A 144,179-nucleotide genomic window follows, 5' to 3' on the forward strand; every position below is an offset into this window, starting at 1 on the left:
GTCTGAAGAGCATTAGATGGAATAGGTCGGCCATTGTAGTTATAGGACACACCATCAGTCATGTGAACCTCATGAGGATTTTCGTTCGATATATATTGTGAGTATATGTCCAACGGTACCGGTGGTCTATAAGTTGTGAAGAAGGCGATGCTACTCTTCTCACTTTCCATACCTACTTCATGGTAAAACATCATTGAAATGAAGTTATTAATTCACAAAGAAATATATTTTTGTTTAACTAAAGTTTTTACTTTAATTTATAGTTAAAAGTTGAATGAATTAAATAAGAGTTTTGATTTATTTTTAGTGTTTATATAATATATTAAAAAAATTATTTTTCATTTATAGAGATTCTTCTCATGAAAGTGTTTGGATGAAAAAACAAAAAATAACTTTTGTGAATATATTAGGAAGTAGGTAAATTATTTCAATTTTAAAAATAATTTTTCAAAAGTTATTTTGGAGAAGCTACAAATCTTAGAGCATGTTTGTTTGATATTGTTTTCTGTTTTTTATTTTTTTAAAAAAAAAAAATGAGAACAAAAAATAATTTTTGAAGTTTTCAAAACACAAGTCACATTTAGCTAATGTTTTTAAAAACAATTTTTATTTTTAATTTATTTTACTTTTTGAAAAATACTTCAATACTTTGAGATCCTGATATGAACTAGACCCGACCAGGACTCGGACCTGGACCTCAGACCTAAACCCAGATCTGGAGCCCAGCCTCGGACTCAAAAATGGATTGAGACTGAACCCGGACCTGTACCTGTCCCGAACTCAAACTCAAACCCAAGCCCACCTCGGACCCAAACTCAGACTCAGACCCAAGCCCATCTTGGACCCTAGACCACGGACTTGGACCTGAACCCAAACCCACACCCGTACCCTGACCCTGACCTCAGACTCGTCCCGGACCTGAACTTGGACCAAGCCTCGGTCGTAAACCCGAAACCTGGATTCGTCCCAAACTCAAACCCCGGACCCAACCCTAACCCTAGAGCCCCACCTGGCCTTAGCCCTAGCCTTAGACCTACACCTCGGACCCGGCCCCAAACCCGCACCCGTCCTTGGACCAACACCCCGGTCCGGCCGGGCCCGGAGCCGAACCCTAGACCTAGTTGCGAACCCGCCGGTCTCGACCCAGACCTGGGTCCGAACCCAAACCCGGCCTGGCCCTGGATTTGACTCAGACCGAAAATGTGGAGAGAGAAAGTGATGAGACAGAAAATGATGAGAGACAAAGTGATGATATATAAAATAATGTGAGAAAGTAATAAGAGAGAAAGTGTGAGAAAGTAATAAGAACAAATGATGAGTGAGAAAGCGATGAGTGAGAAGGATTAGAGAAAAAGTGATATAATAGGGAAAATAATATAAGAAAATAATGAGTATAATTATGTGATAAAGTGGAGAAAAAATATTGACCAAATGAATTGTTTTTTAAAACATGAACAACATTTTGTTGTTATTAAAATTCTTGTTTTTTATAATTTTATTTTCTAAAATCTCATGTTTTCCAATTATAGTTTTCAAAAGACAAAATTAAACATGCCTAATTATTTTTAGAAAATAATTTTCTATTTTGAAAAATAAAAATAGTTTCTTAATTACAATACGAAATAAGCATTTAGTTTTCCTTTGTAAAGTTTGTTCAAATGATTATAATATTATTAGAATTCATAGCTTATATGTAGAGAAAATAGGAGATAAAATGGAATTTGGTTTAAATAATTATTTTGAGACTGAGTTGAAAATTTATAGCTACTCATGAAATAGTAGTTTGATGATGCAATACAAAGTTTACTTATTTACCCTCACCCCTAAAGAAAAGTAGCTTAAATAAGCTAAGCCAATCCACATCTACACTATATTTATTTACTAAGTCCATGACTTTTTGTCATCTTCCTTTTTTTTCATATAAATCTAAAATATTTTGTCCTTATTATCAAATATTTATATTTTATATTCTCGCATGAGTTATCAAAGGTACCACTTTAAAAATAATTAATTAGTAATATTTATATAAAAATTATTATATTTAATTAATTATATGAAACTCAATAGATTAACACGTAATTTGTTACATAATTATACTATTAATTAACAGTATGACATATATGAAATAGTGTTAAATACACGAACTCAGGACCTCCAATACACACGCACCCCTATAGCCACTTGAGTTAGCTTCAAATAATTGTGTTAAACACACTTGTTAGCTTATAACATTCACCTAATATAAATGCTCAGAAAACTATATAAACTATCATTAGTTAATAAGACTACATGTGGTATAATTTGCTAGTGCATTAATGTATATGTAATTATAGTACTATGGAATATTAATAGCTAATAACATTATACAAATATGATATATAACAAGAAAAATAAAGGTTTAATTAATTACAAAAATATTTATATATTTATATACCTGTTGTGGATGAGTAGAATATGGAAGCCTTGCCAAGTCTTGGATATATAATTTGGATGAAACACCTATGGTATCCTACATTCCTATTTATAGTAGTTTTCAACCAATCAAAATTCTCCACCTTAACCAAATATCTTAGTTCACATAAACTAACCTTCCAAAATTGCTTAACTCAGGTTATGTTTAACTCAACATCATTTCATGCATGTGTGGTATCGTATCCCAACAGCTGGCAATGCTGTCCGGTTATCATCAATGCTATAAATTGCAAAAGAACAGCCTTTTTATTGAGTATTAATCGTGTGTTCATAAGATTGGTCAGTGATATTTTAAAAAAATTATTTATTATGTTATTTGAGATTCGATATTTATTTATATTAATAGTAGTATAATACTTACTACAAAAAATTTTATTTTTAGTCATAACAAAACTTATGATTAAAAGTGAAAATGTTGTGACTAATTATAAATTATTATCCTTATGTTGTGACTAAAAAATCCGTGGCAAAAAATATTAGTCACAAAAATTATAATTTGTTGTGACCAAATATATTTTTAGTCATAATACTTGTTGTGACTAAAACTAAATTAGTGACAACTTGTATATAAAGACTATGTTTTTGTCACAAGTAACATTTTGTTGTGACTAAATAAAACTTACACAAGAAGGGGTAAGTCAGCTAACACAGCTGCGCACTGACCACTGAGGGAGTAATCCTCTTTTAAATAACTAAAGTTTTAGACTCTAAAACTATTTTTAGCTAATAAATGAACAACAACATTAGTTTCTCTAATTGAGAAGGTAAAAACATTACAACTTGTGCATCCAATGTTGTTGGCGTTAGTCAACTTGATTGCATGAATGCAATCTGATTCCAGAATATAGTCAGGTAAGCCTTCGATTTAGCCAAATTAAGGCCTAGTTTGATTGCAGTCAACTCGACACCAAGAAGGGAAGACTAAATTAGGAGAAACGTTTGAGAAGCAGCTACCATTATAGAAGAGTCGCAAATAGCTACACCAATCCATACACCACGACAGCCAGGGGAAAAGGTAGCATCAACATTAATCTTTATCTGATCTCTGGGGGTTGAGTCCATCTTACGCTTCTATCAAAGTGTTCTTTGTTGTGATTCGAATCTTCTTTGATTTATTTGAGATTAATCTGAATTCTGAGTATACATGAACTCTTATTCTGTTCACCGAGTTCTTTGATTTACTCGTTAAAGTTTCTCAAAGAATATGATTCTTACAACTTCTATTTTGAGAGCTTAATAACATGAGTGGCTAGGAACATGATGTACAATAATGGAATCCAAGATTTCCTAACAAATCAAATTTTAGTTCCCTTAGTGTTAATTTTGGGAGTACTAACAGTTGGATTCAAATCTATAATTGGATTATAGAATAACAGTTCACATTGAATTAATGGTACACAAGGAATCAATATATAACTAGAAGGGTAAAATAATAATTTTGACCAACTCTCATTATGAACTAATAATTGAAGAGCAAACTACTTATATTGATTATATCAATGGATTATTAGTAATAATTCCGTAATAGGTTACAAAAAGTTTTGTTACCTTTTCATGTAGCTTAGATTTAATCTATATATATTATGTTGAAATCCTTGAGATTATGGTTCATATTGGATTAAATTAATTTTAATAAAATCTACTTATGCTTTTTTTTAACTCTGATAGGGATCGACTATATAAACCAACAGTTATAACTACCAACACTAGCATGGTCGAAGTACGAAGTGTATATGCTACAATATATTATTAAAGGGTATGACATAGCATTACCAATATTAGTACAGGACGCGTACGAAGTGCATGTGGTATAACGGCCAGTTGGACTGAGTACAAACAAACCCAACCAATACTAGTATTAGAAAGATATTTAGTACATATGGTATAGAGGATGTACTTCTATTAAGAACATTCTTGATTCATCTGCTGAGCCTTGCAAGTAGGTGTATGGGCGTGCAGTTACAAGTTAGTTTGTATGTTTATATATTTTATGCTTTTTTTACTGAGGTTGTCGACTCACAGATATAATTTCATGTGTAGGTAAAGAAAAAGTGAAAGCTGAGCATAGTGAGTCCAGAGTTGGTAGGTGATTGTACATATCACAATGGTTAAGCCTGTATTATTTGGTTCTTCGAGACAATATGGGCTCATATTTTGTAGTTGATGGGTGACACCTTTTGAAACATAATATGTTTTAAAATATTTAAAAAGTTTAATTACGAAATCTCGACACTTGTAAGAATGTATTTGATTAAGTAAAGTTTATTAAATTATGAAATTTTAATTAATCATATTTTTCGGTTAAACTCTTTGATTAGGAAAGGTTGTCACAGTAATTTAAAAAGCACTATAGCGTGCCTGCCTAATCAAGTAGGACGTTAACATTAATTTAAGGTCATGTCATCGATCTATGCCAAATATTTGGATAACAGATTATTATTGCGTGGTTGTGCAACTTTTATATTTTTTTGTACCTATTATTTATGAAAGGGTAAATACCATTTAAACTCTATATTTAGCAAAAAATTATCAATTACACTCTTTATTTTGTTAAATGACAATTTAGACCATATATTTCTCAAAATAGAAGATAATATATAGTTGCCTAAGCTCAAAATAGAACATAACGATTGTAACGCCCTTGCTTCACTTGTATAGTCCTATACCTACGCAACATACATAGGTACACCACTTTAGCTACTTCCTCGAATAACAAGACTGGCTTTGCAGATCAACATGAGTCTTTCCATGGAATGCTTTGTACCTCACTTGCACACGCCAGCCATCTTAAGATTAATGCTCAGAGTCAAGCATGCTTAACTTTAGAGTTCTTAAGTGATAGGCTATTGAAAATAAGATACAATTTTTTGACATAGGTAGTGTTAAACCGATTTGCCATTGATGAACATTAAAGCTAAACGAAAGAGAAAGAAAGAGAAGAAAGGAAGAAAAGAGTAATGGAGAAGAAAGAGAATCTCTCTCTTTATTATTGAACCATAGAGTTTATATACAAGAGAGCTAACTAATAATCAGAGTAGAAAAGGACTAACAACTAACAACCCAAGAAAGCTAACAAACAGAAATAACAGAAGTTAGTTACAACAATAACTAACTCTCTGTCTTAACACCCCCCTTCAAACTCATAATTGAATGATTTTTAATTTTGAGTTTGGATGAAATCAAGGTTCATAGTATGTATATTGAGGATTGTTCTTGCAAACAACCACGAGTCTTTGCAGCATATTTTGTTTTTGAAAACTTCTCAGAAAATCTAGGTTCATAGTATGTTTTAGTACTTTAGAGTTTTTAAGTGATAGACTCATAATTTGTTCAATAATCAAACAATGCATGCATAGAAGAGATTATTTTTTTTTTTTTTTATAACATAGAGGAGATATTTTTAGTGTTTGTAATATGTAAGAAATCTCCTATATTCATCACGTTTTTTTAATTTCTTTTGGCTAACTCATTATTTCCATGTGTGATTGGAACATATTTAGGATAATAGTTGTGTGGAGGCTAATAAACGTTTGTATCATTTTAACAACTTTCTTCTCACTAAAATGTCTCCCATTTTAAGTTTTGTTTGTATATTATTCAAAGTTATTTGGAATTAGAAACACACCCAAAAACGTCTCTTTACCAATTATACCTTACATATATGCTTGAATTGTATACCATAAATATTTTATATGGACATAAAATAAAAGTGAAATGAAACCTTATCTTGATTACACGTGTTTTAATTCATTATGATGGTATAGTGTGTTTCATTCAAACTATAATATTAAGAAATTTTTACATGAAAAATCCATTTTACACAATTTATTACAAAATTACTCACACACGCCTATGACTACATTTTTACTTACAAAGTTGTTTTTATTACACAATTACCACTTACTCATCATTCCATGCATACACGTGTGTTCTCCCCATCCATCATCAATCAAATCCTACTCTCTTCCCTCTCTTTTTTTCATTTTCTTTTCATTTCATTTTCGATTCTTCATTTCTGTTTTCTAAGTTCATTTGAATTCAAGTAACCTCCATTAACCACCCATAATTTATCACGTTTTTCCCTCTTCTTTTTGGTTCATCCACGAATTTTCAACTTCCTCTTAGCCCACGATTTAGCAACTGTTTTTCCCTCTCTGTTTCAGTTTTTTTCAATCTTATTTATAAGATGGCAATCACTCGTTCATCATCATCCCCTTCTCCAGTTCTCAAACAGAAATAAAAAATGGGCAAGAAATCGTTGGCCAACAAATCCAAGGGTAAACGCCCAATCATTGAAGATTTTGATTCTGATTTTTAAGCTCCAATGCCCAAGCGTGTGAGACCCCATTCTTCGAAGAAAACGAAGCTCAACTTGGAGGAGCACACGGTTCCAGAAATTTCTGGGAAAAAAACTATTGCACATGCTGAAGATCAGACTCAGGTTGGTTTTTAGTTTTATTTTCGTTTCCCCCTTTCCTTCATTTATACTTTACCCAGATTTTGGCGTTTTTATGTTCATTATGCTTTGTGTAATTTTAGGGTTTCATTTGCGCATTTTGTTTCATGTTTTTAAATTTTTTAGTTATTTATTGTTGGTTTTGAACATTTCATTTGATTCTGGTCTAGGTGTTGTTCTTTAATTTGGTTTTGTTTTCTTTATTTTCAGTGTTTTTTTGTGCTTACAGGTTATGTGTTTTGTTTTCATTTTTAGTGTTTTCAATCAGTCGTCTGTAGTTTCTTATCAGTTTTTTAATAGTTTGTTAATGGTATGTTTTGATGTGTTTTCGATTTTCATTAGGTTTAGTTGTTTGCTGTTATATTTTAGGTTTCAAAACGATTTTCAAATCTTTGCTCTATATTTTTCTATAGTTGTATATGTTTTGTAGTTTGTTTGTTGTTTTTATATAGTTTTATTGTTCTTTTTATACTGTATTTTTCGATTTCCTTTAGTTGTTTACTGTTTTTTTTATGTTTCCAAACGATTTCAGGTCTTTACTGTTTTTTTCTGTGTAGTTGTTTGTCATTGATAGTTTGTTTGTAGTTTGTTTGTAGTTGTATTACAGTTTTCATACTGTTTTATTCAGGATTTATAATTTATTTTGGCCATTTTCGTTATGTTGCAGGTTTGGGACTGTAAATTTAGTCCTTCTGATTTTTACAGATCTAAGTGTGTATGCACCAGTGTTTATTCCGTGATAGATAATATTAAGAACACTTTATCTGTTAATTTACTTTCTTTGTTTCGTCAAACTCAGTTTGGGCATTTTCTGGATATGCCTGAGTTTGTTTTTCATCCGCAAGTCGTACATAGTTTATTACTAAGGAAAGTTTTACAGCCCAATCCTAAAGAGTTTTGGGCTAAGGTTGCTGGTCGTTGCATACGGTTTAGTGCCGAAGAATTTTACCTGATTTCTGGTTTAGATTGTTTCGGTGATTGCAACAAGTTGTTGTTTTCACAGGAAACAAATCAATTGGTAGAAACATGTTTCCGTGGTGTAAAAACTATTGACCACAAAGCCATCGAGGATGCTTTTTTGGGTAGTCGGTGGGGTTTGGATGAGTCTATTGGTTTGAAAATGGCTGTTTTGTATTTCATTCAGTGTTTTCTTCTTAGCAATACTCCTGACAAAGAAGTGTCTAGGTTTGTTCTAGATGTAGTTGATAGCGGTCGGTGGGATGAGTATTGTTGGGGTAGGGAATCATTTGAATTGACAATTGACTCATTCAAAGGTAGGATCGAGCATGGGATCATTATGAAAAATAGAAAGGCAGAGAAGGGAGGCCAATATGATGGCTGGTATAGGGCATTGGGATGTCCTTGGGTTTTCACGGTTTGGTTTTATGAATGCTGTCCTGCAATGGTGAACTCTTTCTGTAAGAGAGTTTCATCTTCTATTCCCAGGATTCTGAACTGGAGCAACACCATCGTCACCAAAAATCCAACCCTTCGAGACTTGAAGGGCAAGATTTTTGATTTACCTTTGGAGAAGGTAATTTACAGTTTATTTACTGTTTCTTTACTGTTTCTTTTCAGTTGTATTTATGTTGTTATTTTTTGGTTTTTACAATTGTTTTAATTTTTTTCATATTATGTTTGATTATGCTGTTCAGTTGAAGATAAAAAACATGCGTCCTACTGATGAAGAGAGGCAGCAGCTTCAACTTGACGGTTTATTTCTCGATGAATCTATTGATGATCGTGGTGTAGCGAAGCAATCCTTCGAGGGTGGGTCATCTTCAAAGAAGTCTGATTCAGCAGATATTGATTGGATGAAATCTAAGCTGGAGATGCTCATTTCGAATCAATCATCATTGGCCGAGGACTTCATTTCATTGAGGTGTTTTGTTGATTTTAATTTCAAATCTGTAATGACTGTAATTAAGGATATCCAGGAGAAGGTTAATGCCATTCATCGTCGTCCTTCTGATGAGGTATTTATTCTTATTTTATTGTTTAGGTTTTTTTATATTTTTTTTTTAAAGTTTCTTTACTGTTTTATTTAAGTTTCATTTATGTTGGTTGATACAGGGAAAGTCATCGGATGAATTAGTAACTCAAGATTCTAATGATGATGCTGATGATGATGATGATGATGATGATGATGATGATGATGATGATGATGATGATGATGATGATGATGCCGAGGATGATGAGAAGTAATTGCCTGATCCAGAAAATATTGATTCCAACTCCGACGATGGTGGTGAGTTGGTTAAAGTTGGTGGGGATGCTGATGATGCTGACAAGGCTGTTACTGCTGTTCCTTCTGCTGATGTGAATCCATCTGAGGCTGTTGGAAGGAGTGATAAAAATGTTAAGGATGTTGAGAAGCCGAAGGGCGATGAGTCTCGATTGAAGGGGGACGATTTCTTTGATGGGTTGAGCCAGCTTGAAATAGATGATGATCAAGTTGTGTTGGCTGGCTTGGAGGCTGTTGGTAAAATCCATGTAAGTTTACTTTTAATTGTTTTCAAGAAAACTAGGTTTCTTTTTGGTTGCTCATTAGTTTCTAGTATGTTTTGCAACTGTTTTAATGCATTCTTTCTTTTTTAGGTCCCCGCACCCAATCCAGATGTTGTTGGTGAAAAGTCAGATGCCCTTCATACTGATGAAGAAACTGAGGACACGGTCTCTGATACACCTCTGTTGGATAAGAGGAAGCGTGCTCCAGCCTTGAAATCTCCATTTGTTGACTTCGGGTCTGCTGATGTCGGGAGCACTCCAATGGAGCTTATGTCCTCAGGTTCTCAATCAGCTGGGGATGATAGGGATTTCAAAATGGTGACTTATGTGAAGGGCCTTTATGCTCTTAATGATGCTTTTGCTGATCCCGTATCTACCGAGATTGAGGCAAAATTTGACGCTTGGATTGGTGAAGGATTGCTTAAACATCCTAGGTGACTGTTTTTATTAAATCTGTTTTTGTGTTATGTTTTTTTTTTCAGTTTTATTCCTGTTTTAATGCTATTTTTTTTGCTGTTTTTTTGTTGTTGTAGACATTATAATTGTTATGAAGACGGCGCAAAGAAAATTACCCCGGGTTTTAGGCTAGGTGTTGATTATGTTGAGGATAAAACTTGGTTTTATCATTGGCCACATGCGACATGTTTATGAACGATTCGGTAAAGTTTCCAATTTATATTGTAGTTATGATAGTTTGTTTTCAGTTGCTTTATAAATGTTTTTTAGTTTTGATACTGCATTTCAGTTTTTTTACAGTTGTTCAACCTTTTCATTTGTGTTTCTGTGTTGTTTTTTTTCTCAGCATATGAACACCATATTCTATTACCTTCGGAAAAAAGGTAAATATTCTTCTGCTGTGACGTTGAATTTCGCAACTACTGATTGTCTGTTTGATGATTCGATCCAAGCATTGTACCACAAATATAACAAGGCCAAGTCAATGAAGACTAAGATGTCACACATTCACGCTGCCCACCCAATAGCGCATTACATCTGAGGTATGCGCATTCCCTGTTCCAAGCCTTGGTATGAAGCCGATCATGTTCTATTCATCATCAATTTAAGAAGGAAAAGTCATTGGGTTTTTGGGCGTCTTGACTTGAACGAAGGGACGTTGTTTCTGTACAATTCTTTGAGGACCGCGAAGATGAATGCCGCAGCTAGGAATGCGATGAAGGCTTATTCCGTGTTGCTGCCTTTGTTTTTCGATTTACTTGGGTTCTGGAAGAATAGAGCACAAGCTCCTGCCTCAGTTTCTGACCCTACAGCTCCATTCAGAATCGTGGAGCTTAGTGGTCTTGCGTCTCAGCAGAAGAAGTGAGTGTTTCTTTTAAGTTTCTTTTATGTTGTTTTTTAGTTTCTAAACTGTTTACTTTTTCTTTCTGTTTTTTATAGTGATTGCCGGGCATATGTTGCTGCCTTTGCTGAATTCTTTATCCACGGAAAGGATGTCCCTGCAGACTTTGACATCGAAGTTTATCGTACCCGACTTGCTTCACTTTTCTTCTCGTACGGCCAAAGGAAAATTGACGAAAGCATTGACAGCGAGGATGAGAAGCGAAGCAAGTCTTCTAAGGCATCTAAATTGAAGAAATAGGATCTTTTAATTTGGTGGCTCTTTTCTGTTATTTGTTGAATCTCTTACCAAACAATTTTTAGTGTTGTTGTTTCAATGTAGGTATTATATTTGATTTTATACTATGTACCTGGTTTAAAACTTTTAGGATATTTGACATTTACTCCTTATAATATCTTTATTGTATAGGTTTGTATGTCCTAAAGTTGTTTGTTTTTTTTAATTGTTCAAGTTCTTATATACGGTCGCACAACTATGGAGAAACTATTAACCAACTGAATACAAACTATGTTTTTATTTTTCCTAAATTGTGCGATGAATGTATTTTTATTCTTCGTATTCCATTAATCATTTTCCCTTTATTCAAGTTATGTTTTATCAATTATTGACTGACTGCCTTTAAAACTGTAAAGAAGAAGTCATTCCGGTACTTAATATTTTACAAAGGGTCGCAACTGTAACAAAACGATTTTGAAACTATTAAAAAACTGTTTCAAATTTCATAAAAATGAAATCCCATGTATTTAGAACATCACAGATCAACCTGTTTGAATTTGCACACAAAATTAAACAATTCAAATATTTCATATGTATCTATTTTATTGCTTGATTGTTGCATGTCTTTCAATTGTGTCCGTGTTGTCCACATTTGCTGCACCTGTTATGTTTTTTTGTATCCCATTCAGATAAAAAACCTTCGTCTCCTTGGTCTTCCAGATCTTATTTTTTGGTTTGGTGGCAGAACAATGATATCTTTTATGTTTTGTGGCACATCCCAAGTTGTGTGATTGTGTACCGGATATGTTGAGCCGCTGTATGTTTCAAGCCATGTTCGCGTGGTGTAATAACCCGAACAGTAGTTGTAAACATTCAAGTTCATCTCTTTTATAACAGCAAGCGCATGAGCACACGGTAACTCATCAAGTTGGAATCTGTTGCAACTGCATGTTTTCTCCTTGAGGTTGATGACCCATGATCTGGTTAGTTCAATGACTTCGAACATGGTCTCGTTTATTGGTTTTACCTGCGGATTAAGTGTAAAACTGTTAATATGTATAACAACGACAAACAAACTATTAAGAAACTATAATGCAACTAAAATATTAAACATTTCATTACATTTTCTGTCAGTGAGTCCACAAAGTTGTCGACTAATTTCTTCTCTGCTGTAGGTGTTAAAAATGTTGTTGTTTTCTGTGCTTTTTTCCTGTTTGTGTATGTCCATTGTTGAATCAATGCTCTCAATGACTCCATCAGTGTTGTGATTGGTAGCTCTCTAGCTGCCAAGTTTGCTGCATTTAGAGATTCAGCAATGTTTGAAGTCATAGTTGAATACCTGTTGTTTTTGCAGTGGTATCTTGACCATTTGTGGTATCCAACTTGTTGTAAATATGGTCTTACACGGATGTCCAAGCTGTCCAACTCGCTCATATGGTATTCAAATTTCCTCTCTGTGTATGCTCTGGCTGCAGCGAAGAATGGTTTATCCAGCTTGCTTGCATTCTTCTTGAAGGTTGCTTTTAGGTTGCTTAACAGGTGGTATACACAATAGCAATGTGTGATTTCTGGAAATACTTGACAAGCTGCCTTACTTATGCTCTCATGTCTATCTGAGATCAAGCACTGTTCCTCTCTAATCCCATATGTTTCTCTCACTTTTGTGAAAAACCATTGCCATGAGTTGTTGTTTTCTGAATCCACAACAGAAAAAGCTAGTGGAAAAATGTGCCCATTTGCATCCTGTGTACAAGCAGAGAGCAATGTACCTCCATATGTTGATTTAAGGAAAGTTCCGTCAACAACTATTATAGGTTTGCATTTCTTCCATCCTTTTATTGATGCATCCAGTGCGACAAACAAGTACTTGAAGCTGTTGTCATCCTCTGTTTCCATGTGCACTATTGTTCCGGGATTAGTTTTTTGCAACATGTGCAAAAAACCGGCAAAGCAACTCCGTATGATTCGTTGGCTTTTCCTCGTAATTCTTCTTGCGCGTGCTCTTTGCTTCTCCATGCTTTCATGTAGTTCATTCTCACCCCATACTTGTGTTTAATTTCTCCTCTGATGTCTTGTGGCGTTTGAGTTGTTTTTATGTTGGTGAACCGTGGCTTGATGTAGTTTCCAATCAATTTCGTTGTAGCTTGTCTCTTGTCGGCAAATCTGATGTTTAGATCACAAGTGTGTATCATCTTTCTGTCGTACTTTCGAATGATGAATGACTTTGTTGGCCCGTTTCTGGATGCTGTTAGTGCCCACTTGCATTTTGGATCCAAACAACAAATCTTGTATGTTCTTGCACATGATTTTTTAACTCTGAATTGGAAGTTGTTCCTAATTGCATAGAAACCAAGCACACTCTGCAGTGTTTCTTTGTCTTTGTATATTTGTGCTTCTTCTATTTCTGGATGATGCGGATCTGTGATTAGTAGTTCGTCATAATCTGTGATTTCTGGTTCTTTTTTTCTGTTATTTTCCAGTTGCTCAACCATTTCCTCTGCCACAAGTTTTGCATAGTCCATGAAGTCAAAACTTTCTCCCCCAAATTCCGGTACTGTAGCTTCAATTATATGTTGTTGATTTGTTGAGTCTTCTGTTGTTGTTGCATTGTATTCGATTGGTTGGAAGGCGCTTGTATGTGTAATTAATGAATTGTCATTTCCAAAAAATGATGCATCGATGGTTGTTGTTGGGTTGTTGATGACATTCACACACATTGGGTATGTTGTGAAGTCGGGGTCTTTCAGTTTGAGTTGTATGTAGAAATGCAGGCTTTGATCATTCTTTATCCTCAATGGTTGGTATCCTTCCTTCACTTGATATTTCAGTTGTAAAACAGTATTTTCTTGGTTGCACTCCAGGGCATCTTTGAGTTTCTGTTGCAAATCTTCATAGTTACAATTGGCAGAAATGTAGTGTCCACTGGCTTCATAATTTTCATAATTCATTCGATCATCGAATTGTCCATTGTAGAAGACTAGGAATGGAATGTCTTTCCTTTCCTGTGTTTTTGCAATGGTTATTAGTCCGAGGCAACGAATTTTAAAACTGGTTTGATTCTGTTATGAAATAGAGTACAAACTTACTTCTATCTCTGTTCCTTTGTTCAAGCATTGTATTTCCTGTCCTGATTCCTGATTTTGCCATTTTTTGGTTGTTAATAAACTACAAAGAAACGAGAATAAAACTATTAAGAAACTTCATTTAAATTTTGGGAAACTAACCATTTCTCAAACTGTTCTGTCCTCTATCTTTTCCACAATAAATTCCTGCAAAAAAACGTAATGAAACTATTATTAAATGATTATGCAACTGTAAACCAACTTAAACACCACAATTCTATCCCCAAAATTACATAGTTCTTACTCATTGTCATTTTTCGTCATGTTTATTCGAATCAGATCGATTTACAACTATTATAAAACTAATTTGCTACCATTAACATAAATCTTACCTTGTATATATGCTAGCTCTTGGTACTTGTCATTTGACACTTCTTCATGATTTCTAAACCATTTTCAAACGATAATGCAACTGTAAGCCAACGCAAAAAAAATTAAAATACGTTATTAGTATCCCTTGGTTCCTTAATCAGAATCAGTTCTTGTTTATTGGTTTTACCATATGAATTTCCTGTTGCACACCAGTGAATCAACCAGAATGCAACTAAAAATGCCGTGTATCATTGTTGAAAAAAAATTTCAGTTCATACCTTTTTTTTTTGGATTTGAGGGGGAGCTCCAGATCTGTTCAATACAGATTTACATTGCTTCAATCTGAATTTTCGACGCTCGTTTGAGTGATATTGCACTATAAAAACCGAAATCAAATGTTAAATTTCAGTTTCTCCACGGTTGTCCTGCTCTTTTTTTTAAAAAAAAAATCTGTTTAGATCGTTGGATTTGTTCGTTTCCTATTGAAATTCGACGGGATTTACAGTTGTTTTACGTTCGATCTAGTTTCATTCTGGTTGCGTGGCCGACTGCATCGATGGAGCTTCATTCATCCTCTCCGTTTGTGACGTGCGGCTGAAGGTAAGGGCAAGTGGTATTTTTGTAATATTTTCATTTTGGGCTGTACAAATGTTCATTGGGCCGGCCCACAGTATTGTTGTAATATTTTTCCCTTTTTAGAATATTCCTGTTTTTTTCCCTAATATTAATTGTTAAAAATAATAATAAAATAAATAAATTTTTAAATTTTATAAACATATCAAAAATATGTGTGTGTGTGTGCGTGCACCCAGTTTTCAAAAGAGAAAGAGGGATCTCAATATATATGTATGTACGCCACCGATAATAGGAGTAAGTTGTGAAACCCAAGTGCATGTTTGGCATCATAACTAAAAAACTGTTTTTTGTTTTTAATAACAGAAAATTATTTTTTGAAAACAATTTGGCTTGTTTGGCCTTATTTTTTGAAAACAGTTTTCAGAAAACAAAGTTACAAAAAACAAGAATTTTGAAAACAACAAAATGTTGTTTTCTGTTTTAAAAACTAATTTACTTTTGGTCAATATTGTTTTAAAAAAACACTAACCAAACATGAATTGTTTTTAAAAACTTCAAAAACTATTTTTTGTTGTCATTTCTAAAAATAATTTTTTAAAAACCAAAAACAGAAAATAATACCAAACATGCACCAAGGCGTCGCCATAAATTAAAATAACTTTTAAGGCCAAATCAATCACTCATTACAAACTGCCAATTTTGAGTTTAAAATGAATGATGATAAGACAAGTAGTGGCACTAGCGAGAAGGCAATAATGATTTTCTCTTTCCTTAGATTATAACTATTAACTAGTTTCGTTGTAAAAAAAAAAATTTGTAAACCGCCCAAATCGAATAACCCGTCCAAACCGAACCGAAAAAACCGATAAAAATTACAAACCGAAATAACCCGAAAAAATTACAAACTGCCCAATCTGTTAATTGGGCGGGTTAAAAATAGGTCCAACCCGCCCAATTAAACCGACCAATCCGACCAACCCGATTTTGCACCTTTAATTTTTTTTTTTTTAAACTTTTTAGTTTTTATTATATAACATAAATGATTAAATATATAATTATATAAAGTTATGTACTTAATTATTAGTTTTAAAAGTCATATATATAGTGTTGTATTTTGGTGGAATATGATTTTTTTAATTTATCTTTTTAATTTTTATTGATTTTGACTTTAAAACTAAAAAAAAAAGTTTGGCCGGTTTGGGCGGGTTAACCGATCAAACCGCCCAAACCGTTGGTCGGTTTATAGATTTTTTTTTTACATTGGGCAGGTTGCACTTAAATTTTAGCAACCCGAACTTTAGATTGGGTTAGAAAATATATAGGATAAACCGCCCAAACCAACCGATGTACAACCCTAGTTTCTTATATGAAAAACATAAAAGAAACTGGGGAATAGTGTTTGGGAGAAAAATTGATGGACCAGTAAAAAGCCCACATAGATTAAAATGAGGAAGGCCTATATAAGATAAGCCCATTAAGGATTGGACATAAGACTCATCCATGGCGATTGAGACAATACTCGCTCTGGGTGATCGAGTCGAGACCAGCCCAATTAAGGGCCAACTAAAAAGAGGTAAGTTGAAAAATGCCTCTTTTATTCATCAATTAATCAAATTTACCTCTAATTTTATATTTATTTGAAACATACCTTTTTTTATATGTATTGTACCCAAAATACCCTTACATAAGAGAATCACATGGAGAGTACCTTAAAGTGACAGGGACAAAATTGGTACAATGTTTAAAAAAAAGAGGTAAAAATGATAGATTTTAAAAAAGAAGGTAAAAATAAAAGAGGACAATATAAAAAGAGTATAGAGTGTAATTTCCTCCACTAAAAAAGGAAGAGGAGAGGAGGAAGGCCCAACAAACAAGTAAGATAAAAGACCAAAACAGAACAGGCTCCAGATGTGTCATCTCTAAGGCCCATAGGAAGCAATCTACTTCAAATGATCGAGGTGAGTACATAACATGGGTTAGGCTGAGATAAGACCATCTCGAATTGGATTAGAATAGGGAAACTTACAAAAATACTAAAATTTGGGTTAACTTTTACAAAAATACTGTCACACGGAAATCTTTTCAAAAATACTGTATTTTTATAAAACACCAGTAGAACACAAAACAGAACAACTAAAAACAACAGTGGAACAACTAAAAAATAAAAGTAGAACAACAGTGAAAACTTAACACAATACACAGTATATAACTTACACAGTATTTTTGAAAAAAATTCCACCCCACAATATAAAAGTAAAAAAGTTAAAAATTTCAGTATGTAATTATCCCTTAGAATAAAGCATATATACACATCGTAGAAGGGGAAGTTCTTGATAGATCCGAGATGAGATAAATCTTACCTCGGATTGGACAAAGTCAAACCCGACTCGGACGATCAAGACGGGTGACTTCTCGAATTAAGGTCGAGACAAAATCTATCTCGGATGGCCGAGACAAGATTTATTACTATCGAATGGGCCTCACCCCATCTCGACCCTTCGAAAAGGCAAATTATACTATTGACAAATAAGAATCGGTAGAACTACAACCTAAAATTGATCGACCGAATAGAGTAAAAGAAATGAAATATTAGAAATTAATTGGCCATACAAGTCGGTTTATACCTAAAAATATTAACAACCATTAAACATAATTATTTAGCAAAATTAATTAAAACACATGTCAAACAAAATATTAAATAGGTTACATTAAAGTGATTATACATAGAAGATACAAAATAACTAAAAGCTTAGGTGATCTTGTTAGGCAAAAAATTTAATTAATTTTTGTTTTTTCCAATTCAAATGAAGAAACTTTTTTAATTTGTTCTTAATTTTTAATTAAATAAACAGAAAATCAATCAATTAATTATAATGGTTACCGAACAACGCCTTAATTAATTAATTAAACTATAACTAAATTATATAGTCAAGAAGATTAATAGTGAAATATGTTACTACTTTTAACTTGGAATGTTACACAATAATAGAGTTTCATATTATAGGTTAACCTAACCAAAAAAAAATAACATTTAAATTGGTCTCATCCGAATCATCCCTAGTTCCTCACGTTTCGCGTAATTATTGTTGTCGTCAGAAACATCAACAACTCGAGCAGATTCGAAGGTAACATCCAAGAAATAGAGCATGAGAACCAAAATCAAACTAGAAACAAACATGGGAAGAGGACCAAATATCCATAAGAAAAGAGTGAAAGAGAAGTAGAAAGTACGTAACCCTAGAGACCAAAAAAAACTTCCCCTATGAACATTTCTCTCTACAAAATCAATTGTCAATTGTTGGTGTTGATCATCTTGTGATTTCTTCTTGTATGGTACATTGATTAGAATACTTGCTTGGTTAAAGTACCTATAATAACAAAACAAAAAAAAAACATTTATATGCTTATGAATAATTACCAAATTAAAACAATAATAACATTCGACTATTTCGACTATTCGAGACATCTCATTTTAACTTTGAGAATTTTATTTTTATAGTTTTTAAGGGGTAAGTTTACAAAAATGTTCCTTTTTTTTTTATTTAAAAAAAAAAGTTGTTTTATGAGAATAATTTTATAAAAAATTATGGAAAACAATATAAAGTACAACTAGTTATGAAAAGGTGATTGGTATACCCTAAGGGCGTTTGGTTGGGAGAAATAAAAATATAGGAATGGAATAAAATTTAAAATGCATTAAAAAAATGGGAAATTTACATGGTATACTAACTTTTATCATTTTTTTACAAAAATACTGTCAGGCGGTATTTTTTACTTTTTTACTGTGTTTTTTTATAAGTTTCATACTGCAGTATACTGTGTTAAATTTTCACTGGTGTTCTACTAGTGTTTTTTAGTTGTTCTACTGTTGTTTTAAGTGTTTTGTGATTTACTAGTGTTTTATAAAAACACAGTATTTTTGAAAACTTCTCCGTGTGACAGTATTTTTGTAAAAGTTAACCAAAATTCCAGTATTTTTGTATGTTTCCCTAAAAAAATTAATAAAAAAATCATTAAATTTTTTCTCTTGTTACATTGGAATGGTCTTTCCTTCTTTTTTAAAATGGAATAGTCATTCCACCAAAATGGTGGCAAGAGCATTCCATTAAAATGTCATTCCAATACTTTAAAATACAACCAAACAAATGAATAGAATAAAATTAATTGTTTCCTTTCCATTCCATTCCAACCAAACTGGTTACCTTTAACTATTTTTCTTAATTTTTTTTGGCAAAGTAATTTTTTGAAAATAATATATAATAAAAAAACAAAAAACATATTTTTATAAATATTGTATAAAAACTCGTAAAATGTGTAATTTCTTCTTTTAGGAGGCGTTTGGTTAGGAGGAATGAAAATATAGGAATAGAAATGGGAATGGGAATAGGAATAGGAATGGAATAAAATTTAAAATGTATAAAAAAAAAATTGATAAAAAAATAATTAAATTTTTTTTCTTGTTACATTGGAATGGTCATTCCTTTCTCTTTAAAATGGAATAGTCATTCCACCAAAATAGTGGAAAGAGCATTCCATTAGAATGTCATTCCAATACTTTAAAATGTAACCAAACAAATGAATAAAATGAAAATTGTTTCCTTTCCATTCCATTCCATTTCATTACCTCCAACCAAACGCCACCTTAATTAAACTCGCCCAAGTCATTAGATGAGTTATTTTTTCTTATTCCTTCCTTATTTGGGCGCAGGTTAGAAGTTGGCTATTTTCACACGATTATTATAATTGGACGCGGGTGAACATTTCTCTCAAATTAACTTGACCAAAACTGACTAACAAATTTGATATTTTATGCAGTGAAACTTTAATTTGATTGTCACAATATACTAATTAAGATCAAATTAAACTATATATAGATATAATTACAATATATTATTATAATAAGCAATTAAACAAAGAAAATAAATACCTTATAGATTGGACATTGAACAAGAAGGAAGCTAAGAAGCAAGCCAATATAGAAAAGTACTTGACAGATAAGCTGGCCTCACTTTTATTTCCGAAAACAAACAACTCGGTTTTGTTTCGGCCACCATCAGCCATTAACACCGCGATTAAAGAACTCAACATAATAGCCATCGACGCCAAAAGCGTCGAAGCCATCATATTGTTTCTCAATGTCTCAACCGAAACCATTCCATTTTTTTTCACATCCTACCATTAAAACAATAAATAATTGTAATTTTGTTGTTCATATTTTTTTTCCATATTATATCTCTTCAATATTTGTAATGATCAGGAGGTCTAAGTTTATCTTTTATAAAACGTATAGAAAATATCCAAGCACATATGAAAGCGATTTTTTTTATCTTTTTATTTTTATTATTTGTTTACCTCCATCATAGCGCGGATCCAAAACCGTCGGTAGATGGCATTAACACCAATGACGGTGGTGTTCGGGTGGTTTCTAACTCTGTAGAGAAGCCAACAATGGTAAACCACCATAGCCAGTAGTCCCAATGGCACTAACATATAATCAATAATTCTTTTCTCCATTTCTTTTTTCTAAAATGAAAACTTTGAAATTTTGATATGGGGTTTAGATTTTATATATACATAATATTTTTCATTATATATATATGTGTGAATTTAATTAAACCCTAGCTAGCTATTAATTACCACGTCCACTGTGTATACGGCGTCATCCGTGGCCATCAAGATCGAATCAATGGCATATCTTTCTTTAATGTCAAATATTATTAACCAAAGAATCGATCTATAATTAATCACTCAGCTAATAACATAATATATATATATATATACATGCATTTAACCAATTATATTAATTTAATATGGGCTTTGTAGTTAAAGTGATCGAACGTAATAATATATTTATTAATTAATTAATAAATGTTGTGGGTAGCTATCATTTTTTAGAATTGGTGTTTTAAAGAGCATATATTGTTACTAGACAGTAATGGTGACTAACACCTAAACCTTTAGGTTATCTTGTAATTGTTCATTGATACTATTTTCTAAAATTTATCACAATATCAAACAGCTTAAACTACGTACCAAAAAAGTATTATATATATATTGTGGTGGTGAAAAGTACCCTTAAGATCATTTCTGTCTATGTATAATATTATTATTCAGGTAGGTGAAAAAACAAAGTGCCAGCCAGCATTAGTTGTTTGGTTTAGTAATTTAATTTGAGATGAGTTTACATTGATAAATTAAGATATAGAATCGAGCATATCACAGATCATGTCTGAGCTAGATTGTTGTCAATCCCACATGTTACGTAATTATGTACGTGCATGTGCTCATTATTAACAGTACGTACTTTCACATATTTATTATTATTATTATTATTATATATGAATCTTGGGTTGGGTGGATATATATATATATGTATAAATACTATTTAATTGTTATATATAGAACTTATATATATTATCAAACTAATAAAATTGAAAATGTAACATTTATGATATATAGCCTATATAGATATTATACCATCTCATGGTCTATTTATTTGATGACTAAATTAAAAGATTTTATCTCTAGGTCAATAATAGTATATATAAGAAGAATATTGTGTTAATGTTATATTAGCACAATTTAATTTGTTTTTATTATGGGTAAGTATTATCCATTTAGGGTTTTCATAAAATTTTACAATTTTCTAGCAACCATTATTATATACGCGATATGTAGGGAAATTTGAATTTATATACATCTTTTATACTTAAATTATTTTTTTTAACTAATAATTGAAAAAATATGATCACTTTTCCCTAAACCCTAAAATACCCCTCTCATTATTCTCAACCATCTCTCTCTTCCTCCTTTCTCTCTCAAAGCAAATCCAAAACCAAACTAAGAAAGCACCACCCAAATCCAACCGAACCATGGCGTTCCACCCAAAATGCCGATCGAGCACCACCCACGGTTAATCACCGCACCCACCCACGCTAGACCGCACCCACACTAGACCGCACACACCCACCGACGCTAGACTGTACCCACCCACCCTAGATCGCACCCACCCACTCTTGATCGCCCCACTGACTCTTGACCGACCGAACCGTTGTGACCACCACGGAGATCCGCGAAGGGATCTCGATCTCCACCGAACCACCGTGAGCACCAGGAAAACCATCGGGCCCATCGGGCCCATCGGACCCATAAACAAATTTGCCCAATCAAGAGCATCGGGCCCTAGCATCGGGCCCGACCATCAGACCACATGGAATTTTCACCGTTTTGGCACATCGTCCACTACCATCGGGCCCAACTATCGGGCCCCATCAGGCCCCATCGGGCCTTCATCTTCTTTGATGAAAATACACTAAATCACACCCTAAAAATCACATACAAAATCACAGAATCTAAATCTATCAAGAAAAAGCATTTTTACCCTAAATCAACAATTAAAAAAATGAAAAATACCATGAAAAATGAAAAATACCGTGGGTGCGGAGTGTGGGTGCGGTGGTTAACTGTGGGTGGTGCTCGATCGGCGTTTTGGGTGGAACGCCGGTGGTTAGGTTGGATTTGGGTGGTGCTTTCTTAGTTTGGTTTTGGGTTTTCTTTGAGAGAGAAAGGAGGAAGAGAGAGATGGTTGAGAATAATGAGATGAGTATTTTAGGGTTTAGGAAAAAGTGATTATATTTTTTCAATAGTTATAAGTATTAATTTAAAAAATTAATTTAAATATAAAAGATGAATATAAATTCAAATTTCCCTATATATATTATACGGTCTCAACCATTTTTAACTTGAAAATTTGATAATAAGTCATTTCTAATAAAGTATTATTATTTGACAAATTAACTATACTCACTCGATATACTTTATTGTTAGTGATTTCCTGTACTAATTATATTTAAATTAAAATATATGAGATACAATATTTAAATACACCAATAATATATGTCAAGTATTTTTTTCCTAATAAGAGTCTCTTTTTCTCCCAAAACCAATTTATTACACTATATGAGTTGAAAAATGTCTAATCTAATAACCTAATTGATCCAATTATTATTTTTATGGAATTTCCCAATACATACTTTTTTGCTAGTAATTAAATACTCAAATCTTGAAAAATAACCGCACAAGTACTCAAATTATCGATTTTTCATTATTCCCATCAATAACAACTCCTTTTTTAGGTCCAAAAAATATCATGTGTTGATCCATATTCCTCTAACTAATTATTTTTAATTCAAATTATTTTAATAATTTTAAAATAAAAAATAATTTCCGTATCTGCCCCTCAGACTCCCATGCTTACCTATTCTCGTACCCAACCTCCTCCCCTTTTACACCCCATGTCGATTTCACACGATCTTGTAGAACGTATATTAGTTATGGTTACAAGTTTCGTTTTCCGGGAAGCTAATTCTCAACTTAACACTTAAGTAATTTTTAACCTAGGGGTAATTTAATCAGAACCAATTACCCCGACATACCCCGATAATACCAAAAACAACCAAACCCAAAAACACCACCAGTAACACAAACTAATAATGTTGTGATATTTCTGGCCGCCAATCGGGTCTCCATAATTGCCAGACTTAAAAAATATTTTTATTTTACCAATAACATATATTATACCCATATATTCTAATAAAATTTTCATAATTCATAAATTATGCTTATTCATTCATTTATACTTAAATTCCTAATTACCATGTAATTAGATTAGTAAAATCATAATTTTACCCTTTATACTCATAGCACACATATTATCTCATATTTTATAAAATATGCTCTAATTATTAAAATTAGATTTTCTGAGATATTACAAAGGTACTTTCTATCCATTATTGATGATTTCTCTAGTAAATTATGGGTTATTATTTTGAAAAGTAAAACTGAAGTGTTAGAGAAATTCACACATTGGAAAATAATGATAGAAAACCAAACTAGTAAGAAAATCAAGAGACTTAAGATCGATAATGGCCTAGAATATTGCTCAGATAATTTTGACATGTTGTGCAAATGTGGTATAGCAAGACATAAAATAATGAGGAAGCCCCCCCACATAATGGACTTGCTGAGAGGTTCAACATGACTATATTGGAGAGGGTTAGGTGTATGCTATTGAGTGCTGGTTTGCCTAAAGTATTTTGGGCATAAGTTGTTAACATAACAACATATTTGATCAATAAATGTCCCCCAATTACATTAGATTTTAAAACACCAGATAAGGTGTGGTCCGGAAAGCCATCAAGCTATGAACATCTCAAGGTGTTTGGATGTGTTTGCTATGCACATGTGAGACAGGACAAGCTTGAGGCTAGAGCCCTAAAATGCATTTTCTTAGGGTATTTAGAAGGAGTCAAAGGTTATAGATTGTGGTGCCTGGAACCAAAAATGAGAAAATGCATAATTAGCATATATGTGACATTAAATATTGAAGCAGCCATGGGATTCATTGAGAAGTGTGTTGAAGCTAGAGAAAATTTTGATCAAGAGAGAACAAAAGCACATGAAACTGAGCTTGAGGTGGAGTTAGACACCACAAATGAGACAACAACACCAAGTGATCCTGAAAGTAGTGACTCTAAGGATGAGATTGCACAACTAGGCCTGGAAAGTTGCAGGTTTGCAAGGGACATGTCTAGAAGAGAAATTAAACCACTAGACATGTATGGTTATGCAAATTTAATTGCTTATGCTTTTAACATTGCTATTAAAGTTGTGATGTAGGAACCTACAAGCTATGTTGAAGCAATGAAAAGAAATGAATGGTGTAATGTTTGATGAAATAAAGTCATTGCACAAGAATAATACCTAGATAGTAATCAAAAAGCCAAAATGTGCCAAGGTAATAGGTTGTAGATGTGTATATAGGTACAAGGAGGGTATAATAGGAGTTGAACCACTAAGGTACAAGGCAAGGTTGGTGGCTAAAGGATTTTCTCAAACTGAGAGTGTTGATTACAATGAGATTTTTTTACCTGTTGTCAAGCACATGTCTATCAGGGTAATTCTTTCATTAGTTGATCAATATAATTTAGAACTTGAGCAACTAGATGTCAAGATTGCAATTTTGTATGGAAGTCTGGAAGAAAGAATTTTGATGAAGCAACTAGAAGGCTTCCTAGTACCTGGAAGGGAAGATGAGGTATGCTTGCATTGTATAATTTGGTTTATTTATTAAAAAAATTGGTTTTTGACCATTCAAGACCTCATATGGTGATTTTTGATTTAAAACAACAATGAGAAGCATGTTAATGAGATACACAACAGTGTAGAAAGCATCACACAAAAATTTGATTGGCATGTGAGCACGAGCAAGAAGAGTGAGGCCCATTTCCACAATGTGCATGTGTTTTCTTTCTGCTCTACCATTTTGAGCAGAAGTGTGGGGACATGAGTGATGAAACTCAATTCCTTGAGTTTTCATGAGCTCAAAAAAAGCTATAAATTCTCCCCTCACCCAATTAGACCTTAATCACTTGATTTTTCTTTCAAATTTTGTTTCAACTAAAGCCTTGAATTCCAAGAATGCATCTGATTTGAATTTCAGTGGATAAATCTAAGTGAATATATTGAAATTATCTACAAAAATGTATGTAATATCTATGATTGAAATTATATGCAACAGGGGTAGCACCCCATAAATAAGTGTGAATGAGGTCTAACACATGTTTAGCATGATTTTGTGAAAGTTTAGATGGTAGAGCAAGAGATTTTCCATATTGACGGGCATACAAAAGGATTTCATTTCATTTTTGAAATGGTTACATTTGTGGACTCTAAGACATGACTCAAAACTTTTGATGATAGATGACCTAACCTCCTATGCCAAACATCAAGCTTAGAAATTAAAGTTCTATCAGTTGCATGTTGAGTTACATCTGATGTTTTAGACATTGCTAGACTAGAGAAAGTTGTAGGCTTGGTATTATTCAAAAATAAAGAAAACCAGACTTGTAACTTGGTGAGAGTTGATAGAGACCATCCTTAAGCACCCCTTGAAGCAGCCCTCTCCTTGTTAACTTGTCCTTGATCAAACAACAAGTAGGATGAAATTCAATGAGTATTGGATTATCAACAGTAAGTTTTGAAATACTGATTAGATTTTTGGCTACTTTGGATACATGTAAAATTTCATTTAACTTGAAGGAAATACCACAATGAGTATGTAAATAGCCACTACCAATATGAGCAATAGATAATTTCTCAACATTATCTACCGTAGCAGGCTTCTTATATACCACCATAATCAAGCTTCTGACTCATTGATGAGGAATCAAATGTAATGTGGTTGCTGGAACCACTATCAGCAAACCAAACATCACTTCAACAACTTCAGGAGTAGCAATGAAAACATTAGAATTGTCTTTGAACTAAGATTGATTTGCTCCTGTATTTGTTCTCATAAAGTTCTCATCATAACGATTATAACACACAACTGAGAGTGGCCATATTTGCCACAAACCTGACATGTTCGCCTAGATTTATAGTTGTTGGAACGACCTCTGCCTTTAAATCAACCACATTTTCCACAACGATTTCCATTGAAACGACCTTCATTTCCAATGATTGTATTTTGATTAGTAAAAGAACCTCTGCCTCGACCATGAATTTGAAGATTTACTGACATGTTTACTTGAGGTGTTGATGATGCTCCAATGATCTTTCCATTGTTGATCAGAGTTTCCAATCGTTCGATCTTGTTGTCAAAGCTCAGCAAGATGTCCTCCAATTCTTAATGCCAGGTTGTTTTTAGCTTGGCTTCAATCTCAACCACAATTGAGATGTATTTAGTGTCAAGGTCTCACAACACATTAGCAACCAGATGTGACTCAGGGTAAAGATCACCATGCCAAGATGTCAGACCAATTTTTCTTTTGCCTTGGATATTCAGCCATAGATGTTAAACCCTTCCTTCTTGTTTGTACAAGGGTTCTATAAACTCATCCATTTTAGCTCTTGAATAAGCACCATGGAGACTTTCAAGTGCTTGTCAAAGTCCAGCTGATGTTGTAGCTCCCATCACCTCTGTGGCAATAGACTCGGTCATAGAGTTGTACAACAATCCCATTAACAGCTGGTAATTGATGATCCATTGCTCAAATTCAGGGTTAACTTGAATCCTTGTCTCTGGTCCAGTTTCTCCATTGTTGATTGGGCTGCTGCATATGGGTTTGTTAACCCTCATTTTCAAGTGTTGGAGTAGCCATAAATGCAACCTTGTATTGACTCTTATACTAAGATAAATTTCACACTAAAGCAAATGTGGATGATTTCACACTAAATCTCAACTCAATGAATTTAGGGTTGTACTATCATATTTATAAAGGGAATACAAATCAAGGCATCAGCTATTCAAACACTGACACGTTACAACATAAATGCACAGCAACAAAGGAGAATATTCTAATAGAATTATCAAATGATTACAACTAATAGTACAGAAACCACACACAAAATATCTACTGCAAGACTATTAGAGGTGTTGTAGCATTCTTCTATAAAGTAGGGCATACTTGGCACTAGGCTAATGATTGAGCAGCTGGGGTGGTTACCGACTGTGGTGAATTCTCAACATATGGGGTGTTGTATAACTCGATAGAGAAGCCAATCATGGTAAGAAACCATAGCAAAGAGCCCTATGAAACTAACATGTAATCAATAACCCTTCCCTCTCCATTTTTCTTTTTTCTCTTTTTTTTTTAAATGAAAATATAGTAGCAAATAATTTAAATTCTATATATAATTGTGTTGAGTACTTATATATAGTAAATTTGAGTTAAACCTAAGACACTGCTAAGGAAGAAATTAATCTATATATTTAAAAAAAAAAAAAGTATAGCTTGTTGCATCACATTTATTCTTCATATATAAATATATACTTTCAATTTTTTGTTTGTGCGTAAGATTTGCATAGTAAATTATTTTGTTAAGTTCTTATTTAATCATTTATGGTGGCTAATTTGTATTTTTTTTTTTTTTTTTTTGACAAAATGAGAAAAGATTTCATTAATTCAAATCGTTCATCAATACAGAAATGAACTCCGCGGGAGCATTACTCTCGCGTAAAATACGATCAGCTATAAAACAAGTAGATCTCGCTAGAAAGTGAGCTCCATTGTTTGCAAACCGTTTAACAAACTTTAAAGAAATAAACTTATGCTTCAACTCAATTAACAAATCCTTGCACTTAGAAACAACTCTACCAAAGTAAGAATCCATGGTGGAAGAGCTACGAATGGACTGTATAGCAACTAGGCAATCGGATTCGACTTCAACATTCCTCCAGCCCTGCTGCTTTATCCAACTCAGGGCTTCAAGAATACCCACTGCTTCTGCAATTTCAGGCTTGACAGCACCCTGACGACAAGATGCCCGAGCCTCCATCAGTCGGCCAGCATGATTTCGAGCTACACATGAGTAGCTGTAGCGAGTAGTTGATTCAAAGATCGCAGCGTCCGTGTTAATCTTAATCATGTTTACTTTAGGTACTTGCCAAAGCTCATTGCTATCTTCAGAGTTCATCAACCCAAAAGAAGGATCAAATTGTCTATCTTGAGCATAGTTCCATTGATTAAGAGTAGTCCTAGTTAACACTAAAACATCTGCAACTTCTACACTTTTTTGATTCCAAACCAAGCTATTCCGACTTTTCCAAAGCGACCAACAAAGCATACTAATCAAATACCTGTCATGGCCACTCCATTTTTCAAACATTTGAAGAAGCCAATCGGCAAAAGAGCCTTGCATAGACCCCGGATCCCCAACATTTAAGCCTGCCCAGCATGCTTGTGAAAATGGACATAACACCAAGACATGGTTTATGGTTTCACGATCAGCTAGACAAAAAGGACATTTATCATCAATGGGGACATGTTTTATTCTCAACTGGGTTTTAGTGGGTAAGCAATCTGTGGAGGCTTGCCATAAGAAGTTTTTCACCTTCGGAGGGACTTTCAAATTCCACAATTTCCTCCAAAAACCAGAGCTGGCTGTTGTACCCGTGTAACCTTGGATATCTTGCAGCACTTTGTAAGCACTCTTGACCGAGTAATGGCCAAGCTTTTCATTCCTCCAATACCAAGCATCTGTATCTTCAATATGAAGGGGAATAGTAACAATTAAATTAATGTCCCTATCAATGAAGATGTCTTGCAAAATCTCCAAATCCCACTGCCTATTACCTACTTGCATCAGTTGGGAAACAGATTTCCCCTTCAACGATTCACTTACAGTATGCACAAACGGGTCCTCTTCATCAGGCAGCCAAGGATCTTGCAGAATATCAATTGTAGAACCAGACCCCACCCTTAGAGCAGCACCCTTTTTAATCAAAACGGGCTAATTTGTATTTTGATTGGGGCTAATAGTACCATTTTTGGTGGCTAGTTGTGCCTTGTATGGTGACTGTTTTATTGTTTTATAATTTAAAACTCAATTTAATTTTTTTAAGGTAAAAAAAGATCTTTTAAAATAAATTTTAAGTTTGATGACTACGTTGGTTTTTTGTACCATTTTTTGATGATTTCATGCCTTCTTTTTTTTTTTTTTTGGCTTTTATGCTATTTTTTATAGCTTTCCCTTAATTGTTTAAGGTAGATTTGTGATATGATTAATGTGAATGAGAAGTGTTTTATTTTGTACTCATACCTTCTACAAATTACGACTTGTCAGATCCGACAGATAAGTGTTTCAAGTCTTGACATTAGAATATGAATTATCTCACCATTTCAAATTAACTATTTGTTTTGAGAATTTCTTATATTATGTTTTAATATCATCGATAGGGATTGATTTATTTTTTATCTTATTTTATTTTGTAGATGTTTGGGGACTATTCTTGATATGTTAATGAGTTAGTGTGTAGTATTCAGCGATACAAGTTAAAGCTCTAGCTCTTTGAGTGTACTGTTTGAGAAATTATAGTTTTATTGTCTAAATTTCTAGGAGTAATTTTGTCCCATATTGCTCGTTGGCTTTAGCAATTCATGGTTTGACAGCATGTCTTTCGGTTAGACGATGAGTTATTAAGGTTCAAGGAGGTTCCTGCGCTATTTACGGATGTCTACATCATAAATTCACGAGTGATATTAATCACTACGTCAAAAATACATCATATATTCAAAAATACCCATCTTTTATGTTTTATTTACAATTTTGTAGCCTAAAATCTTTAATTACAAAAATATGCTTGTAAAGTTTTAAAATCACAAGAATACACTTTGCTCAGCAAAAACTAAAAAAAAAACAACTAAAAAATAAAAAGAAATCAATCGACAACTATAAATCAACTATAAAACAACTAAAAATATCAGAAAAATAACCAAAAAATAGTTTATTATTTTTACTAAATAAGTATTTTTTATAAATAAAAAGTTCAAAGAATAAAAACTAAAATTTATTTGTATTAATGTATTTTTGTAAAAAAAAAATTAAATTTTTGATCTATTAAGTAAAATATTTTCTAATATTTATATAGAGAAAATTACATTGTGTACTCACTTTACTTTATTTATTTTAATTTTACTTTTATTTTCTTATTTTTTAACATATACCTACTTTTATAAATTATGTTTCTATCATACTTTTTAAATTAATGTAAATTATGTACTAAATTTAATGGAGAGAATGAAGGTATATTGGGCAATATACCCTTACAAAAATGAATACATTTTAATAAAATGTAATATAAAAGTATTTTTAATTAATGATAAAAAAAAATAATCCTCAACTTATCTACTTATATATACATACGTGTACGGTCTTTCTTGATGATCTGGAATTAGATATATTAGGCAGCAGAGTGTTAGGGCATCACTTTGGGTAATTGGCATCTTCTTCAAATGTCAAACCTAATTAATATAAAAGAATCTCTCATCACTCTGTCTCCCACATTAATATTCATCATTAAGTAATTTCCAAATTAATTATATATATATATATATATATACGTGTGAGTGCAGTAATTAATGCTCTCTCTCTCTGTATCATGAAAAAACTTGACAACGTAGCTTCAGTCCTGACCCTGATCAGAGGAAGAACGTATCAACTTCAAGTTTGTTTGTATTTATATAAACATAGGGATATGATTTTGTCATGTTATTGTACTTTCACGGATTGTAATCCGTGATGTACGACAGCCGTCAGACGAGAGAGTTATTTGATTTGACTGTTGAGATTGATCTAAGAGTAATTAAGGTTAAAAAGTGGAAACGTACTTGACACTCATTTAATGTACCATAAGACTCATCTAATGTATCACAGAATACATTCCGTGAAAGAACGTCACCCACAAATCATATCCCTATAAACATATATAAATATATATACGTACGACATCTTCTTTAATATAAATAAGATAAGCAGAGCACCGAGTGTGTACTGACTCCTCCCACGTGGTTAACTAATAAATTATTATTAGTATTAATTTCTCATAACTATTTTGTTGGAAGGAGAGAAAAAAGGCAGAAATTTTCAAAAACACTTTTCTTAACCATGCAAAAAAAAAAAAATGTAAATAGTAAAAACTCTATAAAAAGCAAACCATTATATAACCTCTACTACTTTCTTGTTTAATTAACCACAAAATATAAATAATAATAAATTTAATTTAATTCAATCCTTAAACTATATATGATCAATATTTACCATACCTTCAACGGTTTCTTCTTTTGTCGTTTTCTGTTTTTTCAATGGTCTTTCTTTCCAAAATGGAAAAAGAGAAAGAACAACAAAAATCAAAGAGAAAAGAATTAGGGCTCTCATGCATGCTCAACACCGAAGTGGGAGCTCTCCTCGCCGTAATCCGCCGTCCGGCCGATCCTAATTCCCACTACCTCGGATCGCCCGAAGAATCCCAAGACAATGCAATTCTCCAATCCCTAAAATCCCTAAGAGCTCTAATTTTCAATCCACAACAACAATGGTGCACAATAGACCCTTCTATCTACCTCTCCCCATTTCTCGAGGTGATACAGAGCGACGACATCCCTGCTTCGGCCACGGGAGTCGCCCTCTCTGCTCTCCTCAAGATTCTAAAACTCGAGTTTTTTAATTTAAAGACCCCAGCCGCAGCTGAGGCCATTGCTACAATTGTAACTTCCATTACAAATTGTAGACTAGAAAAAACCGATTCAATCTCAGAAGATGCTGTAATGATGAAGATCTTACAAGTCTTATCCGCGATTATGAACCACTCTGCCTCAGCTCTATTAACCGATCAAGCGGTTTGTGTTCTCGTCAATACTTGTTTTCAAGTTGTTCAACAGTCTATTGGCCGAGGCGATTTGCTTCAAAGAAGCGCTCGGTACACAATGCACGAACTGATCCAGAAAATATTTTCTAAATTGCCCGAAATAGAGGTGGTTACGAGCATTGAGGGTTCGAGATTGGGTGAAGAAGAGGAAGAAGGAGGTGAATTCGAAGGGGAATCGGGTTATGGGATTCGGTGTGCAGTTGATGTATTTCATTTCTTGTGTTCTTTGTTAAATGTGGTGGAATTGGTTGAGAATAGTGGTTCGGAATTGGCTAATAATACTTCATTTTGTGGTGATGAAGATGTTCAAGTATTTGCTTTGGTTTTAATTAACTCAGCTATTGAATTGAGTGGTGATGGAATTGGAAAACATCCAAAGCTTCTTAGAATGGTTCAAGATGATTTGTTTCATCATTTGATACATTATGGGACTTGTTCTTCACCACTTGTTCTATCCATGATTTGTAGTACAGTCTTGAATACCTATCATTTTCTTCGCAGGTTTAACATTCCTAAATTTTATATTTATTCCTTAATTCATTTTTGCATGCATATATGCTAATAATCATGATTATGATATTATAACATTCATCATAAAATATAGTGCATTGCTATTATTCTAGCTAGGCACATAATAAGAGTGCCTAACACCACACCAAAACTATATTATACATTAAATTAAAATATGTTAACTCGTTATTAAATTGTACTATTAGTGATATGATAATTTTTTTTAGTGGTTAAGGGAAAAATTCTACAAAAGGAATACAACTTTTGCTAGGACATCTCTAATTTTGATATTCGGAAAAATTATAATCTAATTTTTTTTTTATATACGACCTATCTTATAGTTACATTTATTTTCGAAAAAATTAAAATAATTCATGAAAGTTCACACATGTATAAAAAAAAAACAAATGTAAAATATTTAAACTTTGTATTTAGTGTTGTAAATTATTAAGAATTTTTTTGAAAACTAATAAAATACCTAGCTACAACTATAAAGTAGATCGTCATATAAAAAAATTGAATTATAATTATTTTAAATTTTAAAAATAAAATGTCCCATAAATAGTGTTTCACCTTTAACGATTTTTGAAAATATAGAATATTTTACGAACATATTAATGCAGTTTTTTTCTTGATATCTAAATAGTTATAATTTTAAATTTTATATATGTAATACTTACACTATAATTATATAATATATCTTGTAAAATTTAAAAATACTCATAACAATTTATAATACAAAAATAAAATATTGACATAAAAAAAAAGACATACATACAATAAACTGTTTGAATCTTCACAATATAAACTATTATAATTTTATGAAAAATCAAATACAAAAATATGTATATAAAGTTCCAAAATAATTACTTTTGTTCTTAATTCTTATTTAAGGTAGCATTTGGTTGAAGGTAATGAAATGAAATGGAATAGAAAGGAAATAATTTTCATTTCATTCTTTTGTTTGGTTGCATTTTAAAGTATTGGAATGGCATTCCAATGGAATGCTCTTTCCACCATTTTAGTGGAATGGTTATTCTATTTTTAAAAGAAAGGAATGACCATTCCAATAGTACAAGGAAAAAAATTAATGATTTTTTTATCAATTTTTTTTATGCATTTTAAATTTTATTCCATTCCATTCTTATTCTTATTCCCATTCTCATTCCTATTCCTATATTTTCATTCCTCCCAACCAAACGCCTCCTATTTTGTTAACTTAGCTTAAGACACAAGAAAAACAAAAAACACAACACTGCATACAATACAACCTAAACCAAGAACAAATTAACACCCTCTACATTCAATTATTGATGTGTTTTTTTTTGTGTTATACATTTGTTTGCAGATTCCTTCGTCTCCAAATAGAAGCCTTCTTCAACTTTGTTCTTCTTAGAGTTCCAACAACACAAGGAGTTTCACTCCAACTCCAAGAAGTTTCACTCGAAGGAATCATAAACTTTTGCAGACAACCAACATTCATAATCGAAATCTATGAAAACTACGATTGCGATCCACTCTGTCGAAACATCTTCGAAGACATCGGAAAATTACTCTGCAAACACTCATTTCCAGTAACAAGTCCTCTAACTTCCTTAAAGATTCAAGCTTTTGAAGGTTTAATGATTATAATCCATAACATAGCTGACAACATAGATAGACAATATGACAATGATGATGATAATGATAATGATTCAAGAACACTTTTTGAGCCATACCCAGTTGAGATTTCAGAGTTTAGACCCTTTTGGGAAGATAAACCAAGAAATGATTCAATCAATTGGGTTGATTTTTTAAGGTTTAGAAAAGCTCAGAAGAGAAAGTTACTAGTTACTAGTTACCATTTTAATTGTGATGAGAAGAAAGGTTTGGAGTATTTACAGCTTTCTAAATTGTCCCCTGATCCTCATGATCCAAAGGCTTTAGCTTTCTTTTTTAGATACACTCCTGGATTGGATAAGAGCATGGTTGGTGATTATCTTGGTGATCCTGAAAGTTTTCATCTTCAAGTTTTGAAGGAATTCACTGAAACTTTTGAGTTTTCAAGTATGATTCTTGATCATGCTCTTAGAACTTATCTCGAAACGTTTCGGTTACCTGGTGAGTCTCAGAAGATTACTAGAATTCTTGAAGCTTTTTCTGATAGATTTTATGAACAACAGACTTCTGATATTTTTGCTAGTAAAGATGCTGTCTTTATTTTGTGTTATTCTCTTATAATGCTTAATACTGATCAACATAATCCTCAAGTAAAGAAAAAGATGACAGAGGAAGAGTTTATTAGGAATAATAGAGCTATTAATGGTGGTAAAGATCTTCCTAAGGAGTATTTATCTGAACTATTCAACTCAATTTCAAACAATGCTATTACTATCTTTGGTCAATCTGGTCAAATTGTTGAAATGAATCCAAGTAGGTGGATTGAGCTTATAAACAGGTCAAGAATTATTCAACCTTATAAGTTAAGTAATTTTGATGATGATAAGAGAATTGGTAGAGACATGTTTGGTAGTATTGCAGGGCCATCTGTTGCTACATTATGCGCGTTTTTCGAGCATGGTGATGAAGAAGAAATCCTCCATGAATGTGTTGAAGGTTTGTTTTCAATAGCTAGAATAGCTCAATATGGATTAGTAGAGACCCTTGATGAGCTTCTTGCTTCTTTTTCAAAATTCACTACTCTTTTGAACCCTTATGCCTCTGCTGAAGAGACCCTTTTCGCCTTTAGTCATGATTTGAAGCCTAAGATAGCAACACTTGCAGTTTTCACTATTGCAAATAACTTTGGTAACTCTATTAGAGGTGGTTGGAAGAACATTGTTGATTGTTTGTTAAAGCTCAAAAGACTTAAACTTCTTCCCCAATCTGTCATTGAATTCGATGCTGCTAATTTCGGTACTACATCATCAGATTCTCAAGCTACATCAGAACAAGGCCTCTCTACTCCAAATGATTCTAAAGTTGTAAATGTTAGCAGATTCTCTCATTTTCTATCATTGGAAAGTATGGAAGATTCACTTTCACTTGGTGTGAGTGAATTTGAGCAAAATCTTAAGATTATTAAACAATGTAGAATTGGTAACATCTTCAGCAAGACTTCAAACTTGCCTGAAGATGCTTTGATCAATCTCGGGCGGTCTCTAATCTTTTCGGCTGCAGGGAAAGGACAGAAGTTTAGTACACCAGTTGATGAAGAAGAAACAGTTGGTTTCTGTTGGGATCTAATCATTGCCATTACATTGGCAAACTTACATAGGTTCCAAACCTTTTGGCATGCTTTTAATGATCATCTCCTTGCAGTTGCTCAATTCCCTACCTTTTCGCCTGTCCCATTCGCTGAAAAAGGCATTGTAGGCCTCTTCAAAGTTTGCCTAAAGCTACTTGGAACATACCAACAAGAAAAAACCCCTGAGGAGATGATTTTCAAGTCCATAAACTTAATGTGGAAACTTGAAAAGGAAATACTTGACACTTGTTGTGAGTTCATAACAAAATCTGTTAACAAGATTTTAACTGAGTTTCCCGCGAATTTGAAGACTCAACTCGGTTGGAAATCTGTTCTACACTTGTTGTCAATCACAGGTAGACAACCTGAAACTTATGATCAAGCTGTTGAGACTTTGATCATGTTGATATCAGATGGAACTCATATCTCAAAAATGAATTATACTTATTGTATTGACTCTGCTTTTAGCTTTCTTGCTCTTAGAAACAGTCCATTGGAGAAGAACATAATGATTTTGGATCTATTGGCAAGCACAGTTACTCAATTAGTCCAATGGTACAAAACACAGTGCTTAGAGCTCTCAAATAGTAGCAATTTCAGCGCGACAAGTAACGCGAGTAACTCTTCATTCGAGGAAAATTTGAGAGCTCCTAGCTCATTGAACTTCTTCATGAGTTTGTTCATCAAACTAGGCGAAGCGCTGAGAAAAACAAGCTTAGCTCGACGAGAAGAGATAAGAAATGCTGCAGTTATGGCTCTTCAGAAAAGCTTTATGCTTGCTGAAGAGCTCGAGTTTACCCCGAACAACTGCATTAACTGCTTCAATCTTGTGATCTTTGCTATGGTGGATGATTTGCACGAAAAGATGTTCGAGTATTCGAGGAGGGAAAATGCTGAGAGGGAAACTAGAAGCATGGAAGGAACTTTAACAATTGCAATGGAACTTTTGTGTGAGATCTTCTTGAAGTTGATGACACAGATTTCGAATAGTCCTGGTTTTAGGACATTTTGGTTAGGTGTTTTGAGGAGAATGGATACTTATATGAAAGCTGATTTAGGTGAGTATGGTGTGTCTAAGTTACCTGGTGTTGTTCCTGACTTGTTGAGAAAAATGATTACTGAGATGAAGGAGAATGGGATTTTGGTTCAGAAGGAAGATGATGATCTTTGGGAGATTACTTATATTCAAATACAATGGATAGCTCCTTCCATTAAAGATGAGCTTTTTCCTGAAGAAAGCATCTGATTCGGGTTTTCAATACAATCAAATAGAAAGCTCCAACGAATTGGGATTTCACTATTGAGCCAGGTCATTTCGGGGCAAGCAGATCATTTATGATAGAAGAAGATGGGCTTAAACAGAATGATTCGAAATTCTTACAGAGTGAAACTATGCCATGCAGTACCAGACACGAGATAGATCTTTCAAAGAACAAGGCTTTATTTGTAATTGTAAGGAAAAAAAACTTCTTTGAATACTAGTTTCTTTTTTTTTTTTTTCTAATATATTAATGGAGTACAATAATTAAGGTTGATTGTAGTCCCTAGAGTTCATATAGAATGAGAATTGTAATTTGTTTTAACTCTAGAAATCGAAAATGAAATTTGTTTTCAGGGAGAACCAAAAGAAATTTAATTTCCATTCCCAAAACTGTTAGAAAAGAAAAATCATTGTTTGTTCTTTCTTTTTGATCGAATTATTAGAAGTTTCATGAAAATAAGATAAAGAATCATATGTTAATGCTAATTAAAATTAAAGTTCTTTCTTTAGCTTAATTATCGGTTAGAAGATTTCGTTTCTTCTTTAACATAAAACTAGAGACTAGTAACATGAACAACTTCATTCCAAAGAAAATAGATTTCAACATAAATCAACTTACAAACAATATTTAATCACATATATATAATATATTGTAGTGACATATATTCAGGTGGTTTGAATGAACATGTATGCTTTTGTGATATGAGTTTGTTATAAGTAGACAGAGCATGTGTGGCTAAGCAAGCTTAGATTCCAATCCCAAATGGTTTTTGGGGTTGTGCATGTGCTAATTAAGACTATGTACATCCAAATTTAATTTCCATTCATGTTATATTTATATAATATAGTATGTATTTATATCATTTTAATTAATGTAGTCAGCTAAAATATTAAAAAATATACAACTATACATGAAGTAAAACATTAAACAAATAAAATTGAAAATGTAACATTTACGAGATGAAATGAGGGATGAGCATATCATGACATGGATTATAATAATATGAGTTTTTTTTCGGTTAAACACTTTTAATTATCATTCTACTTGTACTTTAACTCTTTAAGTTCAATTTTGATGATAAAATTTTCTAAACTACTAAACTGAATAATTTTTAAATAATAATATTAGGTGTACTAATATAAACGTATCATGTGTATAAGAGTGTATACATAAGTAGTCCATAGTGACAATAAAAAATTGATGATACTTTAAATTTGCTACCAGTTCAGTTTAGAGGGTTTTATCTCTAAAACTTAAACTTGAAAAGTTAAATACAAGTGAAATGACAGTTGGAAGTGTTTAGCAGCCAAAAACTCTAAGGTAGCGTTTGGTTGAATGTAATGAAATGGAATATGGAAAGGAAATAATTTTTATTTATTCTTTAGTTTGGTTGCATTTTAAAGTATTGAAATAACATTCCAATAGAATGTTCTTTCTACTATTTTGGTGAAATGACCATTTCATTTTAAAAAAGAAAAAAAAGACTATTCCAACGTAACAAGAAAAAAAAATTTAATGATTTTTTTATTAATTTTTTTATGGATTTCAAATTTTATTCTATTCTATTCTTATTTCTATTCTCATTCTCATTCCCATTCCAATTCTTATATTTTCATTCCTCCCAACCAAACGCCACATAATAATATTAATAGCTATACAAGTTAGCATGATTTTGGCCTTTTGTTTAATTATTTTCTTTTCATAACTACCAACTTGTAACTTAAATAACGTGAGAGTCAAGAATTGATCAACAACAAGGGAAAAATAACTTAATTTTTGTAATGTAATTTCATAAAGAATAAAAGAGAACAAAACAGAACAAGATCCGCTATATACATTACTTTTTTTGTGTAGTGAATAAGATCAATAATCACAATAGAGATTGAGATTACAAAAATGTTATTTTCCAACAACAAGTAGTTGTAGCTATAGCTAGTTTGACCAACCAAAAAAAAACATCTAAATTGGTCTTCCTATAATAATGCCAAGCTCTTCATCTTTTATTAGTCTTCTAACACTTATGTCTTCATCAGAAACATCAACAATGGCACCACAATGAAAGTTAACATCCAAGAAATAGAGCATGAAAACCAAAACAAAGCTATAAACAAACATGGGAAGAGGACCGAATATCCATAAGAATAGAGCGAACGAGATGTAGAAAGCTCGTAACCCTAGCGAAAAGAAATAGCTTCCGGTGTTCACACTCCTTCCTACAAAATCAACTATGAGCTTCTCGTGTTCATCGTCTTGTGATATCTTCTTGTATGGCACATTCACTAGAACACTTGCATAACTATAGTAACTGCAAAAAAACACAAACAATGAATCATTAAGGATCGAGTTGTGTTGGTACTGGACACCACTGATGTCTTTTTGCGATACTAGATCTATATGAATACTTTCGATATATAATATATATGTATAGCAATTAATACCTTATGGATTGCAAGTTGAACAAGAAGGCCACTAATAAGGAAGCCATTATGGAAAAGTATTTGACAGATAAGCTTGCTTCGCTTTTGTCTCCAAAAATAAACAACTCAATTTTGTTTTTCCCACCGCTGGTCATCAACACAGCGATTAGAGAACTCAACATAATTGCCATCGAGGCCATAAGGGTCGACGACATTATGTTGTTTCTCAAACTCTGAACAGCAAGAACACCATTATTGTGCAAATTCTGCAAACAAAACAAAATGTCATTTAGATTCAACTATATACATATGCATCCAAATATTAAACACAGAATGACGACGTTTAATTTTAACTAACCTCCAACATAGCAAGAGCCCAAGAACGGCGGTGAATAGCATTGATACCGATGATGGTCTTGGTGGGGTAGTTTATAACTCGGTAGAGAAGCCAAACATGGTAAGCCACCAAAGCAAAGAGTCCTAATGGAACTAACATATAATCAATAACCCTTTTCTCCATTTTTCTTTAGTAGCCAATAAGTTTGGAATGGGGTTTTAAAACTTATAGTAAACTTGAGTTAAAGACTAAGAAAGGGAGAAAATGAAGAGTGGTTTTGAAGAGAGACTGTATATGATCAATGAGTATATATAAGGAAAAGTGTAAAGATATTCTTCTTCATACGTACGGTGGTCTTTCTTTAGCCACCACCGTCTTTGATGGCGTTATCTTTGGCAATCAAAGCTGGCATCTTCTTCAAAGTCAAACCAATAAGAATCTCACAAGTCTGCCACATATCATTAAATAATAATATATATAAACAATATATTTATATATGTGTGTGTGAGTGTACTATATAGTATTATATAAAAGCTGTGTCTCTTTCTCTCTGTCTGTTGAAAAACTTGAGAACGTACGGTGCACGATGCCATAGATAGCTGCAGACCTGATCAGAAGGAGAACTTATCAAGTTGAAGTAAATATAAGTATATATATAAAGTATGCGTATGTGTATACGTACTAGCTCTTTTTTGGTACATATATATATATATATATATAAATATAAATGATAATAAGATAAGCAGAGCAGAAGATGTGACTCATCCCACATGGGGTTTTTATTTGGCTTTTAGCATCTAAATTTAAATTTTATTTTACACAAACATTGTTTTTGTTATAATATATTAGTTTAATTGATGTATGTAGTCATAAATTATTATATATAATAAAATTAAAAATAAAAATTATTGACTGTAACTTACTCTATAGAGGTTAAGTTCACTTTATAGTTGAATTGTTTAAGGGCACATCAACAGGGCTGCACATCAAGTGAATTTATCAGCTAATTAAGGGTTTTAGGTTCATGAAAATAGGTACCGAACCCGCCTTATTAAATTCAAGATTTTACGGGTTTGGATGTACGAATCAGGTTCGGTTTTTAGCCATTACCAGTAATAAAAAAAATCAAGGGAGAATCATCATCAAGCTGAACATAAATTGTAATTATATTTATGTATGATAAATAATTCAGAGCAAGAATAATATGAAGCAGCGTAAAAGAACTTAGTCCTACTATAGATGATGAAATGAAATCATTTATTCACAAAAAGAAAATCTTCTAACAAATTCTCAATAAATTTCTCTATTATTTTAGAATGATATCAATAGGAAGAGACACATATCAAGAGGGCTTACTATAATGTTTTGAGTAATGTTATAAATGAATTTAAGGTGACACGGTACGATTTTGGCACGGTATTAAATTGCATCAATATAAGATATAATGCATCAACTAGTATGGGAGGGTAACCCCATTGCAATATTCATAATTTTGTTGGTAAGTCATAAAGAAATCAAAACCTTATTATAGTTGAAATATCACCTTTCCAAATGTGTTCCCTTCTTGGATTTTGATCAAGTTTCCCATACATTTCCCCATCTGTGGTATCATTATATTGCTTAACATAATAGTACTGGACTGGAGATATGAGGAGGACTAAACCAATCTTTGCTTTCCTCAGTCCATTTGCTTAAAAGGTTTGGGGTATTTGCTGCCTTATGCAAGCAAAAAGTGCCTAAAAGATGAGAGAAACCCCACTCTGGATTGCAAAGCAGTTTCCTAGTTTCACTGCTTTTGGTGGAAATAAGAATAGAAGTGTTAGATATTAAGTGTATATTAGCTGTAAGAGAGTTAGATATTTAGTAGATATTTAGTAGATATTTAGTCTCCTAACTCTGTATATAAATATGTATTATTCTATGAAATCAACACACAATTCGAATCACTATTTTCTACATGGTATCAGAGCATTGTGATTCAAAATTCGAAATTCGAAATTAGGGTTCTGAAAAAAAAAAAAAAAAAAAAAAAAAAAAATTTAGGGTTTGAGTTTAGGGTTGTTTTCGAAAATCCTATTTGGAGTGAACATCTTTTCTCACCGCCCACATAGGAGGACTGCCCAGCCGCCGATCTACAAACCCCCGAAGTCCGGTCGCCGGATTCCTCGCGCGTGGGGCTCACGCGCCGCCTGAAGCTTCTGCGCGTGGGGCTCACGCGCCGGCGCGTGGAGGCGCGTGTGGCCAACGAGAACAGATGGCTATTATGAGTTTTCTTGCAGGACTCTCATCTGAATTTGACTCTGCAAAGTCACAAGTTCTCTCTGGTTCTGATGTCTCCTCTTTACAAGATGTGTTTACTCGTGTTCTTCGCACAGAGACTACCTCTTCAACTCCTCTGAATAGCGCCTTGGTGAGTCGTAATAATTCTGCACCGGAAAGAAACTCTACTCCAAGTGGATTTAAAGGAGGTAATTCACAAGGACCTGATAACCGCACACCAAATTCTGGGAGCATCATGTGCAATTATTGTAAGAAACCAGGCCACACCAAGTTTGAGTGTAGGAAGTTACAATTTAAGAATCGACAACAACACTCTGCCAATATTGCAAGCACTAGTGATGCATCTGACAAATCGGTCCTTATTTCGCCGATGAATTTGCCAAGTTCTCAAGGTATCGTGAAACACTTAAGTCTTCATCTTCTTCTCACATCGCGATTGCCGAATCAGTAACTCTAATGCATGCCTTCTTTCCAAATCCTCAAAATGGGTCATTGATTCTGGTGCCACAGATCATATGACAGGTAATTCCCGTCTCTTTTCCACTTTTCAGTCTCATAGTCCCACTTCTGTTGTCACCTTAGCTGATGGGTCAACAGCTTCTGTTCTTGGATCTGGCACTATTGTTCCTACACCTATGCTATCTTTGTCATCGGGCCTTACATTTACCTGATTTGTCCTTTAATTTGCTTTCTGTTAGTCAACTCACTCGTAATCTAAATTGTTGCATCTCATTCTTTCCTGATCATTGTTTGTTTCAGGATCTTGTGACGAAGAAGATTATTGGTAAAGGACATGAATCTGGTGGCTTGTATGTTCTTGACCCACTTCCGCCAACCTCTATTGCTTGTTCGAGTGTTGCTTCCGCTTTTGAGGCTCATTGTCGTTTAGGTCATCCATCCCTTCCTTTGCTCAAGAAACCGTGTCCCCAATATAGTAGTTTATCTTCGTTAGATTGTGAGTCATGTCGGTTGCCAAACATCATCGTGTTAGTTCGAGTCCACGTGTCAATAAACGTGCTAGTGTTCCTTTTGAGTTAGTTCATTCCGATGTTTCGGGTCCTTCTCCTATTTTGTCTCAACCCGGATTCGTGTATTTTGTTACTTTTGTGGATGATTATTCTCGTGTAACTTGGTTATATTTAATGAAAAATCGTTCTGAGTTGTTTTCTATATTCTGTGCTTTTTGTGCTGAGATTCAAACTCAATTTAATGTATCTATTCGTACTTTGAGAAGTGATAATGCCAAAGAGTACATGTCTGCTCAATTTCAATCTTATATGACCTCTAATGGCATGCTTCATGAAACTTCGTGTTGATACGCACCTCGTAATGGTGTTGCGTAACGTAAAAACAGACATCTTCTTGAAACTGCACGTGCTCTCTTGTTTCAAATGAAAGTCCCTAAACCTTTTTGGGCCGATGCAGTTTCCACGGCATGCTTTCTTATTAATCGCATGCCATCCTCTGTTCTTAATGGTGCAATTCCATTTAAAATTCTTTTTCCTAATAAGTCATTATTTCCAGTTGCTCCGCGAGTGTTTGGTAGTGTTTGTTTTGCTCGCGATGTCCGTCCATCTGTCACCAAATTAGACCCTAAGGCACTAAAGTGTGTCTTTCTTGGTTATTCTCGTCTTCAGAAAGGGTATAGGTGTTATTGTCCTGATCTCAACAAATATCTTGTTTCTATTGATGTTACTTTTGTAGAAAATACACCTTATTTTTCATCTTCCACTACTTCTACTAGTCAGGGGGAGGATGATGATTTGTTGGTTTATTCGTCACATCCTATGCGCCCGCTACATGTTCTGGCGGGTCTCTAGTTCCTTCACCGCCTCGGTCGTCACCCCCACGTTGTCTACAACTCCACCACCTCCACCACCTCTACCACCTCCACCACTCCCTCGGCCTCCTATAGTGTACACCGTGCGCCCCCTCCTCCACCTCCCCGTTTCATGTCCCGCACCCGCATCTTCGTCATCGTATCCGGAGATCTCGGATGATCTTCCCATTGCACTACGTAAAGGTAAACGCCAATGTACTTTTCCTATTACTTCTTTTGTGTCTTATAATCATCTCTCCTCTTCTTCTTGTTCTTTTATTGCTTCTCGATTCTATCACTATTCCTAAAACTCGTTCGAGAAGCGATGTCTCATCCCGGTTGGCTTGCCGCAATGATAGAAGAGATGAATGCTTTGGTTGCGAATGGTACTTGGGTCTTGGTTAATTTACCTTCCGGAAAACAAAGCATCGGGTGTAAATGGGTGTTCACTAAATTCAATCCAGACGGCACAGCTTGCTCGCTTAAAGGCCCGTCTTGTTGCCAAGGGTTATGCTCAAACCTATGGAGTGGACTATTGTGATACTTTTTCTCCGTTGCTAAACTCACATCCGTTCGACCGTTCATTTCCATGGCAACTACTCATCATTGGCCTTTGCATCACTTGATATTAAAAATGCTTTTCTTCATGGAGATCTTCGAGGAAGAAGTATATATGGAGCAACCTCCCGGGTTTGTTGCTCGTGGGGAGTTAGGCGAGTTTGTCATCTTCGCAAATCTTTATATGGATTGAAACAAAGCTCTCGTGCTTGGTTTGGTAAATTTAGTCAGCCGTTGAGAAGTTTGGTTTGTTGAAAAGTAAGTCGGATCATTCTCGTGTTTTATAAAAGATCAACTCGTTGGTATCATTTTGTTAGTGGTGTATGTTGATGACATCGTTATTACCGGAAGTGATACTCGAAGGCATCTCATCCCTTAAGTCTTTCATTCACACCCGCTTAACACGAAAGATTTAGGGAGCTCAAGTATTTCTTGGGGATTGAAGTTACTCGGAGTAAACAAGGTATTTTTCTCGTCTCAAAGAAAGTATGTACTTGATTTGCTAACCGAGACAGGAAATTGGGATCAAAACCCCGCAATGCTCCAATGAATCCAAATTTCGTGCATCTTACACGTGATGGGAAACCATTTGAAGATCCCGAGAAATATCGCAGTTAGTTGGAAAGTTGAATTATTTAACCGTGACTCGTCCGGATATTGCATTCCGGTTAGTGTTATCGCCGCTCATGTCTTCTCCAACAATTCATCATTGGGCGGCATTAGAACAAATTTTATGTTATTTAAAAGGAGCACCAGACGAGGTATAGTTTACAAGGATCATGGACATACCCGTATTGAGTGTTTTTCGATGCGTATTGGGCAGGCTCCAAGGTAGATAGACGATCCACTTCAGGATATTGTGTATTTGTTGGGGGCAATCTGGTCTCTTGGAAGAGTAAGAAACAAAATGTTGTATCTAGATCCAAAGTCCGAATCGAATATAGAGCTATGGCCCACTTCCGTGTGTGAGGTAATATGGATTTATCAGCTTTTGACTGAATTTGGGTTTAAGACTTCTATTCCAGCAAAATTATGGTGTGATAATCAAGCTGCTCTTCATATTGCCTCGAATCCCGTATTCCACGAGCGAACTAAGCACATTGAGATTGATTGTCATTTTGTTCGTGAGAAAATTCAACAAGGTCTGATCTCCACAGGATATGTGAAGACCGGAGAACAACTAGGAGATATTTTTACAAAGGCTTTGAATGGGGTGCGGGTTGATTATCTTTGTAACAAGCTGGGCATGATTAACATCTATGCTCCAGCTTGAGGGGGAGTGTTAGATATTAAGTGTATATTAGCTGTAAGAGAGTTAGATATTTAGTAGATATTTAGTAGATATTTAGTCTCCTAACTCTGTATATAAATATGTATTATTCTATGAAATCAACACACAATTCGAATCACTATTTTCTACAAGAAGCTTCAAATCAAGCAGTCATTCCCAACCAGAAAACCACTCAAACCTCAAATCTAATAGTTGATTTATCCCCAACAATTTGGTCCCCACAATAAGGCAGAGACTTTTACATAAGAAGATTAAAAACCCTTTCGGGAGTGATCATTTTTCTGCGATGGAAAACACCGCAATAGACAAATATGAATTATCGATATGCTGAACTCGCAAGTCCAGCAACTCGGAGGGCATTAACAAGGGATCCCCAGACAGTTCTAAGGGGAAAAAATTGTTGAGTTAATCAAGTCTTCGGACAAGCAGAGAGGGATGAGGTAACTCCAATTATTATTTTATTGTATTCGTTTCTTTTAATGATCATTATGAGGGATATAAATTCACACTACACATCATTATGATCATGGAAGCACGTGATTATATCTAGAACTATGTCACACTATAGTACATCACCAACTGATCGAGAAAAAAAGAAACAACAAAAATGAATGAACCTATGAAACTTACATACCCAGTTGAAGTTACTGATCTATCCGAAAATTATGAAGAAATCATAGGACTGATATTTGAGAAAATGGTTTTTCTTTCTTCAGTGAGAAAACAAAAACCAGTGAGCGATGAGAGAGAACGAGATTAGCACAATGTAAATATGTGTGATAGTGTACTAAAGTGGCCTAACTCTAGATACAATCATGTGCTTCTATTATCATAATGATGTGTAGTGTGAATTTTTTATCTTACCACATTAAATCACTTTGTCAAATAAAAAGAAACCAATACACTAAAATGAATTCGAGAACCTATAAGGAGGCAGTCGTTCCTCCAGTTACCCCTGCAGGACATATCGAAGGCACTGAACCTGGATCACTGCACGAGGGAATAACGGCTGGAAGATCAAGTGGGCAGAATCTACCTGAACAGTAATCATCACCAGCTGAACGAATAGGACCACGATGGAGAAAATAGTCACAATGGAGAGCAAGATGAATGTTAAAACCGATCGGATCACAAAGATCTGGTGAACACTGCAAGCACATTATCGTGTACACCAGAAATATTATCAATGTGGAGGCTTTGTCTAAATACATGATGCCTAAGGTGCAAGATTTTAGGGGTAACACCAACCCTCATGAGTATGCCTTACATTTTGAACAGAAGACGGCAATGGGGTCCATTACACCCGGCAAAGTTGATGGTCCTGCACAGTAGCATTATTATAGTTTATGTTAGAAATGTTGAGGAACTTAGGCACTCAATTACAACTGAGGTTGATGTATGAATATGAGAACCTCAAATAAAGTTGAGCCAAAAAAAATTGATAATTGCATAACAAGGATAACATATGATAATAATCCTCGTACTATAATAAATGAAAGACTACAAACAAATGTTTAGGAGAAACCTCATTCTTTTCTCAGAAACACCTTTCAATCTCTATGTTGAGCTCTATTTCTCTCACTCAAATTACTCTACAAAATTGGAATAATATGATCAAATTCAAATGACAAATGACCAAGATCATATGTAGCTTGTATATGGCGGTGACATTAGGCGGTGGAAGCTTATGTAATGCATGTTGTAATATTACAGCTTTGTTACAATTTGTAACACTTCATTATTCATTAATTATCTTCAACAAATTTGTAGAAAGCTCTCACCTCCTTCAACTATTCAATATTTGATTGAGAAGCAATAGTCATATATGGTTTGACTTAATTTTGAAAGTTCACAAAAGTGATTTTATTTATATATCTCTCCCACTTAACACTTTTGTAATTCTTGTTTTATTTCTTCTTTGTCACTTCCATGCCGCTTATGTTTCCGCTAGACCAATGGATAATCGACACAAATAAATTAGCCATTGTTAATCGGCTTTATTAACATAGCTGCAAAGTTGTCTCTAGTGTAGATTATTTTGCAATTCAACATATAATCCTCCACCTTCTCATGAACAAAATAATATTTGATGTGTATGTGCTTTGTTGAAATGAAATGCCAAATTATTTGCCATGTGCAAAGTGCTCTCAATGTTACTTGTTTGTGGTCGAACTCTTCCAGACAAAAACACATTCTGAGACGGGCTTACTTATGAAATCACCAACATAATTTGAATCAACATAACTTCTAACATTAAAGTTTGATTCCCCACAACATAATGTGCATTTGAAGTACTCTTGATATATCTCAAATCCTCCTCACAGTATTTCAATATTCTCTACCAAGATTTTCCATGTATTGGTGAATCGCTTTTACTCTACTGCTAAGGCTCATACTTGAGGATAGCTTGAAGTTAAAAGAAAACGAGGTAGAGATTGGCTAACAATCTTGCATGTTGACGCGCTGCAAGATTTTCTTGAAGTAGTTCGTCTTCAAAGGTCAAATCTTCCTATTATTTCTATCTCGGTATAAAAATCACCAAGACAGAAATAGGAAGAATCTCAAAAGAAGTACTTCCAGAAAATGCTTCAACATGCAAGATGTAAGTCAATATCTACCCTGCTTCCTATTAATTCAAGTTATTCTCAAGTATGAGCCCTAACAGTGAAGCAAATAGGTTAGTGGGAAGTTTAATGTTTGCTATGATATGTACAAGAAGAAACATTGCTTACATAGTGGGAGCGGTTAGTCGATACAAAGCGAATCTGGGTAGAGAGCATTGGAATATTGTGAAGAGGATCATGACATACATCAAAGGTACCTCAAATACTGCATTATGTTACGAAGGATCAAACTTTATTGTTAGAGGTTATGTTAATTCAAATTATGTAAGTGATCTCGATAAAAGTCAGTTCACCATAGGATATATGTTTACTCTTGCTGGAGTTGTAAGCTGGATTTTAAAAATGCAATCAACTATACAGAATGTGTGCGCCAAAAAGGCAATTTGGTTGCAAATGTTACTCGAAGAGCTTTGGCACAAACAAGAGAAAATCATTAAGTTTTGTGACAATCAAAGCACTTTCCACCTGAGAAAAATTCAAAATTTCATACAAACACAAAACTCATACGCGCCAAATATCATTTTGTTTGTGAGGAGGAAAGATGTGTGGATATGCAGAATATCCATATTAGAGATAACCTATCAAACATGTTAATAAAGTTGGTTAACAGTGACAAATTTATTTGGTATAGAATCATAGATTCTCTATTGGCCTAGCGGAAACGTAGCAGCACGGAAGTGGCAAAGTAGAAAGGAAAGAAGAATTACAAACGTGACTGAAGTCGGAGAAAAAGGTTGTAAATAAAGCCCCTTTTGTGGATTTTCGAAATTGAGTCAGCCATATATAACTATTGCTTCTCAACTAAGTGTTGAATAGTCCAAGAATGTGAGAATTTTCTACAAAGTAATAGAAATTAATTTATGAATGAAGTTCTACAAATTATTTGTGACAAAGTAAGCTTGCATTCCACAAACTTCCACAACCTAAAGTCACCCCATATACAAACTATATCTACGAGTTGATTATCTCATTATTATAGAGTAATTTTAGTGAGAGACAGAAAAAGAGAACTCAACATAGAGAAAGAAAGAGTGCGAGAGAAAAATAAGTGAGGTTTTTCAAAGAAATTGTATTAATATCTTTGCTATAACAAAATTTATCTACAATTGCCAATTATTTTGAGTTAATGTTAGACCTCCTATGAGGTTTACTTGGCAAAGGGTAATAAGGGAACAAACATGAAAAGGACAGTGAGGTGTGTGTATGAGGGAGGGCCTTTTAGTAATTATTGAGTGGTTGGAAAGGCAAAACAGTGACAGCTAGTGTTAGTGGGAAAAGTTATGTAAGAACTCAGATTTCATCAAGGTCTGAAAGAACCATTGTCTTGCCCTTTTGTTGTTGCTTTCCTCTTTGACAAATACAATCAAGAACCATGGCTGTTATGGTTTTTAGTTTTTAGCTGGTGTGTTGCTATTGTTTTCTAGTTATTGTTCAATTGCTTGTGGTGCTTTTTTAGTATAGTTTGATCTCAGGTGGTGGCTGAATACTAGGAGTGCCAAACTAATGGAGACGATTGAGGAAGAAGCTTCTCATAATCAAAACCAAGATGAAATGACCTATGTGAAATGAGCTTTGATGAGATCAGGCAAGAGTTGCTACAAAATTAACGGATGGTCCCAAGAGTCCAAGCCACAAAGAATCTAAGGAGCGTCGGCTTCATATAGCTCTATTCTGGGCAGTAGCAGTGGCAACAACAAGGTAAACACAAAGGAGATGGAGCGCGATGCCATGAGTTCAAAGAAGGAAAAATTGAATTACCAGTTTCCTTAGTTCTCGAGCCAGACGACTGAACATAGTGTGTTGAACAATATTTCAGTTTGCAACAGTTGAAGCCTGTCAAACAACTCGAAGTTGTCGTGCTATGCTTGGAAGGTCTGGCTCTTCGCTGGTTCCGCAGGGAAAATAGACAGCAAAAATTTGCACTTGGGAAGAACTCAAATCGTTGCTGCTAAGACAATTCTTACCAGTTCATCAAGATTCTGTCCATGATCGTTTTCTAAACTTGCAACAACTTCGACAATACAAGAATACATTGGCTTCCTCGCTTGGAACGATTGATGGATCACTGAAGGAATCAGCATCTATGAACGGGTTAGTCATGGAAATACAAAACACTAATATCCTTAGTGGGCCTCTTCAGATTCATGGGTTACCCATGAGTTCAAAGGGCACTTATGTGCAAAGCCCAACAATAATAAACAAAGAGAAGTACGTGCCTTCATCTTCTTCATCGCATGACACAACCGATGGGTATTATTAACCAAAGCAAAAAGTCAAGAGAAAAAAAATAAAAGAGTTACCTTCGAATGTGATGATACCTAAGCTCGTGGGCATCGTTGTACTGCTCTAGAGTTGAAAGTGATTCGAATCTAGGAGAAGATGTGGGAAGCAGAGGAGTAGTCGGCCATCGAGGAAACCTTAGGAATTCAAACCGATGAGGTAGTGGAGGCGCAAATGGTACAGGTTTTTTTAAACACAATGGACATACTTCTCCTAAATCCATGATATTATTAGGGAACATCAATGATACAGAGGTTTGGTGGATAGTAGGGCACCCACAACTTCATCTCAACAAAAATTGTGAACAAATTGGCTCTGTCAATAGTTTCAACAGAATCTTACGGGGTACAGAAGGGAACCAAGAAAGCTGGGTATGGAACCGAAAATTGTAAGGCAATTCAATTAACAGTCCAAGAGCTCGTTATTATTGATGTTTTTCTCCCTCTTCCCTTAGACAATACGAATATTATTCTTGGGGTACAATGGCTGGAGACTCTCGGTCACCCAATGGAAGGAATATAGAATGAAGTTAAATGTTGGTGGCAAATCAATCACATTAAAAGGAGACCCATCCTTGCAACGATCTTGAGTCTCAATTAAATTTGTGATTCAAGCACTTCAACACAAAGGAGAGGGCGTTTAGGTCGAGTTAACAATACCTTTGTTTTTCCAGAACGAATGGTGAAAAGTCTCTCAATCTCAAGCCTGTTACAGAAGTATTCAATGGTGTTTGAGACACCCGCAACTCTTCCACCAACAAGAAATCACGACCATGCTATTATCCTTCAACCAGGGACTTCACTTGAAAGTGTGCCATCTTATAAATATGCCCACGTACATAAAGATGAGATTGAAAAATTAATGGGTCAGATGTTAGCGGCAGGAATCATTCAATCTAGTACAACCCTGCCAAATTTTTCACGTAAAAAAGTAAGATGGTAGCTGGAGATTTTGGCACTAAGGTGATTCCAAAGATTGATTTGAAATCTTCTTATCATCAAATTCGGCTTAAGGCAGAGGATCTTCACAAGATAGCTTTTAGGACTCGTGAGGGACACAGAGTTTTTAGTGTCCCTGCCACTTTTCAAACCGCCATGAACAAGATTTTCTAACCACATCTCCATGCCTTTGTGTTGGTACTCTTTGATGGCATATTAGTGTATAGTCCAAATGTCGAAACTCGTGTAGAACACCTCTCCATAGTGCCCCAAATCCTTTTTCAGAATCAATTCTATACCAACCTCAAGAAGTGTCGTTTTGGGCCGTCGAAGTTTTAGTACTAGGGCCATATTATTTCGGGGTAGGGAGAATTGGTGGACCCACCAAAATAAAATTCACTACAAAATCTTTGCAGGATTTGGATGTTGTGACCAAAGAAAATCAGTCAAGACAGTTTTTTAGCTCACAATCTCACTGATTTGGAGAGAGGACTTCTCTTTTGAGCATGAGAAGTTGTTATATAAAGGCAGATTAGTTTTATTTGCACCCTTAAACTTGATTCCTTAGTTTCTAAAGGAATATCATTGGTCTTCTATTGGGGATCACTCAAGCGAGACTTGCACTTATCAAGCCAGGAAATGTTTAGTTGATTGGAATGAAGAAGTATTCTGCCATGTCTCTAGTTGGTCTTCTACAACTGCCCGACCAAGTTTAGAATGATTTGACTATTGACTTCATTAAAGGGTGTAATGTCCAAGGAATTATAGTTATAATTAAATAGGCATATTTTATGAAATATAAAATTATGTGTTAGAAGATTAATGGGTAAGATTACGATCTTACTTCGATAATTAATGAGTTACATTTATTAATCAAAATATAAAAAAATAAGTGTAATTTATTAACTACAGAGATATTCTAGAATATATATACATGATATACACATGCTATAAGTGAATTAAAATATTTTTAGATCCAACAACTGTCAAAACTCAATGGATTGGCCAGAGATATCACAACAATATTTTATGAGTGGTAATAGTAATGAGAAGTTTTATTACGGGGTATTTTAACTAATTCAGTGTTAAATTGGATGGAGCATTAAGGTAACCTAACTCCTTCGTCTTTTTAAAGTTTCTGTATGAATAGTTTTGTTTTGAATTTGAATTTAGGGTTAGATTCTATGGAGTTAATTTGAGTATTAGAATTTCTACGGTTTTTTTAGGAGGGTTTGGGGTTTTGAACTCAAAGCTCACCCAACAATGGTAAATTTGACTTTTGGTGATTTTGGATGCCTTCAAAGTGTGGAATATGTTTAGATTATCGCATACTATTGTTTTAGTAAGTTTGATAACATTTGGTTAAGGTGGGAGTTACCTTTAAGGGCATGGAGTTGTGTAATTTCGAACACTTTTCTGCCCAAAATGGTTTTGAATGAGTTATACCTACCGTGGTTGATCTAGGTGATGAGAGTCGGAAGGATAGTTCCAGATAGGGTTGTACAAGGATTTTCGTAAATCGCCCAACCCGAATAACCCGTCCAAATCAAATCGAAAAAACCGATAAAAAATACAAATTGAAATAACCCAAAAAAATTCTAAAACGCCCAATCAGTTAATTAAGCGGGTTGAAAATAGACCCAACCCGCCCAATTAAACTGACCAAACCAATTTAACCCGACTTTTAGCCTTTTTTTAAGTTCAATTTTTCACTTTAAGTCTTTTATTATTATTATAACATCAATATAATAATATATATTGAAAAACACTAAAGGAAATAACCTTGACGAGTGACGAGACCTCTTGTCTAATTCACTGTCTCTCTCTTCATCTCAAGCCTCTCATGTTATCTCTCGTATCTATCTATGTTTTTCATAGTCACACTCATAGTATTTTCATTTTAGTTGAATCTGAAAAAAAAATAACTCTTAAGTCGGTTTGGGCGGGTTAACCCGACCAAACCTACCAACCCGTCGGTCGGGTTAAATTTTTTTTTTTCTTAAATTGAGCAAGTTGGACGTAGAATTTTGCAACCCGATCTTTATGTTGGGTTAAAAAATATGTAGTATAAACCGACCGACGTACAGTCCTAGTTCCAGATACTAATTGCGAATAGGCTTCGAGTTATTAGTACCAGATAATAGATTGTCCGGTTAGTTGTGGCTTAGCCGGTAGAAATTGAATCTGCGGGATCCCAAATGCGTGTCATTAGGGAATTGTTTAGGGAAACCCGGTTGTGATGTTCCGGGAAGGAAGATTCCAAAAGGGAGAACTTCTGAACATGAGCTTCTGGATATGTCTCCGAGCAAGGATTTCCGTATAAGATTTTCGGATGGGTTTAGTCAGTTTTGTTTTAAGGCTTAACGCGGATTAGATTAAATTATTTACCCATCATTACTATTGTGACATAGGGCCCGGATCATCAAGGGTTTCCCATTTTCGTTAGCTAGAAGACTTAAAATTGGACTTGAGATAAGAAAAGTACAATTGTACCCCTTTGAATACATTAAAGGTGATACGGTTATTATCATATGTGCAGAAGAGTTATTACTCTCCAGAACCTGTTGTAGGGTGGTATGTGCAGAAGAGTTATTACTCTCCAGAACCCGTTGTAGGGTGGTATGTGCGGAAGAGTTATTACTCTCCAAAACCCGTTGTAGGGTGGTATGTTCGGAAGAGTTATTACTCTGTAGAACTCATTGTATGGTACTATGTGCGGAAGAGTTTTACTCTCTGAAAACTCATTGTAGGGTAAAAAAGTTGTCTCATTAGGCAACGAATTAAAGGTATTGGACAACTGAGAGTAATGGTTACTTTATTAAGTAATGAAATGGTTTGTCTCATTACGCAAATAATCATTATCATGAGAAATCTGAAAGATTATTTAATGTTATATAATTATTGTGATACTACTTTTCTTATTGAATTTTTGTGACTCACAGGTTCTATATGGTGTAAGTAAAAGGAAAGGCATAATAGGACAACCATGAGACCTAGATCTTCTCTGGCAAGCGTACATATCAACTCTTCCAGCTAGTTTCACCGAAGTTGTCAAGAGAAATTTAATGGCACTTTTGAATTAAATATCTTGATGTAAAGATATTACGAAACTATTTTGTAATTAAGGGAATCCCGAACCTAAAAGTTGTTTAGTCGTATTATATACATAGTAAATAAGAATTTTTAATAAGTCACACTTTCTTTTATATACAGTTAGTTTATTATTATAAACTAATTTAAAAGCGCGCGCACACACGGCGTCCCTATGGGATAGGGTATTACAAAGGGTTACCAAAATCAAAAGAGGTCGACACTATACTTGTGGTAACGGATCGTTTGAGTAAATACAGCAATTTTATTCCACTTCGGCATCCATTCACAGCTAAAACTATGGCTGAAGCCTTTTTCCAACTTGTGGTAAAGCTCCATAGGGAGCCCCGCACCATTATTTCAGAACGCGACCGTGTTCCTCAGTCATTCTTGGGCTGAACTGTTTCAACTCCAAGGGATAGAACTCGAGAATATCACAGTGTATCATCTAGAAACCAATGGACACATCGAGGTAGTCAATCATTGCTTGGAAACTTATGTTTGTTGCTTTGCTTCAGAGAAACCTAAAGTGTGGTCTAAGTGGCTGTCGTGGGTTGAATATTGGCGCAGCACTTCTCTCCACACCTCTTTGGGTTGTTCACCTTTCAAGTTGCTTTATGGTCATGATCCCCCTGCTCTTGTTCGCTACACTACTAGGTCTATGACAGTAGTAGCAATGGATTAACTTTTAGAGGATCAAGATGCCTTTCTCGATGATTTGAAGATGCACTTGTTGCGTGCCCAGCAAAAAATGAAAAATATTGTTGATTCTTCTCGTCGGTCGTGTGGAGTTCCAAGAAGGTGACTTGGTTTTTGTCGAGTTGCCCTTATCGACAAAAGACCCTTGCTCTTGTAAAAGCGAGAAGTTGGCTGCTCGTTTTTATAGGCCCTTTAAGGTACTCTGCCAGATTGGCAAAATGGCTTATCAGTTGCCCCTACCTTGGTTCTCCACCCGGTGTTTCATGTGTCACAACTTCAAGCAGCCTGAGGCATGGCTCATTCCTCTCCAACACTAACTCATCAACTCACTACTGACCTTGAGTTGCAAGTGACCCTAACGGCTTTGTTGGATGTGAGTCACTCTAAGGAAGGTACTATAGGAGGAGTGGAGGTGTTGATTCAGTGCCAGGACCTGCCAAATTTTGAAGCAACTTGGGAACAATTTGAGAGTGTCCACACAAAATTTCCTTCTTCTAACCTTGACGACCAGGTTAAGGATTTTTTTTTTCCCCGAGGGGGACGGGAATTGTTAGACCTCCTATCAGGTTTACTTATGCTTGAGAAGGGCCAAGAGCAATAAGGGAACTAATATGTAAAGGGCAAAGAGATGTGTGTGAGGGCCTTTTCGTAATTGTTGAGTGGTTGGAAAGGCATATAGCTAGTTTTAGCGGGAAAGGTTATGTAAGAATTGATATTTTTCTCTCTACATCAAGGTCTGAAAGGACCACTGTCTTCTCTATCTGTTATTGCTTTCATCTTTGAGAAATACAATCAAGAACCATGGCTGTTACGGTTTAGTTTTCTGCTGGTGTGTTGCTATTCTTTTCTAGTTATTGTTCTATTGTTTTTAATGCTTTTTTGGTGTGGTTCTATCTCAGGTGGTGGCTAAATCATATTAATTAACTTTATTTGAGGTTCTAATTTTCATATCTCAAATCCAAATGAAATTGAGTGTCCAAGTACTGCAAAATTTTTAACAGTTTCAACAACTGCCTTCGAAGCCAATCTCATCTTACGAAGAAGAGCTGACTAAATTGTTTATCAACAACTTTTCCGTTAGCGTGAAAATCATGAAAGAACCCAAAGATCTTTCATAGTAAAAAAGGCCAGAACAGAGCCCTTAAACAACTTTTCTTTAGAAAGTATTAGATGCATCAAAATAGAAGTTGAAGCAAAGCCATTTTTTATTTAAAAAGAGTGAATTGACTGACTGAAAAGCCATAAAGTCTCGACAAAGGCTATTCAGGGTTAAAACAATCGGGCTTGCACAGTATATGCTGATCAGAATATGTTAGTGCTTAATAAATTTTTTAAGTCAATAATCGACTTACAGAAATTGGTGCAATCTCTAGCTAACTTAAACTGCCTTTTGTTAATCTCATTGAAGAATAAAGTTTCCTCATTCAAAAACCTGAATAACAACCCAGACAGCACGACAGAACGGCTGTGATTATTAAGCAAAAGCAACTAATTTCCCACTACCTAAATTGCTCATCCAAAAAGGGAGAAAAATATCCAACCAAAAAAAAGGGTGAATCAGACTCAATGATTCTTATTTTTCTTTCTATCTGTGAGTTTTGTTCCAAATGTTTAATCACACCAAATAGAGCTCAATGATAAGCATAAACGTTCTATTCAAACTATGCCACTAATATGAATGTGTAAACAAAAACAACACAAGAATATATGAACTGCAACAAGAACCCTATTTTGTATCATAAATAATGAAAACAAGGATCAAGATCTGTTACATTACCTCATCCCAAATCTCCAAGCATAATACTTTTGTCTACAAAAATATAAATTTGAAATGTTTATATTAGCAGTTACCAGTCTAAAATCCACATCTCATAATATATAATTCAAAATATTGATGAGTATAATACTAAATATGAATTATGAAGCATAATACCTCCAAAAACCCAGATCCATCAGCTGCTGATCATCCATGTTTAACTTCAAATACATATATTACACCACAATTATACATGGCTTTGATCTATGCTACAGATCCAAATTCAGCTGAATTATTATCACTTTTTAACCTTCATAATAATAGCATAATAATGAGAAAAATGACCCAAAAATAAACATCTTCGAAGCTCAAATCTCAAAGGCTCAACAATCAAATACGAAAAAGGAAATTACGGAAGAAAAAGGGGAAAAAATTAAAGCTTTAATTACCTCAGACTGGAAAGTTGAAAACGACCAAGTCAACAATCAAGTCTATATTCTTTTTTTGGCGAATCCTTCATTTACAACCATCAATAGTATCAGATCGAGTAACATGAGGATAATTACCAAAGAGATCTTCATCATAATCCTCAGTTTCAACCCACTCTCCATCTCTACAGATCCAATTCGATCTACCCAAACAAAAACCCAAAATCTGATCTTTCCAGATACAGATAACGATTTTCAACATCAAATCAAGCGTTTCAGCATACGGATCTGAAAACAAACACCGTTCTCCGATTCCGAGATCGACCGGAATTTCCTCTTCTCCAAACCCTAATCGCAGCCAGCCGCATCTGAATTTTTTCATTTTTTGGACACATCGAAGCCCTAAGCCCAAAAAATGGGCTCCAGAGGTATCGGGCCGAAGGCCCAAAAGTTTGGGTCCGAGTTTTGGATCATGGGCCGGTGAGAGAAGAGGAGCAATAATAACGGCAGATGTTACACGTGGCGCATTTTGAGTGGATGCGTTTGAATCGTTAAGAAAAGAGTGAGACAGAGTAAGAACCGTTGGGGTGGGTGGGACACGTGATAGTGAACTAAAGCTCCCTCTCATTCGCTTTGATTTTAATTAATTAAAAATATAAAAAGATAAAATTAATTTTGCATTATTAGTCCTTGGACTATTAATATCTTATGATTTTATCCTTAAAACGTTTTAATACTTGCAATTAAATTCTTAGAATTTTAATTTATTAACAATTAAGTTTTTTCTTTTTTAAATAAATAAAAATAAAAACAATTAAGTCTCTTATGTTAAAAATCAAAACATTATTAATAGGCAGTAGTAGTACTCAGCACTATCGTAAAGTGTCAATTTATGAATATTTAGCTGTTTTTATAATAATTTTATTAAATTTAATTATGTTCAATAGTACTAAACACCACTAATGTTGTTTCTTCAAAAATTATCTAAACATAATACATTATCATCTCAATTAGGGTCGGGTATTGGTTAAGACGGATTAAGTGGCCCACATGACCTAGAAGACTCTAATAAAAGTTTTTTAAAAAAAAATATACACATAATTTTTTATTAATTTTTAAAAATATCACATATATTTTAAATAAGGGCCAGAATCTCAATGTTGTGAAATAATTGAGTTCATGCTAATTTGTTTTGTTTCAAAATAATTACACACAATATAATATTATTTAATAATTCATTTTATCTACATACTAACCCCTAAAAAAATTATTTCATTTTCATGTATTAGAAAGAAAAAAGAAACTTAATAAGAGTTCTAAATTGATGAAATAAAAAATATGAAGGACTAATTTTGCTAAATAATATATAATTAGAGGACCAAAAAAGAATAAAACCTAATTTAGAAACACAAAAAAACAAAAAATGTGGAGAAAATAATTATTTATTAAATGAAAAAAAAATATATAATAGGTGGGATATTATCCAATATTGTAGGTGAACTAGTGGAGTTCCAAATACGCTTTTAACAAAAGTCAAGTAACTGTGAGTACGAGAGAGTAAAATTACAAAATTACCCCCGTAATCCAAAAGAGAAATAGTATGAAAAGGGTGTCTAAAATGGTAAATATACATCCACAGTGACCTCTGGCCTCATCGTCAACCCACCATTTTCTATAAATACCAAGTTCCATTTCCACGTTTTTCTTCGTTAAAGCTCAGATTATTATCATTGTGGATAGTTAGAGAGAGAAAGTGAAAGCTAGAGAGAGAGAGAGAGAGAGAAAGAGAGATAGAGTTTTGGGTTGGAGTTAGGTGGTGGCCGGTGGAGGCGCGTGGCTCAAGTTTCGCCATTTTCTTCTTCTTATTCTTCTGTAAGAAGCTAAGCACTGAGGTATGTCTTTGCATTGTTTCTCTCTCTTTCTTTCTTTAACTTTTTGTGTTGAGATATTTTCTATTTTGTCTGGTTTGTTATGGATATGATATGATTTGATTTGATTAGTTATTTATTTTTGGTTATATTTATTGTTTTTGATTAACTGTAAAAGGTAGTGAGAGAGAAGAATTTATATTTTATTTGTTTAATTATCTGTTTTTTTGATATATTTTTGGACATGTACAGTTATAATTATGTCATAAATAATTAAATATGTCTTATTTGTTTATATTTATATATGTATATATATGTATGGATTTTGGATTTTCAGATCTGTTGCAGGAAATAAGATTTTGTGGGAAGAATTGTTCGTTTGTCCTTTTTTTCTTTTTGTACTCGTTCTGTATTTAGGGGTTTCACGAATTTTAGGCCTTTTTCCTTTTGTAGAAACCATTTTCAAGGAGGAAAATGAAGAAATTTTTGATTTATGGAGGTTGAAAGGACATCAAATGATTTAAAGTAGCTTTCTTTTTGTTCTAGTGAAGAGAATTTAATAGGTTATGTGGTGTACCAAATCCTTGTTCTTTACTGGATTTGGAATAGTTTAGAACACAGAGGTTCCATATTCCAATTCTATTTTGTCCTCTAGTATTGGAATATGCAGAGTTGTCTCATAAATTGACATTTAGAACTTGTCGATTCGCAGTAGCAATGGAGGTGTGTGGCAAATCTATGGTATCATCAGGGCCTGCTAATGTGATTTACCTGTCGACTATTCTGGGCCGAGATGGGTTGATTCCTGTTCACAAATGCGATTGGAAGTGTGAAAATGAACATGTTTGTGGAAACATGTATCGTTGCAAACTAACTGGACTTACTCACATCTGTGACAAAAACTGTAACCAAAGAATTTTGTATGATAACCATAGTTCACTTTGCAGAGCGAGTCGTCAAATATTTCAGCTTACAGCTGTAGAGGAGCAGGCTGTGAGAGGTATTCGAAGGAAGGTTGATGCTGATAACACCACCTCCACAACTGATAGTTGCTCTTTCAAGCGCAGACGACGGGATGCACAGTTCCAGCCTTCTCCTTTCGAGAGATCCTTCACCGCTGTCAGTCCGATCTGCAGTCAAGTTGGAGATGGCATGGATATGAGCTAGAGATATATACATAAATGCGAAGATGTTATATTACTTACTTATCTTAATCTTGTTTCTTTATAATTTTCCCTTTTTTTTTTCTCTTTTCTTGGAACAAATCTGGATGATAGAACTTTATGTGAGATACTTAAATGGTGGACCTGATGTGTCCTGCCCCGTATGTAGGGACAATCTATATTTCTAGTCTTCTTTAATGCAATTTAGATCTTCCTTTAGTTGTCTCCTTGAAATGCGATATGAATTCGAGTAATGTTCATTTGCTTGTGAGACTTGAATTAAATTCAGTTCTCCTAAATTTGACAGAAATCTGGGATATTCATTAGCTTGCACTTTTTGTGTTATGTTTAGTACATTTGTGGGGCTAAGAAAGAATAGTTATTTTCTTGTACTTGATTTGAATTTGTTTTGGCTCTGGTTCTGTAATATGGCAATAATTTATTTTATTTTTTTGTATTTATAGAACTACTCCTGTTATAGGCTTTGTTTGAATTTACCGAGTAGAAGTGTAGATCGAATGTATCCTAGTTTCACCTTGCCCGGTTTGGAACAGGTTGAAGATGAATAACCAGGCCTTCATTCCACAGGAGTTTTTATATTTTATTTTGTCTTTCTTGGCTTTTTTGTTCTGATTCTGATGAATTGATTTCTTAAGTGAATCTCTATTTTGCAGGACTTCAAGCTTGTGCTGTTATGAAGATTTTAGATTTCTGTTCTCTCCTAACATAATGTACATCTCTTGTTTAATTTGCCATTATCGGATTTAGTTTCTAATATACAATTGGTTTCTTCTTTTTTTGATATAGGTGATCAAAGTTTTCTGCAAATTGCAAGCTAAAGCAAATTTCTCATCGCGATGACCACTAGCACTAGCACATATGAGGTATGTTAACATGATACTATGCTTGAAATCTACTCAATTTCATCATAGGTTAGAAAGACAATACTTTTTGATCCCTTCATAAAACCGAACTAGTTTTGGAATCTCCGGACCTGAAACCGATCTTCTTAGCCATTCTACAATATATCCCATGTCTTATATTTTTCATTTTCTTCCTGCATATGTGCTCTGTTACGTAGCAGCAGATCAGAAAGCTTAGTTTGTAATTCTTCTACAAGTTACCAACACAGACCGCCAAATCTCATCGTGAATCATAACAAAGCAAGTTGCAACAATTTTCTTACTGGCAACCTTGTGAAGCTAGCTGCATGGTACTTATTTAATCAGGCATTGATTTGTCTCTCTTCTGGTGTGTACATAGTTCCATTGGGCCAACAATTACTTGCAGACCTTGAACAACTTGTGAATACAGTCGATTTGGCATCATCGGGAAAATCCATACAACCTCGGCCCCTAAAAATTATACCAAAACAATTTTGTTCCAGTCTTTGTTTAGGGTCAGCTTTTATTTTGTTGTTTTTGTTTTTGTTTTTGCAGGTTTATTTGTATGTGTAGTATTGTAGATTACGCCAATTATTGTGAAAGAGAATTTGAACTTCTGTGATTGGTTTTTTTGGCCCTATTGATGTTATCTTTTATACTTTTGTAGTTTATGAGAATCTGTATGCATCACGCTTATTAAGAATTTTTTTGAAAAAAAAAAAAAGCACACATGATGAAAATGATTGGATATTTCTAATCTCTTAAAAGGAGTCCACCAATACATTTGATTTGGTATTCGAGAGAATTTTTTAGTTTAATTTTTTATATGATTGTTTATAGTTATTTAAGATATCTAGCAAAATTTTGAGAGATTTGAAAAAATTTAACATGTTGAAAACAGTGTTCGAATAAAGAGTGGTCATAGAATTGTTTTGTGTCCACCAAGTAAAAAATTAAATTTAAAAAGAAAGGCAGGTTCTTTGTGTAGTACATAGGGATCTTAAACGTGAATTGATTATATGGTCCATATGAAATGAATAACAATGTAAATATATATTGGAAAGTGAATTGTTCTTGTAGGTCTACAAAAGAATATAACTTCTCTTTTTGTTGAGAAAAAGAATATATGTCTATAAATAAACTTAGGAATAATCCTAGATGGGTCACCCTTTTCAATGGAAATTCTCTTCATTAAGCCTTGTTGTTACTTATTATTAGCCTTTCAATATGAAAAACTTGCTTCTATCATTTGAGTGAGGAGATTATAGCTTTCACTATGTGTATTGTGTCCCCTGCAAAATTCCAAATAAGAAAGGAATTGCTTCTTAATGAGGCCAACTCTATCAAAACATAAAAGAAATACTAAACCCAAAAAGAAAAAATTACCTAACTGCAGGGATTTGTATATGCATAATTGTATATATAGGGACTTTGGTTGTTCTTATTACTTCCCTCCTTTTCTACTTCAATTTAGAAAGCTAAAAAAAAAGGACTTGAAGAAAACATGTATATAGCAAAAGTTGAAGCTTTCCTTTGTGTCTTTTTCACTTTTATTTCATCCTACTATAGCACTTTTACTATTATAAACAATTGTCCTTTTACAATATGGCCTGGTACATTAGCTGGTTCAGGTACACCCCAATTGCTAACAACCGGTTTTCGACTTGACTCTGGCCAAACCATTAGAATTCCTTCAATTCCCGGATGGTCAGGGAGAATATGGGGAAGAACTGGCTGCACATTTGATGCAACAGGAGCTGGAAAATGCCAAACCGGTGATTGTGGTGGCACGCTTGAATGTGAAGGTAGAGGTGCAAATCCACCTACATCTCTCTTTGAGATAACACTTGGTCATGGCGATGACAAAGATTTCTATGATGTTAGCATTGTCGACGGCTACAATCTTCCCATTGTTGCCTCTCCAGTGGGAGCTTTCGGTGTCTGTAATGCCACTGGATGCGCTTCTGATATCAATACTGGTAAAGGGTTTTCATAACTTGACTAACTAACTCTTCTTATTCATCAAGGTCGTTCTAGCTAAAGAAAATTGAGCCTGCACTTAGGTCCCATCTAGTCTAAGGGTCCAGAAATAAGTATTTTCATTTTAAAACTATAAGTAGTTAAAGTTTTTAGTAGTTTTTATAAAAGGCTTTATAATTTTTTTTTTTCTTAAGACCCATCCAATCTTAGGGCCAACCCTATTTGTTATAATTGAAAATTAAAATAGGGTTGTTTTTGTTTTGAACCGATATGACATAGGTTGTCCGAAAGAGCTTCAAGTGGTTGGAGGAGAAGGTGGAGATGGTGGGAGTGGTGTGATAGGATGTAAGAGTGCATGTGAAGCTTTTGGATTGGACAAGTATTGCTGCAGTGGTCAGTTTGCTAATCCAACCACATGTAAGCCTTCTTACTATTCAACCATATTCAAAAACGCTTGCCCAAGAGCCTATAGCTATGCTTTTGATGATGGCACCAGTACTTTTACTTGCAAAGCTTATGAGTACTCCATTCTCTTCTGTCCTAAAGATAATGGGTAATGCTTCTTTTCTTCAATCTCTTTATTTTTCAAAAGAATAATTCAATTTCCTTTTTGCTGTAAAAAGTAAAAATTCTACTAAATTGTTCTTGTTGTTGACGTTTAATCATGTCGTGAAGGGTGAGAAAACCAAGCAATGGATTGACACCTCCAACAACACCAGGAAGTGAATTTGCATCACCATCGATACCAAATAGCGGTTTGGCACCACCAACGATACCAGATACCGATTTGGCACAACCACCACCAGCCACACCAATAGGTGGACTGGCACCACCAGCCCTACCGGTGCAAGAGCCATCAATACCAGGGAGTGAGCTTGCACCACCACTGCCAGCCATACCAGTAGGTGGATTGGCACCACCAACCATACCAGTTCAAGAGCCATCAATACCGATACAACAGCCATCGATGCCAGTATATGGCCACAGCGATCAAGCAGCAGTACGGATGGTCTCTTCTTCTAACACGCTCTTGCCACTTCAAACCCTACTGCCAATCGTTCTTTTGATCCTCAAGCTAATCTCATGAACACTTCTAACTGCTCTGAAGTCTTGAGTCCTCGAGAGCTACTAAAGCAATGAGCCAAGAGGAAGAACTTTGTTCAAAAATCTAATTTGAAGAGATGCATGCAGATCATAGCTCATTAGATCCCATCAATTGGCTTTTGTCATGTTCTCAAAATGTACATCGTGATATTGTTACCAAATATAAATCTTACAAAGGAAAAGTAGCCAAATATTTCTACAACTATTTCAGAAACAACATAATTATAAGGGTAATATGATATTTCAGTATTATTAAAATTAAATTTTTCAAGGTATATCGATCCCATTATTTCGCCATAAATTCGAACCAACATGTTTGTAAAAACCTACAATTAGTGTCATCTAATAGAACATAATACAAATTCTATTGATTGTTAGTTATGGCAGAACTAAAATAAATAATAAAAATATAAGTTTATCCTCACTTCTTGGCCTTGCCCTTGGTTTTCTTGGAAGCTGGAGCTTTCCTTTTTACTTTCTTTTGCGGTTGTGCCTTCCCTCCCGCAGCTCTACCCCGCTTTCGTGCAACGCCCTGTCATCAAGATACATGCACCATATTATATTTGCTAAATGATAAGCTAATATTACTTTAAAGGTTGGATCCATACCGATGCTTTCTCAGCTTTTCCTTTTGACTTTCCATTAGTTTTCTCTTCACCATCTTCACCGAGCTCAGTTTGTTGAGCTTTCGGAACCTTTTCACCCTCTTCATCCGAATCAAATGAGAAACCATCCAGTGTTCCTACTCAGGAGAAGAGAAAAAACCGAATAGATTTAAGGCCATATTAGATTCATGACTCAGCCCAACAGTAGAAAAAAGTTCCCCTACCTTCAACCATAGTTTCGGATTCAAAGACGTTTGATTGTGGTTTTAACTGAATGAAGTCATTCATGATGGCTTCTATCTGATCAAAGAACAGTAATTCAGTCAGTTTTGTTTATAATCTCCAGCTCTTACAAAATTAGGAATCGAAACTTGAAGTGGTACCTCTCTTGAAGATATGTAAAAAGTGGACAAGAGTAAAACAATAAGAGTGAGTTACCTATCAATTACCATACAAATCCAGCAATGAATACAATTCAAGAGAGAAATAAGGAAGTACTAACCTTTGCCTCTGATTGTCCAAAGCTAACCTGAAGAACATGGATCATCATTATTATATAGGAGTTCGATACTAAATTTAATGTCAAATATTTATTATATAGCTGAGATTCGTACATGACAATACGAGGACATTATTATGTCCAATGTGATGAATTTTAATAGAGGAAACTGATGACTTACTACACAAAATGTTCTGGAAGGAACTATTGTTGTTTTGTATATGGTTCCTGAAACAGTAATCAACACAGAGCATTAATGCAAATAGCTGGGTGTACAAAAATGCAAAACAATTACTTACAACAGATATAAGACCAAACACAAAAACAGGGGTAGGATGAAAAGGCACAAAGAACCATGAAAGTAAGGTAACCAAAGTAAAAATAAGTAAACAAAATAAAGGAGCCGAGGAATTTCATAGTGAGTGTTTTCTTTTTTCATCGATAAATCTTGAATTTAACAACTGAAAAAATAAAAGAAGAAAGTAAAGATATTGCTCGACAGTTGGTAAGGCGCTAAGGTAATAGGTATCATCAGATAATATCATTTACTTATCTAACCCACTAATCATCGTTGACACGAGAAATAATTTAATTTGAAGAAAACATACCTTTCAAATCCAAGTACATCTCAGGATCACCAGATGCAGCATCTGAAATGACAACTCGTCCAACAGCACCTATGTCACCAGCCAAATCTATGGAATCCCCTTCACACTCTACAAGTGCCTGCACAGCCACAAGAAGCAAAGTTTAGGTTAATTAATTGTTAGGCCTTAGGATAAATAAAAAGATACATTGGTCATTGTAATGGGGAGTATTGAGATAGTATATATGTGAGAGTTTCAGAGGGGTTTTGGGTAGAGAATTAATTTTTAAAGTGAGCATTAGCTCTTGGCAGAGAGCTGGGTCTCTCGAACACCCAGCAACCTTGTTCTCTTTATCTTTTATATCAAAATATATCAGCTACTATTTTCCTCTTTTGCTACTGTTTAGCACTATTATTCTACCCTTTTGCTACTGTTCTTAATTAATTGCTAGGAAATTCCTATCAAGTGTGTGTCTATCATTAATCAACTCTTTTTTCATTTTCATTACGGTTTGAGGTGTGGCAATTTACACATTTGAACGTCTTTAATAACTCTTTTTCATAATTTTGTTCGAAATATGGAACCAATCTCACAGCAGATAACATGGTAAACATTAAGTAGCAATCTTAGAGACCATAAAGGAAAAGACCATGACAAATAATTTTAACTGTACCCTACCTTTGTTCGTTGGACTTTCTCGGAGAGTATCAAAGGAAATCTTCCAGAAGATACCTGAAAATCATAGAATAGCTAAGGCAATACATAGGCAAAAGATACATGAACAACTTTATTCTTATTATCTTAGTATTCTTACTCGAGATTCAACTTGTTTTTCAGGTGCCCCTTCCTCTTTCATTTCCACATCATCACTTGCTACATGTGAGAAAGCAACGGAATAAAAAGCAAAAAACTCATATTCGAAGATAGTGAAAAAAAAAATAGTACAATTAAATTAACATTTTTGTCTTTTTAAAGTTACTTTCTGAGAGAGTAGACCAAGAAGAAAAAATCCTTGACATTGTTATGTTCTTTCAGATTTAAGTGGTTTTGGTAATTTGGTATTTCCAAATAATTGCAAATTAAAGCAACTAATATACCACCTATTAGTACCTTCTTTCTTCAAACTACTCTTTTTCTTTTCTTTTATTGTTGTAAGGCCATCCACTTGCAGCTCTTTTTTTGGTGATTTATCTTTTGAAGCCTTCTTAGAGGGAGAGTCACTGCTACTGCCAAGGACCGCCTTCTTCCCTCTGCCTATACATTGAGAAATTTTCTCATCATCAGAATCTTGCTTATCATTTTCCGCTGTAGGACTGTTTTGAGGAGATGACTCGGAATCTGAAGACAGTGTCCAAACTGAGGATTTCAACTCCTGGTTCACATGAAATTTTATTTTATGTCATCAACGACATAGAGAAGATGACCGCAAATGTAACAAATAAGGATTTCGATAAACAAATTTAAATTACAAAAGTACACAGAACTTTACATCATCAGTTTCTTTCTTGAGAACTTTCCCAGCAACCTTACCACCTGCACAATTTACAAATAATTTGTACTTAAAGTTTTGAGTATTTAGCTCCATAGAAATTAGCATCTACTTCCCTTTCTAGCTTAAAACATATCACAAAACAAACTCATAAAAGTTTAAGTTTAAGTCAGAAGAACAATGTAAGCTCAAATTCTCTTCTTTTTTTATTCACCTGTTCTTTTCTTGGCTGTTTTATTCTTCTCTGGAGATTTACCATCTTCTAACTTTTGCCCTTTTTTCGGAGTACATAACCTTGATCTCGAAGATTTACCACCACTTTCACCAAGAATTTTTCCAAGATTCTCATTGTCATCTAAGGTTTCTGAAGACTTACCCAAAGTCAGTTCTTCACTATCAGATCCATCATCCTTTGAAGGACTACCAGCAGGGGAAGAAACCACAGAATCCGATGATAATTCAAAGGTTGTCTCAGTGGGAGGCTAGTTAACAAAAACAATTTTTTAGCAAATGATTGACGATTGATCTAATAAAAACACAATCAAATTCATAGCAACTTAGATAAACATAACAATGTAATAATTCTTCAAAAATACCTTAAAACACCGCAGCCAATCAGGTGAATTCTCCCTGGATCCGCTCATGTTGATCTTAATCCTTCCTCTAATTCAGCAAAATTCTTCCTTCATTGAACAATAAACCCTAAAAAAAAACCAAAATTACGGTCCAAAATTCCACTCCTAAATCACTAGAAAGTAATCCACAAAAAATTCCAGAAATTGAACTGAAATCAAAGCTGATAAACTATTCGCAAATGTTATAATTACATGAATCTGTTGCTATCGAAAGCTAGTAATCGATAAAAATTCATGCCCTAGCTAACTGAAAAGAACATAATGCTGAAATAGATAAGCGGAAGTGTAATGCACAGTAAGTGTTCGATGAATTGAAAAAGAGAAAGAAAAGCTTACCAGAGAAGGAAATCACTGAGTCGACTCGGAAGAGCTATTGAGTTTATTGTAACGCCCCGATATTTTGCCTTATTTTACAAAAATACTATTTTCATGCATAATTTGAAAAGATAAAAAAAAAATAATTTAAATACAACAGTGGATTTTTAAAAAAAAATCAAAATGCAACAGAGAAGGATCCTTCATTTGTAAAACAAGATACAGTAAGTAAATAATTTTAAATAATGCATTTCCACTGTGTTAGATTTATCAACTGCTTAAAATAAAACTAAGGCACCACTGGCGTTCTAGATCGTTTGTCCGCCCGTAGCCGCTCACAAGATACGGCATTTCGTAACCGACCCCGCTCACTATACATACTTCCCCGTCTAATACCCGCAGGGAAAGTAAGGGGGGTGAGCTAAAAGCTCAGTAAGGAAATGCTTATCAAACAATACCATATAATATCACACATACCATTAATGTATTTATTAAGTTTTAGCAATATCATACATGCTCTTTTATAACTATAACCAAATAACTGTACATATAGAAACCTTTATCATACAAGTCTATACTATTTGTTCACACCGTACACATATACAGAGATCATAACTCCAATATCATACTCATAACATAATCATATCAATACTATAGATAATAATAACATTATCACAACATTGGCATATCATAGCCATTACTTACATAACCCGGGCCTAGCCTGACCCTACAATATCCTGGGCCTAATCTGCCCATATAATAACATGGGCCTATGCAGCCCTACCATTGTTATAGGATAGGGTATCTCTATATTCAACAGTAACATCACTGTATCATACCCACCATAACAATCTCATACACGACTCAGTAAAATGTAGGGTAGGGTATCTCTACATTCAACGGCCTTATCCCGTATCATACCCCACCATGGTCCCTCACTTTACCTGAGACGTTAGCATACAACATATAACATACAACATAAACCATACACCATACAACATACAACATGCAAGATACAAATACATCATACAACATGCAAGATACAAATACATCATACAACATGCAAGATACAAATACATCATACAACATACAACCTAAAACATACAAATACAACATACAACATATACAAGTCATACAACCATAATCTATGTATCAATTCACAACCTCATATTGTGTCCATACCACACATTCTCAGTACCATATACATATTCATAATAACAAATCATAAATCATATTTCAATACATAAAGATTAAATTTATGCAGATAAACACATACAAAACTATCTAATTTCCTTACCTCAAATCCCGCTGCTTAAACTTGTTATCTCGTCACTACTACCTATAATAACACATGGGTCAAGGCCCTAACATTAAAATTCACACTCTTACAGTACAGCAGAAAGAATACTATTTTTGACCAATAACTACACGAATTCAGTAAAAGTTTCCTTCATAAAAATTATAGGAAATTTAATTATCTTTCCAACGATATATAGATCATTAAAAATGGATTAAAACTGAGGGAGTTATGATAGTTTTACTGAAACTATTTCTGAGAAGGAATATGGAGTAACGAATCACAGGAGACATCGAAAATACAAAGTTTTGATACTGAAATATTCCAAATCAGAGAATACTCTCTTCATAAAAGTTTTAGAAAATCAAATTCCCTTTCTAATGACACTAAAATCTTTAAAATCGGAGTTATAACGTAAGAGATATAGATATTATACCGAAACAGTTTTCTAGAAATCCTGAAACAAATGGATTTCGAACTACAGCAATAAAACAATAATTTTGACTTAGAATAATCAATAATTAGTGAATGGTTTCTTCATAAAACATTTGGAAAATTGAATTATCTCTTCAACAGTACCAAGATCGCTAGAATCGGATCATTATTCAGAGAGATATTCGGATTTTACTGAAACAACTTATATAGAAAATATGAAAAACGATTTACAACAAACAGCGTAAAAATACTAATTTTTGACATAGATAAATTTCGATTCTGTAAAATCTTTCTTCATAAGAATTATAGGAAATTTAATAAGCTTTCTATAGACACCAAGATTGCGAGAATCAGATGAGTATTTAAAGAGATATGACAGTTTTACTGAGACATGTTTCATTCTGAAAAATAAGAAAATGAGACCTACGAAAATTCTCCTATTGTGATCAATAAATAAGTTAATGTAGAGTTTCTTACCTCAAATACATCAAGCTACTTGGATCGATAGACATAAGATGATGGTGATCAAAGATGAGAGTGAAGAGTGGTATAGATTTGGCTAAGGATGTAATGGAAAGATGACTTGAAAATTTTTAGGGTTAGTCTTGCTCAAATAGGTGGGAAGAATAGAACGATATAATTTTAGGGTTAATGAAACCTATACTATTCTGAATCTTATTAGCTAATAATATTAACATAATAACAATAATAATATGATAAATTATTAAATAAACAAATATCTAACTTTTAAATTTAAATTGTAAGCTCTCAATCTCGTAACTTTAGGGCTTAGTTTTGACCTAGAAAAATTACGAATTCTGATATAGTTATTTCTACAAAATTTATAGATCTTTAAATTATCTTTCCAACGCCACTGAAATCACCTCAATCCGAGCTCTAGAACTCCAGATATGATCATTTTAGTAAAACAGTTTTTAATCCTGCGAATTTATCCAAACCTACGAATTTTTAACATTAATTAATTAAACTCACTAAATATATTATAAAACCCTAATGGACCTTCATATTGGGCTTTAATTAAACGATTACTTACTCTGTAAAAATACCATAATATTTTACTTTCGTAGTTAATACAACTTTAACTCTCTCTAGAAAATTGGTACAACTACTCTAAGCAATAATATCAACTCACTAACAACACAAAGAAACAAGATAATTATCCTCGCTCAATTAATATCCAAAAAAAAAAAAAATTAAATACTATTTTAATCTGGATATTACATTTATGGAATCGGAAGGTTTTTTTCCCTAATATATTTATATATGAATTTGCGCCAAAAATAAGAAATAAAATAAAGGCGGGACTGTGTCTAACACTGAAACTGAACCAAACCATTATATATGTTTAGTTGTTTGTTTGTTTGAATTGGACTATTCTGGATTGGGATAAACGCGATTCTAATTTCAATGTTCACTAAACTAAATCATATCATTTAATTGATTAAGGAATTTTGTTATTGAGCACCACTAATATTTAGGGGTGACAAATTAAGTTATGATTTGCGGGTTTGTCACAAATAGACTCGAGATCTTACAGGTTCGACATAACACAAAATTATTCAAGTTCTTTTGAATAATTTTATATTGCATCACTTAAAATTATTGATCTTTTATTTATTTCGGCATTAAAAAAAACTTTTTGGTCTAATTGTAAAATTTTTAAAAAAAATTGTAATTGTAATTATTTGAATCTTATTTTCAATATAATAAAATATTCAATTTTTTTAAAAATTTATTTATGATTTTAAATAGCTATATAAAGAAAATGAATGAAAAAGGACTTTTCTATTAGAACAAATAAATAAACTAATTTTAATTTGTATATTTCTCTGAAATATATTTTTGAGATGAGACTTAATTTACTCTAATTTACATATCCGTACGAAGTTAGGGATGTGTTTCTCATTTTGTAAAAATTCTTCTAAAAAAAAGTTGTAAAAATACTTCATTTTTAAAATATTACAAATTAAACGCTTTATAAATGAAATTAAAGCTTAATAGTTGTAACAGAGCAATGTTACTAGTTAGTTAGAAGAGATAGTTTTCTTTGTTATAATTATTTATTATAATTTAACCTTAATCGTTTTCTCTTTGTGTTAGTTTAATATATTGTGTTAAGTGTGTTCTTCATTGTCATTGTTATACTTTTGTGGTTTTATGTTAAGTTATATTTTTATAAGTTATGGAAATTGGAGAATTCTCAAGATTGAAAGATCATTGAATCTCAAAGATAGTTTTCTTCTTCTTTCAATTACTAGATTGAAATTTTACTTTTCCAAATTAATTTATTCTAATAAATATAGGGATACGATTTTGTCCTGTGATGTACTTTCACGGAATGTATTCCGTGGTACATTAGATGGGTCTCATGGTACATTAAATGAGTGTTAGAGTACTTTTTACTTTTTAACCCTAATTACCCATAGATCAATCTCAGCCGTCAGATCAAATAACTCCCTCATCTGATGGCTGCTGTACATCACGGATTATAATCCGTAAAAGTACAATAACGTGACAAAATCATATCCCAATAAATATATATATTTGTGTGTTTTGTAAGTTGTTAATCAATTATTCCAAAAAGTATGTTGCCTAATGTTGGAATTGGAGGAAAGGTTTGTTTAGCCCCTTACACTCATTTGAACAAAATTTGTAGATTCATGTGATGATAGCTTTGGTATTTTTATTTTGTAGACTTTAATTGTATAACATTGAATCATGTTTTGTCTTAACATAAATATTTATGGATTTCTATTATTTTGATATTTTAAATTTGCTATCCAATTCTTTTGAATATTCTTATTATGTGTCCTCTCATGAGTTAGGCTAGAATTAGCAAAACAGGTCAGACACGATAAACAACTTGAAACTTGCACAAGAGTAGCGGGTTTGAATTTACTATAGGATCGGATTGTGTTCGAATTGACTTGTCTAACCCGTTTAATAAACGGGTCATGTTCGGATTGACTAACACAAAACAGACTTGTTATTGACCTATTTAAAATTATTTTACTATTTTAACAAGTCATAAATAGGTCATAAACATATTGAATATGTCATAAACATGTAATTAGTTAAAATGTTTAAGCAAAATACACCTATAAACAGGTTACACGGGAGTCGTGTCGTGTCAACCATTTATAAACAGATCATGTTCGGGTGTCATTTTCTGACACGATAATTAAACAAATTATGTTCAGATTGAGCATATACATGTTATACATAAATCTCGACACGACACGAAGACAACGAACGAATTGCCACCCCTAAGTTAGGCGTGCGTAAATTCAAGATGGATTCGAAACATGTATGGATAAATTTGCTCTATCTATTAAAATAAATAAATAATTAAAAAAAAAAACTTGATTTTAATATGTTTTTTTTATTAGAATGGTTATATTGTATTTCTGCAACTAACAGAGTCGTTTCAAAAGATTGAGAACAAGTTTATAGTAAAGATACCAATAATTATATGAGTAATGGTATATGCTAAACTTTAATGCATAATTCATATCTTCAAAATTGAGTATGTATAATGTATTACATACAACTGCTGAGCTTATAATGAAGCCCAAAGCTAAGCATACCTTATTAAAAAGGCAACAAAAGCCAATACAAATAACTCTTCCAAGAATTTCTTATTGCATAATACACCATACCATAAATTAAAATGGTCAGGAAAATTCCCTCAAATCATGAGAACTACTATTACACTAGTTCAGTTCTTTAGATGATGAGAACTCATCAATATAAGTTACTCAAAAACCAATAATTGATCTTGATCCAATAGAATACAGGAGCTGCAAAAATGTGTGTGCTTTTTATTACATCTAGCTAATGAGGTTTTGGAACATACCCATCAACAGCAAAGTTCCGAGTAGCGCTAGGAATAGCTAACCGGACTCCATCTAGTTCAGGTTTTGCAATTACTTGACAACCCAGACGAGACCTGTAAGAATATTGAATCGAAACATGAATTTTAATCTTGCTTGAATGACATTAGAAGATGAATAAATAGTGTGCAAGTTTGTGGTCTTACGTTTCGGTAAGTCCAAAAGCTAGATCCAACATGTCATTCTCCTCATCAGTTGGGTCTTCTAATTTATTGTAGTACTCCATATCCTACACTTAGATTCAGTTATTATTCATCACAACCAGAAAATGTTTACTGCAAATATCACAAAAACTTACCATAACAATCACATGACATGTTGAGCATGCAAGTGAGGCTTCACAAGCTCCTGTTATAAATTTTGTTGCAGAATATTAGATTTTGTAAATAAGAGAACTTGATATTACTTCAGAAAGCCACAAAGATATACCATCCTATGATATATGATGAAACAGATCAATGAATCAAGAGTCAAGACACGGAGGCTGTAAACAATTACTATGGACATGTTTTATGGTTGCATAATGTAAAAGAGCCATTTGAATTACTTTGTAATATCTAGTCTTGCGTTTTGAGGGTTTTAACTTTGTCTGTGTGACTTTTTGAGCCACTTTCCTTGTATTAGTTTCTACAAATCATACAAGTTTGATGTTTCGTGTCTAAAAAAAATGTTACAGAATTATGAAGGTTGGAAAATATAAAATTGCATTATACTATACTTAATAAGCATCAGAAAGTTCATGCCAGAAGGTTGGAAAATATAAAATTGCATTATACTATACTATACTTAATAAGCATCAGAAAGTTCATGCCAGAAGGTTGGAAAATATAAAATTGCATTATACTATACTATACTTAATAAGCATCAGAAAGTTCATGCCTTCAAGTTCAATGTCATTTTCATGAGCAGCTTCTAGCATAGACATTCCAACTGGAACTTTAATGAGCTTCTCATCACCATCCTTATCAACAAATGTCACAGAAATCCTGAACATAGACAGAAGAGAAAATCTGTGAGAAGGCTGCAAATCTCAATTTAAAGAAAAAAATTAAAACAATAATGCTAATTTGTGAGCTAGTTATTAAACTAGTAGAACTACTGAAAAATAAGAACAACACAGAATACATACACTAAACTAGTTAACTGCAATATCCATACATGTCATAAAATGAAATAATTTAGTACAAATAAAGGGAAAATCTAATTACCTACATTCTTTTAATTAAGAACTCATGTCTTGCCATAAACTTGGCTATAAGAAAACCAAAGAAACTTACTCTTCCTCCGGCTCACTCCCTTCTTCCGAAGGACCGCTATTTACTGAAGAAAAAAGACGATGCTTTTGAAAGATTGCTCCCCTTGAAACCTTAGCTTCTGACTGGTCAAGTTCTTTAAAACGTCAATTAATAGTAAACATGATAAAAATAGAAAATAATAGGAAGTTATAATCTCTCATAAATTGAAGTGAAGCTTAAATAACATAGTTTGAGGCAGAATAGTACACAATATCAATTTAATAGCAAATTATTCAAAGATTGCATTACTAAAAAAGCACCCTAGGGGTGCCCAACACCCTAGTATTTAAATTCAAAGATTGTATTTAATAGAAAATTATTCATTTGCACCAATAGCAATAAAAAGGTGTTGGACAATACACTTAGAGAGCTCTTTAGCATTTCACCAAATTACTGCTTTCATTCTCTGATATATTCCCAAAAATCTTATGTCATTACAAACATTTTGCTCTATCAAACCATGTGGAGTGAATCTTCATCAAATTACTTGCACAAATGCTTGCAAAAGTAATGAAACTTCCCCCTTAAACCCTAATTAATTTTTTTTTCCACAATTGATTTTTTTTTCTTCCCTTTTCAAACAAAATTTCATAAACCTATTCCAGAAACCACAAAATAGGATGTTGGATCTCAACATAGTTAGGGCAATCAGATAAAAAGAGAAGGGAACAAAACCACTAAAATCAATAAGATCATGTATACATACATTTACATATATAAAGTTATACAATTTCTAAATAAGAAAAGCAGAAAACTAACCAGTGTTTGCAAGTAATGGCTAGAAGGTCTGTGTGTATATCCAGCACTAGTTAGGGTTCTAGATTTTCCTGACATAACCAAAATATACACAGAATCAAATTTTTGTCTCTAAAATTCAACATGATAACTAAATTAAGTGTTCAAATTCAAACTATACATAGAAAGTAAGATTGAAAGCATAATTATTAATATAGCATTACCTCTACAAAGCTCTTTAACCATCCAAACACCAACTCTTGAAAGTTTAGAAATGAACATAATCGTATAACCTTTCACTACCAAAATGAAGATCGTATAGATATATAAATATAGCATTGATAAGAATAATAAAAATTTCAACAAAAGTGGAGATGGAATTTAAGGGATTACCGGAAAACGGCGGAGCCCTCGGAGGAGGAAGACGGTAGACGGCGGTTGGAGATTCGGAGAGAGGGAGTGAGGCACGGCTCGATGGGAGAGGAGAGGAGTATGTGATACCTAAATTTAACAACCATTTAATTTTTTATTTAATTTTATACTTTAATAATACTTAAATTTTGCAATAATAATTTATGACATAAATAATTTTTTTTTTTTAGAAAAGACATAAATAAATTTTTGATACTAATAATATTTAAGTTATAATTTTAAAATTTTTAGATGAACTATTAAATAAATTATAGTAATTTCTGATTGCTGTAAGTCATTAATTTTTACTTTTTTATTTAAATAATAATTTAAAGCAATAAGAAAATGACACTAATTTTTTTATTTAAATAATAATTTAAAGCAATAAGAAAATGACACTAATTTAATATTTAACGGCCAAATATTTATAGAGTTAAATTTAAATATTTATACCGCAAATTACTCTTTTCATAATTTCCGTGAATAATTACCATTAAGTCAATAACTATGTAACCGTTTCTGATAAATAAAAGTCATTAAATTTTTATTTTTTATTTAAAAATTAATTTAAATATACTAATATGAAAATAATACATAGATAAACTTAAGAACCAGTTACTTAGAGCATTTCCAATGACAACATTTTTTAAAAGTGTTAAAAAAAATTATATAATTTAAAAATATAATATTTTATTTTATCTCTCTTCTACATCATTCTTAACATTCTTAATTCTAATAAAAACACTATAACACTCTTTAAAAATATTGTAATTATAATCTTACACATTATTATTTAATATATTATTTGTTTTAATTATAAATATTATTTTATTTTTAAAAAAAAAGATAGAATCAATGTCATATAATGGCATTAACACAATATTCTATGATATGATCTATTTATCTCTAATGGTATAGTATTTTTATGTTTTGCCAAACATCTTCTAAAATTTAACTATTAGAGATGCTTTTTCATATTTGACTTAGTTATTATTATTTATTACTGTAAAAACATTTAAAATTATGTATTTTTGTATTTTTTTTTTTTATTAAAATAATCCCTAAACATCATAGGGTGTGGCAAATTCCAATTTCCACCAAATTATTAAATGCCAAAATAAATAAATAAATAAAAGCTTCAATATAGTATGAATTGGCACGTGCCTAACCATAGACACATGTAGCAATGGGTAGTGACTAGGCCCATATCGTAGCCCAAACTATTAGGGTTTTAGGCTATTCCTACTAAGAATAAAATTATACTCGTAACCAAACAAACACACCCAAATCTTCTTCTTACACTTTTTCGTTATCTTCAAAACCAAAACTTTCAAACTCAAGACGCCATTTCAGAAAGAAGAAGATTTTTGATTTTGATTCGATGGAGCAAGGGAAGCAAGGAGTCATGGTGGCTAAATTGTCTCCTAATCAGAACCCAATAGAGCAATTACAAGTTCGGTATAAGCTTTTGGAGACTCAGTTCAAAACTTGGTTGACTAAGCAATCTTTGCCTGTTGAAGCTGCCATCGTTACTATCACTAGCGCCGCTCAAGGTGCTGCCATCGGTGCTTTTATGGGTACTTTAACCAACGATGGTGGCTCTCCTTTTCCTACTCCTCCTCAGGCTAATCTTAACCCTCAAGCCATGGCTTCACTTAAACAAGCTCAGGTGAAATTCTGCTCTCTTTCGTTTTTGTTTTTAGAAATGGTATTTTTGGTGATTTTGATCGAAATTATGTGAGAGTTTGGTGCTTTATTGTGGTTTGTGGCGTTATTTGTCTCTGTAACTGAACTATATAAGTACCCATTTGGAAATTATGTGAAATTGTAATTGGATAGAGGAAAGGGGTTCTAGAAATGGAAGATAGGGTTTTAGTTATTAATCTGATCATTTACATAATTTTAGTATATTCATGGTTCTGTGGTTTGTAGCTTAAAAGGTTTAGGAAATTAGATAGAAAAATGAAACTGGAACCTCTTCAATTAATCAAAAGATATGTAGAACCCTAGAGTAACAGTTAGGATGCTTCCTTATGCTAAAGAACACCACGAATAGGCGATATTCACTGGGCCAAGAGCACCCGCTAGTGTAAGAGCTTCCACAGCTGGTTGGCCAAAATGAGGACAATATATATCTATGTCTGCTTACAAAGGGCAAAGAGTTATCCTAATAGACCGGTATACTTGAACCTTGTTCCTAAATGACCTGATCAATTCGAGTAGGCACTCGCCATCTATTTTCATTGTTCAACTCTTTGACAACATGAAAATCAACACCAACTAAAGGTCAAAAGATATGAAGAATCCTAGAATAACAGTTTGGATGTTTTCTTATGCTAAAGGTCACCAATGGTGTCGGCACCACCTATATTGCTATTGGTGCAATCTAATATAGAATTCGTATATTTTTATCTAATAACTGTTAAACATTTGTAAGGTCCATCTCGTAAGGTGTCACCTTGTGGCACCACTGGTGCCTAATAGCAATATTCCATTTTTTTTTCTTTTTTGCTTTCATGGGGTTGAATTCCTAATTATAATTTGGTATTGTAAATTGACAGACCTTGTTTTTCATTTTATTGATCATATTTTATATTTGCTGAAAGCTTGAGTAAAAAATATTCTGAACTCGAAATTTTGAGTTGGGTAAGATTGATCATGCACTTTGATTTTTCTTTAACAATGTGTCAACAACAACAAAGATGTATTTGATGATATGCATCAAGTATTTATCTGTTAGTGATTTTTTTTTTTTTTTGGTGTATGGTGACAAATGATTTACTTTGATTGCAGGCTCTTTCTGGAGGCCCGTTTGTACAAGCTCGCAACTTTGCTGTAATGACTGGTGTAAATGCTGGCATATCATGTGTCATGAAAAGATTGAGGGGAAAGGAGGATGTTCAGTCCAGGTTAGATTCTCTTCAAACACTCTTCATATAATGTCCACCATTTTCTTTTTATGGAAACTCCAATCCGTGGTGTATTTAGCACTGGTTTATATGCCCATCTGTACTGGAATTACCTTGACGTGTTGTCAATGGCCAGGGGAATTTCTTACATTGTGAAATTACCATAATTTGGGCGAACCTCTTAGCAGGATTGCTTACATGTTTACACTTTACTAACACTTTTAATGATAATTCTGTTGATAAATTGTTTGTTTTGTCACACACTTATGATTTGTTTTTTTTTATTGAACTTTCCACTGATATTCTAAACAATAAAACTCTCAACAACTTTTTTCATTTTTTGCTTTTTGATAGTAAATTCATACAAGGTTATTTCAATCACTTTATTGTGTTCTATTTTGTCTTTTGTAAGTAGTATTATTTGAAGCATGTTTATTGCAATAATTTCGTTAGTTTGGAGTTCCAATTTAAGTTTCAAATTCTTTTTAACATTTTGTAGCCGGAAGCTCCTAGCATAGATAGAGAATTGATTTGTTGCCTTGATATATCTTGGAGATATTTTGTTTCAATTCTAAGGGTAGAAAAATGAACTTTTCTTCATGATATTAGACAAAGACTGAAGATTCAACCGAGTTTTCTGGTAGTGCTATTTGGGCTAGATGGGTATTACAGTCAAGTAGGATTGGGCATACCTTTTAGAAACCATACTGTTACCATTGTAATTATTTTCAACTAAAGGCACTTGAGTTCTCTTTGGCAAGTGTCTAAGTAATTGCACCGAAGAGGCAAATGAAATCAAAGAGTATTCAGTGGTTTTTGGAGGCAAATATTTTAGCTGTTAAGATATAAGTTTCTTAAAGTTAGCTTCTCTTTGATATTTTATAGTTTTCTTTCCTTACTCATGCTGAGACTATTGGCATTCTATTGCAGTATGGTAGCAGCGTTTGGTTCCGGAGCTATGTTTTCATTGGTAAGTGGCATGGGCGGTCCAAATCAGATAGCCAATGCAGCTACTTCAGGGCTTTTCTTTGCACTTGTTCAAGGTGGACTTTTCCAGGTAAAAGCTTCAGAATGGTAGAGTTTAGCATTTTATGAGTAGAAGAAATGCCCAGATGGCCAAACTTCTCATAATTTCTTTTGAATATCGTCTGACAATTTCAATTTCCATCATATAATTATCACACCGGCCAAACTTTTCACTTCAAAAACACCTCCCTGCTTTGTCGCTATGCAGTTGGGGCAAAAGTTTTCTCAACCGCCAGTGGAAGATACTTACTATTCCAAAACGAGAAGCATGTTGAGTAACCTCGGTCTCCAGAATTACGAGAAGAATTTCAAGAAAGGGTTATTATCAGACACCACGTTACCTCTTCTCACTGATAGGTAGAAGTCTTTCGATAACTTTCATCGAAACAAAACATAAGATAAAAACCCACATACAAAAAGAGCTAATGGCATATCATTTTGTGTTTTCAGCGCACTTAGAGACGTGAAGATCCCACCAGGACCACGACTACTCATTCTCGATCACATTCAAAGGTAGTAGAAAACAAAACATGTCTAAATACATACATACATGATTTTTTCTTTACCTTCTGCTGAAGCTAGAAGAAAAAATGGTTTCAGGGACCCGGAATTCAAGGGAAAACGTGGAAAATAGACTGCGGCGATAGCCTTGTCGGGAGCTGTAGTTTTAGCTGCCATTGAAGTCAATTTGTTTTCACCAGTTTTAATAGCAGAAGCAGATAGTGAGGTGAGGATGAGTAATTAGGAGGTGATATGTTTTTGAAATGAAAAGAGATAATGTGGGATTGATTGTTTTGTTTTGTGCTGAAAAAATTGATTCACTAAATTTGTTGGGAGTAAAATTTGATTAGCAATAATTCTTATGTGTTTCTCTCCCTCTTATGAAAAAGTCCACTTCACACACTACACTCACTACACATTAGAGATCATAGATTGAGAAGAAAAAAAATATATTTCATAGAAACAGGGAATAAAAATTTAAGAGTATACTTACTAGGCACTAGGGACTTTGCAATACATATAATAGTTATTAAATTAAATTATATATAACCTACTATTTATCAAAATTAAAGTCTAAGGATTATGTAAAATAATATTAAAAAATTATTAGTAAATTGTAAAATAATTTATATTTTGAATGTAAGTTTGTGCTACATTAGAATTTCAAGAAATGTAAAGATTTAACCTAACTAGTAATATATTTGAATACTTCTTGAATTTTTAATGTTAAATTTTTTTCTTCAATTATTGAAATTGTTAGATTTAAGGACTTTTGTCCAATTTTAGTAAGGAAAGTTTAATATTTATAAAAGTTTAGGAGGTATGATTTGGTACGTCAAAGTTTGAGGGGCATAATTGAATAGATATCAAAGTTTGGAGAACATAATTTAGTATATGGATAATTACCGAATTAGTAAAATTGAATGAAATTGGGCAAAAAATTTTAAATCTAACAATTTCAATAATTGAGGGAGAATTTTTAACGTGATATATGTCAAAATTTAAGGTAAAAATTATAATTAGTCTATTTGAAAATTTTACACTTCATATTTGATTTTAAAACAGTATAAGATATAAGGTAATTGGTTAATCACTTTTAAGGTAATTAGTTCTATTCATTGATTAATCCCTTTTAAGGTAATTAGTTCTGTTCTTTCTATATTTTCTTAAATTTCTTTCCATAAATTTTTTTATTTTTTTTTAAAGAAAATACATTTTTGAACGGATTGTATGATAATCTATAAAATTTATAATTTCCTTAATTTAAGCTCTGTTCGGCAACCATTTTGTTTTTTGTTTTCTTAAATTTCACTTAACAAAATCTTGTTATTTATTCATGGTTTTTGATTAATTAATCAAAAAATTGATTTTTTAATTCTTACCGAACAATACCTTAATTTAACGAAGGAAAATAATTTAATTTTTATTTTTATTTTATATGTATTATTTATCTCTCTTACAAATTTACTCTAATAAAATTTATTTACCCAATCAGCTATAATACTATAATATAAAATTTTAACAATTCACTAATAAATTTATATGTAATCTATTAATATCACCACTACATATTATATAAATTTATATGCTCAAGTTTCTTGATGTTAGATTGTTTTTGTTTTTATGATTTGTTCATAAGAAAAAAAAAATGAAAATGTATATTCACTAATCGGAATGAGTCATTTGTGTGTGTTGTATTTGAAAAGAAACTATCAAGTTTTTAATTTGGTTCAATAAAATTTATTTTTAAGAGATTATGATGTTTGTCTTTTGATTATAATTCAAAAATAATTTATGAATTTATTTTCTATTTGAATAATAAAAAATCACTAATATTCACATGTAAATTACATGACCAAAAAAAAGTATAGTATAACTTTTCTTGTTTGTAGTTATTAGGTAATATAAGTGTAACCAAAAGTAAAATTTTGTAGTCAATTGCATGCATTTTTCTAATATATTTTAAACCAACAAAAAAAATAGTGTGAGTGCATTTTTATTTAAATTACTGAAATGGAATTAGTGTGAGTACTTTTGTAAAGGGATGAAACTCATTTTATCATTTATGTTGTAAAGAGAAATGTGAAGGTAGATTAGCCGTTGTCATATTATTATTAGTATAATTTAATATTAAAGTCTTACATGTTTTAGTTTAATAAATACCGTAAAAAAATCTATAACCACACACATGTGACATTTTGATGGTGTAAAAATGGTCCTAATCTAGGAAAGATCACATTACCCAAACCCTCTTTTCACAAAGATTTCAACAACACAAGAAAGAATAGCTTACACACAAAGACACTACTTGCTTGGCTTGGCTCTTTCACTATCACATTCTTATTTTCTCACTTTCTAGTTTCTAATCTAAAATGGTAAAAGACATGCACAAACAAACAAACAAACCACACTCATATATGTTCCACTATATTACAAAATATATCTCTAACCATAACCCAAAAGCAAACAATTATGGTAGGGCAAGGGCACCACACTAAAGTTGTGACGCTCAAAATGGTTGTTTTCTTGCTCTTTTTGTAGTGGTCATGACTCATGATGATAGCTTTGGTGGTGGGACCAATTTCTTTTTCAAACTCAATCTCCTCCTACCATTTTTCTTGGGCTATTGGCCCATTTGCTCAATAGTGGGATTTATGTGTTCATCAATTGATTAATCATCTTTATTAATTTGGGAAATTTTTACATATTTAATAAGTATATTTCTATACCATTGTTATGGCTTATGTGGTATGATAAGGTGTCCATTAGGTAAACACCACTTGTGACATATTATTATTATACTATTATTAGTATAATTTTTTTTTTAATAAAAGACATTTATAGATTAAAATTAAATAGAATTAAACTTCACGGTCATTATATATGATGTTGTCTGGTATAAAAGAAAGTTCAACCATATCAATGACATTTTTGGAAAAAGCTCACTTAGCCACATTACAGACCGCAAAATTACAATATCTTGAAATAAACGAAAAATTACGACTTAACAGAAGATTATAGATATGTTTACATTGAATCACATAATTACTAATACCTCAACTGGAATAAGTTTCCTTCAGCGTCTTGATAACCGTCTCAAAATCACTTTCAATAAACACAAAAAGGTGTTTCAAATCTCATTATTAGTATAATTTAATATTAAACATTATACCTTTAGCGTACCTAGTTGGTCAACCTTTTATATTTTGTATTAAAAAAATTCTAACTCTAACCTAATTTGTCAGAGCTTTATTATTTACTTGATTCTTGATCAACATGATAAGTAATATATGTTTACTTTATTCAATATTTTTAATTGTATCTCTTTAACTTATTTGACTAATACATAGAGATCCAATTTTTTTTTCCTAAGAATTAAATAATTTATTACAAAATATCTACCTAATAAATAAATTCTTTAATATCAAGTGTGAATAATTTAAGAAAAATCTATTATACACCCGGTGTTTTAGTATACTTTTATCTATTTCATCATTTACCAGAGCGTTTTAGAGCGTTTTACGAGGTACAAAATTCCCCAAAAAAGAGAAAGTTACAAATTTTATGTACTTTTATACTTTTGGTATAAAAATATGGTATTTTTTTTTTCAAAAAAGTTATTTATGAGAAAATTGATTTTTTTAAAAAAAAAAAATAATAGGAAAATCAGGTAAGGGTAACTAAGGACCCTTATGGTAAATAGAGGAGTAACCAGTTATTACAACAAGAGGTAACCAAGTACCTTATGTTATTTTTTCTATATTTTTAAATTTTTTTAAAATTTCCCCATGAAATAACTTGTATTTTTGAGAATAAAAAAAACTATATTTTATACTTTAAAAGTCATAAAAATAAAAATTTTCAAAAATTATAATGGTGTATGTTGTACTTGTAAATTTTTAGAAAATATAATTTAAAATAGCAAAAGAGATTTACGTGTAAATTTGACTAATCCTCCTTATTAGGCTTTTTTTTTTTTACTTAAATCTCATTAGTTGGGGTTTGACAATAACATCATACCCACAAATAGTGATGGGGTAAGTTGAAAAATACCTTTTTTATTAATCCATTAATTAAATTTGCCTCTAATTTTATATTTATTTGAAACATACCTCTTTTTATATGTATTGTACCCAAAATACCCTGACATAAGAGAGTCACATGGAGAGTATCTTGAAGTGACAGGGGCAAAATTGGTAAAATATTTAAAAAAAAAAAGGGTAAAAATAATAGATTTTAAAAAAGAGGGTAAAAATAAAAGAGGACAATATAAAAAGTGTATAGAGTGTAATTTCCTCAATAGTGATGGTTTGTTTCTTGTACTAATTTTCGTGTGTAATCACATCATGTTAAAAAATATCTAATCAATAAATATTAAAGGGAAATTTTTATATATATACATTATATACATTAATATTACAAAAAAAACGTTAAATGAAAACAATGCATTTGTATGCCGTGACACGTCATCAAGCTTACCGTGATTAGCTTGAATAATTTTGGAACCACCGGCGATGAAGGAGACGCGCCCACAATTCCATATTTCTCGGCCATCTCTGCGCGTGGTTCTACTGTTTAAAACAGAAATCTATAAATACCGTAAGAATAATACACGAAAACGAAAAACAGAAACCAAACCAACCTTGAACGAAAAAACACCATTGACGGAAAAATACAGATCTCGACGAATCTGAAAATTAGAGAATCGATCATCATATCTCTCAAAACTGTTGCTGTATACAACAAGCAAATCATCGTCTCTCTAATTCGACCTACAATTCAATCCATCAATAAACCTATGAGCTGATCACAACAAACAAAAAATCGAAAAACCAGAAATCGTTGCTTCGAGGAAGAAGAAGAAGTCCGTCAACTACAACATCGAAAACTAAATCTGAATAAGGTACCTATTATACATTACGATACATACTACTGCTTATAACACATTACACCTTCCAATTCCTGAAAACACCTAAAAATCCATCATGTTTGTTAATTCTGTTAAACATGATTATTTGACAATTAATCAGTACTAATCAGATAGTTTACCAGTTGTAATCATAACTGATAGTAAACTAATCAATACTAAGTACTTTAAAAAATACAGTACACTATAAACCTTCGTAATTGTAATCGCTCCAACATTATAGTTCAACATATAGTCATCTAATTAGTAAAACTGCATATAAACCTTACTATAAAAAATATAAATTTAGTTTATGAACATCACACCTATTACATGTTTATTATTTTTGTATATACATAATGTTTACTGTATACAATACTTAACATGATTAAACTAAACAAATCACGCAGAAATATGGATGTTAGAACAGTGATTCTTTTTTACAATGGAACTTGGGTTGACAAAACAACATACGTTGATTATGAAGTCGAAGGTATACTAATTCCAACAGATTGTTCACATTATGAGCTTTCTCACATAGTATACGAAGCTTTGAATTTGGACAGAAACAAATATACGATTGATCTTCAATTTCAAGTAACTGAAGGCATACCACCAATAAGAATCAAAGACAATAGTGGATGCAAGTTTTATGAACAAATACGAAGGAAAAATGATGATGAGACCAAATATCCTATCTGTGTTAACATCTCAACATCCACAACCGACAATGAACACAATGATAGAGTAAACTATACCTACAATGGGGAAACTAGTTTACAAACAAGGCAACTGCTACCAACAAGAACCGAATATGCAACAAAGATGGCAGATTATGTGATTGAACAAACTCAAATATCGATGGAAGAAAGCTCCGAAGAAAATCAAATAATTTTAAATCCTCAAGTTGCTGAAATACACATTGGCCAAGTTTTTGCAAACAAGGAAACCCTCCAACAAGCAGTAAGCCTTCACTCAATAAGATACAATCAACCTTTCAAGGTAAAAAGATCATCAAAACTAGACTATAAACTAGTCTGTATTGATGATAACTGCAACTGGACATTCTTAGCATCAAAACATGGAAAGACTGACATGTTTATCATAAGAAAAATAGAGCATACTCATACATGTTCATTGGACATCACTTCTGGAGACCATCCTCAAGCTACAAGCAACTCCGGTTGGAAAGGTTATAAAAAACAAGTTTGTAAACCCAAAAAGAGATTACACTCCAACAGAAATTGTGGATGACATGGCAGATGATTACAGTGTCTCTATATCTTACCAAAAAGCATGGAGAGCTAGAGAAAAGGCAATTGTGGATGCTCGTCGCTGCCCACAAGAATCATACAGTGAGATACCATCAATTTTATACATGATGCAAATATCAAACCCAGGTAATAAAATACTTCATCAACATAAAGTACTAATATGCTATATAGGAATTTATACTATAAACTAATTGGTTACTTTTGAAACAGGAACAATCACAGACCTAGTAACAGATGAAGATAACAAATTCAAATATCTATACTTTGCAGTAGGTGCTTCAATAAAAGGTTGGCAACACTGTACACCAATTATAGTCACAGATGGAACCTTTTTGACAAACCAACATGGAGGCACTTTGTTGATAGCAAGTGCACAAAATGCAAATAGACATATATTCCCACTTGCATTTGCAGTAGTAGATTCCGAAAATGACAGCTCTTGGGAATGGTTTCTTCACAAAATAAAGGAAACTTATGGCGAAAGAGAAGGTCAATGCATCGTATCGATAGACATGAGAGTATACTAAAAGCGAAAAGAGACCTTTCCGTATATAATGCATGGGGTATGTTGTTACCATTTGATGAAGAATATAAAAATGAAATTCAAAAAAGGAGGTGATGAGCTCAAGATTGCATTTAATAAAGTGCATCTAAAGCTTACAACATAGAAGATTTTGAAAAGAGCATGCAAGACTTGGACAATATAGATGTAAGAATAAGAGATTACTTGGTGAATGAAATTGGTGTCGAAAAGTGGACAAGACTATATGGCATGAACAGGAGATACAAAACAATGACATCAAATATTGCCGAATCAACCAATGCAACCTTGAAAGCAAGAAGAGACCTACCCATCGCAACTCTACTAGAATGCCTACATTCATTGGTGCAAAGATGGTATTGGGAAAACAAGAATAGAGCCCAAAAAACTACAACAACACTGGCAAAAATACCTGAAAAAACATTAAAGAAACAAAGAGATATGAGTTTAAAGTACAAGGTAATTATGTATACAGAAAAATAAAAATTGCTTACAAACATATTTACTCTGTTGTAAACTTAATAATCGTTTACTTGATTAATACAGGTTGAAACAGCAAACCTTCTGGTATACCAAGTACACGACAACAACAGATCTCACATAGTAAACTTGGAGAATAAAACATGCAGCTGCCAACGATTTGAATATGATGAAATGCCTTGCTCTCATGCAATGGCTGTACTAAGCAAAAGGAACCTGTCTTGCTACAAATATTGCTCATACTACTACACGAAAGAAGCTTTTATGGCAACATATGAAGACAGTATACTCCCATTAGGTGAGGCAACATCATGGAATATACCAGATTTAATAAGAAATATTGTAGTCCTCCCACCTAAACATAAGAGAGCTGCCGGAAGACCAAAGAAACAACGATACAAAAATGGACTTGAAGCAAAAGCACAAGTGGTATGCGGTCAATGTCACCAGAGAGGACACAACAAAAGATCATGTAAAAATGACCCAGTACTAAAACCACCAAGAAAAAGAAAAAGATCATAAAATCCTGAGGTAAAATGAATAAATGTTGGTAAGCATCAAACATGGTTACTAAATAGACAGTATACAAAAACAATTTACAATGATAATTGTTAGTTGATAAAGCTTTTCAATGTATTAATACAAACTTTTAATAAAATGATTACAATTCGCTTAGATTCAAGTAAGTTTTTTTTTTCCTCCTCTATATATGAACAGTTACCAAATATATGAACAGTTACTAACTGTAATTTATTTACAACCATTTTAAAGGTTAATAAACCATCACATTGGTTTATATCACTTAGAAAAGGTATACGAAATGTCATTGGTTTATAAGATCAAACAAAATTAAACAAAAATCACATAAAAAATGCCGTAACACTAAAACTAAATTCTAAATCCAAAAAATTAACATATTGTCTCACAGAAATACATAACATAAAAACTGCAAAACATACTGTGCCAGTAAACCAAAAGGTTACTTCAAAATTAAAATAGGCAAGAGTCTCCTAAAATATTACTGTTCCAAACAGTTTCTTAAACAAACACAAACATAAACCTAAAAACAAAACAACATGACATAAAAATACACATAAAGTTCAAAAAAAAATGTAAACTAGGTTTCCAACATGTTGTTCTATTACATAAAACTATGGCATCCTTCCTGGATGCTCCGAAGTAGACTCGTACCCACCCAACTCCTTCTTCTTTGCATGAACAAACAGATCAACACACAACTTCTTCCGAGTGAATGCAATGTCCAACTTCTTAGGAATCTTATCAATCAATCCATGCATGAAGAAATGAGCATACTTTATGATAAAAACACCACAATCACTACATCACAAAAATAAACCCATAGCAATTGTCAGATAACAAAAAATAAACAATAACATAGAATCATAAATATAAAAAAAAAAACAAAGATAGTTACCTATCCTCTTGTTGTGGCAAATTATCAACCACGACAATATCAAACGCATCAGTATCTTTTTTACCTTGCCAGTGCTTACTACTCCTGTCAATATCTTTTCTCCCCTCATAGAAATTAACATGTGACAGTAAGATAGGAATTATTACAGCAAATGCACGAACAAAACTCTCTGAGTTGTTCTTGTACCTCCCAAACCTCATAGAATTCAACACTTTTAAGCATCTCATCTTAATGTCAAGAATACACAATATCCAATGAGCAAGAACAATCACGTTAACAGGCATTAGTACGAAATCAAGCTCGGCAAATTTGGTGGTTTATTGCATAACATATAAAAACCCGCTATGTATGCAAAATGGCCTTAGAATCCTTCTTAACCGAATCAACATTTTCACCACTTGCAACAAACTCATTATATAATTCAAAAATTTGAGAAGCAAAGAAGCAATCAGTAGTATTACCAGAAATTTTCACAGACTGGTCATACTTTAACTTCTTTCTCAAATAGTAGAAACAAACATCAATATGCTGCAATAAACATAAAACAATCCAAAGTTATAAACAAATATACAGAAAAAGTATACAATAAACAAAAAAATATATAATAACACACTAACCGAGCATGACAAGTTCTTCCCAACAAGAAGCAAATCATAGAACCACATCTTATCATCAATTTGACAAACCACAAAATCCAATGGAACCTTAAGCTTCCTATGACATTCTTTAAACTTCTTCACTTTGTTTTTATCATTAAACCCAATCTTAAACCACTGATCAAAAGATTTAGCTTGCACATCATCAATCACATTGAAAAAGCCAAATCCAAAAGCACATGATCCAGGACGTCCACCTTTTGGTTTACCAATACTACCTGAACCAAATTCTGTGGCATACGGACTGTTGTATACAGAACTAGGTTTCCTCTCTATTTCCAACTGTAGGAGTTTCTTCCTCCAATTTTATAGACTTTCCCTAGCATTCAAAACAATTACAAACAAATAAAAAAAAAAGTAAGTGAAAAGAAAAAAAAAATAAACTACCAAATAACATAAACAAAATAAAAATAAACCTTTTTCAAACTGTCTTCATAGGAAACCAAATGATCATTAACAACCTCCATGGTAGATACAGAAAAGCTTTCTTGAGAACCATGCTTCTTCTCAACACCAACAACATCAGTATTAAAATATCATGCAAAAAAAAAACAAAAAATATGTAAACATAGTAAACCAAAAATCAATACTCACAACATAATCAAGAATTAAAAAAAAAAAAAAGTAAACAAACCTTGTCCAACCCATAGGTAGATAAAACATCAGCATTTGTTGCCTCTAATTTATTTAAAGACTTATCCTAAAAACAAAAAATAAAAATAATTAAACATGACAAAATGATTCAAAATATAAAATAAACTAAATAAACAAAAAAGTATACAGTAAACAAAAAATGACAAACCTTTTTAACGCTTCCCTCATAGGCATCAATCTTTTCATTTATAATCTCCAAAGCTGACACGGTTGATACTATCCTCGTTGCCTTGACTATCAAACAACTTTCCCTTACTACAAACACCTTCAACATCATTTACACTTGCATCTACATCAACTGCTCTGCCCTCAACATTATCTTTATTACTCCCATCTCGCAACATCTTTTGCTTCTTCAAATATTCTTTCCCTCAACATTGTCTTTATTTGTCCCATCCGAACCAATAGCTTTAACAAGATCACCACCCCCCAAACCCCGTAAATATACAAAACAAACATAAAAAACATTTGACAAGAGACAACAACCAACATAGTAACAAATCATCTAAAGAATGAAAAAACTAAAAAATAAATAAACTTGCCTGGTCATCACCACCATCATCTTCATCCTCCTTAGATTTTTTAACAACATCCTTAAATAGGCCATGATCATCAACAACCTCGTTCTTCATCATTCAATTTATCAAGATTCTTTTTTCTTCAAGAAACCAATCAGTTTACTAGAAATAAAACTCATAATATCAAATGAAGGAGCATCATAATTAAAAACCTACAAAAAAAAAAAAAAACCCATTAAACAATAAAAACATTAATAACATAAATAAAAAATATTCAAAAAACAAAAAATATTCAATAAACAAAAAACAATATACTAGTTTACAAAACAATAATAACACTCGAGTATATTGAATATTCTCATCGAGTCCAACAGTTTCAATTGCATCTTGACTTTTCACATCAAAAACTTCAACATCATTTAAATCATCATTCTTGCAACAAAAAAAAAAAAACCAACAAAATCAAAATAACATATGAAAAAACAAAGAAACATCTAATAAACTAATAAAATAAACATAATCAAACCTTGCCATCGCTCTCATCAGGACTATCATTTCCATCTTTAGAAATTTTTGCATTTTCAATAGCTTCCTTCAACTCATTAAACTTCAATTCCATAAAAACCAAGCCTTCACCGATCTTCGAGTCAATATACGACCGAAGACTTAACTGCAACTCCTTGAATCTACCCTCCAACACATTATTCAATACTTCAATAGACTCATCAGTCTTCTTTTGCCTAGAAATAAACTCCTTCATCTTACGCATCACACCATCGACATCAAAACCACCAGTAAACTCCTTCTGTACACCAGAAGATCCAACTCTATCAACATTAAACTTTGAGAATGGAACATCATCAAAGTCATCATCTGACTCTTCTCGGCCAATAAACTCCATTCCGCAAGCACCAATAAACCTTTTATTTCATCTTCAGTAGGCACAATATGTTTTCCTTTCAGCTAGCAAAACAAGAAAAAATAATTAGTTTACAAAATATAATAAAAACAACAAATAAACAATTTACAAAATATAAAAAATACCTTATTTGAAGATAGAACTTTCTTCTCAACTTCACTTGAATTAGGATTTCCAATACTCTTCCATCTACAAAACCTATATGGTTTACCAGAATCATAGGAACAAAACTTTGCCTTCAAGCACAAAGGAATGGTTTCATACAACCAAACCAAAAATGCAAAAGGTAAACCAGGAAGTTTATAAGATCGAGGACCCTTTTCCAAATGTTTCCCTTTAACCTTAGCAAGAGGCTTAGCAACACCTTTTCCCTTCATAACACCCCTCGTACCAATCTTTAAATTGTGCAAAGTTAATTCAAACACTGGTATACCCCATGGAAAACTACCATACTCATCAACCCCAATTATGTTCAAAATCTCAACAGGAACTTTTTTTGAGTAAACACTACTAATCAAACAATTAGTAACAAGGTACAAAACAGCCATCTTCACAGCATACTCATCTGACTTGAAATCACTATACATAAACCTATGCTCAACAGCACTAACAGTCACTGTCTGATCACAAAAATATCGATCAACAAAAGCATTTTCTCTGTGTGTATACTTACTCAAATCGGCATCACCAACACACAGTAAACCAGAAACAACAGCAAACTCAGCTAAACTGAATCTGAAATTCTCATCACCAAACTTAAACCACATTTCTTTTTCATTTTTCTGATATACCTCCCTATGTAAGGCATTATGAACTAATTGAGACTGAAAACCAACAGGATGGCTATCCAAAAAATAACCAAAACAAGTATCACGAAACAACTTACGTTGATCTTTAGTCAACTTGGAATTAATATTTTTGACAACAATGTTATCCTGATTAGGGAATAACATCACTTTTCCCTGAATCTTTTCACCAGGCTTGAAATATAAATCCCATTCCTGTAAAAAAAATGATATACAAAGAAATCCACACATTAAACTAAAAATAAGCATAAATAAACAACTTCACAGATACAATAATCATTTAAATTTGTAAACCAATACTTTCCACTGTAAACAAAAAAAAAAATACACATCAATACCTAAAAACTATAATAAACCATAAACATACAAAAATAAACCAGTAAGCTTAAACATAAACCTAAATAAACAAAATCGAAAAAAAATTAACAAATAAACTAAAAAATCAATAACAATAACCTAAAAATAAATAATCAAACCCTATAATAAACAAAAACAGAAAATATATTTGTAAGCCAAAACTTTCAATAGTAAACAAGAAAAATACCCATCAAAAATCTAAAACCCAAAAATAAACAAAATAAACAAACTAAAACAAAATAAACTTAAACATAACCTAAATAAACAAAATCGAAACAAATTAACAAATAAACCAAAAAAACACATAAACAGTAACCTAAAAACAAATAATCAAACCTAAAATCAACAAAATATATTACAAACATCATGAAAAATAACAAAATAAAAACAACACCCAAAAACCCACAAATAAAAACCGACTACAATATAAACCAAAAAAAATATTACAAACAAACATCAAAAACATTTAAAAAAATAAAACAATAAACTATAAAATCTAAAAATAAATTAAACCCCTAAAAATCGTAAACCCAATACAACCAAATAAAAAATTAAAAATCATAAAAATACCTTCAAATCATTACGAACTTCAACCTCCAAGTCTTCACTATCATAATCCTCAGGCAAATCTTCAGCAACTTGCTTCATCTTTTTCACATTTCGAACATCTTCTTTCTTCACTTTATCAACAACTCTTTTTCTCTTTTGCAATGCCGAGCCACGGCTACCATCCGATGATCCACCAGAACCACCAGAACGATCAGAATCATCACGATCTCCATCATCGGAGACATTTTCCATTTTCTTCTTATCAGCAGCTACCTTTACAGAATGCGAAGGAGAAATTGAGGAACGAGTTTTAACCATTTTTTAGGTTTACAGATGATAATAACAAGGCAATAAACGAAAATGATGCACTCAAACTCTCTTGCTAATACAAAAATAAACCACCCCAAGAAGAAGAAACCCTAACCCCTATACTCTGTATAAAACGAAAACAGAGAAAAGAAAAGCTCAAGATGAATATTTATAAAAACAAACTTACTTTCCTTTTATACAAACACTTAAAAAACCATAAAAATGGTAAAATAGAATATAAAAATAAAAAAAAAATGATTACAATCCTCTAAAACCGTCCATAATTTGAATTACACATGCAAAAAAAGTGGCGCGTGAACAGTTGCACACTGCAACATGGAAGACGTGCAGGACGTGATGTGATGACGTCATCACACATCACACGTCCCATCCAGTTATTTAAAAAAAAAAAAAAAATGAATTAAATTAAAAACGGTATAAAAAACGGTACATTAACATATATAAATGACAGCACCATATTTTTGTAAAAAGAATGCAATTAAAGTACTGGAGTGTAAATTTTCCAATATTAAAAGCAAATTTACAACAATTTTTAATTAATATGGCCAAACTCCAATAATTTATTACTTTCTTGATATTTACATACTCAAAGTTGGAAGCTGTCCAACTTAAAAAAATGATTAAACCTTTGTAACTTTGTTTAATCAAATCTAAACATTTAATATCATTGGATAGATTTTGATTATATTATTATAGCTGAACATCGTGGGCCAAATGTACAAACATTTCAAATTACCATTAATTTCCATTGGCCAAAGTCTAACAATAATGGAATTGCTATTTTTTAAAACAATATATTTTAGAATAAATATGATTTTTGCCTTGAAATTGGTCCTGAGAATATATAGGCCTAAAACGAATTAGAATTTAAGACCCTCAAATATATATAAAAAAAATATTAAAAAAAAGTATTATGAATTTGAAACTTGGATATTATGTAATATGTCATACACTTCAACTAACTAAGTTATAACTATTTGTTGTTTACAATATACTTAATTTTACTTAAATAAAAATGTAATGAAATTTTTTATTTTTTATTTTGAGCCTCCGAAAAGTGTGGGCCCGAGGCACAGGCTTAGCCTGCCTATGCCTAGAGTCGACCCTGCCTGAACCATGACCCACATAGAGGTGAGGCGAGAGGGAGCAGTCGCTCCTGAAAAAAAATTGGGATAAAAATATAATATTAACTTTGGCATGATAGTTAAGTTATCTTGGACATATTATAGAGATGAAGTGTTCAAATCCTAACAAAAATATGTTTATTTTTAATATTTAGTTTATTTTTACCCCCTCACACACACAAACAAAAAGTATGCTCCCTCAACTTTAATTTTGGGTCAGTCACTATCTTGAACTATAATCTTTGTAGAGTTTTTTTTTTAAAAATTTTTCCTGTTGCAAAATTTACCCTGAACTATGCAAATCGTTACAAATATTCCCCTCCAATTACATGCTGCTTATTTTTAAAATAATTTGATTATATGACTATGCGTTACAAGTATAATTGCACTAAAATGACTTATTTAATAACTCTAAATTATCTAAAATCTATTTTATTGGCATTAAACATATGAATAATAGCTCTAAAAATGCACACATACTCTCATAATTAGACTATTATTTATGTATTTATTTTTCGTCTGGAATTTCAAACTGTGCTAAATTAATGTTATATTAGTGTTATATCAATAAATTATTTAAATAAATGACCAGAACCCAACTACAAAATAATAATTTTTATAATTAGAAGAAATTTCGCAACAGATACTACAAAAGTATAATAATCATAATTCTAGAAATAAATTTTATTTATTTTATATTTTAATATATTATAGAACATATAGCACTGCACCAATTCAAAATAATTTACTCATAAAATAATTTTTCAGTTTTCAACCAATGATCCATAAAAGTCTATTATCATATCTTTTGAACAACATTTAACGCAAACTATTGAATGGATTAATTCAAGGTCAAAGTCGTAATTTCCTGTCCTTAAGTTCAAAACGACCCATTTAATCTAATTGAATTGGTCTGGATTTTGGTTATAATTATTAAAAAAAAAAACAATTAATTAATTATTAAATATAATTATTTTTCGTTAATTAGGTGGTGATACCATTTTTGTTTTTTAATTTTTTAATTATAAAATAAAAGTAGAGTTTTCATTTTTAAAAATTTTGTTACAAAAGTGTCTTGCAATTTATTTTTAATTTTATTTAAGTTAAATTTTAGTACGGTAATATTAATTAAAAAAGTTGTTTAAAAATTTGTTGTAAGTAATTTTTTTTACTATTTTTAAAAAGGATCATGTTTTTGGTTAATAATATTTCACTTTTTTTTTTTTTAATAAAGAATATTTTTACTTTTTAAATTAAAAAATAATTTGTAAATGAATTAAAAAAGATAATATGACATTAATTATAAGTATTATTATTTAAAAGTGGGTAAATACCATTTTGGACCTTGTGTTTTGCAAAAGTTACAGATTGGACCCTGTGTTTTGTTAAATGACAAAATGGACCCTGTATTTTCTAAAATAGTAAAAATAGGACCCTGAACTTTTTTTCTTAATACAACCAACTTGAAGACAATGCTTAATATGAACAGATACAAAAAAATGTAAACAGTTTTGTCATAGCACTTTTAGATCGGATTATAATTAAACTTTATTTTGACAAAAAATCAATTCAGGGTCCTATTTGTACTATTTTAAAAAATACAGGGTCCATTTTGTCATTTAACAAAACACAGGATCCAATTGGTAACTTTTGCAAGGGTCCAAAATGGTATTTACCCTTTAAAAGTCAAATCGTTTCTTTTACAAAATTCAGATTTTACATATACAATTTACAGAAGAAGAAGTAAATTATAATCAAAAATCAAACTAAGGCGAATAACGAGAGAGGGTCTTCGAAAACGAACGGCTCAGATTATTCCACGTTTCAATTCAAGATCAGAGAGAGATCGAAATAGAGGCAGCTTGAAGGAGCTGTTGAGCGCGTGAGAGTTGATTAAGGAGGGAGACGATCTTCACGTGGTCAGCACGCGCCTGATCAACAGCCTCAGCTTCGAGCTCCCCGAGCTGAGAACAGAGTCTCTCCTCTGCTTCTTCGGCGATCCGGAGTCGCTGCCAAGCTTTGAGTAGCTCGTTCCTCATCTCCTCCTCTCTCTCGCGGCTCTGTCTCAGCTCTTGTTCCAGTTCCTCGTTCCTCTTCTTAAGCGTAGTGGAAATCTGGTCTTCGAAGGAGGACTTATCAGTTGGCTTGGTCACCGCCATTGTTGTCTTCTTCTTCTTCTTCTTGAATTTTGTTAAACTGAAAATTATGTATGGTTTATTGTGTGAGTTGTGGTAATGAATAAGGTAGGTTTTTATAGGGCCAAAAAAGTAAGGGTGTCCAGGTTCAATGAATCTAGCTGCACACGATTTTTTTGCAATTTCGTTTCCTGACGTATTTGCTTCTTATGTTATTAAATATAAATGAAAAAAATAAAAATAAAAAAATAATGGAAATAAATTATAGACTAATTTCCTCTTGAATTTTCACATTTGTTAATTTTTTTAATTGTTGAAATTATTGAATTTAAGTATTTTTATTAGATTTAAAGATTATTAAAAATTTAAGAAGCACAAGCTTATTTAATGCCTTGTATTGAGCCGTATTGTATTGTATTATATTGAATGTGATTATATATCATATTTTTATATAATACTATATTAAATTTTAATTTATACTAAAATATTATATAGATGAAGCTCATACAATTCAATACCACATATAATTTTACATAAAAATATTTCATAAAATACAATTTAATATAATACTATACAATACAATACGATGTAATACGGCGTACCAAACGAACCCTTACGAGTATGATTTAGTAGATATCAAATTAAGGACATGATTTAATATATGGACAATCGTCACATTTGTAAAATTAAATGAAATTGGACAGAAGTTCTTAAATCTAATAATTTCAACATTTCAGTAAAATTTTTAACAACTTGAAAAATTTTAAAAATATGATTTGATATATGTCAAAATTCATGTGGTAAAATTATATTTCAATTTTCTTCTTATGTTTAGTTTTCGAAATAAATTATACGACATTGTGCTCAAAATAAATAAATAAATATATTTTAAGACAGTCTTCAATAAAGAACCGTTGCTAATAAGAACTTTTTAGTAAGTTATACTTATTTAAGGCTAAGGTTTAAATTTTAGAGAATTTTACACTAGGGTTGATAAAATTTAAATATTTTATTAAATAAGTGATTGTTTTTTCTTACATTGCTTGGTACGTAATTAATTAAATTTTATTGTAAATTATTTTTTATTTTTATAGAAAAAATTATAAGACATCTTACATAATTAAAATATAAAAAAATTTACATAATAGATTAAAAATTTAAAAAAATTACAAAAAAATACTTTAACACATCATTTTTATTTTTTATTTTTACACTTTGAACTTTTTACACTTGTTATTATTACATTACACACTTTCATATTACAAAAAAAAAAAAAAAAATCAAAATTATAACTATTTTGAATAGGGGTGTACATAAAACCGCTCAAACCGCCCGCACCGCAAAAAAAATGCGGTTTGAAATTCTTCGCGGTGCGGTTGCGGTTTGAATTTTTCTCAAACCGCGCGGTGCGGTGCGGTTTGCGGTTTTGAATTATTAAACCGCGATTCAAACCGCACCGCACCGCATGTTTTAAAATTTCAATTTTTATATTAGTTTAATTAAGCCCATACATATGAGCTCAACCCAAGCCCATAAATCTTAGGGCAAAATCCATAACTCTTCACAAACCCTCTTTTCTTAGCAACAAACCCAAGCTCATACATGTGTATTGAAATTTGGAGTTGTAAGTTTGTGTTTGTTTTATTTTTAATCTATTGTTGAAAGTATGTTAGTTGTACATTTATATTGTTGTTGAAACTTTAAAAAGATTATTGACTTATTATTATTGTTATAACTTTTATTAATCTCAAGTTTGTTGTATTTTCTTGAGTGTTTTGGAATAATTATATTAATGATAGTTTAATTATTTTATTATAATTTTTTTTAAAAAAATTTGATAGTTCAAACCGCATAAACCGCAAAAACCGCACCGCACCGCATCCTTTTTTGCGGTGCGGTTTTTGCGGTTTTTTAGCATCGCGGTGCGGGTGCGGTTTGGAAAATTGGAAAAACCGCATGTGAGGGTTGGTTTGAAAAAATGGTTAGAAACCGCACCACCCGCACCGCGAACACCCCTAATTTTGAATATTGAAATTTTAGAATTTCCCAATATATATATATATTTTTGTTGGATAAAAGTAGAATGAACGTGGTCCACTCTTTACGTTAAGTTACCTTATCTATTCTATACTATCAAATTGTTATTTGTGCACAAAACTTTGCCATGCTCAACCCCAACCTAACCAACCATCATCCATGGCCATGACCATGAGCTTACCATCTCCAACCTCAACCACACTCAAACATAATAACACCAACAACTTTTGCTTCTTCCCAAACACTACAACAAACCATCTCACTTTCATCAAGAATAATAATTATAACAACAACTTAACCTTAAGGTGCAAATGCAATGCATTATTTGGAGTTGGAGATATCCCTCAACAATTGGAAGAGGTTCTCCATTTGGATTTGGACCAAACTTACTATTACTTGGAATTAGAGAGGATTACAAAGGATTTGTCAGAAACTCAAAAATGGGGTTTTGTTGTTTTTGCTGGAATCATTTGGATTTACTTGACTGCAAGGCCTGGTGTGCTTTTGGGTGCCATTGATTCTTACCTTCTTGCTCCTCTTCAATTGGGTTTCAATAGTTTGATTGGGAGAAGAAATTTGAAGAGGACTGATTTTGTTGTGGGTGAGAAATTGGGTGAAGGGTCTTTTGGGGTTGTTTATGCTGGTGCTGTTGTACCTAAAAATGTTACTCTTGAACAAAAGAGGGGTAAAGCTAAAACAAACAGGTTGGATAGTAGGTTCAAGGAAAAAGTCATTCTTAAAATGGTAACTAGTTCTATATTTCTCTATACTTAATCTTAATCAATTCATTTTATTCAAATTTCTTGCATTTTATGGATATTGTGTGTTGTTGTTCGTTTGTTTGGAAGTAACTGTATATTTACTATGTAGCGTAATTATTAGGGTGGTAAAAATACAAAATGTGTTGGATATGAGGTGTAACTAATCTATATTTCTATATACTTGATTTCAAATAATTATGACCTTGATTTCTCAATGGACTTTTAAAGTTGAAATTTTTAATAGTTATGTCCAATTACTGAAATTTCTTGCAACTGTTGTATTGGAACTTTTAGAGTTTATTTAGTATTTGTTTGCATTTCAACCAATGTTTAGTTTTGGTTGGAGAGAAATGATAACATTAGAATAAAATTTAAAATGAATAAAAAGAAAAAAGTTTGACAAAAATTTATTCTTTATTTTATCTTGCATTGAAATGGAATAGTCTTTCCGAATAGTCATAGTAGAAAGTGATATTTCAATACTTTAAAATGCAATCTGAAATAAAAATTGATTATTTTTCATTCATTACTTCAAACCGAACGCAACCTTAATTCCTATTTCGGGTTTATTACAATCCATCAAAACAATTTTTTCCCTGATTTCTCAGTCTAGTTGAAATTTCTTGCTACTGGGTAGTGTTGGGATTTTTGGAGTTTATTTATTGTTTATTTTAACTACATATCCAAATAGGAATTGTGAATTGTTTTGTGTTATTTCTTATTAGTGAGAATTTGCAGGTAAAAGTTGGAGTGAAAGGGGCTGATGAGTGTGCTGATTTTGAAGAATGGTTTAACTATAGACTCTCAAGAGCAGCACCTGAAACATGTGCTGAATTTCTTGGCAGTTTTGTTTCTGACAAAACCAATTCTCAGTTCACAAAAGGTGGGAAATGGCTTGTTTGGAAATTTGAGGTACATTCTTCCATGGTACACAATTTTCCTTTCTTTTTTTTTACTCATAGGCTAAATGATAATATATTTACCATTTACCAAACAGGGTGATCAAAGTCTGTTGGATTACATGAGGGAGAGAAACTTTCCATTCAACTTAGAATCTGTCATGTTTGGACAAGTTTTGCAAGGAGTGGACTCAGTAAAACGCAGTGCATTGATAATCAAGCAAATTATGCGTCAAATTATTACTTCCTTAAAGAAAATCCATGACACCGGCATTGTTCATCGCGATGTAAAGCCAGCTAACTTAGTGGTAACGAAACGAGGACAGATTAAGCTCATAGATTTCGGCGCTGCAACAGATCTTAGAATAGGCAAAAACTATGTCCCTAATCGCGGCCTGCTTGATCCTGATTATTGTCCTCCTGAGTTATATGTCATGCCGGAGGAGACACCGAGTCCTCCTCCTGAGCCTATTGCAGCCTTACTTTCTCCTTTTCTTTGGCAGGTATTGTGATTTCGTAACCATTAAAAGCATAAATAGGTATTTGTGAGAGAGTCTCATATTACTGATGCGTGAAAAGATAATAGAATATATAAAATGAATAAGCTACTCCTCTCATTGCCAATTAGTTTTGAGATGGAACTTCATTCATCTTATTCCAAATTCTAATATGGTATAAGAGCAAAAACAAACAAATAAAAACCGATCGAAGTAGAATAGTAATAATAAAAAAACAGCTTATAATCGAGTTGTGGTGAGCAAATAAAATAGCTACCATCTTCAAAGGATATTAGAGAGTCCCATATTTTCATTCACCTTATCCCAAATACTAACAGTATTTTCTGGTAATTTTTGTTTGACTTCTTAGAAATCATTAGTAATTTTACCCTCCAAAATACGACGAGTATCATATTCACAATAAATGTGATAGTTGTCGAGGGTAAAATTACTAATTATGTAATAGTTCAGAGAAAATATTTAACATCGATAATAGTTCACCAGACATATTTTTCTAATTAAACTGAGTTGTTAATGCTTTTTATCATACTTTTGCAGCTGAATAGTCCTGATCTGTTTGATATGTACTCTGCTGGAATTGTACTGATGCAAATGGCAGTACCAACATTAAGGTCATCAGCTGGCTTAAAGAACTTCAATTCCGAGCTAAAAACATTCAACTATGATTTAATCCGATGGAGAGAATACACTCGTCGATTGCCTGATTTAACGATTCTTGATCTTGATTCGGGTCGAGGTTGGGATCTAGCAACAAAACTAATCTCCGAAAGAGGAGGATACCTTAAAAGAGGGCGATTATCGGCTTCTGCTGCATTGAGGCATCCTTATTTCTTGTTGGGTGGTGATCAAGCAGCTGCTGTTCTTTCAAAGTTGAGCTTTAGCAAAGACTGAATATGATATGGTACATTATTACATTACATTGCATATATACATAAATTATACACTTTTCAATTCTTTAATTAATTATTGTAGCTCTTGCATATGTGATTTCAAGAGATCAAAGTGTACTTTTGAGTTCAGCTAATAAATATATAATGGAAAATAGCTGATGAAAGCTTTGATAATATAGTGAGGAAATTTAAACTAACTTTGAGTATGTTTTTCTTTTGTAATTTGCAGTACTAAATTCATTGAGTTGTTCCTTATTGATAATTCTTAATTTCCACAACTTAAACAGTAATATTGCTATCATATTTATAAGCTTGTATTGTATTATACTATAGTGTGTTAGTAAATTTTTTCTTTGATACATTTCTTATTGTTATGGAATCAGGCCAGTCTTGAAAATATATGGGATTTGAACCCATGATTTTGAATATTATGCCAAACACTTCAGCTAACTAACCTATGGATATTTGTAGTTTATAATACACTTAAATTTTATTAAAATAAAAGCTTAATAAATTTTTTTATTTTTTTTTTATTTTGGGCTTCCGAAAATGTGGGCCATTGACACAGACTTAGCCCGCCTATGTATGGAATTGACCAAAATTGTCTTGTGAATCACCAAGTTTTGAATAATGTGGATCTTGAGTGAACCACATCGATAGTTTGACTTTGCTAGGCTGCTTGTACTGGTTTTTATTACAGTACCAAGAAAATAGTAATCACTCCATACTATATCAACTAAATTTTGATTTGGGTAGCCATTATTTTGAAAAGTTAAAAGTTAAATTATTTTAAAGATAAAAGATATTATAAAATTTTAATTTTTCTTAATCATAAATCATTCCATACAAAATAATTCATAAGCATAGACAAATTTAAACACTTAAATTTATAGGTTAGTTCGCCCACCATACACAACTTTAAATTTGTATATGTGACGATAATAAAGTTTAAACTTTTTATTGTATATTCTTTTTATATAATATATATTTAAATATTTGTACAAGTTTTAGATTTAATATTAGGCTAATTAGTAATTTTTCCCTTTGAACTTTGACATGTATTAAATCGTGCCCCCTGAATTTTTTTGGCCGTTAAAAATTCCTCCTGAACTATTGAGATTGTTAAATTTAAGGACTTTTGTTTAATTTTAGTAAAAAAAATTTAACATAGATGAAAGTTCAAGGGGCATGATTTAGTACATATCAAAGTTTGAGGGGCATGATTTGGTAGATATCAAAGTCTAGGGAGCATGGTTTAGTACATAAACAATCACTGAAACAGTAAAATTGAATGAAATTAGACAAAAGTCCTTAAATTTAACAATCTCAATAGTTCGAGTGAATTTTTAACGGCAAAAAAAGTTCAAGAGGCACGATTTACTACATGTCAAAGTTTAGGGACAAAATTTACTAATTAGCCTTAATATTATGGCTATTTATGGTAAAGTATATGGATTACAGAATTATTAATTAATAAATATGACTAAAATAAATAATTACTTTCTTAATATTTACAACTCAAAGCTCAGCCGTCCACATTAAGAAAAGGTTATATTTTTATTTAATCTAATTTAAAAATTTAGTATCATTTTGATTATTGTTTTTACAGACGAACATGGTGGGTCAAATGTACAAATTTCAAAATAAAAAATTAAGAGTTTCCATTGGCCAAAGTCCAACAATAATGGAAATTACATTTTGTATATTTTTTATTATTTTTTGGAGCAAATTTTTATTTTTATTTATATTTTTAGAGGAACCTAAAAATAGGGGTATCTATGCATTTGTTTATGTTTGCAAGTTCTAATTTCAAATTTTTTTGGATGATATTTTACAATATTTTAAAGGATAGTTGCGACGAAATGCTTTAATATTTATATTTGTTATACATATAATCTTAATAAAATAAAGTGGCGATAAAAACATCTTATCTTACGATTAAACACATATGATCTTAATAAAAAAAATAACAGCAAAAGTACCTTATTTTGTTATAATTATATCTTTTTTTAGTTGTTAAGTGTCAATTAGGTCGATATAGGACTAAAAATGCGTACACTTTGTCTAAACTTCTCAAAAACCCTGAAAATAACATTTCAATTTTTAACCAATGATCCATAAAAGTCTATCATTATGGCATGAATTGGCTGGTAAGTAAGGACCAAAATTCAAGGTCAAATATCAAATTTGCACGTAATGTGATTTTGGCTACAATTCATTTTCTTCATCTTCACATTCAACCAACTAATAATAATACTCTTAATTAATTAATTATTATATATAAATTATAATCAATATTTCTCGTTAATTAATTACTGAAATTTGTAATATATATAATCTGATAACATTACTAAACATTAATTAATTAAAAGAAAATAAAAAAGACATATAGTTTCTTATTTTACAAAATTCAGATTTTACATACAATTTACAGAAGAAAAAAGCTCTTGTAAATTATACAAATCATTAATCAAAAATCAAACTAATAAAGAGAATAACGAGGGCCTTTAAAAACAAACGGCTCAGATTATTCCACGTGTCAAGATCATATGATCATCATCATCAGAGAGAGATCGAAATGGAGGCAGCTTGAAGGAGCTGTTGAGCGCGTGAGAGTTGATTAACGAGGGAGACGATCTTCGCGTGGTCAGCACGCGCCTGATCGACGGCTTCAGCTTCGAGCTCGCCGAGCTGAGAACAGAGCATTTCCTCGGCGTCTTCAGCTATCCGAAGCCGCTGCCAAGTTTTGAGAAGCTCGTTCCTCATCTCCTCCTCTCTCTCGCGGCTCCGGCTCAGCTCTTGTTCCAGCTCCTGGTTCCTCTTCATGAGCGAAGTCTGGTCTTCGAAGGACTCATTATTAGTTGGCTTGGTCACCGCCATTGTTATGTTCTTCTTCTTCTTCTTCTTCTTGAATTTTGTTAAGTGAAAATTATGTGTGGTTAATTATTGGTTGAATTAAGAGGGATTTTTATAGGGCTAAAAAGTAAAGGGTGTCCAGGTTCAATGAATCTACACAGAGACCATCTTTATGCAATTTCGTTTCCTGACGTATTGGCTTCGCTTATTAAATAAAAAGAATAATAATATAAATTATATTTCTATTTTTGTATAAATGCTATTTGGTGCTTGTACACGTGTCGATGTTTAATTTGTTGTTCGGTAACTTCAATAGACTAATGAATCATATGCTATCGATATTATTAGTTATAATTCCATGAAATATTAATTTTTTTTTTTAAAAAAATTATATTTTTACGTTTAATTATTATGATTTTTTATAAAAACAAAACGAAAATAATAAAAAAATTATTTAAAAGTAATAGGAAAATAACATCCAATCAACATCAAAATAATAACTAAAAATAACTATAGATAACAAAAAATTAACAACAAAGTAACAAGAGTACAACATAAAAAGACAGTATTTTTTGTAAATAAAATCATAAAAATCACAAAAATATTTAAAATTTCGTACAACCGTATTTTTGTAAAAAAATTTATTCTTTTTGTGTATTTGTAAAATAATCCCCTATTATTAATTAAAGGGTAAATAGCGGCATAAGTACCTAAAATTATTAAATTAAATATAGAGCCTATATAAGATCAAGATTTTAGATCATTTGGTCTGGACGAAAACATGTAGCATCAATTACTTATAATTTTTTTTCTTAATAAATTTAAAATAGAGTTAATGCAGCTTACAAACTCAAAAATTTGAGTACTTATGCCACTATTTATCCTTCAATAAAAGAGAAATGTGATTGTCATATCGTTATTAGTATAATTAATTATTAGGTGCCATATAATTTAATATAATAACATTTAAACATAAGTATTTACACCGTAAATTACAAGAGAAAAGTAACAAATAGTAAATTGAATTATATAGTTTAATTTCTAAGATGGGAATAAAATAGAGGAATATTCTCTATATTCTTGTGTAATTTAATCAAGTCCCATGCATGACGTATATGCTTTTAAAATAGAGGAGTTTTTCTAATGAATTTTTATTTATATTTAATATTTATATAGTGTATTACCACTACCACATTATTATTTTATTTTAGAAAAAATACTGTTTGGCAAAATAATCTGAATAATAAGTTTTTTATCACTCATTTATAATAATATTAACTTACCCTGATTTTTATCTTTGTTTATTAATTATTAATATATATATTTTCTTATTATGTGGTTGAGGTCATCGTCTATAATTAGGTTTTCTTTTATGGGAATACAATTTTGAGTTTGACAAAATAGCAAATGTACTCATTTGTCAAATAATGAAGAAATCTCAAAATTTCTAGAAATTATGAAATTAAAAACAAAGTTTTTAGAAATTATTTGATTATTTCAAACTTATTTTGCTAAAAGTCTTTTTTTTCACTAAATTTTTTCAATTTTTTTTTTATTTGTATATTTAAAAGCAATTTTTTGTATTTATACAAAAGTACATGGAGTAATTTTAATCGCAACCCAAATTTACATTACAACTCATACATTAATGAGTAACTTAAATCGTCAAAATAGAAAAAAAGTTAAAAATAATAGTATATGAAATGATTAAAAAACAAACTTACTAAAATCAAAATCATAAAAAAATGGCACAAATAGTTATTCATACTTTATTTATTTATTTATTAATTATTGAAGCAAGTAGTGATCAATATTAATTCATAATATTTTAGTAAAATATAATAATTGAAAAAAATTATTTGGAGGGTCACCCTATATACCCTACGTACGTGCCATCTTTGCCATACCATAATATCTAGTTTTGGAAGCTTTCTCAAGTTGCCTTTTTTAGTCTCTTTCATGAAGATATTTATTTATTTATATTCTTTTCTTATATAATGAAGATATTTTTATATTATACTTACAAGCAATTCGGCCAATTTTTCAACTCTTTCTATTTCATCAATTTAAGTATAAGAAAAGTAATAACCAGACTATTTCTCATGAAATATTGAGAACATGATATGAATTAGTTGTTGGGTATCAATTTAAGTCCCACATCGGAAGAATAGATAATAGATAAGAGCTGCCTAAATATAAGTGTTTCACGTACTCTGGTCTTCTGAAAATGTGCCAAAAACAAAACCGTGAAGGGTTAAACTAAAAACAGAAATATCATATTAATGTGTGGCTGCCCGAAAAGTGGAAGAGCGGGGTACAACATTAGTGAATATAACCTCATTGATTTTCTTTTTCTTCTTCAAGATATGTGTCTAAATTTGATAAATCACACGACACTTGTAGATAATTGAGACATTTCCTAAAAAACAAATTGAATTTCATTTTGTACATAGTATCCATAAATCATTTTTAGTCAAATTGTTGGTACAATATAAATAGTAATCAATATTTACATTATAATATTAAAAGATTACACCGTTACAACAAGATAGTATCTTAAAAAATGAATAAACCGGGATGTGGCTAAAAGAATACTCATAAAAGTATCTTTACCAGTACACCATATGGTCAAACTGTTAGGGTTTATAAAACACTCAAGAAATATATAAATCACAGATCTAAACATATTCCTAAAATTGCTTTAATATAGAAAATCCTAAATCATAAATATATAAAACCTTTATTAAATTAAAGAAGAAGATGATAAAAGATGAGCGGAAACACTAACCTGAAGCCATTGTTGGAGATTGCAGAGAAGGTTTTGATCTTCTAAGAATACTATTTTCTTAGGTATTTTCTCTGATGGAGAAGGAGAGAATACAGAAATTCTAGGGTTTCTTGGGGACCACTAGACTCATCTTAGAATGAGTTTTGGGTATTTATAATTTGGCCCCTCAACAAATTGTAAATTAACTTATGTTATCTACACATTATTTTTAAGACAATTTAATATCCTTTTGATACCCATAATATAATTGGTCACTTAATTTTGTATCACACTTTATAATAGAATATACATTATACATATGTGCCCACAACAGGATTTTAATCCAACACAAACAACCATTCTTTTACTTCTTTGTCTATTTTTTTTTTTTTAATTTTAATTTTTAATATAATACACGAACTGTATTTTTCAAAATTCAGGGGTGTTACTGTTTTGTATAAAAAAAATATTTGAATAACATTTAGAAATAGGTCATTAATTCATTACTACTAATTAATCCCAAAAAACGACATAATAATTAAGAGTAACATAATATTCTGCCAATATTGTAATTTGTATCATGTACAAGCTATAGTTGATCTAACGACAAGTCGTTTTTTCTATTCATAGCTAGGTAACACCTATATTCCTATTTTGCTTGTAAAGACTTTAATATATATATAAATATATATATTGAAAAATAACATATGATTCTTAAGATTTGGTAATATATATATTGCAACAAATTAATCAAATTAATAATATGTTTTCATTTTGCCAATCTACAAGCTAGTTAATCTAACCACGACTAGTCGTTTAGACAAACCTTAAGATCATACTCAAAGCTACGACATGTTGTTTAGACAAAACCTTTAAGATCAAACTCAAAGCTTGAAACCTAGTTTATCACAAGAAATATTATATGATTCTAAAGATTTAATGATGTAAATTAAAACACAATAAATAATATGAATAATTTCATAAGGCACTATTTTCTATAAATTAATTACATTTTTACATTTAAATAATGATTTTTTACATTTTTACGGTTTTCCAAAAAATAATACGAAAACAACATAAAATCAACAAAAATACTACATAAAAGTAACATGAAAATAACAACAAAAAATCAACAACAAATTAATAAGATTACAACATAAAAAAACTTATTTTTAGTAAATAAAATAAAAAAAATCGTAAAAATATTTAAAATTCCGTGAAACCGCATTTTTGTAATTTTTTTTTTTGTTGTTGTTTTTATGTTTTTGTGAAATAATCCCAAAATAATATGTACATTTCATGCAAATCCTAAATTTTCACTAAAGAATTAATCCTAAACTTAATTAATTATGATGAAGATTTAATTAATTAAGTAATTAAACATAAACAAGTTCAGAGTTGAGTATAGCTTGAGGTTGAAATGAAATAAAGAAATCATGTTGTTGATGAGAACGATAAACATTCATAGTAATAATTCTCCGATCAACATCGAAACAGAACACGATCAAATCTCCAGCTCTAAGACCACGATCATCAACAATCTTCAACCAATCATCTCCCAAAAAAATCTCACCATCATCATCTGATTCTGATCTCAATTTCAGCTTCGTCAAAATCTCGATATTCTCAACCGTCTGATCTTTCACAACAACCTCGAATCGATCCTCTTTCAAATCGATCAAATCTCCATGACTCCTTATTCCTTCTCCGATCTCTCTCGGCATCTGGATTCGATCGATACCGATCTCTGCTTCGTCCAATTTCTTCACACACAGAAATGAAGATGACGATCGCTGTTGATCAATTTGAGGAGGAGGAGGCAGAGGAGGAATCAGAGCTCGATTACTACGGCGATCTAATCGGATCACTGTGACATTGATAATCATGTTGATGATTGGGGAAATTTGATGAACAAGTTTCATGAGCAGAACGTCACCGGCTCTGATTCCGCGATCTCGGACGAAGGAGTTCCATTCGGGTCCTTCGATCTTGAGAAAACCGCGGCCGCCTTGGTCCGGTAGGGGTGTGAAAACCGGGGTAAGACTGCGGATGTTGTTGTCTCCTAACAATCTGTCGCTGATGATGATTGGGATTGATTCAATGGAATTTGCCATTGGATTTGGGAGAATGAAGTTGTTCATGTTCTTCACTACATTTCCAAACAGTAATGAATTGTTATTCTCCATTGTTCTTGAAAATTAAGATTGAATGTTTTGATGATATGATTTTGGCGCCAATTTTGAGCAAAACCGTTATGTTAGTTATTTTTCTTTCGATTTATATTTATATAAAGTTTAGATTTAAATTTGAGAATTGCTAATAAATAGAGTAAATACTATTTTAGACTATGTGTTTTGTAAAAGTTATTAATTGAACTTTTTGTTTTGTTAAATGACAAAATAGACCTGTATCCTTAACTGATTTTTTTTGTCAAAATAAAATTTAATATTAATTTGATTTAGAGGTGTTATGACAAAAGTGATTATATTTTCTGCATCTATTCGTATTAGAAATTATCTTCAAGTTATTTATATTTTAAAAAAAATTATTAAAAATTGAGCTCAGGGTCATATTTTTATAGTTTTGGAAAATACAGAGTCTATTTTGTCGTTTAACAAAACAAATGGTCAAATCAGTAACTTTTGCAAAACACAGGGTCTAAAATGTTATTTACCCTAATAAATATGGCAAACTTAAGAAAATATCGAGTCCAATATAACTTAAGAAAATAGCTTTTAGGAAATATCGCTAATCAATCGTGAGGTACCACCTATAAGAAGGTACTAGCAGGGCCGACCCAAACAACTTGGGCCATTATACAAGACTCCCATTTTTTTAAGGCCTAATATTTTTTTTGAAAGAAAATGCCTACATTTTTATTTCTTTTTCTTCATATTATATATACATATATAAAAAATTTATAATTGAAAATTTAATGAACGAATCTTAAAAGAAAAAAGGCTAGTAATAGAATTGTGGTCTTAATATACACGATTTTTTATTTCTAAACAGTCCAATTTTAAAATTTCGCACAAAATCCCTAAAATGCTTGGGCCGGCCCTAGGTGCTAGGCACCACTAGTGCCTAATAGCAATGCTCTTTAAATTTTGAATTTGAACTTACTAAATTTTGGCGCCAGCTTTTTTTTTTTTTTTTTTTTTTTTTTGTAATTAGTACCATTTTGAAATCTATATTTTGATGTTGAAGACTCTTCCAAATCATCTTAATATTACTCCTTATAATATAATATTGTTATAATTTATAATAACATATAGTTTTTCTTCTAAAAAAAACTAAGATATATTGCATAGGGGTGTACGTCGGTCGGTTTAGTGGGGTTAGCATATTTTTATCAACCCAATATAAATATCGAGTTGCAAATATTTAATCGTAACCTGCCCAATCAAAAATTAAAGAAAGTTCAACCCGCCCAATGATTTTGTCGGTTTGGTCGGGTTAACCCGTCCAAACCGTTCTTCACTTTCTTTTATAATTATTATTGTTAGTTTCTACTATTTAAATAATTAGATTTTTAAAAAAATAAAAATATATTATGTATATTTCAAGTTAAAAAATACTATAGTTTAAATAATTTTAAGAACATTAATATAAGATAAATATAATTGAGTAAACATAAAATAATTGAATAAAATAATTAAAAAAAATAATAAAATATGGTAGAGATTTTAAACTTTCACTTCAATATCCAAATACAATAAAAATTATTAACTATAAAATCTAAGTTTTAAGTTAAACACTAAAATATCTAAACTTTAAATACAAAATAATTTAACTAATAAATATAATTTATGTGATATAATATATACACTTCTATAAAAATATATAAATCGGTTTAATTCGATTTATTCGGGTTAATTGAGCGGTTTAGAATAATTTGTAAACCACCCAATATATTCATTGGCGGTTTGAATTTTCATTGTATTATTTCAGTTTGTATTTTTTGTCGGTTTATTCAGTTTAGTTTGGTATTCGGGTTGAGAAGTGTGTAAATTTTGTTGAACACAACTTTGCATATATTATACATAAAGAAATGAATAAAGAAAAGGTGGCTTTGAATAAAAGGGCAGAGTAATGAAAATAACTAACATAACTGTTTTGATTCCCAAATCCTAACAAATTGGCGCCAAAATCAGTTAAGAAAATCCACTTCAAACAAACATTTCTCATAAATCTCATACATATATAAACCAAAACACTCCATTTATTTCACTTTTCTCTTTCATTTTCTCGAAGACTCCATTGTTGATTGAATTTCAAGAAAATGGAAGAAGACAAAAATCTCCTGTTCGGAACTCTAGTCAAGGAAATCAACAACATCCTTCTCCCAAATCCACTCGCAACTTCAATCGATTCTCTTCCGCCAGTTCAAAGATCAACCGTTTACATCAGCGACGTAGCTTCAGAAATCGGCGTCCGCACCGTTACTCCGGTATTCTCAACCGGCAATAACGGCGACATCACTTCCGTCAAGATCGAAGGATCAGAATGGAACTCTTTCGTCGCAGATCGAGGAATCAGAATCGGAGACGTTCTTCTCTTGAGAATCGTTCATAACGTTCCTAACATCATTAACGTTACTGTAATCAGGTTAAATCCCCAATCTAACAACTACTACCGTACTCTCACTCCTCCCCTGCCTCAATATCAAGATGAAAATCAAGATCGAGATCAAAATGAGAATCGGCAATTTCTGTGTGTTAAGAAATTGAGCGAAGAAGATCTGAGCGGAGATCGATTGGAGCTTCCTGATGAGATTGAATTGATTGATACAGATAGTTTTGTGGTTCGAGTTAGGGATCAGACTTATGAACATATACAGATTCTGACGAGGCTGAAGAAGAGTTTGAGATCCGAGAACGGTGATGATGATGATGATCAAGCAGTGTATTTGGATGATAAATGGTCGAAATTCGTCGATGAACGGAGTATCGAAGAAGGTGATGTGATCGTTTTCTGTGTTGATTTTCCTCGACATGTTATCATCATTACTGTTTATCGTGTTGATGAGGAAGAAGATTTTCAAATTCCTCCCTAAACATTTTTGTCGTTTTTCTTCAATAGTGTCGTTTGATTTCAATCTTGTCGTTTTTTCTTTTCTCTTTTTCTTTAATTTTTTGAGAAGCAAATTTTATATGTATAGTTAAATCGTTGTTAATAAATAAAAGGTTTGCTGTTTTTTTTTTAAGACAATTAATTTGCTAATTATTAATAATTGTAGAAAAAAGAATAGTAATTATTACAATTTTTTTTTGAATAAAATTATTACAAATTAATTAAGATGGTAAAATAAATTAATTAAGATATTTAAATTCCTCCTCAAATATTTTTTTCTTAGATAATTAATTTGCTAAATATGCTTTATGTAATGTTCCAAGCTACTGATTAGGCTAACCGTGATGGCAAGAGTTGTCATTTGTCATAACGAATAATAAAGTTTTGAATAATTTAATATTTTAGTTTTAACTTTTGATTATAGATGTAATATATAGGGATATGATTTTGTCCCGTTGATTGTACTTTCACGAAATGCATTCCGTGATGTATGGCAGCCGTCAGATGAGAGACTTATTTGATCTGACGGTTGAGATTGATCTCGGGGTAATTAAGGTTAAAAAGTAGAAACGTACCTTAACACTCATTTAATGTACCCGAGACCCATCTAATGTACCACGGAATATATTCCGTGAAAGTACATCACGGGACAAAATCGTATTCCGTAATATATATACTAACTCTTCAATAATAAAAAAAAAAATTAAGTTGCAAATAAATATTTAAGTTTAATTTATTACATTAATAATACTTAATTTATATTTTTAAAACTTCCGTAAGTACCTCACATTAGGTGGCGTTTGGTTGGAGATAATAAAATGGAATGGAATGGAAAAGAAACAATTTTCATTCCATTCCTTTGTTTGGTTGTATTTTAAAGTATTGGAATGGCATTCCAATGGAATGCTCTTTCTACCATTTTGGTGAAATGGCTATTCCATTTTAAAAAGAAAGGAATGACCATTCCAATGTAACAAGAAAAAAAAATAATGATTTTTTTATCAAATTTTTTTATGCATTTTAAATTTTATTCCATTCCATTTCTATTCCTATTCTCATTCTTATTCCTATTCCTATATTTTCATTCCTCCCAACCAAACGCCTAAGTGATCATGTGAGTCAAAATAAAAATTTAGGCCCTTATTATAAAGATAAATAATATTTTTAAAAATTATTAAAAAATCTATGTATATTTTTTAAAATGTATTTTTTTTATTTAACCCCTTAAAATGAGTGGGCCCTAAGCGCGGAACTAACCTGCCTATACTTAAGAATGGTCAGCTCTAGTATTAACGTAAGTTCAAGAAATATAACATAGATATTATATTCGTCAAATCAGAGTCATATTTAAGTATTACTTTTAAAGTAATTTGAGGACAATATATGCAACAGGCTAATTGCCTTTAGTAATTAATTAAGTACAATGGTTGATTTCTCTCAATAATTAAGTATAATCATTATAATTTATCGACCAATTTGTAACAATATCTAATTCTCTATTATGACTTATGACTTTACGAAAGGTAAATTCATAATCATTTTTAAGGTGAATATGTACTTGAACCACTATAGATTTTTGTGTCAAATAGATATAAATAAACTCTAAATTCTGAAATAACAATAAAACCAGGCAAAACGACAACAGTTACATTAACGACATAATAATTAAAATTAATTAGTAGCATTCTCTTAATCTTGATCTTGATCAGCACAATAAACGGTTGTGATGATGACACGTCGAAAAAGATCAACACAGAAGACAATAACATCTCCAACTTCTAGGCCATCACCTCTCAATCTCAGCTTAGTCTCAATCTGAATTTTCCTAATGCTTTGAATTGAATCAAATCCTCTGCTTCTTCATTTTGTAAAACTATTTTCATTTTTTATTTTTACAATCTCTTGTTAATAACAAGTTTATGTATTTTAATTTACCACACTTGTTCATTTTTTTTAATATTGTAAAAATTCACATAGATAATGAAAAAAAAAAAATAGAAATAAAAACTAAATATTCATTTTCGAATGCAAAACTATTTCTTACGATGTGACACCGAAAAATATACTTTTCAGACACTATAGATGGTTAATAATTTTATGTAATAGTTATTATACCTAAATTTTAAAAATCAATAAAAATAATTAGCATTTTCGTTGGTATTAGACACGTTGCAGTAACCTTTCACAACAATTACTTGAACTTTCAAGTATTATTTCTCGATTATCATTGTTAATTATTGTTTTACCTATATCTATATATGTAATTGTTAACTATATCCATTTTAATAGAGACCCAATAACTAACCAAATCTTCTAATTTAACATTTTAAGTATAACAATAATAGTAATTTTAAATGAACTCTACTTTCACTCACTCATCATCATAATTAAAGCATGTAATATAATGTAAAACGACAATAATTATATAAAACGAAGGTCTAAACACATCAAAATGACTATTGAATCTTCAAAAACAAAGTACAAATGAAAGAAAAGAACGACATAATATAATTATCTAAGTATGATCACCAAGATTATGAGGTTGAGATGGAATAAAGAAATCAAGTTCTTGATGGGAACGATAAACGGTTGTGATGATGACACGTCGACAAAGATCAACATAGAAAACAATAACATCTCCACCTTTAAGGCCACGAAGATCAACCAATTGGGACCAATTTTCACCAAACAAAACCACACCATCATCTCTCAATTTCAACTTAGTCTCAATCTGAATTCCCCCAATGTTTTGATCCCTAACAACAACCCCAAAATCATCACCTTTCAAGAATTCAATCAAATCCTCTGCTTCTTCCATTACCATTTCTCCAATCTCTTTAGGCATTTCAATTTGATGATGATCACTTCTCAAATCAGCCTCACTCAGTTTCTTCACACACAAAAATGGTTTTATTTCAATACCCAAATTAAGATCAAGATCTTTATGATCATGATGAACATTATTTTGTTGGGGTTTAGGAGGATTGATCAAAATTGGGTTATTTTGGGGGTTTATTCTAAATAATGTGACATTGATTATGTAAGGAATGTTGTAAATAATTCTCAAGAGAAGAACATCTCCAACTCGAATACCGCGCTCACTGACAAATGTGTCCCATTCTTGTCCTTCGATTTTGACACGGCCATCAAGCAAGAACACCGTCTTAAGGATTCGAATATCGCCTATGCCCATAGCTCTGTCGCTTATGTAAATGGTGGTTTTTTGGAGATTTGAGAGGGCTTTAAGGGAAGTTGCTAGTGGATTTGGGAGGAAGAAGGTGTTGGTGTCCTTCACTACATTTCCAAACAATGAATTGTTATTATTATTCTCCATTGTTCTTGAAGATTAATAAGATGGAAAATGAAGGAAAATTGAAGTGTTTTTTCTGAGAAAGTGAAAAGGAAAATTGGAGAGTGGTGTGTTTGGTTTATATAATATGGTGTGAGATTTGTTCTTTGGAATTGTCTTTAACGGATTTTGGCGCCAATTCTTTCATTATATTACCTAACTTATTATAACTAACATTTGATTTCACCGTTATGTTAGTTATGTTTGGAGTTTAATGAATACTATAGTGAAGGAAAAGGAAAGAAAGGGAAAAAATAAACAGTGTTATATTTTGAGTTTGGACCCCGGATTAATAGGATAGATAGGTAAAAAAAACAGTTGGGAAATCATTGTGTGTTTGATTAAACAAGTTTGCTAATTGTCTCTTCACTTGAGCATAATTTAATTACAATAAATTAAATTTTGATCAAACTTAATATGTCTTAAGAAAGTCAAACTTAATATTAGATTTCACACAACAAAGCTTAGTCTCAATCTCAATTTTCCCAACGCTTTGATCCCAAACAAGAACCCCAAAATCATCACCATTCAAGAATTGAATCTGTTGGAACTTTGTGAAATTGTGTAAAAAAATAAAAAGTGAAGTGTGTGAGTGATTGGAGTATCACATGGGATAGAAACACTTTATTAGAAGTATATATATTATATATATATATAAATATATATAGTGTAAGTTTGAGATTTAGGTATGGGCCCCAAGGGGTACCCAATTTTGTGCGCATGGGTAAGAACTCACACACCGCACGCACGCACGCCACTGATTCGATTTTACTTATGTGTACTTAATGAAAAATAAAAATGATGCACTTGACATGTTTAGGATATGAACCGAACTTGCTTATTGAATTTTATAATTCACATGGTATAATACACGAAAGGATCGCAACATATTCAACTGAAATGAAAGGTAAAGCAAAAAGAAAAAATAGAACCTTTACTGAATTAGTTGTGACTATTTTGTTGAATTCTAGTGTTGCATCTCATTGGTGGGGTGAAATTTTATTAACTGTTTGTTATGTTCTGAATAGAGTTCCTAAATCTAAGAGCAAAATTTCACCTTATGAGATCTTAAAAAATAGGTAACCAAATGTGTCTTATTTTAGAACTTGGAGATGTTTAGCTTATGTTAGGATTCTTGATCCTAAGAGAATAAAACTAGCTAGTAGAGTCTATGAATGTGTATTTATTGGATATGCGGTGAATAGCAAAACATATAGATTCTATGATCTGAATGCACATGTTATAGTGGAATCTAATGATGCTAATTTTTGTGAACATAGATTTTTCTTTAAATTAAGAAACAGTGGGGGCGCATCTACTAGCAATGTTCCTACAATTAGGAATAATGAGCACATTGAGAGTAATGAAATAGAACCCAGAAGAAGCAAGAGAGCTAGAATAGATAAAGACTTTGGTTCATATTTTTACGCTTACACCTTAGAGGAGGATCTTGCCAACCTCAAGAAGCCTTGTTTTCCTTAGATGCTGACCTGTGGCAAGAGGCCGTTGATGATTAAATGGACTCACTTATTACGAACAAAACCTGGCATTATACAAACCTACATCATTGTTGCAAAACTATAGGGTGTAAGTGGATTTTGAAAAAGAAATTGAAACCCGATGTATCTGTTGACAAATACAAAGCTCGTTTAGTAGCAAATGGTTTTAGACAAAGAGAGAATGTAGATTTTCTTGACACTTTTTCACCTGTCACTAGAATTACATCCATTAGAGTTTTACTTTCACTAGCTGCTATACACAATTTAGTTGTGTATGACCAAATGGATGTTAGGACAACATTCCTTAATGGTGAATTAGAAGAAGAAATATACATGGATCAACCTGAAGGGTTCGTGATCCCAGGCCAGGAACATAAGGTTTGCAAGTTAGATAAATCTCTATGTGGTCTTAAGCAGACACCTAAGCAATGACATGAGAAATTTGACAATTTAGTTATCTCACATGGCTTTAAAGTGAATGAAAGTGACAAATGCATTTACTATAAATCTGAAAATGACATTTGCACTATTATATGTCTATATGTGGATGATCTATTTATATTTGGTTCAAATATCCATGCTGTGAAACCATTATTACATGTTATTTTTGATATGAAGGACCTCGAAGAAGCTAATATAATCCTTAGTATTAAGATTACTAGGTCTAAAAATAGAATTTCTTTGGATGAATCTCATTGCATTGAGAAGGTTCTCAAGAAATATAATTACTTTGACTGTAAACCTGCGTGCACACCATATGATCCAAGTGTAAATCTATTTAAGAACACTAGTGACGATGTGAAACAATCTGAATATGCGAGCATCATTGACAGTCTTCGATATGCCACTGATTGTATGAGACTCGACATTGCCTATGTCGTGGGATTATTGTGCAGGTTTACCAGTAGTCCTAGTATAGAGCATTGACATGCTATTGAGAGGGTAATGAGATACCTTAAGAGCACTATGAACCTTGGATTACATTATCAACGGTTTCCAACTGTCCTTGAAGGATACAGTGATGCAAACTGGAACACTTTGTCTGATGACTCCAAAGCAATAGTGGCTATATTTTTAGCATAGATGGTAGCCCTGTTTCTTGGAAGTCAAAGAAACAGACTATTTTAGCACAATCCACTATGGAGTCTGAAATGATAGCACTAGCCTCTACTAGTGAAGAAGCAGGTTGGCTAAGAAGCCTGCTAGCTGAAATGCCTTTATGGGAGAAATCGATACCAGCTGTGTTGATAAAAATTTATTTCAAAAAATTTTAAATTTTTTTGATATTATAAAAATTCATAGGGATGTTGAAAAAAAATAGATAAAAAAATTGGATATGTGTTTTTAAATGCAAAAATTAAGAAAAAGATTGTAATTGGCACTTATGAAGCAAGAAAATTATTCTTGAAAACTATTTGTTGTTATTAAGCACTATTGATAGTAATTTTATGTAATAGTTATGATACTAAATATTATAAATAATCTGTTAAAAAAATATATTATAAATCAATAAAAATAATTAACATTTTCGTTGGTATTAGACATGTTGCAGTAACCTTTCACAACAATTACTTGACTTTTCAAGTATTACTTCTCGATTATCATTGTTAATTGTTTTACCTATGTAATTGTTTTTTTTTTTTTTTTAAGAAAAATGGAAACTTTATTAATAAGAAGAATTAACCATTACAATAGAAAGAAAATCAGCGGGAATATTATCCTCACTAAAAATACGATCTCGATACAAACAAGAGCTATATCTATATGTAATTGTTAACTATATAATTACCCAATAGCTAACTAAATCTTCTAATTTAACATTTTAAGTATAACAGTAATAGTAAGCTTAAATGAACTCTACTTTCACTCACTCATCATTATCATTTGATTGATCTTCATTCATGCATGTAATTATTTAATGTAAAACGACAAAAAAACTTGTAAAACGACAATAATTATATAAAACAAAACATCAAAATGACTATTGAATCTTCAAAAACAAAGTACAAATGAAAGAAAAGAATGACATAATATAATTATCTAAGTATGAATATGATCACCAAGATTATGAGGTTGAGATGGAATAAAGAAATCAAGTTCTTGATGGGAACGATAAACGGTTGTGATGATGACACGTCGACAAAGATCAACATAGAAAACAATAACATCTCCACCTTTAAGGCCACGAAGATCAACCAATTGGGACCAATTTTCACCAAACAAAACCACACCATCATCTCTCAATTTCAACTTAGTCTCAATCTGAATTCCCCCAATGTTTTGATCCCTAACAACAACCCCAAAATCATCACCTTTCAAGAATTCAATCAAATCCTCTGCTTCTTCCATTACCATTTCTCCAATCTCTTTAGGCATTTCAATTTGATGATGATCACTTCTCAAATCAGCCACACTCAGTTTCTTCACACACAAAAATGGTTTTATTTCAAAACCCAAATTAAGATCAAGATCTTTATGATCATGATGAACATTATTTTGTTGGGGTTTAGGAGGAGTGATCAAAATTGGGTTATTTTGGGGGTTTATTCTAAATAATGTGACATTGATTATGTAAGGAATGTTGTAAACAATTCTCAAGAGAAGAACATCTCCAACTCGAATACCACGCTCACTGACAAATGTGTCCCATTCTTGTCCTTCGATTTTGACACGGCCGTCAAGCAAGAACACCGTCTTAAGGATTCGAATATCGCCTATGCCCATAGCTCTGTCGCTTATGTAAATGGTGGTATTTTGGAGATTTGAGAGGGCTTTAAGGGAAGTTGCTAGTGGATTTGGGAGGAAGAAGGTGTTGGTGTCCTTCACTACATTTCCAAACAATGAATTGTTATTATTATTCTCCATTGTTCTTGAAGATTAATAAGATGGAAAATGAAGGAAAATTGAAGTGTTTTTTCTGAGAAAGTGAAAGGGAAAATTGGAGAGTGGTGTGTTTGGTTTATATAATATGGTGTGAGATTTGTTCTTTGGAATTGTCTTTAACGGATTTTGGCGCCAATTCTTTCATCATATTACCTAACTTTTAATATCTGACATTTGATTTGACCGTTATGTTAGTTATGTTTGGAGTTTAATGAATAGTGAAGGAAAAGGAAAGAAAGGAAAAAATAAACAGTATTATATTTTGTGTTTGATGATTTTAGTTATGTTAGTTATGTTTGGACCCCGGATTAATAGGATTCTTGATCCTAAGAGAATAAAACTAGCTAGTAGAGTCTATGAATGTATATTTATTGTATTTGCGGTGAATAGCAAAATATATAGATTCTATGATCTGAATGCACATGTTATAGTGGAATCTAATGATGCTGATTTTTATGAACATAGATTTTCCTTTAAATTAAGAAACAGTGGGGGCGCATCTACTAGCAATGTTCCTACAATTAGGAATAATAAGCACATTGAGAGTAGTGAAATAGAACCCAGAAGAAGCAAGAGAGCTAGAATAGATAAAGACTTTGGTTCATATTTTTATGCTTACACCTTAGATGAGGATCCTGCCAACCTCAAGAAGCCTTGTTTTTCCTAGATGCTGACCTGTGGCAAGAGGCCGTTGATGATTAAACGGACTCACTTATTACGAACAAAACCGGGCATTATACAAACCTACATCATTGTTGCAAAACTATAGGGTGTAAGTGGATTTTGGAAAAGAAATTGAAACTCGATGGATCTGTTGACAAATACAAAGCTCGTTTAGTAGCAAATGGTTTTAGACAAAGAGAGAATGTAGATTTTCTTGACACTTTTTCACCTGTCACTAGAATTACATCCATTAGAGTTTTACTTTCACTAGTTGCTATACACAATTTAGTTGTGCATGACCAATGGATGTTAGGACAACATTCCTTAATGGTGAATTAGAAGAAGAAATATACATGGATCAACCTGAAGGGTTCGTGATCCCAGGCCAAGAACATAAGGTTTGCAAGTTAGATAAATCTCTATGTTGTCTTAAGCAGACACCTAAGCAATGACATGAGAAATTTGACAATTTAGTTATCTCACATGGCTTTAAAGTGAATGAAAGTGACAAATGCATTTATTATAAATCTTAAAATGACATTTGCACTATTATATGTCTATATGTGGATGATCTACTTATATTTGGTTCAAATATCCATGCTGTGAAATCATTATTACATGCTATTTTTTATATGAAGGACCTCGAAGAAGCTAATATAATCCTTTGTATTAAGATTACTAGGTCTGAAAAGGGAATTTCTTTGGATCAATCTCATTGCATTGAGAAGATTCTCAAGAAATATAATTACCTTGACTGTAAACCTGCGTGCACACCATATGATCCAAGTGTAAAGCTATTTAAGAACACTAGTGACGGTGTGAAACAATCTGAATATGAGAGCATCATTGACAGTCTTCGATATGCCACTGATTGTACGAGACTCGACATTGCCTATGTCGTGGGATTATTGTGCAGGTTTACCAGTAGTCCTAGTCTAGAGCACTATGAACCTTGGATTACATTATCAACGGTTTCCAACTGTCCTTGAAGGATACAGTGATGCAGACTGGAACACTTTGTCTGATGACTCCAAAGCTACAAGTGGCTATATTTTTAGCATAGCTGGTAGCGCTATTTCTTGAAAGTCAAAGAAACAGACTATTTTAACACAATTCACTATGGAGTCTGAAATGATAGCACTAGCCTATGCTAGTGAAGAAGCAGGTTGGCTAAGAAGCCTGCTAGCTGAGATCCCTTTATGGGAGAAACCGATACCAGCTGTGTTGATAAAAATTTATTTCAACAAATTTTCAATTTTTTTGATATTATAAAAATTCATAGGGATGTTGAAAAAAAAAAAAAAAATGGATATGTGTTTTTAAACGCAAAAATTAAGAAAAAGATTGTAATTGGCACTTATGAAGCAAGAAAATTATTCTTGAAAACTATTTGTTGTTATTAAGCACTATTGATAGTAATTTTATGTAATAGTTATGATACTAAATATTATAAATAATCTGTTAAAAAAATATATTATAAATCAATAAAAATAATTAACATTTTCGTTGGTATTAGACATGTTGCAGTAACCTTTCACAACAATTACTTGACTTTTCAAGTATTACTTCTCGATTATCATTGTTAATTGTTTTACCTATATCTATATATGTAATTGTTAACTATATAAATTTATTCTCCATTTTAATAGAGACCCAATAAATAACTAAATCTTCTAATTTAACATTTTAAGTATAACAATAATAATAAGTTTAAATGAACTCTACTTTCACTCACTCATCATTATCATTTGATTGATCTTCATTCATGCATGTAATTATATAATGTAAAACGACAAAAAAACTTGTAAAACGACAATAATTATATAAAACAAAACATCAAAATGACTATTGAATCTTCAAAAAGAAAGTACAAATGAAAGAAAACAACGACATAACATAATTATCTAAGTATGACCACCAAGATGATGAGGTTGAGATGGAATAAAGAAATCAAGTTCTTGATGGGAACGATAAACGGTTGCGATGATGACACGTCGACAAAGATCAACATAGAAAACAATAACATCTCCACCTTTAAGGCCACGAAGATCAACCAATTGGGACCAATTTTGACCAAACAAAACCACACCATCATCTCTCATTTTCAACTTAGTCTCAATCTGAATTCCCCCAATGTTTTGATCCCTAACAACAACCCCAAAATCATCACCTTTCAAGAATTCAATCAAATCCTCTGCTTCTTCCATTACCATTTCTCCAATCTCTCTAGGCATTTCAGTTTGATGATGATCACTTCTCAAATCAGCCACACTCAGTTTCTTCACACACAAAAATGGTTTTATTTCAAAACCCAAATTAAGATCAAGATCTTTATGATCATGTTGAACATTATTTTGTTGGGGTTTTGGAGGAGTGATCAAAATTGGGTTATTTTGGGGGTTTATTCTAAACAATGTGACATTGATTATGTAAGGAATGTTGTAAAAAATTCTTAAGAGAAGAACATCTCCAACTTGAATCCCGCGTTCACTGACAAATGTGTCCCATTCTTGTCCTTCGATTTTGACACGGCCGTCAAGCAAGAACACCGTCTTAAGGATTCGAATATCGCCTATGCCCATAGCTCTGTCGCTTATGTAAATGGTGGTATTTTGGAGATTTGAGAGGGCTTTAAGGGAAGTTGCTAGTGGATTTGGGAGGAAGAAGGTGTTGGTGTCCTTCACTACATTTCCAAACAATGAATTGTTATTATTATTCTCCATTGTTCTTGAAGATTAATAAGATGGAAAATGAAGGAAAATTGAAGTGTTTTTTCTGAGAAAGTGAAAGGGAAAATTGGAGAGTGGTGTGTTTGGTTTATATAATATGGTGTGAGATTTGTTCTTTGGAATTGTCTTTAACGGATTTTGGCGCCAATTCTTTCATTATATTACCTAACTTATTATAACTGACATTTGATTTGACCGTTATGTTAGTTATGTTTGGAGTTTAATGAATAGTGAAGGAAAAGGAAAGAAAGGGAAAAAATAAACAGTATTATATTTTGAGTTTGAAGATTTTAGTTATGTTAGTTATGTTTGGACCCCGGATTAATAGGATAGATAGGTAAAAAAAAACAGCTGGGAAATCATTTTGTGTTTGATTAAACAAGTTTGCTAATTGTCTCTTCACTTGAGCATAATTTAATTACAATAAATTAAATTTTAATCAAACTTAATATGTCTTAAGAGAGTCAAACTTAATATTAGATTTCACACAACAAAATCTCACCATCACCTCTCAATTTTAGCTTAGTCTCAATCTGAATTTTCCCAACGCTTTGATCCCAAACAAGAACCCCAAAATCATCACCATTCAAGAATTGAATCTGTTGGAACTTTGTGAAATTGTGTAAAAAAAATAAAAAGTGACGTGTGTGAGTGATTGGAGTCTCACATGGGATAGAAACACTTCATTAGAAGTATATATATATATATATATATATATATATATATATAGTGTAAGTTTGAGATTTAGGTATGGGCTCCAAGGGGTACCCAATATTGTGCGCATGGGTAAGAACTCACACATCGCATGCACGCACGCCACTGATCCGATTTTACTTATGTGTACTTAATGAAAAATAAAAATGATGCACTTGACATGTTCAGGATATGAATCGAACTTGTTTATTGAATTTTATAATTCACATGGTATAATACACGAAAGGATTGCAACAAATTCAACTGAAATGAATGGTAAAGCAAAAAAAAAAAAAATAGAACCTTTACTGAATTAGTTGTGACTATTTTGTTGAATTCTAGTGCTGCATCTCATTGGTGGGGTGAAATTTTATTAACTGTTTGTTATGTTTTGAATAGAGTTCCTAAATGTAAGAGCAAATTTTCACCTTATGAGATCTTAAGAAATAGGTAACCAAATGTGTCTTATTTTAGAACTTGGAGATGTTTAGCTTATGTTAGGATTCTTGATCCTAAGAGAATAAAACTAGCTAGTAGAGTCTATGAATGTGTATTTATTGGATATGCGGTGAATAGCAAAACATATAGATTCTATGATCTGAATGCACATGTTATAGTGGAATCTAATGATGCTGATTTTTATGAACATAGATTTTCCTTTAAATTAAGAAATAGTGGGGGCGCATCTACTAACAATGTTCCTACAATTAGGAATAATGAGCACATTGAGAGTAGTGAAATAGAACCCAAAAGAAGCAACAGAGCTAGAATAGATAAAGACTTTGGTTCATATTTTTATGCTTACACCTTAGAGGAGGATCCTGCCAACCTCAAGAAGCCTTATTTTCCCTAGATGCTGACCTGTGGCAAGAGGTCGTTGATGATTAAATGGACTCACTTATTACGAACAAAACCTGGCATTATACAAACCTACATCATTGTTGCAAAACTATAGGGTGTAAGTGGATTTTGGAAAAGAAATTGAAACCCGATGGATCTGTTGACAAATACAAAGCTCGTTTAGTAGCAAATGGTTTTAGACAAAGAGAGAATGTAGATTTCCTTGACACTTTTTCACCTGTCACTAGAATTACATCCATTAGAATTTTACTTTCACTAGCTGCTATACACAATTTAGTTGTGCATGACCAAATGGATGTTAGGACAACATTCCTTAATGGTGAATTAGAAGAAGAAATATACATGGATCAACCTGAAGAGTTCGTGATCCCAGGCCAGGAACATAAAGTTTGCAAGTTAGATAAATCTCTATGTGGTCTTAAGAAGACACCTAAGCAATGACATGAGAAATTTGACAATTTAGTTATCTCACATGGCTTTAAAGTGAATGAAAGTGACAAATGCATTTACTATAAATCTGAAAATGACATTTGCACTATTATATGTCTATATGTGGATGATCTACATATATTTGGTTCAAATATCCATACTGTGAAATCATTATTACGTGCTATTTTTGATATGAAGGACCTCGAAGAAGCTAATATAATCCTTGGTATTAAGATTACTAGGTCTGAAAACGGAATTTCTTTGGATCAATCTCATTGCATTGAGAAGATTCTCAATAAATATAATTACTTTGACTGTAAACCTGCGTGCACACCATATGATCCAAGTGTAAAGCTATTTAAGAACACTGGTGACGGTGTGAGACAATCTGAATATGCGAGCATCATTGACAGTCTTCGATATGCCACTGATTGTATGAGACTCGACATTGCCTATGTCGTGGGATTATTGTGCAGGTTTACCAGTAGGCCTAGTATAGAGCATTGACATGCTATTGAGAGGGTAATAAGATACCTTAAGAGATTCATGAACTTTGGATTACATTATCAACGGTTTCCAACTGTCCTTGAAGGATACAGGGATGTAGACTAGAACACTTTGTCTGATGACTCCAAAGCAACAAGTGGCTATATTTTTAAACGCAAAAATTAAGAAAAAGATTGTAATTGGCACTTATGAAGCAAGAAAATTATTCTTGAAAACTATTTGTTGTTATTAAGCACTATTGATACTAATTTTATGTAATGGTTATGATACTAAATATTATAAATAATCTGTTAAAAAAATATACTATAAATCAATAAAAATAATTAACATTTTCGTTGGTATTAGACATGTTGCAGTAAGTATTACTTCTCGATTATCATTGTTAATTGTTTTACCTATATCTATATATGTAATTGTTAACTATATAAATTTATTCTCCATTTTAATAGAGACCCAATAAATATCTAAATCTTCTAATTTAACATTTTAAGTATAACAATAATAGTAATTTTAAATGAACTCTACTTTCACTCACTCATAATTATCATTTGATTGATCTTCATTATTCATGCATGTAATTATTTAATGTAAAACGACAAAAAAACTTGTAAAACGACAATAATTATATAAAACAAAACATCAAAATGACTATTGAATCTTCAAAAACAAAGTACAAATGAAAGAAAAGAACGACATAACATAATTATCTAAGTATGACCACCAAGATTATGAGGTTGAGATGGAATAAAGAAATCAAGTTCTTGATGGGAACGATAAACGGTTGTGATGATGACACGTCGACAAAGATCAACATAGAAAACAATAACATCTCCACCTTTAAGGCCACGAAGATCAACCAATTGGGACCAATTTTCACCAAACAAAACCACACCATCATCTCTCAATTTCAACTTAGTCTCAATCTGAATTCCCCCAATGTTTTGATCCCTAACAACAACCCCAAAATCATCACCTTTCAAGAATTCAATCAAATCCTCTGCTTCTTCCATTACCCTTTCTCCAATCTCTCTAGGCATTTCAATTTGATGATGATCACTTCTCAAATCAGCCACACTCAGTTTCTTCACACACAAAAATGGTTTTATTTCAAAACCCAAATTAAGATCAAGATCTTTATGATCATGTTGAACATTATTTTGTTGGGGTTTTGGAGGAGTGATCAAAATTGGGTTATTTTGGGGGTTTATTCTAAATAATGTGACATTGATTATGTAAGGAATGTTGTAAAAAATTCTCAAGAGAAGAACATCTCCAACTCGAATACCGCGCTCACTGACAAATGTGTCCCATTCTTGTCCTTCGATTTTGACACGGCCGTCAAGCAAGAACACCGTCTTAAGGATTCGAATATCGCCTATGCCCATAGCTCTGTCGCTTATGTAAATGGTGGCATTTTGGAGATTTGAGAGGGCTTTAAGGGAAGTTGCTAGTGGATTTGGGAGGAAGAAGGTGTTGGTGTCCTTCACTACATTTCCAAACAATGAATTGGTATTATTATTCTCCATTGTTCTTGAAGATTAATAAGATGGAAAATGAGGGGAAATTGGAGTGTTTTTTCTGAGAAAGTGAAAGGGAAAATTGGAGAGTGGTGTGTTTGGTTTATATAATATGGTGTGAGATTTGTTCTTTGGAATTGTCTTTAACGGATTTTGGCGCCAATTCTTTCATCATATTACCTAACTTTTAATATCTGACATTTGACCGTTATGTTAGTTATGTTTAGAATTTAATGAACAGTATTATATTTTGAGTTTGAAGATTTTAGTTATGTTAGTTATGTTTGGACTCCGGATTAATAGGATAGATAGGTAAAAAAGACAGTTGGGAAATCATTTTGTGTTTGATTAAACAAGTTTGCTAATTGTCTCTTCACTTGAGCATAATTTAATTACAATAAATTAAATTTTAATCAAACTTAATATTATATTTTAACAATAATTGAACTGAATTACAATAAATTCTTAACTTAAAGTAACCTGCCACAGCATAAAAAAAATGGTTTGAAATTTTCTTAGTGTGGTGTGGTTTGTAATTTTAAATTTTGATATTGCGGTTCAAACTGCACTGTACCACATGTTAAAAAAATACAAAATTTTATATAGTCTTAAAATTTTTGGATTGAAAAATTTTACCGCTATTAAAATTAAGGTTAATTAAGATTTATACCGTTTAGACTTTGACATGTACCAAATCATGCCTCTGAACTTTTCAGGCCATTGAAATTTCTTGAACTATTGAGATTGTTAGTTTTAAGGATTTTTATCTAATTTCATTCGATTTTGCGAATATGCTAATTGTCCATATACTAAATCGTGCCTCCAAACTTTGATATTTACAAAATCATGCCTCTTGAACTTTAACATGTACTGAATTTTACCTATTAAATTTTCATTCACGTCAGACTTTCGTTAATAAAATTAGACAAAAATCTTTAAATCTAAAAATCTCAATAATTTAAGAAAAAATTTTAACAATCTGAAAAATTTTAATCCAAATTAACTTAAAATTAATAATTCTATAGTATGGGAAAATGAGGATTTTAATATTCAATTGGCCTATCAAGGTTTTTTTTAGGTTGCTCAACTAAGCCATGTCTTTAGATAATATTATTAATAATTTTTTTTTCCTGAACTAATATTAATAATAATAATAATTAAATGAATAGTGTTTTGTTTGCTCATTTTTTTTTTTTTAATTTAAGCGTTTATATATTACAACATGCATAATCTGGGACTCAAACCCAGGACCTCCAACACACACGCACCCCCTATGGCCATTTAAGCGTTTGCTCATTTCACTCATCACATGATTGATCTTTAAGCATGTAATGTAATGTACTAAATAAATAGAATAATTATACATTGTCTACGAACGACAAACAAACATGTAAAACGACAATAATAACATAAAACATAAAGGTAAATTAATCATGGTATAGAAATATGGTAAAAAATTCATACAATATGATTGAAAATTATAATAAAGAAAAATTCATATTCTTCTATTACTAACAATTCAAACATTTCATTGTTCTTCACATACTGCTAATGATCATAATACATAAATATAAAATCAAGATTTAAAAAAAATAATTTGAGTTCCTGGTGGAAGTGGAATGATACAATCAAGAAATTGATGAGAACGATAAACAGTTGTGAAGATAATCCTTTGATGAAGATCAAAACAAAAGACAACAACATCTTCAGCTTTAAGATTACGATGATAAACAAAACCCCACCAATTATAACTTCCAAACAAAACCTTATTATCATCACTCAAAACCAAACTCATTAAAATCTTAATATTCGCAAGTGTTTGGTCTCTCAACACAACCCAAAAATTACCATTTCTCAAATCAAGAAGATCCAATTCTGATGCCATAATCATTTGTGACATTTCTTTAGGCACAACAATTTTGTGATCATGATCAAGAGTACCACACACATCTCCAAAACTCAATCTTTTCACACACAAAATTGGTTCATGTTGTTGTTGTTGCCAATTTCGATGATGGAATCGAAATTGTTCTTGATGGTAGTAAGGTAAGAGAGGAGTGAAAGTGAGGTAATTTTGGGGGTTTAATCGAATTAATGTGACATTGATAATCATGTCATTGATGATTGGGGCAATTTGGAAAATGAGTTTGAAGAGAAGAATGTCTCCAACTCTAACCCCGCGATCTCTGACAAATGTGTTCCATTCGCGGCCTTGTAGTTTGACAAGGCCGTTGTGGTTGGAGATGACCGGCCTAACTCGGCGGACATTGGTGTCCCCGAAAATTATGTCGCTGATGTAAAGAATTTCTGGGAATTGAGTTGAATGTGTTCGAATGATGGTTGATAGTGGATATGGGAGTGACAAGGTGTTCATGTCTTTGACTAGTGTTCCGTACAATGAGTTTTGGGGCTCCATTCTTCAATTTGGGATGAAAATAGAGCCAAAAAAAAAAAACAGAGAGAATGGGAAATGAGAAGAATGGTTGGTGTTTAATGTTTATAAAGTAGTTTAGTTAGTTAATGTTTGGATTATGATATTAACGGATTTTGGCGCCAAATAGGTAAATAAACTATACAATGAATTATTTGTTACTGTTTAGATTATGATTTTAGTGGCGTGTGTTGTTAGGCCTTGGACCAAATAAAGGGCAATAAAGGTAAATTGTCCATTGAAGATCTAAACATCTCTATGAGACGAAAGAATTATACTTAAATAAAATGCATACTATATGAGATAATTACACCACATACTGAACTTTTCAACTTCTTTCCTTTCATATTGTGGGGCGGATTTTTTTAAAAAAATACTGTGTTTTTTTTTTAAAAAAATACTGTATAAGTTTTATATTGTGTACTGTGTTAAGTTTTCACTGTTGTTCTACTATTGTTTTTCAATTGTTCTATTGTTGTTTTTAGTTGTTCTGTTTTGAGTTCCACTATTGTTTTATAAAAGTATAATATTTTTGAAAAAAATTCCGTGGGAAAATATTTTTATAGAGCGGGTCAAATGAGGAGATTTGTTGGGCCTTAGACCAAATAAAGGGCATGAGACCAAATTAAGATAAATTTACAAAAGAAGAAAAAAATCAAAACAAGTGAGTTGATTGTTGGTTTTTTCTAGAATTTAAGGTTTTTTGTCCAATTTCATTTAATTTTATTAATTCGGTAATCGTTTATGTAATAAATCATGCTCTCCATATTTTGATATCTATCAAATTATGTCCCTAAAATTTTGACATATACAAAATTATGCCTCTTGAATTTTCATCGATATTAGACTTGTCTTATTAAAATTTGACAAAAGCTCTTAAATCCAACAATATCAATAGTTCAAGAAAAATTTGTTATAGTAATGTTATAATTCGGAAACAAAAATTATAATCAGTCTATTTAATATTAGTAATTGTGGCATTCTAAAAATCCTATTTTTGACATTCAAAAGAAAAAAAATATATTATCATAGATTGCAATAGTTTTCCACACTTTTTGGCACTTCACTTTGAAATGAAAAGGTTAATTTTCATTCATTTTAATTTAAATTTTGGGTGGTACATCTATGTGTGGTGCACCTATTTTTATAGATAATGAATATTGTATTATCAAACTAAAATTTTATTCTTAATGTTATTGTGAGTCTCTACATATACTAGAAAAACACTTTGCAATTCTATATTATTAAACATCGGTCAAACAAACAATTGAGTTTGCAACATAACAATTCTAACTTTGTGATCTTACTTTGATTATTAATACTTAATAGAATATATAAATCATCAATACACAAATTACAAACTAAGTAATCAAAATCCAAGTCTTCATTTCTCATGCAAAGCAAACTATGATACAGAACAAAATACACTTTGTTTAAAATTTAAGAACATTCATTTGAAACAAAGGAAGAACCCCAAGTGATAATTTCTTTACTATGATCACTAGTAGTTACTAACATGAATCAACAACATAAAATTTTGTTAAAGAAAGAAACAAGTAACCAAAATTAGAAAAAGCAAGATTCCAAGATTAATGATTGAGTTGAGCTCCTTCAAAAGCTGGAAGACAAATACCAAATTGATGATAGTAACGATAGACCGATGTGATGATAGTTCGTCGAAAGAAATCGAAACAGAAGACAACAACATCTCCAACCATAAGCTTACGAAGCTTAACAAATTCCAACCAACCATCATATCTAATCAAAACTTCCCCATCATCACTTTTCAAAATCAACCCAACCACCATTGGTTCCAAATTCTGAATCATTTGGTCTTTCAAAGTAACCAAAAAGTTACCATCAAGATTTACTCCTGATGCCATAATCACTTCTAATATCTCTTTAGGCATAACCATTTCATGACCAACAACATTAGACACATCTTCAAGACTCAATTTTTTCACACACAAAATTGGTTGTGGCCCTTGTTGTGGTTCTGGTTGTTGATCACGTTCTTCTTGTTCTTCTTCTTGGGGTAACAAAGGAACAAAAGTCCGATTATTTTGGGGGTTTAATCGGATTAAGTTGGCATTGATTTTGATGATTGGAGAAGTAACTTGATGAACAAGTGTCAAGAGAAGAACGTCTCCAACTCTGATCCCGCGATCTCTTACAAAGGAGTCCCATTCGGGTCCTACAATGTGGACAATGCCGTTGCCTAAGAACACAGGCTTAACCATTCGGGTGTTGTTGTCTCCCAACAATTTGTCGTTGATGTAAAGATTACTTCTTTGGAGGATTGGAAGTGCTTCAATGGTGGTTGATAGTGGATTTGGGATGACCAAGCTGGTGATGTCTTTGACAAGAGTTCCAAACAGTGATTTTTCTTGATCCATTCTTCAAATTGAGATGAAAACAGAACAAAAAAACAGAGAGAACAGCGAGAGAGAAATTAAGAGTAGAGAGTGGTGTTTAATTTTAATGTATGGTATATGTGTGTATATATATAGTAGTTGGGAAGTGTTTGGATTCTAATATTAACAGATTTTGGCGCCAAAAACCAAACAATAACTAACATAACGGTAATATAAATTTAACACACAACTCTTCTTTAAATTTAACTGTTATGTCCTTAAAATCCTCATTCTTCAACAGTCATTATTAATTTTAGGTATTATATTCTTTGAATTTTTTAAGTCGTTAAAAATTCTTCTCAAACTATTAATATTGTTAGATTTAAATACTTGTGTCCAATTTTATTAACGAAAGTCTAACATGAATAAAAATTTAAAGAGCACAATTCAGTACATGTTGAAGTTCAGGAGGTAAGATTTTGTAAATATCAAAATTTGGAGGCAATTTAGTATATGGATAATCGTCATATTAGAAAAATCAAATAAAATTAGACAAAAGTCCTTAAACCCAACAATTTTAATAGTTTAAGAAAAAATTTTAATGGCGAAAAGTTCAGAGCCATGATTTGGTACATGTCAAAGTTTAGGCGGCAAAAATCTTAATTAATCTTAATTTTAGTAGCGGTGAAATATTTCAGTCCAAAAATTGTAAAACTATTTAATCATTTGTATTTTTTTAACATGCAGTTTAAACTGCAATATCAAAATTTAAAACTGCAAATCACACAACACCGCGAAAGTTTCATACAGCACTTTTTTCAGTATGGACAGTTTGCTTTAAGTTAAGAATTTATTGTAATTTTGACTATTCAATTATTGTCAAAATCTAATATTAAGTTTGACTTTCTTAAGACATAGTAAGTTTGATTAAAATTTAATTTATTGTAATCAAATTATGTTCAACTGAAGAGACAATTAGCAAACTTGTTTAATCAAACACAAAACGATTTCCCTACTGTTTTTTTTTTACCTATTTATCCTATTAATCCGGGGTCCAAAGGTAACTAACATAACGACCATATACAACGGTAATATGATTACACAATTTGGCGCCAAAATCCAAACAATAACTAACATAACGGTAATATAAAACTAAACACACAACTCTTCATTTTCCCGCCCTTTTCTCTCTTTCACTTTCTTTTCTCTCAATTTCTCAAGAAAATTACACTCAATTTTCTCTCCAAGAACAATGGAGAACAAAATTTCCTTGTTTGGTAACGTAGTGAAGAACAAAAACACCTTCTTCCTCCCAACTCCACTAGCAACTTCCATCAAAGCAATTCCAATGTCTCGAGGAGCAACTCTTTACATTAGTGACAGAGTGTTTTCCGGACTCCAAGGGTTTCGCGGGGTTAGGCCGGTGTTCATGCTTGACGGCCGTGTCAAATTCGAAGGAAAAGAATGGAATACATTTGTCAGTGATCGCGGGATTCGAGTTGGAGATGTTCTTCTCATGAGAATTACTCATAGTTATCCTTACTTAATAAATCTCACACTAATCAGATTAGACACCAAAAACATCAATAACCCAACCCTGATTATTCCTCCTCTACCTAATACTAATCAATCCCATCATGATCATGATGATGATCTTGATGATCTTGATTATGTGGGTTTTCAAAATAAACCATTTTTATGTGTGAAGATAGTGAGTGAAGATGATTTGAAAAGCAATCATTTTCATCAAATAGAAATGCCCAAAGAGATTGGAGAAGTGATAATGGAAAAAGCAGAGGATTTGATTCAAATCTTGAATGAAGATGATTTTGGGGTTGTTGTTTGGGAGCAGAGCTTTCCTCAAAATAAAATAAATAATTAAAGGGCAATAAAGGTAAATTGTCTATTGAAGATCTAAACATCTCTATGAGAGGAAAGAATTACATTTGAAAAAATATGCATAGTGTATAGTGAGAATTACAGAGCGGGTCAGATGAGGAGATTTGTTGGGCCTTAGACCAAATTAATATATACTTACAAAAGAAGAAAAAAAAATCAAAACAAGTGAGTTGATTGTTGGTTTCTTCTAATAGTTAAAATTTTTTATGAAAATATTGAGATTGTTGGGTTTAAGGATTTTTGTCCAATTTTATTTAGTTTTACGAATTCGGTGATTGTTTATGTACTAAATCATACTCCTCTCTTAAATTTTGACATATACAAAATTCGGTGATTGTTTATGGTCCGAAAGTTTGGACTAAGAAAAACCAGCAACTTGAGAAGAAAGTGGAGGATACTCATCCTACTGATGTGGTTGATTTGGTGGGAGAAAATTTAGTTCCTGCTGAAGATAATGACTTTATGGGAACTGTGAAGAAGATTGATACTAAGGAGGGGAAAAAGGGTGTTGAATCTGGAATTACTACTCCAAACCGGGATTGTGTTAATGAGTGGAAGACCCCAAAGAAAGTTGGAAATTCAAAAGTGATAAGATCTCTTGAAGTGATTGAGCAAGCTTCGGTTCAAAACACTTTCAAGATTCTGCAAGAACATGGGAAGGATGTTGAAAAGTGTAACTTATCTTTCGAGGGTGAAGATGGATTGCACCAACATACTTAGTTGGAATGTTCGGGGTATGAATAAAAGGGATAAGCAGGGTGATATCCTTAGTTTGTTGAAGCTTAATAAAGTAGGGGTTGGTGCTCTTATTGAGAATAAACTAAAAAATAATAAAGTGGATGAGATGTTAGTAAAGGTGTTTAATGGGTGGGATTATCATCGGGGTGATCAATGTGAAAGAAGAATATTGGTTGTGTGGCTTAAGTCGTTTGTTCAAGTTCAAGTGTTAAAGGATCATAAGCAACTCGTTCACTGTCGTGTGAAGTTTATTGGATCTCAACTAGAAGTGTTTGTTACTTTTGTGTATGGTTTCAACACCATTGATGAGAGAGTAGATTTGTGGAAGAAGCTCTCTTTGATTAACTGTCAGGGGGTTCCTTGGTTGATAGTAGGAGATTTCAATGCAGTTTTCTGTTATGGTGATCGTACTGGCTATAGAGCAGTTACTCCTAGTGAGTTGGTGGATGCTACGGCTTGGATAGCTCAGTCCAAACTAGAAGCTCTCAAGATCTCTGGCTCTAAATTCACTTGGTCAAACAAGCAAGATGGGAAGGATAGGGTTTATTCGAAGATTGATCATGCCTTCATTAACGAGGATTGGATAGATTCTATGCCTAATTCTTTGGCTAGCTTTCAATGGGAAACATGTTCTGATCACTGTTATTGTGTGATTAAAACCCAACAACAGGGGGTTTTGGGGATCAAGCCTTTTAGGTTCTTTAATCTCTGGACTGCTCACAGCAAGTTCCAGGAGGTGGTGTCTAGCAATTGGAATAAACCTATGGCTGGTTCTGGGCTTCATCGTATTCTTCGGAAGCTGCTTAGGCTTAAACATGTCCTTAAAAGATTCAACAGGATGGAAATTGGAGATGTGGAACAGAAGTATCATCAAGCTAAAGCGGATTACCAGTGTGCTTTAACTATTGCTCAGGAGGATCCAACAGATGATTGTGCTCAATTACAAGAGAGAAATGCGGCCGCTATGTTTCAACAACAGGTTGCCATGTATCAGAGTTTTCTGATCCAGAGAAGTAAGATAACTTGGTTGTCCAAAGGTGATGATAATACTGCTTTTTTTCATGCTTACATCAAGAAAAGGAGACAGGAGAACAGGATTGTCTCGTTCATTAATGAAGATGGAGAAACTGTGGAAGACTACGAGCAGGTAGTTAACCATTTTGTCTCTCATTTTAAACATTATATGGGCAGCAAGAGTTCTAGTTCTATGAAGTTTGATGACAGATGTATGGAGATGAGCCCTCGGCTTAGTATGGAGCTTCAATTAAACTTAATAAAGAAGTTTTCTAAGGAGGATGTCCGGAAAGCAATCTTTAGTATTGCTAGCACAAAAAGTCCGGGTGCAGATGGGTATAATTCTGAGTTTTTCAAAGCCATGTGGAAGTTAATTGGGGATGAGATAGCGGAGGCTGTGCTTGATTTCTTTGACACAGGGAGGATGCCTGAAGAGTTAAACGAAGCTGTTATTGCCCTTGTTCCAAAAGTTGAGTTACCTAGTAAAGCGGTGGATTATAGACCGATTGCCTGCTGCACTACTCTGTACAAGTGTATATCTAAAATGATCTGCAGTAGATTATCTGAGGTATTGCCTCAGTTGATTGGCCAAAACCAGGGAGCGTTTGTTAAAGGTAGATCTCTGGCTCATAACATTCTTATTTTTCAGGATCTAATAAAGAATTATAGTAGGAAAAATGCTTCTCCAAGATGTGCGATGAAAATTGATTTGAGTAAAGCTTATGACACGGTTGATTGGGATTTCTTGGAAGATTTGTTGAAAAGTTTCAGGTTTCCTACTAGATTCATTCACTGGATTATGGTGTGTTTAAGGGAGACTTCCTATGTGCTAATGATGAATGGCAGGTTACAAAAAGGGTTTAAGGGTGCCAAGGGTCTTCGACAAGGGGACCCCATATCCCCGATGTTGTTTGTGTTGGTTATGGAGTATCTTACTCGGTTATTGCAGCAAGGAGCAAGTGAGAAGGAATTCCGGTTCCATCCTCAATGCAAGATTCTGAAGATTATTAACCTTTGTTTTGCAGATGATCTCATTATTTTCTGCAAAGCAAATAAGGGCTCTGTGACTTGTGTCAAACGAATTTTTGAAGAGTTTAGTAACAAAATAGGTCTCAAAGCTAATCTTGCAAAATCTCAGGTGTTCTTTGGTGGTATCTCTAACAGAGAGAGATCTGATCTTCTAGGCATCTTACAGATTGAGGAGGGGATGTTTCCCCTAAAGTATCTCGGGGTTCCAATGAGACCAACGAAGTGGAAAGCGGAGGATTGTGGGGTTACTCTCAAGAAGATCAAGAACCAGTTGCACTCTTGGGCTAGTAGACATCTGTCTTATGCAGGAAGATGTCAACTAATCAACTCTGTTCTGTTGGGTCTGAGAAATTATTGGATGAATATTTTCTTACTGCCACAAAGCACAATCAAGAAAATTGATAAACTTTGTATGTGGTTTTTGTGGGGTAACAACGGTACAAGAAGTAAGTTTCATCTTACCTCTTGGACTACTGTTTGCTTACCCAAGGAGCAAGGAGGTCTTGGTTTTGGTGAAGGGGCTAAGTGGAATAAGGCTATGATTGCGAAATATGTTTGAGCTATCGATCATCATCCGGAAGCTCTTTGGGTTCGGTGGATAAATCATGTGTATTTAAAAGGGCAAAGCTTTTGGCAGTATCAGCTTAAGAATGACACTAGTTGGTACTGGAAAAAGCTTTGTAATATCAGATTGATGCTATCTAAACCGGATGTGGAGGATGCTGTGCATAAGGGTAAATTTTGTGTCAACAGGTTATATAAAAGCCTCTGTCTTGGTGAGCAATTTGAGCACCAACGGTTTGTCTGGAATCGGTATGCTGTTCCTAAGCATAGATTCATTTGTTGGCAGGCTGTGAGAGATAGTTTACTCACTAGAGATCATCTTTCCAAAATTCTAAATATATATTGACAGCAGATTTTGTCCAATTTGTGGCTGCTGTGATGAATCCTCGGAGCACTTGTTCTTCTCCTGTATATTTTCTCAGCAAGTGTTAAAGAGTGTTAATGGTTGGTTGGAAACTGCTTGGTCGGACCGACTAGAGGACTGGCAGCTCTAGACTAAGCAGCTGGGAAACAAAAGGATAAATTTAGTAGCTGCAATGGTTCTTTCTGCCACTGTGTATTATGTGTGGCAAAATAGAAACACGTGTATTTTCAATGGTTTTTCTTATAGTGTTCAAAAGATTGTAGAAATGATAAGGAAAGATGCAAAGTATAGGTTAAGCAATTTTATTTTTAAGAAGTTGAAAGATGAGGAAAGGTTATTATTGTTAAAAATGACCTCTTTGTAGGTGTGGGCTTGAGTTGTGCTGAGTTTGTAAGTTGGCTTTTTTGCTTGTTGATTAATGAAGGTTTTTTCTTTCTTGATCAAAAAAAAAAAAAAAAAAAAAAAAAATTCTGCCCGCTGAATTTTTAACCATGTTAGATTTTTTTTTATTAAAATTGGATAAAAAATTTTAAATCTAACAATCTCAATAATTTAAGAGAATTTTTTTATAGTACATGTTATAATTCGAGAAACAAAAATTCTAATTAGTTTAATATTGGTAATTGTGGCATTCTAAAAATCCTATTTTTGACATTCAAAAAGAAGAAAATATATTATCATAGATTGCAATAGTTTTCCACACTTTTTGGCACTTTACTTTGAAATGAAAAGGTTAATTTTCATTCATTTTAATTTAAATTTTGGGTGGTACATCTATGTGTGGTGCACCTATTTTTATAGATAGTGAATATTGTATTATTAAACTAAAATTTTATTCTTAATATTATAGATAAAAAAATTTTAGGGTCTTTTTCATTTTTACATTTCAAAAAAATCGTACAGAAACCCCTATTGCAACTAGCGCTGCAACCACTTTAAAAACTCAAACCGTAAATTTAAAAAAAAAATTAAAAAAAATAATATATGGTGTAATTCTTTTTTTTTTTTTATGGTATTGAGTTTTCACTTTATTATCTTGGTACCTCATTTTTATAATAAATTTATATTGCTTTTGGTGCTTTATTAATATTTAAGAGTGAAGCCAATTACAAACAATTGAGTTTGTAACAAATCAATTCTACCTTGATGATCTTTTTAGTTTAATTATTAACACTTAAAATGCATATATATAGAGAACCTTAATAGAATATATAAATCATCATTACACAAATTACAAACTAAGTAATCAAACATTCAAGTCTTCATTTCTCATGCAAAGCAAACTATGATACACAACAAAATACACTTTGTTTAAAAATTAAGAACATTCATTTGAAACAAAGGAAGAACCCCAAGTGATAGTTTCTTTACTAATTGATAATTTCTTTACTATGATCACTAGTACTTACTAACATGAATCAACAACATAAAATTTTGTTAAAGAAAGAAACAAGTAACCAAAATTAGAAAAAACAAGATTCCAAGATTAATGATTGAGTTGAGCTCCTTCAAAAGCTGGAATACAAAGACCAAATTGATGACAGTAACGATAGACCGATGTGATGATAGTTCGTCGAAAGAAATCGAAACAGAAGACAACAACATCTCCAACCATAAGCTTACGAAGCTTAACAAATTCCAACCAACCATCATATCTAATCAAAACTTCCCCATCATCACTTTTCAAAATCAACCCAACCACCATTGGTTCCAAATTCTGAATCATTTGGTCTTTCAAAGTAACCAAAAAGTTACCATCAAGATTCACTCCTGATGCCATAATCACTTCTAATATCTCTTTAGGCATAACAATTTGATGAGCAACAACATTAGACACATCTTCAAGACTCAATCTTTTCACACACAAAATTGGTTGTGGCCCTTGTTGTCGTTGTGGTTGTCGATTACGCTCTTGTTGTTCTTCTTCTTGGGGTAACAAAGGAACAAAAGTCCGATTATTTTGGGGGTTTAATCGGATTAAGTTGGCATTGATTTTGATGATTGGAGAAGTAACTTGATGAACAAGTGTCAAGAGAAGAACGTCTCCAACTCTGATCCCGCGATCTCTTACGAAGGAGTCCCATTCGGGTCCTGCAATGTGGACAATGCCGTTGCCTAAGAACACAGGCTTAACCATTCGGGTGTTGTTGTCTCCCAACAATTTGTCGTTGATGTAAAGATTACTTCTTTGGAGGATTGGAAGTGCTTCAATGGTGGTTGATAGTGGATTTGGGATGACCAAGTTGGTGATGTCTTTGACAAGAGTTCCAAACAGTAATTTGTGTTGATCCATTCTTCAAATTGAGATGAAAACAGAACAAAAAAAAAAACAGAGAGAAATTAAGAGTAGAGAGTGGTGTTTAATTTTAATGCATGGTATGGTATGGTATATATATAGTAGTTGGGTAGTGTTTGGATTCTGATATTAACAGATTTTGGCGCCAAAATCAAATTTATAACTAACATAACGGTTATATAAATTTAACACACAACTCTTCTTTAAATTTAACTGTTATGTTACTAAAATTTTCTCATTTTTCAACAGTATAGCATTATTAATTTTAGGTTAATTTAGATTTATCTTTCTTAAACTTTGGCATGTACCGAATTATATTTTTTGAATTTTTTAAGTCGTTAAAAATTCTTCTCAAACTATTAAGATTGTTAGATTTAAAGACTTTTGTTTAATTTTACTAATGAAAGTTAAATGAAAATTCAAGGAGCACAATTCAGTACATGTTAAAGTCCAAGGGGTAAGATTTTGTAAATATCAAAATTTGGAGGCAATTTAGTATATGGACAATCGCCATAATAGTAAAATCGAACAAAATTAGACAAAAATTTTTAAATTCAACCATCTCAATAGTTCAAAGAAAATTTTTAATGGCCTAAAATGTATAGAGGAATAATTTGGGACATGTCAAAGTCTAGGCGGCAAAAATCTTAACCACTCTTAATTTTAATAGCAGTGAAATTTTTCAGCCCAAAATTTTTAAGACTATTTAATAATTTGTATTTTTTCAACATGCGGTTTGAACTACAATATCAAAATTTAAAACTACAAACTACACAGCACTGCGAAAATTTCAAACCGTATTTTTTTTTAATGTGGGCAGTTTACTTTGAGTTAAGAATTTACTGTAATTCAATTACGGTTAAAATCTAATATTAAGTTTGACTTTCTTACGACATATTAAGTTTGATTAAAATTTAATTTATTGTAATTAAATTATGCTCAAGTGAAGAGACAATTAGCAAACTTGTTTAATCAAATTTCTGTTTTTTTACCTATCTATCCTATTAATCCGGGGTCCAAAAACATAACTAACATAACGACTATATACAACGGTAATATGATTACACAATTTGGCGCCAAAATCCAAACAATAACTAACATAACGGTAATATGAAAATAAACACACAACTCTTCATTTTCCTCCCTTTTTCTCTCTTTCACTTTCTTTTCTCTCACTTTCTCAAGAAAATTACACTCAATTTTCTCTCCAAGAACAATGGAGAACAAAATTTCCTTGTTTGGTAACGTAGTGTGTACAGATGTAACAGCTGTGTTTGGGAATGAAGTTCTTGCTGTAGCAGTAAGAATTTGAGGCTGCATAGACTGTGAAAGAGTGGGGCTGCTGGAACCAGATGTGGAAGTAGAAGAATTCAGCAAGGTCAGTTGTGATGAATCAAATGAATACAGGCCATTCTGGTATCTCCCAGTCAGCAGAACATTGTGAGAAACCTGATCTTTGACAAAACAAACATCGGGGTGAAACTCAAAATATACATTGTTATCCCGAGTAAATTTAGACACACTTAACAGATTCTTTGTTAGTGCAGGAACATGTAATAAATTGCTTAATATGAGAGGAGAAGTAATAGAAGCATTAGAGAGGAGGGAGTGACCAATGTGCTTGATAGACAAACCTGTACCATCGCCAACAAACAACTGTTCAGACCCCTCATAGTTGGAGCTTGAGGCCAAGTTTTGAGCATCGGGAGTACAGTGATTGGTAGCCCCAGAATCGGGGTACCAATTGCTATCATTCTGAGGTGAAGTGTGCATTAGGTTGGCTTGAAGAGAAGGAGAAGCATGGTTTGTTTGGGCACCAGTAAAGCTTTTATCGAATCGATAAAAACAATCCACAACTGTATGGCCTATTTTGTGACAAAGTTGACACTGCGGGCGGCCAGAAGCAGTAGCAGCTCGGCCTCCTCTGGTAGTACTGCTGCGGTTGGGTTGGGGATTGTACTGAGGCTGCTGGTAGTGATATTCCCTTGGAACAAATCCATTTGGATAGTACTGTGGAGTTCCTCGAGAGATGCCTCTTGGACTAGAAAAATTTGGTGCAAACGTGCCAAACTGCAAGGGATATCTGGGTGGAAAACCAGGAGGATAGCTGGTTTTGAATCGATTTTGGTAAGCCAGATTGGCTTCAGGCTGTTGGTCAGTCTCAGAGACAGCAATATTGGCACTTAATTCGGGTTCTTGATCAGTCTTTTCGATTCTTGATTCCGAAGCAAGCAGCAATGCTTCAATTTCCCCAACAGTATACCCTTCGATCCGTGTATTGGTGGAGATGACAAACGTGTCATACGCACTTGGAAGCCCTTTGAATATGGCTGCTATGTGATCACGATCACTTAGAGTTTCACCAACTGAGGCAAGCAAGTCGACATGCTGTTTCACTTTCAGCAAGTATTCATTCAGAGATTGACTGCCTTTCTTGAGGTTTTGTAACTTTGTTCTAAACTCAAGAATTTTGGAGGAGACTT

The 144,179-nt window shown here is 32.4% G+C and overlaps 16 protein-coding genes and 1 long non-coding RNA gene across 25 annotated transcripts in view; 7 read left to right on the plus strand and 10 right to left on the minus strand.

The window, feature by feature from the left end:
• The window catches only part of LOC133033027 (uncharacterized), a 6,635-nt gene extending 4,164 nt beyond the window's left edge, over positions 1-2,471 (minus strand). The window contains exons 1-2 of the mRNA XM_061107557.1: positions 2,435-2,471; positions 1-172 (exon numbers count right to left, since the gene is read on the minus strand). The exon at positions 1-172 is cut by the window's left edge and continues 328 nt beyond it. Of these exons, the coding sequence (XP_060963540.1) occupies positions 1-170 (170 nt within the window). The 5' untranslated portion in view covers positions 171-172; positions 2,435-2,471. The remainder of the gene's footprint in view (positions 173-2,434) is intronic.
• A 4,952-nt stretch (positions 2,472-7,423) lies between these two features.
• Positions 7,424-9,961, plus strand: LOC133033053 (uncharacterized). The gene is made up of 2 exons (XM_061107599.1): positions 7,424-8,462; positions 8,584-9,961. Exons 1-2 carry the CDS (start codon positions 7,587-7,589, stop codon positions 8,974-8,976), a joined length of 1,269 nt encoding a protein of 422 aa, XP_060963582.1. The 5' UTR covers positions 7,424-7,586; the 3' UTR covers positions 8,977-9,961.
• Positions 9,962-18,050: 8,089 nt separating this feature from the next.
• On the minus strand, positions 18,051-20,580 carry LOC133033072 (uncharacterized). Its single transcript, XM_061107631.1, has 3 exons — positions 20,372-20,580; positions 19,947-20,191; positions 18,051-18,387 (listed from the first exon to the last, which is right to left on the minus strand). Exons 1-3 carry the CDS (start codon positions 20,531-20,533, stop codon positions 18,051-18,053), a joined length of 744 nt encoding a protein of 247 aa, XP_060963614.1. The 5' UTR covers positions 20,534-20,580.
• Positions 20,581-31,347: 10,767 nt separating this feature from the next.
• Positions 31,348-37,283, plus strand: LOC115716528 (ARF guanine-nucleotide exchange factor GNL2). The gene is made up of 2 exons (XM_061107544.1): positions 31,348-32,726; positions 34,084-37,283. Exons 1-2 carry the CDS (start codon positions 31,663-31,665, stop codon positions 37,205-37,207), a joined length of 4,188 nt encoding a protein of 1,395 aa, XP_060963527.1. The 5' UTR covers positions 31,348-31,662; the 3' UTR covers positions 37,208-37,283.
• A 1,751-nt stretch (positions 37,284-39,034) lies between these two features.
• On the minus strand, positions 39,035-41,788 carry LOC133033020 (uncharacterized). Of its 2 annotated transcripts, XM_061107545.1 has the most exons (5): positions 41,521-41,788; positions 40,901-40,956; positions 39,999-40,584; positions 39,662-39,906; positions 39,035-39,528 (listed from the first exon to the last, which is right to left on the minus strand). In XM_061107545.1, exons 3-5 carry the CDS (start codon positions 40,158-40,160, stop codon positions 39,183-39,185), a joined length of 753 nt encoding a protein of 250 aa, XP_060963528.1. In that variant the 5' UTR covers positions 40,161-40,584; positions 40,901-40,956; positions 41,521-41,788; the 3' UTR covers positions 39,035-39,182. The 2 variants fall into 2 exon arrangements, with proteins under 2 accessions (XP_060963528.1, XP_060963529.1); XM_061107546.1 differs by lacking the exon at positions 40,901-40,956.
• A 4,573-nt stretch (positions 41,789-46,361) lies between these two features.
• LOC133033023 (uncharacterized) lies at positions 46,362-58,215 on the minus strand. 3 transcript variants are annotated; one of them, XR_009685496.1, is made up of 4 exons: positions 57,762-58,215; positions 57,334-57,622; positions 47,451-47,517; positions 46,362-47,246 (listed from the first exon to the last, which is right to left on the minus strand). It is a non-coding gene; the product is annotated as an uncharacterized LOC133033023 (long non-coding RNA). The 3 variants fall into 3 exon arrangements; XR_009685497.1 differs by lacking the exon at positions 47,451-47,517 and having other exon boundaries at positions 46,362-47,073; positions 47,193-47,246; positions 57,762-58,214; XR_009685495.1 differs by lacking the exon at positions 47,451-47,517 and having other exon boundaries at positions 57,762-58,214.
• Positions 58,216-59,445: 1,230 nt separating this feature from the next.
• On the plus strand, positions 59,446-60,990 carry LOC115716231 (uncharacterized). The gene is made up of 2 exons (XM_030644983.2): positions 59,446-59,632; positions 60,321-60,990. The coding sequence occupies exon 2, from the start codon at positions 60,326-60,328 to the stop codon at positions 60,773-60,775; it is 450 nt and encodes a 149-aa protein (XP_030500843.1). The 5' UTR covers positions 59,446-59,632; positions 60,321-60,325; the 3' UTR covers positions 60,776-60,990.
• LOC133033022 (pathogenesis-related thaumatin-like protein 3.5) lies at positions 59,496-65,163 on the plus strand. 4 transcript variants are annotated; one of them, XM_061107552.1, is made up of 5 exons: positions 59,496-59,632; positions 61,579-61,655; positions 61,856-63,634; positions 63,915-64,188; positions 64,311-65,163. In XM_061107552.1, the coding sequence occupies exons 3-5, from the start codon at positions 63,160-63,162 to the stop codon at positions 64,720-64,722; spliced, it is 1,161 nt and encodes a 386-aa protein (XP_060963535.1). In that variant the 5' UTR covers positions 59,496-59,632; positions 61,579-61,655; positions 61,856-63,159; the 3' UTR covers positions 64,723-65,163. The 4 variants fall into 4 exon arrangements, with proteins under 4 accessions (XP_060963535.1, XP_060963534.1, XP_060963536.1 ...); XM_061107551.1 differs by having other exon boundaries at positions 61,859-63,634; XM_061107553.1 differs by lacking the exon at positions 59,496-59,632 and adding an exon at positions 61,118-61,502.
• LOC133033021 (DNA-binding protein BIN4-like) lies at positions 64,962-68,979 on the minus strand. 3 transcript variants are annotated; one of them, XM_061107549.1, is made up of 13 exons: positions 68,891-68,979; positions 68,516-68,621; positions 68,296-68,401; positions 67,920-67,963; positions 67,541-67,802; positions 67,245-67,303; positions 67,109-67,162; positions 66,452-66,569; positions 66,025-66,071; positions 65,847-65,873; positions 65,569-65,644; positions 65,348-65,481; positions 64,962-65,271 (listed from the first exon to the last, which is right to left on the minus strand). In XM_061107549.1, the coding sequence occupies exons 2-13, from the start codon at positions 68,561-68,563 to the stop codon at positions 65,161-65,163; spliced, it is 1,086 nt and encodes a 361-aa protein (XP_060963532.1). In that variant the 5' UTR covers positions 68,564-68,621; positions 68,891-68,979; the 3' UTR covers positions 64,962-65,160. The 3 variants fall into 3 exon arrangements, with proteins under 3 accessions (XP_060963532.1, XP_060963530.1, XP_060963531.1); XM_061107547.1 differs by having other exon boundaries at positions 68,134-68,401; XM_061107548.1 differs by lacking the exon at positions 68,891-68,979 and adding an exon at positions 68,747-68,860 and having other exon boundaries at positions 68,134-68,401.
• A 5,116-nt stretch (positions 68,980-74,095) lies between these two features.
• On the minus strand, positions 74,096-77,079 carry LOC133033016 (uncharacterized). Its single transcript, XM_061107535.1, has 8 exons — positions 76,939-77,079; positions 76,770-76,844; positions 76,570-76,637; positions 75,793-75,893; positions 75,395-75,501; positions 74,814-74,863; positions 74,662-74,744; positions 74,096-74,571 (listed from the first exon to the last, which is right to left on the minus strand). The coding sequence occupies exons 2-8, from the start codon at positions 76,825-76,827 to the stop codon at positions 74,457-74,459; spliced, it is 582 nt and encodes a 193-aa protein (XP_060963518.1). The 5' UTR covers positions 76,828-76,844; positions 76,939-77,079; the 3' UTR covers positions 74,096-74,456.
• A 1,141-nt stretch (positions 77,080-78,220) lies between these two features.
• LOC133033024 (chloroplastic import inner membrane translocase subunit HP30-2-like) lies at positions 78,221-81,748 on the plus strand. Its single transcript, XM_061107554.1, has 6 exons — positions 78,221-78,625; positions 79,750-79,865; positions 80,796-80,922; positions 81,100-81,248; positions 81,342-81,404; positions 81,492-81,748. Exons 1-6 carry the CDS (start codon positions 78,338-78,340, stop codon positions 81,523-81,525), a joined length of 777 nt encoding a protein of 258 aa, XP_060963537.1. The 5' UTR covers positions 78,221-78,337; the 3' UTR covers positions 81,526-81,748.
• A 6,676-nt stretch (positions 81,749-88,424) lies between these two features.
• On the plus strand, positions 88,425-89,395 carry LOC133033030 (uncharacterized). Its single transcript, XM_061107560.1, has 2 exons — positions 88,425-88,572; positions 88,660-89,395. Exons 1-2 carry the CDS (start codon positions 88,555-88,557, stop codon positions 89,113-89,115), a joined length of 474 nt encoding a protein of 157 aa, XP_060963543.1. The 5' UTR covers positions 88,425-88,554; the 3' UTR covers positions 89,116-89,395.
• Positions 89,396-89,552: 157 nt separating this feature from the next.
• Positions 89,553-90,323, minus strand: LOC133033025 (uncharacterized). The gene is made up of 2 exons (XM_061107555.1): positions 90,029-90,323; positions 89,553-89,931 (listed from the first exon to the last, which is right to left on the minus strand). Exons 1-2 carry the CDS (start codon positions 90,310-90,312, stop codon positions 89,745-89,747), a joined length of 471 nt encoding a protein of 156 aa, XP_060963538.1. The 5' UTR covers positions 90,313-90,323; the 3' UTR covers positions 89,553-89,744.
• A 2,447-nt stretch (positions 90,324-92,770) lies between these two features.
• Positions 92,771-95,290, minus strand: LOC133033050 (uncharacterized). Its single transcript, XM_061107591.1, has 2 exons — positions 94,509-95,290; positions 92,771-93,776 (listed from the first exon to the last, which is right to left on the minus strand). The coding sequence occupies exons 1-2, from the start codon at positions 94,803-94,805 to the stop codon at positions 92,847-92,849; spliced, it is 1,227 nt and encodes a 408-aa protein (XP_060963574.1). The 5' UTR covers positions 94,806-95,290; the 3' UTR covers positions 92,771-92,846.
• Positions 95,291-97,619: 2,329 nt separating this feature from the next.
• Positions 97,620-98,264, minus strand: LOC133033026 (protein RESPONSE TO LOW SULFUR 4-like). The gene has a single exon (XM_061107556.1). The coding sequence runs from the start codon at positions 98,098-98,100 to the stop codon at positions 97,777-97,779; it is 324 nt and encodes a 107-aa protein (XP_060963539.1). The 5' UTR covers positions 98,101-98,264; the 3' UTR covers positions 97,620-97,776.
• A 1,898-nt stretch (positions 98,265-100,162) lies between these two features.
• Positions 100,163-103,378, plus strand: LOC115717359 (serine/threonine-protein kinase STN8, chloroplastic). Its single transcript, XM_030646328.2, has 4 exons — positions 100,163-100,857; positions 101,613-101,786; positions 101,872-102,276; positions 102,829-103,378. The coding sequence occupies exons 1-4, from the start codon at positions 100,273-100,275 to the stop codon at positions 103,180-103,182; spliced, it is 1,518 nt and encodes a 505-aa protein (XP_030502188.2). The 5' UTR covers positions 100,163-100,272; the 3' UTR covers positions 103,183-103,378.
• Positions 103,379-105,546: 2,168 nt separating this feature from the next.
• Positions 105,547-106,134, minus strand: LOC133033040 (protein RESPONSE TO LOW SULFUR 4-like). Its single transcript, XM_061107575.1, has one exon. It carries the CDS (start codon positions 106,059-106,061, stop codon positions 105,744-105,746), a length of 318 nt encoding a protein of 105 aa, XP_060963558.1. The 5' UTR covers positions 106,062-106,134; the 3' UTR covers positions 105,547-105,743.
• Between the last annotated feature and the right edge of the window lie 38,045 nt (positions 106,135-144,179).

This window comes from Cannabis sativa, unplaced genomic scaffold, assembly GCF_029168945.1.
Source record: "Cannabis sativa cultivar Pink pepper isolate KNU-18-1 unplaced genomic scaffold, ASM2916894v1 Contig2, whole genome shotgun sequence".
Classification (NCBI taxonomy): domain Eukaryota; kingdom Viridiplantae; phylum Streptophyta; class Magnoliopsida; order Rosales; family Cannabaceae; genus Cannabis; species Cannabis sativa.

Coding starts and splice junctions, on each gene's coding strand:
- LOC133033026 (XM_061107556.1), bottom strand. CDS start 98,100: ATGGCGGTGACCAAGCCAACTGATAAGTCCTCCTTCGAAGACCAGATT.
- LOC115717359 (XM_030646328.2), top strand. CDS start 100,273: ATGGCCATGACCATGAGCTTACCATCTCCAACCTCAACCACACTCAAA. Junction 100,858..101,612: donor AAAAAGTCATTCTTAAAATG/GTAACTAGTTCT, acceptor GAGAATTTGCAG/GTAAAAGTTGGAGTGAAAGG. Junction 101,787..101,871: donor GGCTTGTTTGGAAATTTGAG/GTACATTCTTCC, acceptor TTTACCAAACAG/GGTGATCAAAGTCTGTTGGA.
- LOC115716231 (XM_030644983.2), top strand. CDS start 60,326: ATGGAGGTGTGTGGCAAATCTATGGTATCATCAGGGCCTGCTAATGTG.
- LOC133033024 (XM_061107554.1), top strand. CDS start 78,338: ATGGAGCAAGGGAAGCAAGGAGTCATGGTGGCTAAATTGTCTCCTAAT. Junction 79,866..80,795: donor AAGGAGGATGTTCAGTCCAG/GTTAGATTCTCT, acceptor ATTCTATTGCAG/TATGGTAGCAGCGTTTGGTT. Junction 81,405..81,491: donor ATTCTCGATCACATTCAAAG/GTAGTAGAAAAC, acceptor AAATGGTTTCAG/GGACCCGGAATTCAAGGGAA.
- LOC133033053 (XM_061107599.1), top strand. CDS start 7,587: ATGTTGCAGGTTTGGGACTGTAAATTTAGTCCTTCTGATTTTTACAGA. Junction 8,463..8,583: donor TTGATTTACCTTTGGAGAAG/GTAATTTACAGT, acceptor TATGCTGTTCAG/TTGAAGATAAAAAACATGCG.
- LOC133033021 (XM_061107547.1), bottom strand. CDS start 68,563: ATGAGCGGATCCAGGGAGAATTCACCTGATTGGCTGCGGTGTTTTAAG. Junction 67,803..67,919: donor TCAAGAAAGAAACTGATGAT/GTAAAGTTCTGT, acceptor CATGTGAACCAG/GAGTTGAAATCCTCAGTTTG. Junction 65,874..66,024: donor CTTCCAGAACATTTTGTGTA/GTAAGTCATCAG, acceptor CATGTTCTTCAG/GTTAGCTTTGGACAATCAGA.
- LOC133033050 (XM_061107591.1), bottom strand. CDS start 94,805: ATGGTTAAAACTCGTTCCTCAATTTCTCCTTCGCATTCTGTAAAGGTA. Junction 93,777..94,508: donor AAGTTCGTAATGATTTGAAG/GTATTTTTATGA, acceptor TTTTTTTTACAG/GAATGGGATTTATATTTCAA.
- LOC133033020 (XM_061107546.1), bottom strand. CDS start 40,160: ATGGAGAAAAGGGTTATTGATTATATGTTAGTTCCATTAGGACTCTTT. Junction 39,907..39,998: donor GGGCTCTTGCTATGTTGGAG/GTTAGTTAAAAT, acceptor TTTTGTTTGCAG/AATTTGCACAATAATGGTGT. Junction 39,529..39,661: donor TTCAACTTGCAATCCATAAG/GTATTAATTGCT, acceptor GTTTTTTTGCAG/TTACTATAGTTATGCAAGTG.
- LOC133033016 (XM_061107535.1), bottom strand. CDS start 76,827: ATGTTCATTTCTAAACTTTCAAGAGTTGGTGTTTGGATGGTTAAAGAG. Junction 74,864..75,394: donor AAATGACATTGAACTTGAAG/GCATGAACTTTC, acceptor AATTTATAACAG/GAGCTTGTGAAGCCTCACTT. Junction 74,745..74,813: donor CATGTCATGTGATTGTTATG/GTAAGTTTTTGT, acceptor ATCTAAGTGTAG/GATATGGAGTACTACAATAA.
- LOC133033025 (XM_061107555.1), bottom strand. CDS start 90,312: ATGCCTGTTAACGTGATTGTTCTTGCTCATTGGATATTGTGTATTCTT. Junction 89,932..90,028: donor TTGCCACAACAAGAGGATAG/GTAACTATCTTT, acceptor TTTGTGATGTAG/TGATTGTGGTGTTTTTATCA.
- LOC133033040 (XM_061107575.1), bottom strand. CDS start 106,061: ATGGCGGTGACCAAGCCAACTAATAATGAGTCCTTCGAAGACCAGACT.
- LOC115716528 (XM_061107544.1), top strand. CDS start 31,663: ATGGTCTTTCTTTCCAAAATGGAAAAAGAGAAAGAACAACAAAAATCA. Junction 32,727..34,083: donor ACCTATCATTTTCTTCGCAG/GTTTAACATTCC, acceptor ATTTGTTTGCAG/ATTCCTTCGTCTCCAAATAG.
- LOC133033072 (XM_061107631.1), bottom strand. CDS start 20,533: ATGGAGAAAAGAATTATTGATTATATGTTAGTGCCATTGGGACTACTG. Junction 20,192..20,371: donor GGATCCGCGCTATGATGGAG/GTAAACAAATAA, acceptor TTTTAATGGTAG/GATGTGAAAAAAAATGGAAT. Junction 18,388..19,946: donor TTCAATGTCCAATCTATAAG/GTATTTATTTTC, acceptor TTGTTATTATAG/GTACTTTAACCAAGCAAGTA.
- LOC133033022 (XM_061107552.1), top strand. CDS start 63,160: ATGTATATAGCAAAAGTTGAAGCTTTCCTTTGTGTCTTTTTCACTTTT. Junction 63,635..63,914: donor CGCTTCTGATATCAATACTG/GTAAAGGGTTTT, acceptor GATATGACATAG/GTTGTCCGAAAGAGCTTCAA. Junction 64,189..64,310: donor TTCTGTCCTAAAGATAATGG/GTAATGCTTCTT, acceptor CATGTCGTGAAG/GGTGAGAAAACCAAGCAATG.